Genomic DNA, 133,913 nt, shown 5'->3' with positions numbered 1-133,913 from the left:
TACGGGTGCTCAAAAGTCGCTCATCCCGATCTCGACTCTTCTCGTCCCTGGCACCCCAATTGTGGAACGAGCTGCCACCTTCGGTCAGGACTGCTGAATCACTGCCGATCTTTCGGAAAAGACTGAAGACTCACCTTTTCAGGCTCCATCTGGGCCCCTCTTGATCTAACTTCTTTCTCTCTCTTTAAAAAAATAAAAATAAAAATCCTAAACTAAACTCGTACCACTGTTCCTTCAGGATTCGTAGTTGTCATAGACTGTGCTCCATAGTTGATTGCTCTATTGCTGACAAAAAGTGTGTTATTGTAAGTCGCTTTGGATAAAAGCGTCTGCCAAATGACGAAATGAAATGTAATGTAATGTAATGCATCAAATTCAAGACACTGGTACTGGCCTACAGGGCAGTACACCAGACTCCTGGTGTACCTACAATCTATGGTCAGGTTCCAAACATCTCACCGCTCCCTCCGCTCCTCCACCAGTGCAGGACGCCTCGCCCCTCCTTTGCTACGGGGGCTCAAAAGTCGCTCATCCCGATCGCGACTCTTCTCGTCCCTGGCACCACAATGGTGGAATGAGCTCCCCCTCCTATGGTCAGGATGGCCGCTTCACTGCCAATATTTTGGCAAAAACTTAAAACACACCTTTTCAGGCTCCACCTGGCCCCTTCTTGAACTAACATCTTTCTCTCTCTCAAAAAACAAAAAACGGTAACACTTCATAATACTGTAACACAAAAAATGGGTAGTTACTGAGGAACGAGTAAGGAACGAACCATTAGTTCATGAATAGTTAATGATTAGTTAATGAGTAGTTGATAGGTAGTTCCTTAATGGTAGTTACTTAAGAACTGACCATTAGTTACCATGTTAACGAACCAGTAAGTAGGCTAATGATTACTTCCCTAATTTTTTTTTTTTTTATATGTTTTCATTCACTAGTTCATTAATAGTTAATGGGTAGTTCCTTAAAGATCCTTAATGGTAGTTACTTAAGAACTGACCATTAGTTCCCATGTTAACGAACCAGTAAGTAATGATTACTTCCCTAAAACATTTTTTTTTTAATATTTCACTAGTTCTTGGCTCAAACACTTAGTAAAAAAAACACTTTTTTTGGTAGGGTTTACATATCGCACTTCCGGTGGGCGTGGCCTAACCAAAGTAGGCTAGAACTGTAGCCACGCCCCCAAGGAGTTCGAATGTGAAAAAATAGGCTCCGCCCCCTTTCCCTGGCTTCCGGCGGGGGTGGGTGGAGCCAAAAAAGGTAACTCCGCCCCTGAAGGTCGTAGAGCCTCGGGGGCGTGGTTTTAGTGGGGTACCTCGATCTCCTAAGTGGGGTAGGGTACTTTACTAAAGTGGGAGGAGCTACACTTTTTTAATTTGCATACTTGAATAAATTCGTCTTCACTAGTAAAGTAAGCAGGAAGTAATGGTATATTCCTTAGGAACAACTCAGGAAGATGTACTGCTTCACTTGAGGGGGCACAAACATGGGAACTAATGGTAAAGTAAGCAGGAAGTAATGGTGTATTCCTTAGTAACTACTCAGTAAGATGTACTGCTTCACTTGAGGGGGCACAAACATGGGAACTAATGGTAAAGTAAGCAGGAAGTAATGATGCACTAACATGGTAAGTAATGGTAAGGTAATCATGAAGTAACGATGAGTACTCATGAACAACTGGTAAGTATTTGGTGGAGTCATGCTCACGAACATGGTAACTAATAGTCAGTTCTTAAGGAACTACCTGTTCATGAACTAGTGAAATATTAAAAAAAAATGTTTTAGGGAAGTAATCATTACTTACTGGTTCGTTAACATGGTAACTAATGGTCAGTTCTTTAGTAACTACCATGGGAACTAATGGTCAGTTCTTAAGTAACTACCATTAAGGATCTTTAAGGAACTACCCATTAACTATTAATGAACTAGTGAATGAAAACATATAAAAAAAAAAAAAAATTAGGGAAGTAATCATTACTTACTGGTTCGTTAACATGGTAACTAATGGTCAGTTCTTAAGTAACTACCATTAAGGAACTACCTATCAACTACTCATTAACTAATCATTAACTATTCATGAACTAATGGTTCGTTCCTTACTCGTTCCTCAGTAACTACCCATTTTTTGTGTTACAGTATTATGAAGTGTTACCCAAAAAACACTTTACCACTATTTCTTCTATTTCTTCAGAAGTTGTAGTTGTCATAAGCTGTGTTTCCATTACAGTTTTTCGCAAAAGAATTGCGATATTTCTACAACTTCGACAATGTACAATTGCGACTTGTAGGCGTTTCCATTGAAGTTGCGTTTGAGTGATTCCCCGTTGCAGCAGCTGCCACAGTGATTACGCACGGGGATCTGCCCCATATCCCGTCCCCTGCATGCTCAAATCCAACCAATGGTCAATGCAAATCCCAACATGAAGTTACAATGCATATAAACGAGCCTGATTATCAATTCAAAAGAAAATGAGTCGCAAAATGTTGCTGGCTGCGTGAATGCAGTCAGCGCGACAGGCAGAGGAAAAAAGGTAGCCTAATAGCCTACAACTGGTCCGATTTAGAGATGGAGGGGGGAAAAGGCTGATTTGGTTCTATAATTGCACCTGAAACGTGTGCAATGTATTAGCCTACTCACAGTCACTGTATTCACTTCAGACAGCACCACCGCACCAGTGTGTGCTTTTCATCCTCTCATCTCGCCGCTGTGCCAAATGCGCGCACACAGGCAGCCTGCTGTCACCATGGACCGATTTCTGCCATTAAACATTATCTAATTTGCCCGGCTACCTTTTGCATAACACTCGTCTTTCTGCTAGGTAGCGTTGCTTCAAAGTTTTCCACTTGCTGCGGAGGTTTTGACACGGCTATCGAACCTTACTTACCAAACTTATTTTCCGCTCCTTTTCCAAGGGATAATATGGGTCACATGACGTGCAAATGCGAAAAATGTGTTTCCATTACACTTTTGCGATAAACTTCTATATCGACATGTCTGAAAAACCACCTCATGAGAGCGAAAAAACTTTTTGCGATATTTGGGAGGTTTTTCGAAATTCACGTGTTTCCATTACCCAATTTCTATTGCGATATTTAGATTTTGCGCATTTCTGAGTGTAATGGAAACACAACTACTGACTGTGTTGCATAGTTGATTGCTCTATTGCTGACAAAAATGTGTTATTGTAAGTCACTTTGGATAAAAGCGTCTGCCAAATGACGTAATGTAATGTAATGTAATGTAATGTCACCACAGACACCAAGTTCATAAATGCTGCAATACTGAAAATGCAAAGGCTTCCATAAATGGGCCATAGGCTCAACCACCATTGTGTTAACTCACTGATCAGATAGTGACTTAACAGACATTTACAGATTATTTAGATGAAAATCTTTGAGATTATAACTTTAATGTCTCATATGAGCAGTTATCAGATAACCTGCTTTCGATGCTTCACAATGCTGTTACATCCCTTAAAAGGTGTCTAGGCTGAAAAGGTATAACATAAGATGAGTCCAGGAAGAAGGGGGTGAAACTGAATTAAAGTGAACAGAAACAATGATTTATTTGAACAAAGGTTGGTTTAAATAATAAGGAAGCACAATGACATCAGTTTACCTATAAATAAAATTAACTAAGAAAAAGACAAGTCTACCCTCCTTAACCTACAAAAAACAGGAGAAAATAGGGGGAATAACAAAAAAAGGCGACATCCTTATCCTTTAGATGGCCAGCAAGTTACAAATGCAGGAATCAAAATAATCAGGAACCTATGTGAGAATGCTGTTTATGGACTACAGCTCAGCATTCAACACCATAGTGCCCTCCAGGCTGGTCAGCAAGTTCAGGGATCTGGGGCCGGTTGCACAAAGCACCATAAGTTAATATTTTCCTTAGAGTCCGATCTAAGGTGTCCATGAAATAAAATCGGTTTCACAAAACACCTCCTTGAGGTTAAATATTTTAAGGAAAACCTAAGCACAAGATTTAAGGGTGTCTTGTGCAACCAATTTAATTTTATCTACACCTTAACTCGGACTCTAAGGAAAATCTTAACTTGAGGTGCTTTGCGCAACCGGCCCCTGGGGCTGAACACAGCACTGTGTGACTGGATCCTGGACTTTCTGACAGACCGCCGCCAGGTGGTGAGAGTGGACAACCACACCTCCTCCCCACTGACCATCCCAAAGGAGCGCCTCAGGGCTGTGTCTCCAGCCCCTTCTGGTACGACCTTTATACCCACGACTGCGTGGCGACCAGGCCCGGCTCCAGACCCAAGTTACAGAGGGGGCCTGCCACTAGCTTGGGGGGGCCAAGCTACCCAAGGGGGGTCCGGGGGGATTCTCCCCCGGAAGAAGATTTTGTACATTTTAAAGTAAAATTCGTCAACCTGGTGCATTTGAGAGCAAAATGAAGAGGCTAAATCTGTGAAGAACTACACACATCTCTAATGTGTTGTGACTTTACAAATAATTAGGCCTAAACAATTAATATTAAGTGTATTTACACATTGTGCACAAATTGCATTCATTGTGACAAATTTACAATAGTTAATATCCAGCCAGAATCATTGCAAATGGATGTTCAAAGTAACAGTTAGCAATAGCATTCAGTTAATCAATGCCTAATGACAGCCAGATTCCATGTTAAACTTTAAAACAGAAAAACGGAAAAACGTTTAGCAAAAAAAAAAAAAAAAAAAAAATTTTTTTTTTTGGAATGGGGGGGCCAGTTTGTTGAATGGGGGGGCCCGGCCCGGTCAGGCCCGCCCCTAGCGCCGGGCCTGGTGGCGACACAGACTTCAAACACCATTGTGAAGTTTGTGGATGACACAGCAGTTGTGGGGCTGATCTCCAATGACGATGAAATGGCCTACAGGAATGAGGTGGATGCCCTGGAACAGTGGTGCAGGACAACCACCTCTCCCTGAACGTCTCTAAGACCAAGGAGGTCATTGTGGATTACAGGAAGGGGAGGGAGACTCACCCCCCAGTCACCATCAACGGCACAGTGGTGGAAAGGGTGGACAGCTTCAAGTACCTGGGACTCAACATCCACCAGGACCGGACGTGGGCCAGCCACACCACCACTGTCGTCAAAAAGGCCCAACAGCGACTGCACGGACTCAGACGCCTAAAGACATTTGGCGTGAGACCCCAAATCCTCAGGGACTTCTACAGAGGCATCTTCAATCAAATAAACACGGGCAACAAAACGCAATGCGTTTCAACCTCGCTGGTCTTCGTCAGGCTGTGTTGCCCGTGTTTATTTGATTGAAGATGTACACTGTTGGTAAACTTTTTCAGTACACTTCTACATTACTTCTGCATTACATTGTGCTCCTAAATATCCAAGAAGCTCCCTTTTTTCTCTTGATTATTCTACTTTGCATGGCCTGAGCTTTCTTGTCCCACTTTTCTGTATTCTCCTACTTCTAAAGAGACACCATTGAGAGCCTGCTGGCCGGCTGTTTCACCACCTGGTACGCCGTACGGGAACTGTACCACTATGGACCACAAGGCACTGAGAAGGGTGAGGCGCACGGCCCAGCACGTGACAGGATGTGAGCTGCCAAAACTGCAGGAACTGTACAATCACCGGTGCCTCAGGAAGATCATCAAGGACACGAACCATGTACCGCCTGCGGGACAGTTTCTTTCCACAGGCTATGAGACTCCTCAATAAATAAACCCTCAATAAACCTGGATTATTGACATTTGCACACCTCTTTGCACATCTGGACACTTTTATATATATTCCATCTTATTCTATTGTAATACCTTATTATTCTATTTTAATACCTTATTTTAATACCTTATTATATTTACATACACTGTTTACATTGTTTACCGTATTGTTGTGATTGTGTTTGCTCTACTTGTAATGCATTACAATGCACTTCAAGAAATGTTACTGTTAATCCAACTGAATTCAATCCACTTATAGAAATGTACTATCCGCCAACCACAATGAAATCTAATTGAAATCCATACTGCCACATCTTAGAAGTGGCTCTGCCCGTGGACAAATTCTACAGTCTTTCTTATTAGTGCCACATCCATTGATTGGTGCGGTGGCTGCTGCCTGAGTATTGAACCACGGTAACTAATGAAAATGGTGTGTGTCCACTGTTAGTCCTCACATTGAACCCATCAGTGGAAAGTAGCTTGGCTCCAATTAAGCCCTAATAGGCTGAGGGAGAGAGGAGAGGAGAGAGAAGGAGAGGAGGAGAAGAGACACAGGGAGAGGAGAGGAGAGAGGACAGAAGACACAAGTCCTTACTGTTAACTGTTAAGCTAGAAGACAGGGGTTGTATTGGGCATGTACATAAGTAAGCCAGGAAGAAAAACCCCTTCAAAATGCTTCATGCTGGTGAGCAGCTTGAATGGACAGCCATTTTCAATACCGTATCTAGTGTTGCCAACCTGGTGACTTTGTCACTATATTTAGTTACTTTTCAGACCCCCCTGGTGACTTTATTTCTCAAAAGCGACTAGCGACAAATCTGGCGCCTTTTTCTGACCATAGGTGGTTTTTGCGTAACCTATGTGCGATTCGAAATCACGCTCCTGTCAGGGGAAGGAAATCTCCGAAACGAAAGCCGACACAAACTTTAACTTTATCACAGGAATGCGGGTGTTTTGCGTTCTACATTAGACGTTTTGTTTAAAATTTATGTTGATATTGTAGCCTAAATATCCCTGGTTTTCAGACATGTAAAATGCTAACATTTCTAGCAGTTCAGTTGTCTAGCTAGACATGTTCTCTGTAAAGTCCTCGGAGACATGTTTGTGAATTAGGGCTATATAAATAAACAAACTTGAACGTGTTCTCTCTGTCACTGATAAACAGCATACAGGCCTCCCCAGCATCTCCTGCCTGTTGAGGAGCTGACAACCAGGCGCTGACTCTCATCACAGCAATGCTAACGAGCTGAACCCAAGCTACCTTCCATGGACTAATTATATTACACCACAGTGTGGAGGGAGGAGAGGGGGGGACCTTCAGAATGATTTAGTTAATGCCAGTATTCAGGATAGAGGTTGGGTAGGGGGAGGAGGAGGAGATGCATGGTGGCCGGGGATTTCTCTCTCTTCCTCTCGCTCTGTCAGTGCTTCACACAGATACACACACAGCGCATAGGGTTTGCTTGTCATTTATGTTCATTTATTATTAACAGCGTATGTCCAGTGATTGTTTACGCCATCCAATCTGTTTCACAATCTAGTGTCGTCTTGTACCACTGAGCACGGTGGCTCAGTGGTAGAGCTGTCGCCTCGCAGTCAGAAGGTCCTGAGTTCGATTCTCGCCTGGGACACTGCGGGCACTGTGGTTGTGTTCCCCCCATATCTTCAGTGCCTACTGCCCAGGTGGGGTATCTCGTCGTAAGGGCCTTTCTGTCTGTGTGGAGTTTGCATGTTCTCCCCGTGCTCCCCCAGGGGGGTTCCTCCGTATATAACACCCCCCATTAAAAACATGCAGAAGATCAGATCGTCATCGTCATCCGACCAGTGACGACAACATCCGAAGTCGGTCCCCGGGCGCTGTACGAGAAAGCGACCACTGCTCCTGGCCTGCCCCCCGGAGGAAAGGACAAAGCCAGGATGGGTTAAATGCAGAGGACAAATTTCACCGGCCACCGTCAGCATGTGTGTGTTGTGGCCCTCCGTGCATGTGTTGATGTGTAACCATGTGACAATAAAGACGGGCTTGTCCGTCTGAAATCGTGTTTTTTTTTTTTTTTTTTTTAAAGGAGTAATGGAAAAATATTATATAATATCTTATATATATCTTATATATCCTTATATATATAAGGATATATAAGATCCTTTCTAAAATATTTGAATATCATGATACCATAATTCCTTTCAAAAAGTGAAACTTTCATAGATTAAAGATTCATTAGACACAAAGTGAAATATTTCTAGCCTTTGTTTCATTTTTCATAATTTTGGCCTACAGCTCCAGAAAACCCCCAAAACAGTATTTAAATAAATTAAAAGCGTGTGAAGAAAATCAGCAGTTACTTCTCAGTTATGATTGACTCCAGCCTCAGTCCACTCCCTTTGAATCTCCGCCAAATTTTTGAATCGTCTTTGCTTGACATTCCGCTGAAGCCCGCGGTCATCCATGATATTTCCATGTTATTACAATTTTTTGGAAAGGATCTGTGTATATGTACACACACACACACACACACACACACACACACACACACACACACACACACACACACGCAGAGTTATAAAGTACTATAAACAAGACAACTTAGGCCAATAATTAAGGTCAATGTTCAATGCCAATTACCACATGATGCATATACTGTAAATGAGCTGAGATGAATGAACAATTAGGGAAACTGCATGCTGGTGTACGTGCAGTTACAGTCGTTCTTTTAGTTAATCCTTATTAGGGATCTATCCTATCCACCTTATTTTTGAATGCCTCACTGTAAAAAATAATTGTGGGAACAAGGTCCGGTTTAACGTGACTCATTGTTGCAGTTTGCAACAATGAGTCATGCAGGCTTCTTCTGCAGCCTTTGTACTCGGCTGCAGACCCGCATTATAAACCGGAAGCTGGAGATCGTTATAAAAGTTATAAATATAGTCACGTTATAAACAACTAACCAACGCTGCTGGTCCGTATGGAAACAGTGTTACTCGAAATGGTTAAAAGTTAAATCAATTTGGTCATTCAGTGGCATTTTACTGCCATGTAGGGATGCAACGGTATGGGTCTTTGACGGTATGATAACCTTGGACAAAAATACCACGGTTTCACAGTATCGCGCTATTGCGGACCATTTGTGTTTTTACAATAGCTGAAATATTCCCATACAGCCGACGTCGTCGTTTTAGATGGGGGAAAGTTCAGGGGGGTCCTTGCGGCTCCTCTCTGCTGTGCTCTAGCCTAGGTACAGCCAGGGGGAGGGGCCGCGTAAGCTGCACTCTGGAAGCGACCTGGGCACTTTGTTTTGGGGAAACAGCTGATATCGTGGGAAAGGTATGACGGCAAATTTTTGTGGTTTTGATACCGTGACGTTTTCAAAGCGCGGTATACCTTCAAACGGTATACCGCTGCATCCCTAGTGCCATGTAAAGTCTATTACGCTAGCCGTTAGCATTAGCCACAGTAGCCGACTACCCACAATGCATTACGTTATCCCAGCACCCGAACGACACGGCTGAATGGCGCTGCTGTAAAATCCTCATAGAAGTTTTTTTTGTCAAGTTAAAACAGTGTAAAAATTACACCGGAAACAGTGGTTTAAAAGTCTTTCCAATGTTCTTGCCATGGAAAAATTGACTTATGCCGTCAAAGGGAAAATGCAAAACTTCCATAAAGTATGGGGACGATTTATAGAATACTTAGAAAGTCGCACACCAGGAATGTAAGTGCCTTGTAAGAAATGCTTGAATAATTTAATTTAATTGATTTTGGTTTTATTTTATAGTTGTTGGTTTGTTTTTTGTTTTGTTTTGTTTTTTGTATGTGTGGTTTGTTTTTGTTCCGTTTCTGTATTCGTGTATATGTACATGTACATGTTGTACTAGTGTCAATACATGTTGTGTAAAAAAAAAGGAAAACCCAATAAATATATTTACAAAAAAAAAAAAAAATTACACCGGAAGCGGAAGAAGCACCCATCAGGCATCATGGCAGCTAGAAATAAGGTGGATAAGCACCGTTTGATAAACTAGGCATCTCGCGCGCTACGTGCGCTCGATTGCTAGGCTCGCCCGCCCTGCAGCTCGCCCAGCTGGCCCTGCAGCTCGCATACGCAGCTCGGCGGCTGCGCGGCCTCACCCTGGCTGCTCCTTGATGGCATACTTCAGGGGTGCTGGATCATGTGTTCTAGAGCTGGAAACACAGCTGTCCATGGCTGAAGATGGGGGTCTAAAGGCAGACTCCCACTTCTTTTTTGTGACATCACTGATCACTGATGATGTCGCAGTGGGATTTATGACATCACTGATGATGTCACACATCACTGGGATTTATGACATCACAGTGGGATTGACATCACAGTGGGACATGGGACAGACAGACAGACAGACAGAGACACAGAGCCCCAGCCCTCATTTACATACTGACTGATGATGATGATGAGAGCCCAGGCGCACAGGCAACTGTGTCAGGTGGTACAGTAAGTGGGCAGCTGTGTCAGGTGGTACAGTAATTGGGCAGCTGTGTCAGGTGGTACAGTAAGTGGGCAGCTGTGTCAGGTGGTACAGTAAGTTGGCAGCTGTGTCAGGTGGTACAGGCATATGGGCAGCTGTGTCAGGTGGTACAGTAAGTTGGCAGCTGTGTCAGGTGGTACAGTAAGTGGGCAGCTGTGTCAGGTGGTACAGGCATATGGGCAGCTGTGTCAGGTGGTACAGTAAGTTGGCAGCTGTGTCAGGTGGTACAGGCGTGTGGGCAGCTCTGTCAGGTGGTACAGGCACGTGGGCAGCTGTGTCAGGTGGTACAGGCGTGCGGGCAGCTGTGTCAGGTGGTACAGTAAGTGGGCAGCTGTGTCAGGTGGTACAGGCATGTCGGCAGGTGTCAGCTGCTAGCTGCTCAGCTGCTAGCCTGGTCAGCTTGGTCAGCTAGCCCTCTAGCTAGCCAATGGACCTAAATATAGTCAGCACATTTATTTGTACTCTACAAAACAAACAATAGAATCAGGTGGTACAGGCGTGTGGGCAGCTCTGTCAGGTGGTACAGTAAGTTGACAGCTGTGTCAGGTGGTACAGGCATGTCGGCAGCTGTGTCAGGTCGTACACTAAGTTGGCAGCTGTGTCAGGTGGTACAGTAAGTTGGCAGCTGTGTCAGGTGGTACAGTAAGTTGGCAGCTCTGTCAGGTGGTACAGTAAGTTGGCAGCTGTGTCAGGTGGTACAGGCACATGGGCAGCTCTGTCAGGTGGTACACTAAGTTGGCAGCTGTGTCAGGTGGTACAGGCACATGGGCAGCTGTGTCAGGTGGTACAGGCACATGGGCAGCTCTGTCAGGTGGTACACTAAGTTGGCAGCTGTGTCAGGTGGTACAGGCACATGGGCAGCTGTGTCAGGTGGTACACTAAGTTGGCAGCTCTGTCAGGTGGTACACTAAGTTGGCAGCTGTGTCAGGTGGTACAGTAAGTTGGCAGCTCTGTCAGGTGGTACAGTAAGTTGGCAGCTGTGTCAGGTGGTACAGGCACATGGGCAGCTCTGTCAGGTGGTACACTAAGTTGGCAGCTGTGTCAGGTGGTACAGGCACATGGGCAGCTGTGTCAGGTGGTACACTAAGTTGGCAGCTGTGTCAGGTGGTACACTAAGTTGGCAGCTCTGTCAGGTGGTACACTAAGTTGGCAGCTGTGTCAGGTGGTACAGTAAGTTGGCAGCTGTGTCAGGTGGTACAGTAAGTGCGTGCTGGCTAACCGGCTAACAGGGGAGAGACATTTATCCGGCTAACAAAGCCCCAGCCGGCACAGCCTTCACTCCGCTCACCGCTAATGCTTTACGACACTGTCATTTAAACATGACATATGATAGGACCGGGACTTAGCCCGCCAATATCCCCCCGCGAGACACACACACACACACAGCTGGTGAGGAGGCAACCCAAGGCGGGAAGAGAGGCAGAGATGAATAAGCAGCTGCTTCCTTGTGTGTGTGTGTGTGTGTGTGTGTGTGTGTGTGTGTGTGTGTGTGTGTGTGTGTGTGTGTGTGTGTGTGTGTGTGTGTGTGCGCGCGCGTGCTGGCCAGTGTCAGTACTGGTTATTTATTTGATTATTTTTGCCAGCTTTACATCTCCCATGAATCAGGCGTGGTTGCGTGTGATATTGGCTGTCCTCTCTCTCTTGGTGTGTGTGTGTGTGTGTTTATGAGAATGGAAGAGAGAGACAAAACAAACAGAGATCCTGCATACAGTCATGTACATACAATTTAATGGAGTGGAGCAAATGGTGGCGAGGATCAACTGAGATAAAGAGAAAATGGTTAAGTCTAAAATGCCTGTTTGATGCTTTCATATCTCATTAATAACAACACTTTCACTCATTTGGAGACCTAATTTACCTGTTGGGCCACAGAGTAAAGAAAATGACAGCTTGAATTTACCCAAAACTAGCAGTTAGCTAGTCCGACCGGCGGTGAGATGTCTCTGTTTTGGTTTATCAGAGACACAGGCTACATAAAATAAGCACAGCAGAAATGTCAGATAGGTTTGATCACTGTGTTATATATCTTGAAACGTTACAGTTATGGCTGAAAATGAGAACTGAAATAAACAATACACAATTTGCTAATATTTCCACAATTCAAAAAATCAATCGGCAGCTGTCTACCCGGAAGTGACTGTTGCCGTTCGCCCAATGTCACGGTGATTGGGTCTATACTCCAGTCTAGGGGAACACACACTTCAACGCCACCACCACAATCCTATAAGAATGCATAGTGTGTGTGTGTGTGTGTGTGTGTGTGTGTGTGTGTGTGTGTGTGTGTGTGTGTGTGTGTGTGTGTGAGAGGGAGAGCAGAATTGTGTTCGGCCACAGCTATGCGTGTGATTACACTGAATCTTTCAGGATGTGTAAAGAGTACCCTGCGGGTGACCAAACGGTGCCCGGATTCTTTAATGAGGTACTTAGGGCTGACTAAATGGACAAAAATGGCTAATTAGTGGCCAAAATGACTCAAGACAGGTTCAGCACCATGGAGAGTGGAGGAGCCCACAGGTACTCCTGAGTGGAGGTGAGCGGCATTGTAATCAGCTACAGAAGTGGACTATGAAAACGGAAAAAAGGAGGAAAAAGGAGGGGGGGAGAGGACAGGATGCATGCCAACTCTGTGAGCGAGGCCTGACTAAATGGCCATTGTGACGTAACGTTCATTTTAGAGGCAAGAATAACATTTGGAGGTGAAACACTTATCACTTATAGGCTACTTTTTTTTTTACGGTGAGCCAGAAGGCTAGTGATGATGATGATGATGATGATGATACTACTAATAAACAAAGTATTTATGTGGAATGTGAAAATGTCTCAATCAGTTCAGGGCTTCCCATAGACTGCCAGTGTAGTATTGATTCATCCTATTTACTTATAGTAGAATTGATCAATGCTACTACACAGGTAACCAAATTCATTGACAAGAAGGTCACTCCCTATATCTATTACATTTAACATGGAAATAATGTTGATGATGACGCTAGGCACATTCACATGGAGCCTAGTAGTAATCAGATTATAATAGGTTTAAAAGCCCAAACAGATTAAAATGCTCCATTACATCTCAATCGGATTAAACAGGCAGAGTTTAAACCTTTTCAGGCTGCGTTCTTTCTGCGCATGCTCATGATGCCCTCCGTCTTGACGTAAAGGGGACTCCTGCCTGCTCCAGCAGGAGAGGAGAGAAGCTGCTGCCAGAAGAGTTATTTTCTAACTATGCACGTGGACAAAGTGGAGATTTTCAACACTCTTGCGAGGTGAAACCCACACAGAGTAGGCTATAAAAGCTCAAAATGTTTTCTCGTCAGGATACCGTGTCTCTCATTTCCGTGCGACAGTCCATATTGTCTGCATAATTCACGCTTTAGGCTACCGATATGATTACAGGATGAATTTATTTTTCACTGCAAGAGTTATTTCCCAGGAGATGGGGTGGGGCTTGTACCCCCAACAGTGTTCACAAATGTGTTCTGGATACTGCAATGAATGGGGTGGGGTTGATTGCCTTTTTCTCCTGCCCTGCCTGTTCATTGTTGTCATTTGTCATGTATGCTCTGGCGGTCTCATAGACCGAAAGCCCGCTTTGCGTGCCGGCAAATGTCTGTCTCCTACAGCAGTGGCCCCCCCAAAGCTAAAAGTCAAACTCCTATGTGCCAGACATGTCTTCTGCCATAGGTCCCTGGAGAGTTTATGACCTGGGTGGGTGGGGTTTGGCCTTGATTCTCCAAGGCCGTTTCACAGTCCTGGCGGTGTGCCGGTCCTGAAGGGATGGCATGTAGCACCAGACAACCTTTTCAACATGGGGGATGATGCACTGCAGTCTGGAGATGCCCTTGCGGGCAGCAGCACCATACCACACGATGATGGAGGAGGTGAGGATGGACAGGACGGTGGTGTAGGAGGGCACCAACGCTGCCTTTGGAAACTTGAACTGATGTCATCAGTGAGTAATGTCATCAGTGATGTTGTCACACACACACCGCTCAAGTTGCCATGCCATCAGAGTGTCACATCACAGTGATGTCACTCTTGGCATTGTGACATCATCGACACAGTTGCTCAACTGAGCATGCTCAGCCCGCGCATCAGTGAATGACAATTGCTTGTTGCGCACGTTGCTGACATCACTGATGATGTCACAGACAATTGATGATCTCAACTGGGCATGCTCGGCCCGATGACACACACACACACCGGACAAGTTGCTCGAGTGATGTAACTCAAAGTTAAAAGTTTACTGAGCACATAAAGCGTGCAAAATTTATCTATTTCTATTTAAAACATGACAGAAGAAGAAATCATTCAGTGATGACATCACTGATGACCTCACAATTGCTTGAGTAACATCACATGACATCTTCACTGATGTCATCACAGATGACTGAATGATATCATCAGTGATTTGTGACCTCATCACTGTCTGTGACATCTTCCGTCTAGAACTGTATGACATCTTGGTGATGTATGACCTCATCACTGTCTGTGACAGCATCATTGATTTATGACCATCAACGTATAATATCACTATTAGAAGTGTAGTGACGTGGCCACCAGGCTGAGTGGTCTAGAACTGTATGACATCATCAGTGATTTATGACCACCTGGCCACCAGGCCGAGGCGTCTAGAACTTATGACATCATCAGAGACCTGGCCACTTTCTTTCTTTCTTTTGTGGGGACAGACATATAGACATACACGCCATAAAAAAGTGAGCCCATATTGCTACAGCAATATTAGGTATTTTTACACATCATCACAATAAGACAGTCCTCCAAAAGTGACAAACACACTGTTCAGGCAGGGTCTGTTATGAGATTGGTCACACCAAATGTTTATGCATCAGTGACTAAACAGTGACATCATCAGTGATGTCATAAATCACTGATGAAGTCACCTCACAACCGCATAAGGACATCATCAGTGAGATTTATGACAGACACTGATGATGTCATATAGGAATTGTGAGATCATCAGTGATGTCATAAATCCTTCCCTGCAGAGGCTATAAGTAGGACCATTAGGGATTAAATACTTTACAATCTGTTGAAATGTTTAACAGGTTTTTTAGTGAATTTCATGAGGACCCCTTCTTCTCAGATCCATTCCAGGCTCACCATGAGCATGTGCGTGAGATGATGCGCAGTTTCTCTGGGCCTTTTGGTAACCACTTCCTGCCTGTGATTACGGATGGGAGGGAGCGTGTGCGCGGTGGACCAGGAGGCTCAACCCCAGCACTGAGGGGCATGCATAGGTACGTGAACGTGAGGAACCCCTTTAACATGGACAGCATGACTGACATGAGGACCAGTATGCATGACATGCACAGAAACTTGGAGAACCTGTCTACAGATTCAAACTGCCACTCATTCAGCTCCTCATCTTTCATGACTTATTCCAAGGTTGGAAATGAGGCTCCCAAGGTGTTCCAGTCGTCCTCACAGACACGTTGCGCGCCTGGAGGCATCAAAGAGACCCGGCGAGCGCTGAAGGACTCTGAGAGCGGACTGGAGAAGAGGTCCATCGGTCACCACATCCAGGATAGAGCTCATGTGATGAATAAGAAGCACAACACCAAGACGGGAGGGAGGGAATTCTACCAGGACTTCCACAATTTGGATGAATCTGAAGCACAGTCTTTCGATGAAGAGTGGAATCGCGAGGTGTTGAAATTTGATCCATCTGTCCCCATGTCTCGCGCCGGACACCACGCAACCCTCGCCAATAATGACATCACTGATGACATTACTCACTGATCACATCACTGAGGACAACACTGCTCAAGTCATCACTGAAGACATCACTGATCATATCACAATTGCTCGACTATAAGTTTATGACATAATCAGTGAATTATGACCTCATCACTGTCCGTGACATGACCACTATAGTGTAGTGATGCGTGGGCCGCAGTTATAACCACGGTGATCGCGGATATCTATCTGTCGGGCGGCAGTGGCGTGTCCAGACTTTTTTTTACCAGGGTGGCACAAGTGGGGCACAGACTAATGAAGGGGTGGCCAGGAAGGGACCCTCAACGACGCCCAAGGGTGGTGCCAAAGAAAATTTGACATTTTTTGGACTTTTAGCCAAAAAACGCACTCGCTCGCACTGTGCACGCACACGGCACACGTCAGAATAGTTAATTTAACATTTGTCCCAACTAGACTATCTATTAATTAGTAACATTACAGTGTCGTTCCTGTGTTTAAAGTTTAATTTAAGAGAAATAGAAATTCAAGCCATGAATACCGGTTGTACCACGACGCGTTGAACGACCTTCTCTTCGCACCTTGCATGGTCCTGGGAAAGATGTTTAGGCAAGGTTGAGTGGGAGCTGCTACTCTTGACTGAAATATCTGAAAGTGACAAAAGCATGGGAATCAGATCCTGCATTATGTTATGGAAGTCACATTGGGACAGAAGTGCTCATTGGGCATTAATGCAGATGTAAGAATTGTATGAAGTACAATATAAATTGGGCACAATATATTTCATATGAAAAGTTAAATGCAAAGGCATACCATGAGGTCCAGGTGGGGAAACGGGCTGCGACATCACTATGGCCTGCTGGATGCTGCTGGGATGGGACTGCACAGGTATGGCTGGATGGAGGGTTCTCAGATGGTGGCTGACTTGGCACACCTATACCAATACAGCCATTTTAACAGTTGTATCAATTTATTTGTATGTCAAATTAGTCATATTACCTTTTTCACACTTTTATTGATAGAAATAACTGTCCCCTGAATAAGCAAAGGATCCCCATCCCAAGTCAAATCAGACAAATAAGCTAAATGTTTACATACCCTGATGTGCAGGAGAAGCTGAAGGGCCTTCATTACCAATAGTATCTGTGTCTGAGTCTACAAAAACACAAGTTGCCATTAGAATGATAATAAAATCAAAAAAAATTAAGTAAGCTAAGGGGCATGTTACCCATGATTATTGTACTTCTACACCAGTGGTATGCAACCTTGCCCTACTCAGGAGCCACATTGACAAAAAAAATCTTTCCTTTCCTCCCTTTGTTTTTTTTAGATTATTTATTTATTTATAGTAGGACTTAAAAGAGCCACAACTACCCATAAAGGAGCTGCATGTGGCTCTAGAGCCTTGCGTTGAGTATCACTGTTCTACACACATAATTGACAAGTTTCAACCTTAGTGTCAATGTCTGGCAATTAACCACAATTCCATTGACATCAAGGCAATATCAAGATAAGTGCTTAGGTTACTAAAGAGAAATCTGGAACTATTAGGATTTTACAGTATATACATACCCACACATACAGCTGGGGGCTCCTGCTGTACGTCCCTGCTCTCAAGCTGCTGGCTTGATTCATTTGACTGTGACTGACAAGGAGGAGAGCTTGCTGCTCTCTCCTGCAGCTCTGACTGTGACTGACTGACTGGTAGCAGTGCTGCTGGCTGCTCTGTCCTGCTGTGCAGTTTTACATTTCTTTGTTTTGATGGAGAAGAAATCCTCAATGTTCTGATTTCATTTCATACTGTAATAGTCACACGACTGTCACTTTATATCTCTTGCACAATAGATTTCCTTGTGCATGCATGGATAAATTTGACATGCTCACATCAGGCCTACAAAGTTACACAAGACAGATTTACATAGCTAGCATTAGCATTGACAACCAAACGACAGGTTTGCTAATGTTAGCAACTAGCAAGCTGAGATGAAAACACACCTGCACCACATTACCACGTAGCCTAGCACACAGGTGTATTGTCAGTTTACCCTGTTAATAGCAGGCTTAATTTTAAAGATAGGGTGAAGTTTCAAGCCTACCGTAACATGTCATGGTATTTTCTTTTAGCCAGGGTGCAATTTGAAAGTGAAAATCTCTGTTTGTTGGCAGGTATGTTGTCTTTCTTTAAACCACTGGCACAGTAGCTATGTGTATCAAATAGTCTACTAAGGCATGCCACAATAAATAAATAGCATACAGTGGAGACACCATGTAGCCGCCAAGAATCAGAGGACGCTTCACTTCAATCTTCTTCACAAGACGATGTTAGCGTTAGTTGATTGTGCTGCTGCTGCTCAGCTGCTGCCAAATCTTCAAATCAAGATCTTCTTCTCTGGGGCTTTCGGCAGGCTAGACACTACTATGGCTCATTACTGCCTCTCAGGTTTAAGACTGGATTGTGCCTATACACGGAAACTTGGTTTACTGACTGGGCAGAGAGCCAATCATATGGGGTGGCACATGGGGTGGTTAATCAGATTCTAGGGGTGGCCCATGCCACCCCAGGCCACTCCCTATTTTTTTTGTTATGATCTGCCCCGGGGGGTGGATAATAGCGGATGGGTTACGGGCGGGTGAAATCATGTAACATTAATGAGGAAAATTACATTATGAATGTATTTTAAGCTTAATTTTTCATCAGGCACATTGTTAGCCGCCTATTGTGGGATAGCAAAAGACCCAAGGCAGTGGTAAACAACAGCCATGTGCTAAACGTCGATTTATTTTGCCTGCTTATGGTCAGGCGCGGACACGTCGGGCCGATGCCCGGTGGCCTGGCCTGGCCTGCATTTTTTTTTATATATATATACTGTATATATATTTCTTTGGCTCCGGTATGGCTCTGTTCTGGAGGCTCCCTGCCTTTCCATGCGCATAGATGGAAAGCCTAAGGCAGGGAGAGCGGCAGCAGCAGATTCTGGGAGCTCCTTGCCCCTCCATGAGCAACATGGAATAGCCTTAATGCAAGGAGAGAAACAAAAGACCCCCAGGTACAGAACAGAGCAAGCAACAATGGCAACAGAAATGACATTGTTTAAGTCAGACACAGCATGAAAGGAGGAGCTGGGGAGGAGGTGGGTTGCAAACAGCTTGCAGATGAAGCAGCCACCTTGGCAGACTGGAGCAGAATTAAAGAGGGTGCCCTGTTTGAGTTGATCCAATTGAATGCATCAGCTAAGCAGTCAGCTGATGTGGGCTGGGTTTGAGATCAGCTCCTAACCAGCTGTGGGCTGGGTTTAAGCTGGGCTTGACATCCGTATGGCCTGCCTGAACTACCGCTGTGCTCCATTTTTGCATCCGGGTTGGCTTTTTAGATTTCAAAATAAAACCCCAGACGTCACTGGTGTATAAGTATGGAAATCTAGGTTCTACACCACCACGCTGCGTTGTAGGTGCGTGGTCCATACAACACAATACATTCACTGGGCTATCTAACTTGCATGATGCTCTTTAAATGGAGGAGCGAGCCATCTATTTCAGCAGGACATTTTTCCATTAGGTATAGAAGGCCTATTGATTCAGTGTCATCTCATCCTGAGAAACACTTTGCAGCAGTATTTATATGTTCTTTAAGTCATGTCTCCCATAATGTGATTGCTGCAGTGCATATCTATTGGACTTCCTTTTTATGTGAGAGAAGAGGCACCATGCAATTTCAGCTGCACAATTTGTGGATTGTGGTCACACATTAAATGAAATTGGCAGCAGTAGACTTATTAAGCGAAGAATTATGGTGTGGAAAGTGAATCTAGCACAATTCATGTTTTGGAGTTAGTGTGTTAGTGCGATTCATTTTGTCGTGTTCTGCGGGTTCATGAATTGTGTTTTGTTCTGAAATGCGGCTTATACAGTACATTATAAGCCATTACATAGACTTTTGCATCTACATTAAACTAAGATATTGCCTTTTTTGCGTGGTTACTTGCAAAGATATAGTAACATTTATGGGATAACCATATACCGCCGGTAGCCATGTTGCAAAGCATTCAGACATATTTATTGACTTAATGGCGGGACTCTCAGGTGGCTCAAGCCTGTGCAGTTGGTACAAGACTGTGGAAAAGCAAACCGGCCCCAGCATCAGTATATGTTCCAGCTGGTGGAAAGGGGGTAAGAGAGACAGACAGACATAGAAGAAGAGAAGACAGACAACACAGCCCCCGCCCCCCCCCCCCCCCCACACACACACACAGACACATGTTTTGTATGCCCGCCCCCCGCTCCATATACCATACAGGAAGCAGCAGAGGATAATCACATCACTGTTCTGAATGGGGAAAGATAATTAAATCTAACATGAGCTAACCCACTTAGCCATTTATTTATTACTGGAACAGCCTTTCCAAATGCAGAGGAATGGCCCTTAATCAAAGAGCATGGTGCAGGTTTTTTTATTTTATTAATTTACATTTTGGGCTCAAGATTAGTATGAAAATACCCAGAGGAATATATATATATATATATATATTATATATATATATATATATATATATATATATATATATATATATATATATATAAAAATATATATATATATATATATATATATAATATATATATATATACAGTATATATATATATATATATTTTTTTTTTTTATTCGTGAAGGAATGTGCAATCAAGGGGCCCCAGGAAGCACTTCAAAAAGACCAGCTCAAGCAGCTGCTATCACTAGCTGGCATCATCACCACTAGTGGCACCAAGAAGCAAGCAGCAGAAAAAGAACCGGAGTCCTATTCCATTATTCCTAGCCGCAGTATTCAGGCGACCGGGCCTGCTTTGAACACTCTTTTTTCAAAGTAAACGCTTTGGACCCCGTGGGACACTCAGCGATGAGGCGGCGAGAGTCAGGGGCTGGGACCTGAGCTACATCTCTGCAATGCATCAACTTCTTGGAGGTTTACTTCTTTTTGGCCCCGGTGCTGGTAATGCACCAGGGGCCTTATGTTCCCGCATGTCGCCAATATTTAGCACGGCTTTTGGCGAGTAAATGGCGGCCGGCCACTAGAGGGCGCCGCGCCCCGTCTCGCGTTGAGCCTAGGATGGCCAGGGTTTAGATCTGCGTGAGCATGACCCGTCGTAATTTGTCAAATTCAAGGTACATTAAAACGTTGTCTTGCTTCAACATACATCGCATCGCATAAACCATTTCCACCCGCAGGTTTGAGGAGTAGCTAACATAAACGTCAGATAAATACTCTCTATAGGCTAACGTTACCTACTGAGGCAGCTAACATGGCTAATTAGCTAGCTAACAGCAGCTATCTTTCTCCTCTAACTAACGTTAACGACACGTTAGTTGACTGAGCGAACGTCGCTGTACAGCAGGTCGTTATCAAAACGTATTGCACTGAAGAGAAGTAACATTAGATAATGACGAAAGACTCCTCCAACCTGTCAGTGGAAATGTATGCACAAACTTTGTGTGTGTGTGTGTGTGTGTGTGTGTGTGTGTGTGTGTGTGTGTGTGTGTGAGAGAGAGAGAGACAGAAACAGGGACAGGGCTCTGTGTGTGTGTGTGTGTGTGTGTGTGTGTGTGTGTGTGTGTGTGTGTGTGTGCGTGCGTGTGTGTGTGTGTGTGTGAGAGAGAGAGAGAGAGAGACAGGGACAGGGCTGTGTGTGTATGTGTCCGACAGAGTGGGGGTGTATGTGTGAGGAAACAATAATTATTTGTGTCCAGTGTTCACCCATTACAAAAGAAGTGTGTATTTGATTGTTATGTTTTAGTTTTACATCAAATTAATTAGATGAACTAAATCGTTTACATTGTGGGAGTTAAGAAACAGTGAGACAGCAAGCGTAGGTTGGTCGAGGTAGTTTACTTCTCTCCACATAAAATGTTTTACATTCACCGCGGTTAGCAACCAGACATAACCACTTAACCCGGAACCGGAAGTACGGTAACATTAACCCCCCGCTCTTAAAGGCACAAGCCTCCTTTGGTGAATGTCTCTCATAGTGTCTCGATGTGGGTCACCACACAGGCCCCCCCAGAATTCACCAACACAAAAAGTGCAAAAAACAAAGATAGTCATCAACAGTCCAACAGAACAGGCAAAAGGGACAGTTAACGTGGCGGGGGGCGGATCACGCGGCCGCAACGGCTGCGCTTTGCAGGAGGGGGATTAAGGGCGAGAAACGGGACCGGAGCCCGGGCCATGGAAGGGGCCGGGGCAGGGACAGGGGTCGGGGCAGGGACAGGGGTCGGAGCAGGGACATGGACAGGGGTCGGGGCAGGGACATGGACAGGGGTCGGGGCAGGGGGCCGCCCCCGCCGCGGGGGTAGAGCCAACTGAACTGGCTCGTCGATGTCCAAGTGAGCAGGCTTGAGACGGTCTATAGCGACCCGCTCTGGCCTGCCCCCCATGTCCACAACAAAGTGCTTAGTGGCCACCTCCAGGACACGGAAAGGCCCGTCGTAGGGGGGCTGCAGCGGAGTCCGATGGCTGTCGTGCCGGATGAAAACGTACTTGGCCGATGGCAGGTCCCTGGGGACGTAGGACTGGGGGAGGCAGTGGCGGGACGTCGGAATGGGAACGAGGGCATCGGCGATGTCCCGGGACACAGCTCGATGAGAGGCGGCCGACCAGGGAGCTGCGGCATCTGGAAGAAACTCCCCAGGGACCCGCAGGGGCTGGCCATACACCAGCTCGGCGGACGAGGCCTGGAGGTCCTCTTTGGGGGCGGAACGAAGACCGAGCATGACCCATGGGAGGCGGTCAACCCAGTCACCGTCCGTAAGGCTGGCCCGATGTCCCGTTGGAACCGCTCACAAAGTCCGTTGCCCTGCGGGTGGTACGCCGTAGTGCGGTGGATCTTCACCCCCAGGTGCTCAGCAACTGCAGACCAGAGCTCTGAGGTGAACTGGGGGCCCCTGTCGCTCGTGATGTCACCCGGCGTGCCAAAGCGGGCCACCCAGCACCCGATGAACGCCCGGGCCACCTCCGCTGCCGTAGTGGAGGACAGGGGAACAGTTTCCGGCCACCTGGTGGTCCTGTCCACCATGGTGAGGAGGTAGGTACATCCGTGGGAAGGGGGCAGGGGGCCCACCAGGTCCACATGCACGTGGTCGAACCGCCTCTCTGGCACCACAAACGGTGCCAAAGGGGCTCTGGTGTGGCGGTGCACCTTAGCACGCTGGCACGCCACGCACGAGCCCGCCCAGGTCCTAACATCCTTCCGGAGGCCTGGCCAAACAAACTTCACCCCCACCAGCTTAGTCGAGGCTTTCACACCCGGGTGGGAAAGGCCGTGGATGGTGTCGAAAACCCGGCGCCGCCAGGCAGCAGGCACCATGGGGCGCGGTTGGCTGGTGGAGACGTCGCAGAGGAGAGTGGCGTCGGCCGCGTCGAACACCACGTCCTCCAGCCGCAGTGCAGTAGGAGCGGCCCGGTAGGCCTGAATGTCAGAGTCTGCGGCCTGGTCCGCCGCCATGGCGGCATAGTCGAGACCCAAGTGGACAGACCCGACGAACGGCCGCGACGAAGTTGTCCTTGCCCGCCACGTGCTGGATGTCCGTGGTGAACTCGGAGATCGCCGAGAGCTGACGCTGCTGACGCCCAGACCACGGCTCTGAGGTCTTGGCCATGGAGAACGTCAGTGGCTTGTGGTCCACGAAGGCAGTGAACTGGCGGCCCTCTAACAGGAATCTAAAGTGTCTGGTGGCGAGGAAAAGACCCAGTAGTTCCCTGTCAAAGGTGCTGTATTTGCGCTCGTTGTCGCGGAGCTGTTTGCTGAAAAAGACCAGCGGCTGCCAAGCACCGCCCACCCACTGCTCGCACACCGCCCCCACTGCATAGTCGGAGGCGTCTGTTGTGAGGGCGACCGGGGCCGTGGGAGATGGGTGCGCTAGCAGAGCAGCGTTGGCCAGCGCGGTCTTAGCCGCACCGAAGGCTTTGTCCATCCCCGGGGACCAGTCCAACACGTCCTTGGGCCCCTTGCCCCGCAGGGCCTCGTACAAGGGACGCATGAGGTGGGCGGCATGGGGAATAAAACGGTTGTAGAAATTCACCATGCCCAGGAACTCCTGTAGAGACTGTACAGTGCGGGGACGAGAGAACTTGGTGACGGCATCCACCTTGGCGGGAAGGGGGACGGCTCCCTGCGGAGCGACATGGTGTCCGAGGAAGGTGATGGACGACTGGCCGAACTGGCACTTGGCCGGGTTGACAATGAGGCCGTGTTCACCGAGTCGCTCAAACAACAGCCGGAGGTGTGTCATGTGCTCCTCTACAGACGCGCTGGCTACGAGAATGTCGTCCAAGTAGACAAACAAGAACGGCATGTCTCGGAGCACAGAGTCCATCAGGCGCTGAAACGTCTGCGCCGCCCCTTTGAGGCCAAACGGCATTCTCAGGAACTCGAAAAGTCCAAAGGGTGTGATGACAGCCGTCTTGGGCACATCCCGTGGATGGACCGGCACCTGGTGGTACCCGCGCACCAGGTCCACCTTGGAAAAGACGACGGCCCCCGCCAGGTGGGCAGAGAAATCCTGTATGTGTGGGACGGGGTACCGGTCGGGGGTTGTGGCGTTATTCAGGCGACGGAAATCGCCACAGGGGCGCCAACCACCGTCGGCCTTAGTGACCATGTGTAGGGGGGAAGCCCACGGGCTGTTTGAGCGGCGCACAATGCCGAGGCGCTCCATGGTCGAAAACTCCCCTCTGGCGATTGCAAGTTTGGCCGAGTCGAGGCGCCGGGCCCGGGCATAGACTGGGGGGCCCGCGGTGGTAATATAGTGTTCCACGCCGTGCTCAGCCACCGCAGCCGAGAACGTGGGTGTGGTGAGGTCAGGGAACCCGGCGAGCAGGCGTTGATACGGATCCCCGGTGGCAAGCGTGTTTGACAGGCAGAGCGCTCCAGCCCCCCCCAGCGTACAGGGGTACGAAGCGAAAGAGAGGGCATCGATCAGACGACAGTTCTTAACTCATTGAGTGCCAGCCACTTTTGGAGAACGGACGCTCCCAGTGCCAGAGTTTTCAGAGCGTTTTCAGTGATTTCTCGAGGCCCACAGAATATTGTGTGATATTACTATGTAAACACCGAACACGCAAAAAGAACAAGGAGACTCTATTGTATCATCAGCAAAAAAAAGTTTATTGATACCATTTTCCGTTCTTTAGTTATGAGCCGGAGAAGATAGGTTGTTTTCAGCGTTTTCAGGCATTTCAAATTATAAGCTGAGATATTCAGCCTTTTGTGAAATGCAGCATTTCAAGCACATTCACTGACTCTAGATACGGTAATATTTTCTGATGTAGTGATGTGGTGTAGTTGTGTCCTGCCCTGCGTGCCCCACCCCCCCTCCCCCCCCTCAGCTGAAAACTCCTCCCCACACTAGTAACACACAGCCTCGCACCAAGCGTCTAAGAAGCCTGGGAAGCGCCGTCTCCCAGGCAGCGCAACATGGAGAAGCCACACGCGGACTGCAGTGAAAGGTTTGGCTTTTCAGTGTCGCGCTGCTGCTTTTCTAGCGGCTAATCATGTGGAGAAACTATGCTGACAGACAGACAGAGGCAGAAGGACTCAGTTGTGTGCGCGGATTGACTGTGTTCGCACGCACCGTCAGTTGCAGCCAGAACAATCTACAGGCTCTGTACATGGCTCTGGACTGCAGCATGAGCGGGTTCTCTTTCATCAAGGCTATTTCAGGGTGTGTATTCCTGACATTTCTGTAATCTGGAGAGCACTGTCGCCACCTAAGGGTTCTGTAAAATAGGTTATAGACCTCCAATAGCTACTATAGTTGTACAGGAGCTGCGGAAGGCTTTGATCGACGTCCCACCGTCAAAAAACGCATTGGACGTCGAAGGACGTCCGTGGCACTCTACGTCACTATTTAATTGGACGTCGAAGGACGTCCATGGCATTCAATGAGTTAATGTCAACCAGCAGGCTGAAGGCACAGAGGAAGTCCACGCCCAGGAGCGGCGTGGACACCGCAGCCATGACGAAGTCCCAGCCGAAACGCCGCCCGCCTAAACGCACCTCCACATACCTGATGCCGAATGTCCGTATAGGCGTGCCGTTAGCGGCGTCCATCTGGGGGCCGTGTCCGCCGGCCATGGTGTCCACGGCCTGTGCTGGCAGGATGCTGCGTTGAGCGCCCGAGTCGACCAGCAGCCGCCGGCCCGATAAGGAGTCGGTGACGAACAACAGCTTGCAGTCACGGCCGGCGCCCATAGCCGCTAACGAGCGCCGGCCCTGGCGTTTCCCTGTACTCTGAAACTGCATGGCTTGCGACACTGCTTGGCCTTGGCCCCAAACCTTGCAAGGTAGTAACAGAGCCCGTCGTCGGGTTTGGCGGCGGGCCGTCACCGCAGCCGCGGTGTCTGTATAGTCCTCCAGGGGTGGGGGTGGGGTCGAGGCGCCCTGGTGGGGCAGCAGCGCATGGACAAACTGCTGCCGGTTAGCGAGGAACACCCTGTCGGCCTCCGCAGCCAGAGAACGATAGTCCTTGGAGGAGGAGAGGGGGGAACTGGCCAGCGCTGTGCGCACAGGCGCCGGGAGCTGCCGCAGAAAAACGTGCGTAAAAAGGAACGAGGGATCAGCTGATCCCAGCACAGCCAGCATTTTGTCCATCAACTCTGACGGCTTGCCGTCGCCGAGGCCGTTGAGTGACAGCAGGCGGTCTGCTTTCTCCAGCTCCGACAGTTCAAAAAGTCTCAGAAGGAATGTCTTTAGTGCATCGTACTTGCCGACAGCCGGTGGAGCCTCCAACAGCATCATCGCTCGTGCCGTCGTCGACGCATCCAACGCCGACACAACATGGAAGTATTTGGTCACATCCTGCGTTATTCCTCTCAGCTGGAATTGAGCTTCGATGTGTTGAAACCACGGCCGTGGGTTATGCTGCCAAAAGTCGGGCAGTTTGACGGTTGCCGCGTAGATGTTAGCCTGAACGTTAGCCGCGTCGTTAGCAACGTTCGGTGCGGGCGCTGCGACGTTGTTGTCCTCGTCAGACATTGTTCGGATTCACGGGGTCACCAATGTGGGAGTTAAGAAACAGTGAGACAGCAGACGTAGGTTGGTCGAGGTAGTTTACTTCTCTCCACATAAAATGTTTTACATTCACCGCGGTTAGCAACCAGACATAACCACTTAACCCGGAACCGGAAGTACGGTAACATTAACCCCCCGCTCTTAAAGGCACAAGCCTCCTTTGGTGAATGTCTCTCATAGTGTCTCGATGTGGGTCACCACAACATACTATATTACCAAAGCACACACATACTTGCCAGTTAGCCTAACTGTCATTACAGTTGGAGGTTACATTAACATGACTTTATTTTTTCTCAGTCCACAATTCAGCAAACTGTTAATAAAATACATTTTGTTCATTGGCATTTTTTATGCCACATAAAGGTCCGCAATACCGCGATACCGTGAAACCGTGGTATTTTTGTCCAAGGTTATCATACCGTCAAAAAATCATACCGTTGCATCCCTAGTCCCCGCCCCTCTGAACTTTCTTATGTAGAGCTGTTGTTTCTAGATTTGCGCACAGTGCGTTGTGTATTTATATACAGTCTAGCTCTGTAAATACCTATGGCATTTTAAGTTGTAATATTTTTTGTCTCGCCAAAAGTAACCATGTAGATTCCCACTTTGAGATTAGTTTATCAAAATGACGCCTGTACGGATATCTGAATTTGGTGCTCTCGGTAACAAACTTCAGTCCCCAACCAACTTTGCGCACCTTTCTCAAAACAATGTCCTTTTTATTGCGGGCCATCGATATACAGTCTGGTAGACAGATCGAGCAGTGTCTTCCTTTTGTTTTACCCATGGTTTTACCAAGCAGTGTCTTCTCTATGTAAAATAGATCTATAAGGTGACGAGCCTGTCCAGCCAATGACGGCTTGAGACTGGCTGCCACAGCTGTCAATCATCCCTTTTTATATGTCAAATAACTACTTAAAAACAAACTGATCAGAAGAATGACCACTTGCACAGGCATTAGCATGATAATAACTATCTAAAATGATACAACCCACCTTTGGAAAAAATGGGTGACGATACCATGCACTTATTGTTAAATAAATTTAATTCTGGGCGTGGGGTGCATTTGCCTCTTTTCACAGCCTAATCTTGGCAGGTTATATACACGTATATATATATTTATAAAACGGCTCCCTCAAATCAAGCAATCTGATTGGTTCACAGCCATTGTATAAATCCAATAACCCACTCCCATAGAGAGCCGCAGTAACGAGTCCGGAAATCATCGATGCTAACAGCCCTGGTTCTTCACAGTTTTCGCCTATGGGAGTTTTGAATGGGTTTTTGGCGCGATGCTTCTAATAATCTCTCTGAGCAACGCTGGCTTAATCAAACGCGAACCAGTGTTTAGTAACATCATCTTCACACATGAAGACTACTTTTATGAGTTTTGAAGCTTTTATGTGCCGTTAAAAGGGTGGCTAGCTAGCAAACGGCTAAATGAGACTACACTTTTGAGTCGATGGGGATATATACGTCAATAACGTCACCACTTCAAAGGGCGAACACGGAAATTCTCTTTCCCTCACCTGGTTCAGCCCGTTCAGCCCGGGGTAATCAGTGCACACATCAACAACAGTCCAGGTTGAGTGCTGACGTGACGTGGAAGCCTATGCGACAGTGTGTAGTTCTGGATTAGCTTAGCTCGAGCTTTTTACTTCTAGGGCTCGCATTTACGCTACAAAACTCATGAAAGTGGTCCTCATGTGTGAAGATTATCCGACGGAACTCTGGTTCGCGTTTGATTAATCTTGCGTTGCCCAGAGACCTTATTTGAAGCATCGCGGCAAAAACCCATTCAAAAACCCCATAGACAGAAACAGTGCAGGAAGTTCGGGACTTCCGCATTCTGCCTACAAAAATACGTCATCCCTGCGGCTCTCTATAACCCATGGCCATGGGTTATTGGTTGCCATGGCAACTCTCTTACTAAAAGCCTTTGGTTACCTCAAAAAAAACAAATGGCGGAGACAGCTGTCAGATCCTTGTGAATCGATCTTCGCTTATAACTTTACTAATACTTTGCAGAAAATTATGTTTTGTACAAGAATAGATGCGGGCTAATGTCTTCTTTGCAAAAAAAAGGCTGTTAACCCCGCATTTAACCCCGCATTTAACCCCGTAACGTTAGTTGGTGTCGGGCTTTGCAGAAAGCACTCAGCTTCTCAGCAAGCGCTGAGAATGCAGCGCTGCGCTCGAGCTGCCTGTCGGGCTTTCCAGAAAGCTCTCAGCTTCTCAGCAAGCGCCAGGATTGGCCAATGTCAACTTCAGTCTCCAGAACAATCCAATCAAATCACCCGCACGTATATCTTCTTGCTAGAGGTCCCGCCTTACAGTAGTGTTTCAACTGACTCTATCAGAATACCATGCCAGTCGGACTTATAGTATTATTATTATATTTATATTATCATACTTGGAAACCGTTTTATAAAAGCAATATAGCACTCGAGCAGCGTGTGTTGTGGCATATATCCCGGTGATCAGTTGTTATCCGCCTGCGGCCTCGTGGGATAACAACTGATCAGCGGGATATATTTGCCACAACACACTAGCTCTCATGCTATATTGCTTAAATATATATATATATATATATGGGAGCATGTGGGCAATGTTTCTGTTTGTTTCCATTTTTGTCCCACTGATGATGTCATCAGTGATGTCATAAAGTCCCGGCATTGTGACATCACTGATGATGTCAAGTGATTAATTCGGCAGGCGTAGCGGTTACTGTGGGCCTTATGGTTTCTGACGTATACACGGTTTTATGGAAGAAAAAGATGAAGAAAAAGAAGAAATCAGTGATGTGACATATTGATGACATCATCAGTAGTGTCACGATACTGACATCATTAGTGAGCAATGCCTTCCGAAGCAGGGACAAGAGCAGAGATGATGTCATAGGCACTGATGATGTCACAATGCCTATGAAATCAACACTCTATCACTGATGACATCACTCACTGATGACATCACAATACTGTCACAATGTCTATGATATCATCAGTGATGTCAAAATTGCCGCATTGTGACATCATCTCTGCTCTTGATGATGCAAAGTTGAGCAATTGTGCACAATCTGAGCTGCTATTGAAGTGGGTTTTGGTTGCCACAGAATGACCACAGCACACACAGCATCACAGATCTACTGTCTCATAGCTTGGAGGGGGAAAAGAAATGGGGCTCACCTCAAATGCATTGAAATGATACACAAATTGAACGTGTAATAAATGCTACAATTAGTATGCAACCTTGAGCGGTCGATGTTTGCAGGTTCTCCACCCTTTCAATCCATTAAAATGTTCCGCGGCCATTGATTCATTTGACAAAGAGAAACTATAAAAGACAACAAAAGAGAGGTGGAGGCAGAGAGAGAGAGAGAGAGAGAGAGAGAGAGAGAGAGAGAGAGAGAGAGAGAGAGAGAGAGAGAGAGAGAGAGAGAGAGAGAGAGAGAGAAAATGATGGCGGCTGGCTGGATATTTCCATAAAGGGTAGTGCTGGATGGATCTGGAGTCAGTAGTATTTCCCAAATTCCCATCAATCTGCATAATGGAAAACTGGACTCAAGGAAAGGTTGAGCAGAGGTTTGACTTGAAAGACCATACAGAAAACATTGAGCCTTGCTCAAGGGCACCTAAGTGGTGGTAACGAGGGAGGGGCAAGTGCTGCTTTTTCCCCACCCAGATTTATCCTGCTGATGCAGGGGATTGAACCGACAACCTTCCAGCCACAAGCTCACTTATCTAACCTTTAGGCCACCACAGCACACTTAGTTTTCCCCACACTTAACGTTAATCAATGAAACCTTATGAATTTGCTCCTATACAGTTGTTACTCAATTAGTTTGACCATGTTTACTGCTGGGTTTCCGAGGTACTGCTGCAGCACCTTGTGTGGGGTTTTTGTTATTGGAATGTTTTCCGTTTTCTTTCTTTGTTCTTTACAAACCCCCTCCCCTCACTGCTCCACAGCAAAGTGGACGAACGAAATGAGAAACAACTATAATATGCAGCCCTCCTGCTCCCAGTCTCCACTGATGTGACTTCAGCGCAGGCGGCTTGCGTTGCATCAGCAGCAGAGAGGCTGTAGCGGCTTGTGTTGCGTCAGCAGCAGAGAGGCTGTAGCGAGAGAGTGACTCTTTCTGTCAAATGAAATGGGTTCCTTGAGAGAGGTGGAGAGGCTATTTGTCTACCAGTCCAAACAAGCTGAGGCTAAACAGCAAATCAATACTGATATCTTTAGGCCACTAACCGCTCCGTTAATAGATTATTGATGTCTGGGGCCTGGCCGGAGTACATTTGGGCTGCAACAGCAGTTCCTCTTGACCAGCGCACACAGGGGAGATGCAGCGACGGAGGAATGCCAAAATTCCCCCAGAAATGTGTGTGCACATGCAGGCAGGTAGGTAGACAGGCACGCAGACAGGCATGCACGCAGGCAGCATGCAGACTGGCAGGCGACACGCATGCAGACAGGCACGCACGCAGGCAGGCAGGCAACATGCAGGCAGGCACGCACACAGGCAGGCAGAAGGCAGGCAGGCAACATGCAGGCAGGCACGCACACAGGCAGGCAGAACGCAGGCAGGCAACATGCAGGCAGGCACGCACACAGGCAGGCACGCACACAGGCAGGCAGAAGGCAGGCAGGCAACATGCAGGCAGGCACGCACACAGGCAGGCACGCACACAGGCAGGCAGAAGGCAGGCAGGCAACATGCAGGCAGGCACGCACACAGGCAGGCACGCACACAGGCAGGCAGAAGGCAGGCAGGCAACATGCAGGCAGGCACGCACACAGGCAGGCACGCACACAGGCAGGCAGAAGGCAGGCAGGCAACATGCAGGCAGGCACACACACAGGCAGGCACGCACACAGGCAGGCAGAAGGCAGGCAGGCAACATGCAGGCAGGCACGCACACAGGCAGGCACGCACACAGGCAGGCAGAAGGCAGGCAGGCAACATGCAGACAGGCACGCACACAGGCAGGCAGAACGCAGGCAGGCAACATGCAGGCAGGCACGCACACAGGCAGGCACGCACACAGGCAGGCAGAAGGCAGGCAGGCAACATGCAGGCAGGCACGCACACAGGCAGGCAGAACGCAGGCAGGCAACATGCAGGCAGGCACGCACACAGGCAGGCACGCACACAGGCAGGCAGAAGGCAGGCAGGCAACATGCAGGCAGGCACGCACACAGGCAGGCAGAACGCAGGCAGGCAACATGCAGGCAGGCACGCACACAGGCAGGCACGCACACAGGCAGGCAACATGCAGACAGGCACGCACACAGGCAGGCAGAACGCAGGCAGGCAACATGCAGGCAGGCACGCACACAGGCAGGCACGCACACAGGCAGGCAGAAGGCAGGCAGGCAACATGCAGGCAGGCACGCACACAGGCAGGCACGCACACAGGCAGGCAGAAGGCAGGCAGGCAACATGCAGGCAGGCACGCACACAGGCAGGCAGAACGCAGGCAGGCAACATGCAGGCAGGCAGGCATGCAACACGCAGGCATGCACAGAGGCAGGCAGCATGCAGGCAGCAGGCAGCAGGCAGGCAGACAGCAGGCAGGCTAGAGTTTGCATGTTCTCCCTGTGTTCGTGTGGGTTTTCTCTGGTGCTCCGGTTTCCTCCCACCACCAAAAGACATGTATAGCATTGCTGCTAAGGTGGCTAAGTGTATTGGGGCCCTTAATCAAAATGTGCGCTCCAACATGAGAAATCTTGGTGTTATCTGAACAGGCCATGCTCTTTGACAAGCATATCAAGTCCTTTTCCCGTACAGTACATGTTCTTTCCATCTTAGAAACATTGCAAAGCTCAGGCCTGTTGTATCCCACTCTGAGCTGGAAATGATTATTCATTCATTTGTTTCTTCGAGTGTGGATTATTGTAATTCTCTTTTTACAGGCCTCACCAAATCTTCCCTGGACCGCCTCCAACTGACCCAAAATGCCGCGGCCAGGTTATTGACCAGGTCGAGTAGGTACTGTCACATTACTCCAGTCTTGGCCTCCTTACACTGGCTTCCTGTTACTTTCAGGATCCAGTTCAAAGTTCTTGTGCTCACATATTATGTCAAGCACCCTGCATATCTGCGTGATCTGCTCCACTCTCATGTTCCCAGCAGGTCACTGAGGTCTGCTGACCAGGGCCCATTGTCCCCCGCACCAGGCTCAAAACCAAAGGTGACCTAGCCTTTGTCTGTAGCTCCTAGGTTGTGGAACGCTCTTCCTCACGACCTGAGAGTTGCACCCTCTGTGGACATTTTTAAACAGCAAATAAAATGTACTTACTTACTATGTTAGGGTTAATACTCCTGTCAGTGCCCCTGACCAAGGCAATGGCAAAATAACGAGTTGGTCCCTGGGCGCTGCACTGTGGCTGCCCACTGCTCCTAGTTCTAGGAAGGTTCCTAGTAGAGGATGGGTCAAATGCAGAGGATGCATTTCCCCATGGGGATAAAGGATAACTTAACTTTTGTGCTATACAGATGAATGGACTATTCCTATCTCTGCATGCACTGTGCAGCGCATGAAGCAGTGGCCATATCTTGGGTTGAATCTATGAAGCCAATGCAGAAATTGCATTCTGTCGAATGGCCAGGAGGGGGCGCACGTTACGGTCCAAAAGGAAATTGTTCAACATTGTTCTCTATGGGAAAATGACCCGACTTCTCTCTTGGTCTATGTCTTATAAACACTTTCTAAATGTGTTTATGGTCTGAAAAAACGATTTCAAGTCTTTTTCATGCTCTCGTGGTCTCAGTTTTCTAAATGATGGTCCCATTTCCGTGAAATAACGATAAATACATTGGATAAATGAGAACAGTAATACTTCCGACCGGTAGAGGCAGCAATGTGCCGCAAGGCATCTAGTCTGCCGGAAAGCTATTAGAAGAAGCAGAAGAAGAAGCTCACCAGATCGCTCGCTAACAGATTAGCATGTAGTAATTTAGCAAACTATCAGAAACAGGGTTATATTTATTATGTTTTAATAATGTTAGTAGACACTAACTGTATAGATCCCTGTTATGAGGTCAGTTTATCAAAATAACACATATTTCGAAATCGGATTTGTGGAGGCTTAGCAGCGGACAAAACAAAATTGCTGGAGTGAGGCTGAGACCCGACTCACGTGACACCACCCTGTGTGGGGATAGATGGCATTATCCTATCATCAGCAGCGCGCAATTACTTTGCACTAAGAGCTTTGAAAAGCACCTCTTATGCGCTAAATACCTTGTTGCGCTTGAGCGCACCATAATCTCCATGCTGCGCAGCGCAGAGTAAAATTCCTTTTGGATATGTCATTATGCACAGCCTTGCCACACCAGGACATCAAATTTTGCTGCTAAATTGGGTATTAGCAGATAATTCAGTGAGGCAATCAACTATAACTCACTGAGAAACTTTTATCACATCGCAGGGAAATTAATTGAGAAAAATGGTTGGACAAAGGACATAGGCTATTTACCTTCACCTATCCCATAACCCGGAGGGTCGTTGGCACCACAGACAATCTGTCAATAAGCTTTCTCCATCTCTCTCTATCCTCGGCACGAGTGAGTCTAATACACATGGAGAGAATTACAGCGTTGCATGCCTAGCGCAAACAGCGATTGCGAGACACGAATCTGATGCCTGGCCACACCTGTGAATAATTCTAGTGCCCAAATCCCGTTTGCGCTAGCATTTGGGGGGCGCAGATGATTTGGCACGGCCCTAATTTGCGCCTGCGGCAGGTGAAGTGATCGTTTCCGCATCCCCGCCGAGAATTGCATCCCCACCATATTTCGGGGCTGTTTTAACTTAGAAAACAGGGAAGTCACGTCTACCCAGGCATTTTTTTTTTTTTTTTTTAACCTTTATTTATACAGGGGGAGTCTCACTGAGAGCAATGCTCTCTTTTTCAGGAGTGCCCTGTTCACATTCACACACACATTCACACCTGGAAGCTGACCAGTACAACCACAGTGCAAACAGGTGCGCAAGCGCAAATAAGGGATATTGCCTGTACCAAGATTTTTTTATTTTTTTTTACCTTTATTTATACAGGGGGAGTCTCACTGAGAGCAATGCTCTCTTTTTCAGGAGTGCCCTGTTCACATTCACACACACATTCACACCTGGAAGCTGACCAGTACAACCACAGTCTGATCTGCTGGCCACTGATCAGCTCCGCTGGAGCAGTTGGGGTTAAGGGCCTTGCTCAAGGGCACCTCAGTGGTGGTAATGAGGGAGGGGCAAGCGCTGCCTTTTCACTTTCCCCACCCAGATTTATCCTGCCGGTCCCGGGGATTGAACCGACGACCTTCCGGTCACAAGCTCGCTTCTCTAACCATTGGGCCACCACTGCCCAAGATAGGGCCCTAACTCTCCCAGGTAACGTGTTGCATTTCAACTGGGGGGAATAGCATGATCCTCCCACAAGCTACGTCCTGCCGGTGAAACTCCTCACTGTCAGGTGAAAAGAAGTGGCTGGTGACTGCACATGTATCAGAGGGAGCATGTGCTAGTCTGCAACTCTCCCCAGATTGGCAGAGGGGGCGGAGCAACGGCCGGCACAGCAAGGGGAGAACAATGGGGTAACACTTTATAATAATGTTCAGTTGTAAGTCATTTATAAGCCTTTAGTTAATGATGAACTAATCACTTACAAAACATGAATATACATTTGTAGATGATTAATATATGCTATGTTAACATATCACAAAAAGCCATACACTTTTAGTAAATTAAGTGTTCTTCACCTGTTATAAATTATGTGTTAATAATTTACAATTCATTTACTGTACAAGGCTTTCTGCATGCCCTAATCTAAAGAGTAAACCATTCATCACACATAAATGTGTTACATACAAGGGGGTAGCTCTGTCAAAATTGAAGCCAATGCGGAAGTGCACTTAAACCTGCATTCTTTCGAATGGCCTGCAGGGGGGTGACCCATTGGTCTGTGGACTTCTGTTTTTTGATGCCTCACGTATGGCATTTTGGCCATTGCCATCTTGGATGTCGACACAAGTCCAGGGGTTTCCCACAGAGCACGGCCTGCTATTAGTCCGTGATCGGCGAGCTGTGTGATCAGTGGACAAGCGACCTGTCAATCACGCCCCAAAACATAGTCTGAATATAGCGATTGAGACCATAAACGCACTAGGAAAGTGTTTACTGAAGCCATACTTGAGGCTTCAAAACAGAAGTCCACAAACCAATGAGTCGCCCCCTGCAGGCAAAGAGGACACTTCCGCATTGGCTTCAATTTTGACAAACAGAGCTATACCCCCTTGTATGTAACACATTTATGTGTCATGAATGGTTTACACTTTAGATTAGGGGATGCAGAAAGCCTTGTAAATGAATTGTAAATTATTTACACATCATTTACAACAGGTGAGGAACACTTCATTTACTAAAGGTTTATAGATGACTTACAACACATTTGTATGTTAACATAACATTTATTAATCATCTACAAATAATTTACATAATTTATAACAGGTGAAGAACACTTCATTTACTAAAAGTTTATGGCTTTTTGTGATATATTAACATAGCATTTATGTATATTCATGTTTTGTAAGTGATTAGTTCATCATTAACTAAAGGCTTATAAATGACTTAGAAGTGAACGTTATTATAAAGTGTTACCAAAAATGGGAGGAAAAAATGTATAAAGAAAATCAGCCCTGCTCTCTAATCCACTGACAATCCGACACTGTCTTTAATTCAATCAGGCATCTCATAAACCTTCCACCCTCAATTAGTGCTTGGTGTGACATTCAGCCATGAAAAGCAATAGCGCTCCAGTCAGCCCATCTGGAGCTCCTGGATATGGCCTCAGACTAATTGCTGTTTCTGCCGTCACACACCCGAAGACAAACAATTCGTTATTCACACCTCATTGTAGACTAGACTTCAATGAGTGTTTGGGGGATGCCTTGCTTCAGCGTTAGGTCGCTTTCAGAATGGGCTCTAGTGCGCAGCCAGTGACTGTTTCCTGTGAGAGTCATATCATAAGTGAAGGATTACCTATTGGAATTCATTAAGTTCCCCCACTCCCCCGTGTCTCTCTCTCTCTCTCTCTCTCTCTGCAGCACTGAGGCTGCTGTAATTTCACTAATGGAGTGCTTAGCATTCAGAGCCAATTTCCAGACGAGTGACGGATGCTTAAAGCAAGGTAGAGGGTTTCCCTGCTTTATTGCTAAATACAGTAGATCAGTTACAGGGAGGAGCAGAAGCTCTCCATACACTGTAAAAAAAAAACATCGCTGTCGGGCAGAAACCTCGTATCTCCAAAAAAAAACATTCCCATTTAGTGTAATAGTAATTGACGGAGAAAAATTAAAGTTACATAGTTAGCTTTATTTACAGAATCAATAAGTTTAATTCAGTTACACATAGTTATTAGTTATTAATAATAAACACATACACACACATAAATCCAACACACAGACACACTCTGCTTCAGCCTTGCAATTCTCTATTTTGCTCTCCCTGCCTCTCTGCCCTCTGCTCTGCTGTCTACAGTCACATGCGCTATTGTTTTCTGTTACTATATCAAAACATACAGATTGTACCATGTCAGAGCTATACATTCTGTCTCTCCATAAAGCTGTACTGTAAACCTGTAAGCATTAATGATGGGTGCAGTCTCTTTGCAAATATGTGTAGGCTAAATAAATACATTTATGTAAGATGACTTCAAGACTCCTGGATCAAGTTATTTTGATCTCAAGTGGGTTTTTTTAAGATGGTACAGTATTCTTTTTGGCTCAGTAGAGAGGTGCTGGTTATATCGGGAGAAGAATGCATTGTTAAATTCAATTCAGCAATCAGTAACATCAGTAATAATAACATTAATAGCCAGTAATATAGTCTGACTCACTGGAAGCAGGCTGCGGGGATAAGCTCTGCTATTGGCTCCGACCATTTCAGTCATGGGAAATCCCCTTTGCGGCCTGCGTGTCGCTCTCAAATGCCTCCGCGGCTCCGCCGCTGTGAAACAGCAATGCTAGCTACAGTACCAAGCTAGCGTTGCTACACACTGAAAATGGCAAGTTTTGACAAAGATTTGGGTTGTGCAATAAAGCAGGCCTGCTTGGTACTTTCGGTGGATGGTTGTAAAGATAACAGAGCCTTTTTCCCCGCTAGACCAGAGTGAGAGTAAGAGGAGCCAGACTCTCTGGTACAGTGCGAAATTAAGTGTGGAGACCAGCGAGACTACCAGTAACATATTTTGCTGGTCCAAAGGGGGGGGGGGGGGGGGGGGGGGGGGACATAGATGGACATAGTGAGTGTGATGTCACCCATTGGTTTGTGGACTCCCATTTTGAAGCCTCAAGTTTCGCATTGTGACCGTCTACATCTTGATGATTTGGAGCCAGAAGTGACGTAAATTTAGATGAGAAGAGCCGCAGTGTGTGTGTGTGTGTGTGTGTGTGTGTGTACGTGTGTGTGTGTGTGTGTGTGTGTGTGTGTGTGTGTGTGTGTGTGTGTACGTGTGTGTGTGTGTGTGTGTGTGTGCGTGTGCGTGCATGTACTGTATGCTCAGGACCTGAACTGCACTTGCCAGCAGTTCCATTAGCTCTTATTAGAACAGTGTTTTCTTAGACACACGCACACGCACACACACACACACACACACACACACAAGCAAACGGTCACAGGCCAAAGCTCCACCAGATTCATGACAAATGAGAAGAAGCAGGAGACTGAAGGAAGGAGGGTGATAAAGCAAAAACAAGAGAAAAAATTGAGTGGGGGGAGTGAGGGAGGAGAGAGGGGGTGGGGCGAGAGAGAGGGAGGAGAGAGAGGGAGTGGGGAGAGAGAGAGGGAGGACAGAGGGAGTGGCGAGAGAGAGGTAGCGGGGAGAGAGAGAGGGAGCGGGGGAGAGAGAGGGAGTGGGGAGAGAGGGTGGAGGGAGAGAGAGAGGGAGCAGGGAGAGACAGAGGGAGTGGGGAGAGAGAAAGAGGGAGACAGAGGGAGCAGGGAGAGAGAGCGAGCGGGAGGGAGTGAAGCCTTTCTGTAAGAAAGCCATGATGCAGAACAGAGGAATCGCCATACAACTCTTCAAACATGTTTCATTGCATTTGTCTTTTTGTTTTAAGGATGTTGGTTTTAGGTTCAGAGCCGTATATAGAAGTCGCGACATCTCCATTCACTCCAATGGACCAGTTTTTTTTACTCTCAAGAGTTCCAGGAAGTAAAGGTTCTGGATTAAGCAGCACTGTCAAGTTGCAGCAAAATGGACAGTTTGTGATGTACTTTGAAAGTTGTTTTTTTTAGAATCAAATTGTACATTATCATTATTATCATCATTATTTTAGCATGCAAAAGTAGCACGAGCCTCCTTCCTGGCTGTTTATTGGCTAATGAGTCACGCATTTTGGACCTCCGCTGACGCCACTCTCGCACTAGATTGCTCTGGTATGGTTCGGGTTAGGCAAGTAAAAACAAGGGCAAATTTGACCCAGGACCACGTGCCCTGGGTTGTGGCTATATGGGGTACGGCTACAGATGGAGTGACGCAAAATCGTGGCAATTGTTATTATTCCATGTAATTTGTGTTACTTCTCGTATAGTGCCATGACAAAAGCAAAGATACAACAGGGTGAGATAAAGGAGACATCCCCCAATATTCAAGTAGCCTAATACAGTGTGTGTGTGTGTGTGTGTATGTGTGTGTGTGTGTGTGTGTGTGTGTGTGTGTGTCATGTATGGGATCAGCAAAAAAAAAAGGCAAATTAAAGGTCCAATCCATAAGTATTAAGTGAATGCTCCATTACGTAACTTAAAAAATGAGCCCAGCCCGTCTGTGTTCACCCATGCCAAAGCTATCATATCACTGGAGAATTCTGCTCCTCACAGGGAGAGATTTCCCGGAAGATTTGACGTTCTGTGCGTTCACGAGCCTGCCTCTTGTAGTGGCTCCGGCCGGAAATCCACCAACGAAACTCTAGAAAACCTTCAGGGGATAAGTGTTGAAGCGGTGAAATAGAATCTGAGGAAATTGATTATATTAGTTATTTGGTTCCGTATTATTTGTGATTATTTATGACTAACTGACTGACTGACCCCAAAAAGCCGTCCCCTGACCACACGTGGTAAAAATTGTTAAGGTTAGGGTTTTCTTATTTAACCATGACCAAACCCATACCCTAACCCTAACCAAATTGTTGTACTTGCCTAACCCTAATAAGCAATCTTTGGAACGTAATTTAACATTTTCAAATAAGAAAGTTTGTGTTAAAAATGTGTATGTTTGACCAGGAATCAAACCCCAGTTGTCAGATTGAAAGCCAAGCACTTTACCCATTACCCCAGAGAGAGAGAAGGGGAGAGAGGGATGGAGAGAGAGAGGGGTGAGAGGGAGAGAGAGGGAGGGGAGAGAGAGAAGGCTCTTTCACACACAGATCGCGCAAAAATTGCCGTTTAGGAGTCCCGTAAAGCCAGCCGCCTCGCCACAGAAATTGCTTTCACACGAGCCAAGCAGCATGGCCACATTACCGTGCTGCTGTGTACTTTCAGGTGAAATCCCCTGCTCCCGGATTGAAAGGCGAGCGGAGGGATTTCCTGCTCCTCCTAGCCCAAATGTATATTTTCATAGGTTAGTGTAGCCTAGGCTACTGTATGATGAATGAATTCATTCAACAAGACTTCCCTCCTAGTCCGCTGAGCAGGGAGGATAGGTGCACTCGCATGGTGGGCGGGCAGATCGATATGGTGTGCTACTAAAATTGGAACGATACACGACCGCCCGCATATCAAACAGCTGCAGTCTGCATAACGTTCGTCGGGGGAATAACCTCAGACCAACTCGCCACAGACAGCTATAGCCCTCTGAAGCTTATTATTATATCCGTTAATTGTAGCCTACCTACTAATGTCAACATCGTTTGAGCATAAAGCCTAACCGCACGGAGCATTCCTCCTGGCGTCCCTGCAGTCATGATTGTATAGGCTACTTTTTTTTACTTTCACTCCTGCATTTTCTTGATACATGAGGTGATTTCCCCTGTAATTTTTTTTTATGAATGAGCAGACCATTCGCACCTTTTCCGGCTCGCTGCGACGACCTTTCAAGTGGAGGCGGGTTGCCAGGTAACCCGGCGCTGTTACTACCTCCCGTCGCGGGACAAAAGGCGTAAAACAATTGTCCACCAAAGCGCGTTCACGACTTTCACATCGGAGGCGCTAATCCTATTTTCCGTGCATTTTTCGGCTTTCAAGGCCGGTGTGAAAGAGCTTAGAGACGGAGAGAGTGGGGAGGGAGAGAGGAGAGAGAAAAGGAGGGAGAGAGAGAGATGGCAAGAGTGGGGTGAGAGAGGGAGGGAGGGAGAGGGAGGGGAGAGACAGAGAGCAAATGTTGAGACAGAGGCAGTATTTCAGTAACAGCTGTCACTGTGTTGTCACTGTGTTGTATCTCCATCCCAGTTAATGAAATCAATGCTAGTCTGGTGCGTGCGTGTGTGTGTGCGTGCATGCATGTCTGTGTGCATGTGTGTGTGTGTAAGGACTATGCATCAGAGAGGGCTGTGTGTTGTCTCAGGGTCTGACGTGTATTAGCTTCATGGTGACTGCGCAGAAGAGTGATGTGAATAACACTGATACACTGAGGCTACATGGGCTAGCTGATATATCTGGCCGATATTGACTTTTATTAGAAGCAAATATTTATTCACATTTGCGTTAAGATCCGCCATATTGTTTTCTAATACGTTGCCAACTTGCCATGATGAAGTAGGGCAGTTTCTAAGTCTGAGACGCTGGTCAGACCGGCCGCATGGACAATGGCGTTCAATGCAGCCTGCCATCCCTTCACGACCTGCACACCGCCAGGACACTGAAGCGTCTGGTGAAATCATGGCTGATCCCTCCCACACTAGACACAAACTCTTTGAAATGCTCCCTCTCAGCAAGAGATGAGGTCAAAACCAAAAGCTTTCGCCACAAAAATAGCTTCTTCCGAACTGCCATCCGCCTCATCAACAAGGCTCAAAAGCCCCCACGAATAAGGACTCCACCAGAACAAATTATGAGATATAAACAAAGAAGCTATAAATAATATAAAGGGATTTGCAGATATTAACAGATATAAAAACAGTATTAACAGATATAAACAGATTTGACAGTCAGGCGAGGTAGCCTAAGTTTTGCTATGGTATTTACAAAATATGTACAAGGTGCATTAAAGCTAGCAACAATAGCCTAATGAATTTTGTGTTGCACATGGATTACAGATATTGACTAGCATAGTGGTGCACATTAAGGGGTTTTGAGGAACAATGCGGTGTCTGTGTGTGGGTGCACGCGCATGCGTTTGTGTTTACGTGTGTGAAAAGAGTGAGACTGTAGTCAGTTTGGGCTTGCCTCTCATGTTCTGTCTTTTCCTTTGTCTGACCTATTAAACTTATCTTTGTTCAGTTCCGTTAATGTGGAACTGTGCTCGAGTAAACCCTTTGCATAAAGGTGGTGATCCACTTGATATTAATAACTACAGACCTATTTCAATTATTAATAGTATAGTTAAAATATTTGAAAAATTCATCTTTAATCAATTATCTCAATATCTTAATGACCATCACATCCTGTCTCCATTCAAATCCAGCTTTAGATCCAACTTCTCCACAACCACTGCTCTGTTAAAATTTACCAATGACGTATCATCTTCGTTGGATAAAAACATGCTTACATGTGCAATATTCATAGATCTCACTAAAGCATTTGACATGGTTGATCACTACCTCCTCCTTGACAAACTTTCCTTACTTTGGTTTAACTCATATCTCCACCACAGACGTCAGTGTGTCTCTATTCATGGCAGTCAGTCAGAATCAGAATCAGAATCAGATATCATTTATTCACCATTTATGTTATGTAACATATGAACTTGCTTTGGCATTAAAGTGCATTAATCTTTTTCACATAAAAGGGACAAGTGCAAAACAAGACAGATACAGTGGAACAACAGGACAAAGAAAGTGCAATTTCTGGTGATCAGACAGGTATGGGCAGTGCAAGCTTGGATTAGAGTTCAGGCCCGAGGCAACTCCCCTTAGGGGGGGGGGGGGGGGGCAGGGGGATACCTGACTGATTTACAAGACGTGCTGCTGAGGGGAAAAAGCTGAGTCTGTGGCGGTTTTTCAGAGTCACTGGCAGGCGTAGCCACCTACCGTGGGGAAGCATGGTGAAGAGGTCGTGGCCCGGGTGGGATGGGTCGGCCATAATCTTTCTGGCCCTGGTGTCGTGTAGGGACTCGAGGGAGCAGCCGATCACCTTCTCCGCCGAGCGTATCACCCGCTGCAGCTTGGTCTTGTCCTTGACCGTAGCCGCAGGGAACCAGGTGATGATGGAGAAGGCGAGGATGGACTCAATGATGGAGGTGTAAAACTGAGTCAACATAGTCCTCGGCAGCCGGAACTTCCTCAGCTGCCGCAGGAAGAACATCCTCTTCTGGGCCTTCTTCATGAGAGCGTCAATGTTCAGCTCCCACTTCAGATCCCGGGAGATCGTCATGCCAAGGAAGCGGCATGACTCAACAGGGTAACTGTCTGCCTTTCCGAAACCCTGCCTCTCGGAACGTTAACTTCCATTAGTCGGACTGGCGGTCCTTCACCTTTTTTTCATAGGTCCCACCATTACGAAAATTCCTGCCTTCATTATTCGAAATGTTGGCCCTTCCTCTTTTTTCTAAAGGATCCGCCATTCCGAAGTTTGGATATTGTGGAATATGGCACAGCTGCAGTGCTGCATGTGCAGACATTTCAGTCGCACACTGCGCCAGGGATTCCGCTACGATTTTTTCTGGCCCAATGGAGCCGCCAACATTCCAGAATTCCGGCCTTAGAATAGGCTATTTAGTAGTAAGTAAGTAAGTAAGTAATTAAGTAAGTAATGGTTCCCTGAATAGAGGTTGAGGTGAGGTGAATAGAGGTTGTCAACCCCTTAAAAAGAGGTGGCGATAGGGACGGAGCCTTATTACAAAGAGAGGCGTTTTGGATCCACACACTCCAGTCAGAACACCCAAAAGGATTAAATGAAGAATTACTGTTGGGCTGCTTCCTGTAAAAGCATTTCTCATATTGTATTCTGGAATGTTGTATTTTTGTATATTTGTGTCACTTGTCACTATCTTAAATCTATAGCCTACATGGTCTCCTTCCTGTCTTGTCACTTTGAAGACAACAGGACTGTTTCCTTGACTGTTTTATTATTTTAAATTTATACAAAGTCCAGTCCTTTTTATTTTTTCTATCCTTGTACTCGTATTAATGCTTGTGTACTATGCTGGGTTATATTCTATTATATCTCATCGATGCATAACGCACTTTTTGAATATACATATATATTTTTTTCTATACTAATTGATTGTACTTCCTGTCTGGCTGTATTTATACGCCCTTTTCCGCCTGACACAGCACAACGCTGACGAAGGCTACGTGCTGAAACGCGTACGTTGTACTTTGAAACAGGAATAAAAAACCCTCAAAAGGACATCTTCGAGTGCTGCCTCCTTCTCTACTACTTCATTGAATCAGTATTAGCCTATGTATTATTACTTAAACTTTCTGGCACTCACTGACTGAGTCAAACCCGTCCATTCAGCAGCCAAAGTGGGCTCAAACAGACTTACTAAAGCAGTTCGGCCCTGGTCTGTTCACTGGGCGTCCGTAGTGGAAGCAGCTTTATAGGGGCAAAATGAGGGTCAGTTCCTCCCTGAGATAAAGGTCACGTATGCAGTTTAGATGCAGCAAATGAGATGCCCAGTCGAGGGGATGCGACTCACATCATCAATAATGGACGAGCATCAGGAGGGAGCTTCTACTGCCTTCTAACACACCAAAGAGTAGGCTATTATAGGCAAGAGACAGCTCTGGTGCTTTTTTGACAACAGCGCTGCTGCCATTTTGGCCTGGGGGAAAAATGCCTCCTTGTGCCAATTGGACAACAGCACAGAATCATGAGATGATGAGAGGTAGTCTTCTTCTTGCCAAAATAGCAGATTTTCTGTGAGCTGATGTTGCAATGGAACAACCTATTTTACACACACACACACACACACACACACACACACACACACACACACACACACACATCAACACTTCCCCCTCATAGGCTCTTTTTCCTCTCACTCCTGATGAATGGTATCCCTCCTCTGACAGATCACCTCTTCGGCTTATCAAACACAGACGCTATTAACTGTTAACCTATGAGGTAAACAAGCTAACATTGTAAATAGCACATAATGAAATATTATCTGTCATCTTTTGAGAGGGTATACTTTGGTCGTTCATTACCAGCGCATTCTCTCTGGGTCCACTGTGGGGGAAAAAAACAGTCTGAGAGGTTCAATTCCATAGAAATACATTAAAATGTCAAACCTATATTGGCTAATAATGTCACTGCCAGTCTGAGGAGGCAAAATGTCAGGGAGAAAATAAATGCAGGAGGATTGGTTACAGGTAGACATGCTGTGACTGCTGGGAAAAGGCCAACAATGTTACCTCAAAGGCTTACTCAGACAAATGCAAAGTGGATACCTGCTAAGGTGAAAGAGCCAACTGGCCCTCTCTCCTATAAGGGCGTAGACTCTACTGTATAGGAGATACTGTAGTTCGCGTTTTCTTTAGTCTAGCCCTGTCTGCTACTTACCAATGGTGATGTTGATTGCTAGTCGAGTCCTGACTGAAATTTACTTTGTGTGCACCGTGCATGACATTTCAGTGAGCCTCAGTCAGCTACAGGAGCGTGACCCCATTGACCTTGTATTACATCACTTATGATGTCACAATGTCTATGAGATCTTCAGGACTTTGAACGTTACCAATGACATCATGTCTGCTCTTTGGCATGCGCAGCGCACAATTGCTCACTGATGCCATCACTCTCTGATGACATCAGAATGATGTCATAGGCACTTATGATGTCACAATGCCATCAGTGATGGCAATTGACTCGAGCAATTGTGGTTTTTGCTTACACTTGGGCAATTGTGACATCACTGATGATATCATAGACATTGTGAAATCATTGTGATGTAATCATGATGTCATAGACACTGATGATGTCATAAGCTTTGTGACATCATCAATGATGACCACCCCAAATGACCAAATCAGCACATAAAGACAGCGGGTGAAAGAGGACAAGGGACAGAATGTAGGGAGACAGTTCATGCATAAATCCAGGAGTCGGTAATGCAACATAAGGGATGCCAACTGCCATAAAACCGCTGAAGCCCTGGCCAAAAAGCACTTTTTGGATGTGGAATGTATTATGTGTGACATCAGAGAGGCAGCATCCGAAATATGAATCATCACTGTTTACATCATCATAGTTATGACATCATCCTACAGTAACTCTCCCTTTACGGGCGTCACCTGGCGCCCGGCCGGACTCACGGAAATTCCGAATGACTGTAGCATCAAGGATGAACCGGCCAGGAACCCAACAGCGTTCCTGTTCCCTATTCTGTCCCTTGAACTCACCCTGTCTTTGTGTGCCGATTTGGTCAACAAATTAGATTATTGACCATCACTGATGATGTCATAGGTCACAAAGCCTATGACATCATCAGTTTCTATGACATCATGACCACATCACAATGATGTCATAGTCTATATCATCAGTGATGTCACAATTGCGCTAGTGTAACCAAAAACCACAATTGCTCCAGTGACATCACTGATGACATTGTGACATCATCTCTGCTTTTTATGCACGTGCACAATTGCACAACTTTGCAGCACTGATGACATCACTCACTGATCACATCACAATAGGGGTGTCACGATACACTCAGTTCACGATACGATACGTATCACGATACTGGGTTCACGATAACGATACGATACGATACGATTTTAACAATATTTTTTTAAACTTGAATAATGACAATATATGACTGGAAAAGTAGTATTTTATTTGAAATGCACAAATACAAAACATGCTGTTGTGGGAAATTGTTATTACAATAACAACTAGAAAAAACATGAGATTGGAGATAAGGCTTATCTTGAAATAGAATGAGTTACACCGTCACTTAGATTTACTTTGAACTAAAAGGTTTCTCAGCAGTATAAATTCTCATTATGCATCTTCAGTTTTTCTTCAAACTCAAACAAGACTTTTCTTAGTCTATTTTTTATGCATCTTCAGTTTTTCCTGTCAAGTAAACAGTTTTGCCAGAAACTCAATTGAATGGTTTCTCTCCTGTATAACTTCTCATGTGTCTCTTCAGAGACTTGTTCAACTGAACTACTTTCCACACATTGAACTTCAACAAACAAAGACGTTTCTTAGTCTATTTAAAAAAAAAAAAAAATTGCGATATGAGATTTCATCTCAACGATACATATTATACATACATATACATATTATTAATATATGGTGATGTTTTACTATCGCGAAATTTCGTGCGACAATATATTGTGACACCCCTACATCACAATGTCTATGACATCACTGATGTCACAATGCCGATGACATCATCAGTGATGGCATAATATAAGATGATTTTGGTCAATACTGATGTCACTTATGACATCACTGCTGATGTCACAATGTCTGTGACATCATCGGGACTTTGACGTCACCAAGAGCCCTCCACATTACACAATTGCTCGAGTGATGTCACAATGCCGATGACATCATCAGTGATGGCATAATATAAGATGATTTTGGTCAATACTGATGTCACTGATGACATCACTGCTGATGTCACATCATCAGGACTTTGACGTCACCAAGAGACCTCCACATTAACAACGCCGTGGCCTTCTACAACAACAGGCTCATGAACGCTTTATCGCAATGGCCATCAATATGATCTTATGACGTCACTGACTGCTTAGGAAGTATCAAAATGAGATATAATATTCTAGAGCATCTACTAACCACCAATATCTGTTATTGGGCCAGATTTCTGCGATGTACCAATTCATGCTGAAACGGTGGCCAAAAAGCACTTTTTGGATGTTCATTAAAATTGAACAATTGCAAATACATTCAACACACACACAAACACACACAACTGCCCAACTGACATTACATCCGTCACAAATTGACCTACAGGTAGAGAGCTGCGCGGGCCTGAAATTTCGGCCCGAGCCCTCCCCGGCCCGTGACATGCAGGCCCGTGCCCGACCCGGCCCGGATGAGTCATGAAATTAATTGGCCCGAGCCCGTTGCGAGGCCCGACATCAATATCACGATATGACGACACATCTCTCTCTCCCTCTCTGTGCATGCTGCCGCGCCGCTGAACTCGTTGCTAGACTGTGTTGCCTAAAGACAAACACTGCAGCTTTCTCTCTGTCTCTCTCTCCCCCTCTCACACATGCTACCGTGGCCTATCAAAATCCACACATATTGTCTCGAGAAAGAGAACGTTAGATCGTTTAATTGCCAACAGCAACAATGCCCACAAACTGAAACATTATGTCACTCAAGCATATCGAAATTAAAACAGCAGACTTACCGTTTATAGCTGCATTGAATAACGTCACATTAGTGTCCTCACAATGTATGGTAGATGAGTTCATTTTGAACAGGTTGAAATGAGCTTTCCCTACTGCAGTGGGGACTGTTTAACTCTCCCCTCGCAAACTTTGTTTTATGTCCATCGATCTTATTTCTCTCTCACGACACGGACACGGACACGCGGCTTGTTTTGTTGTTGTTTTTTACGCTGACGGAGTGGCAGACTAACGTCACGGTGAGGGTGTGTGTGTCTGTGTGTGTGTGGCTGTGGCTAGGCGAGTGTCTGTGCAGTGTGCGCTCCTCCTCTTTGTGTGACTGCTCTGCTGTGTAAAATCAAGCGAGTAATACAACGTTATTTTATTTAATTATTGAAAAACGGCCCGACCCCGGCCCGGCCCGGACCTATTAATAAAAATAAAATAAAAAACGAGCCCGGCCCGGGCCCGTTTAGGCAGGCCCGAGGGGCCCGCGAGGGTACCCTCGGGTTTGCAGCTCTCTACCTACAGGTGACACTTTTTGCGTGAGATGGATTCACCCACTCACCCCATTCAGTCACAACACCTATGACAGGACACACACATCACTTTACGCACTTTTTTTACACAAAAATAACAATAGATGGGTTACTAGATAACATCTGTTATTGGGCCAGATATTGGCCCAATGATATTGATGGTGATCATGTCACAATGGCCTAAAATGACCTGTAGAAGCCTAAAAACGTGAAATGGGCTGTTATATCGCCAAAGTTTGGTAGATTGGTGTAATTCTTTGTTTCTGAGTAGTGGGTAAGATTTCCAACGTATGTGCAAAGTTTGGTTACTATGGGCCTTATGGTTTCTGACGTGCATGCAGTTTTACGGAAGAAAAATAATAAACATAGCAAATACAATAACTATTTCCAGCCCCTTCTGGACTTGATCCCCTAATTATTGAAAAATTAAACATGACCAAATGGAGAGCGGTGTGTTTTCATGGCTCGTCCTGGTCCAACAAAATCTATTTCTGCCTTTCCCTCCTGATCACCCTCTTTAAACCAAAGTCAAGAGCACAGTGTCTGTTCACTCAGGCCCACAATCAGTGAGTTCCATCCACCGCAGCGCCCCCCCGCCCCCCCCTCCAGAGGCCCCACTGAGAGAGAGGCCCTACATGTACTTCAATCACTGGCCCCTCCTCCCACCAACAAGTCACCTTTGACTAATTGGGCAGGAGGTGGATTGGAGTGGAGGGAGAGATGGAGGAGTGGAGAGAAGGACCAGGAAGAGAAGCAAACAGTAAACATCTTGTCCCCTGCAGTGATGTCGTTGCACCCGTTGCGTGCAACAGGGTGCACTCAGCAATCACCAGTGAAGGCTGAGTGGACTTGAAATATGAGTAAAATTGTATTTTAAAAGGGGGCCTATTATGCATTTCTTAATTTTGTATCATATATATGCTGTTACAATCTCGGATGGTCATATTAAACGTGGACTAAGCTTCAAATAAATAGGTGAAAGTGTTTGAATGTTACCCCATATTCCTCTGCTCCTTCCATTGAAGCTGTGGTTACCAACCTTCAATGTGATTTTACGGCTCTGCAGCATGCTCACATTGATTCAAAGCTGCTTTTAAATGCAAGCAAAACTAAGGCAATGTTGTTTGCACATAGTAAATCTGTGCCCTCCTCGCATTTTATTAACACACTTGAAGGTATTTCTATCGAGTTTGTTGATATATATAAATACTTAGGCTTTTGGTTGGACAGAAATCTATATTTTAAACATATTGCAACTCTGTCTAAGAAGCTTAAGTTTACTCTGGGTTTCTTATATCATCATCATCAGTATACAGTAAATGGGAGCTATGGCTCTGTCTGTTTCTCTGTCCCACTGTGACATCATCAGTGATGTCATAAATCTGACATCATCAGTGATGCTGGTCTCATTGGCCACACAGCAGCCGAGCTGCGGGCGCCCGAGCTGCGAATGCGAGCTGCAGGACGGGTGAGGCCGCGCGCAGCGACCAAGCTAGCGAGCCCGCATAGCGGGCAAGCCTAGGAATCGAGCGTGTGTAGCGCGCAAGATCCCTAGTAGATTAAAACCATGCTTCTCGATGCCTTCACATAAACGTTTGGTAGCAGACTTATTCCTGTCTCAGCTAGACTATGATGGCGATACTATTTATAGATTTGCATGTCCCACCTCCTTAGATAAGCTAGACCCTCTCTATCATGCTGCTTTGAGATATATCTCCAACTCAGGCTTTAGGACCCATCATTGCACACTATAAAATCTGGTCGGATGGACCTCCCCTGCTACGAGCAGGATGCAGCATTGGTATATGGGAGTTAGCTTACCTGGGACAGGCCGTGGCGGTGACAGGCAGACGGCCTTGGCTTCATTGGATAGCCCAATCTGTGGTGTGGAGGCTACCTAAAACTAGCTTCCGGCTATAGCTTTGATGATGGACAAAAGAATATCTCAACACATTTACACCCCTACGTGAAAACAAATGAAAAGACTCTAGAGAATGGGAGTGACAGAAAATAGGCTACGTGGCTTCCTTCATCAAAGTCTGGCAGAGAGGGGGGAACGCACCTGAAATGCCACGTCATATAAACCATCACCAAGCCAACTCCCACTTCCTGTCTGATAATATTGTGCAATATTCACATGACAAATAAATCACCAGGGGCAACCACAGTAACGACCTGTGACACTTGTTTAAATGACATTAGTTTGACATTTTTACCTGGAAGTTTCCATTTTGGTTTGGGTGGCCTGACACAGCGACGTGAGAGAAGAAGGGAAAAGGGAGGGGGAAGAGACAGCCCGCAGCCATGGAGAAACGTGTGTTGAGAGTCTGATATAAAAGTTTAAAAGGCGATGCTGCTGCTGCTACTCCCTGCTGCTTTCCTGGGTAACAAAAACACATGTACTAGTGGGACTTTTGATGTAAAAAAGGTATAAGACGTTCTGACTGAATCAGACTCTTATTTTGGAGGGGTTATTGAGGAGGCGGGACATCCCATAGCAAGCAATCCCCTCTGATTGGCTGAGTACATTTGTGGATCGAATCTGTCTCGCCTGCGGTAAAGGAGTAGCAAAAAGATTTGTAGAAAAATGCAATGCATTCCACACACACGCTGATGTGCAAACACCAATTCAACACTTGAACACCTAGCATAGCGATCCACACACACAGATTAGACACTTGAAGACTGAGCATATTGCACATAATTTGTATGTGTGTCTGAAAACAGTGGTTTGAAAATACAAGTAGGCCTAGAGTGTGTTTGTTTGCAAATTGCGAAGAGTGCATTTGTAGAAAATGACAGCATAAAACAGCGGTACAATAGTGTCAAAATTCTGAAAATAAATGCCAAACAATCTACAAACAGAAATTCTGGTTTTGAAGACAAGTCACTGAATTCTATTTGTGGATCATGATGTGTTTGTTTGTAGATTTATAATCTATTGTGGACCATGTTTTACATTTGCGGATCATGATGTGTTTGTGGATATTAAATCTATTTGTGAGTTGTGTTTTATATTTGCGGATCACAAGTTGTTTATTTGTGGATTTTGGCTTCATTTGTGGATTGTGTTTACAGATTGTACTATTTGTGAATCATAATCTGTGCATTTACAGTCGTTCACATTATTTGATACGGGTATGTGAATGTGTTTTGCACCTACTTCACCGCAGCAGTACAGTAGGTGCAAAAATTTGAGTGTATGGGTTTCTTTTTGCGATTTCTATAATAGGTTTTGTGCACCTATAATGAAGAATTTGAGAAGGTGTAACTGTTGTGTTGTGTTTGTGGGAGAGAATTTTTTTTATAAGTCTGCAACTCCAAAAGCATATTTCTCTGTGACTACAAATTCACTGATACACATCTGTGACTATTTTATACAACTACATATTCACTGATACACATTTATGACTATGTACTACAACTACAAATTCACTGATACACATTTGGGACTATGTACAACTAAAGTGACTGTCACAGGCAGGACCGGCACGTGCCATTCTGCCGCTCTAGGCGAGAACAAATTATGCCGCCCCCAATTGGCAACACCATACCAGCATCGAAGTATACATGATGCAATATGCAGGCATTTTGCACATCCATATAGCCACATCCATATGCACAGGTCTGCATAATAACTCCAATAACCACAGCAGTCATGATACAGCACAGCTATTTTCCAAATAATTACATTTTTCAGATCCTCAAACTATGCAAATCTCTCTTATCTATGTGCGTAAAACACACACATGGAATGTGCGCACGGCGGAGCAAGCACATTAATGTGAGACTCACAATGTATTTAGCCTAGCATATATATCATCAGCAGATTCACAACTTAAACGATGAGTAGAGCGCAAATAAAGCTTGTTTACCTTTCAGAAGTGGACACCAGCGGGGGCCTGCGTCAGCAAAGGACTTTCAATAAATCCAATCATCCTCATATTAGGATTCTCTCTGTTGCCAGTACATTAAGTCTGTCTTGTTTCATTGTAGGCTACTACTGCAGAGGTAGTTTCAACTTTGAGATAACTTCAGATAGGCTATTGTATTGGAATGTTGGTCTCTCCAATGAATGGGCAGGCAAAGTGCGCACTGCACACTGCAGAGGGAAACACATTGTTTTGGAACCCAGAAACGTTAGAATATTGCGCTAATTTACTGATTACACTAATACTGGTACACACATATGAGCACATGGTCTAGGCTACCTTAACCGAAAGTTAATGATGTAGCCTAAATGAGTCTACTTGTATGTAATTTAATTTACTCCTTGTTCCTTTTCCTCTAGTCTCGGCTCCCAGACGTTTGGTGAGCTGCGCCACCAAACGTCTGGGAATTTCACTGTCAGAAACTGTGTCTCCGAGCCCGGCGAGAACAGCCGGCAGCAGACACGCTTACATTTATTATTAGAATTTTATTTGGTAGCGGCAATGCCATTTATCATAGTCCTAACACAGAGCATGAAGCTGATATGCTCCAAACAAAATTTATAGCTGTGGTTTATTTTACAATAATTTTCCCTACCCGGAAGTGGTCCGCTTGCTACTGTGAAGTCATCAGCAGGCTCTGTAACGTTAGCCTCGGGAGTCGGGTTTATCGCTGGGGGAAAGACCTCTAGCCGCCGGGGCCGGATGAAACACGTCCTATTAACAGGTTATGTTTGTTTCTAAGTGATTAATATGTTTCTCCGCAAATGCGACAATGTTTTGCGAGACACCGGTTCTGCATGAGAACTGCCCCCAGAAAGCAGGCCCGCCCACAACACTCATGATTGGTTCTCCGATGCAAGGCTTCCAACCTAACAACTAACAAGCTAACAACAACACCGCAGTCAGCGTTGATCTGCCCCGGATGGGGTTACAGTGCGTATCGTCCCCCTTCTGTGGTTTCTCTGAAGAAGTGGTTTCACAGAGGGGGGAGATGGGCACTGTAACCCCATCCGGGGCAGATCAACGCTGACTGCGGTGTTGTTGTTAGCCTAGCTTCTAGCTATTAGCTAAATAATTATATTTACAGCCATAATGAACCGTGATCTGACAGAAAAAGTGTCATTTAGAGAGCGCGTGCACTGCCGTGCAGAATGCCCCGTGGGCTCCCGTTCTAGCGGTTCTAGCCTGTTTGAAGAGTGTACTCGGAGCTCAAAATCTTCCCTGGGCATCTGAATGAAGCGAAACTATTTCGGTGAGTAAAACATCATATTCTAAACTGGAAATGAGGACCGTGGTGTAAAAAACCGAAATTCTCCTTTAATCTTCTTGGAAACAAATTTTATTTTGTCCATATTGGTCTTAGATTTGTGTCATAGTTCTGTGGAGCCCAACATGAGCCCGACCAAAAAAAGGGCCCCTTCACCCCGAGGGCCCCGGGGCACCTGCCCCGGTTGCCCTATGGTTAATCCGGCCTTGCATACAGGTGAGAACGGCCCTGTTGATAGCAGCCTAACCCCTCGACATGAGCCTTGGTAGTGTTGTTGATCAACCAGCTACACTGACCGTGACAGAAACAGCGATGGATCAAGAGAAAGAGAGATCTCCATCTCCATTTGAGGCTGAGATGTAGCTGCTGACTGTTGAGACAAAACTAGCAGGAGAGATTGCGAGGGAGATGAACAGAGAGGAGAGCCTCCCTCCTCCTGATAGACCCAGCCAGCCTATCCATTACTCCCTGAAAGCCTGCGAGTGTCAGTTATATTACTGCCAAGCCGCGCCTGACTGACGGCCACGAGTGGGGGGAGAAAAATGGCAGCAAAACACAGCAAGATGCCCCTGGAGAGGGCGAGGAAGGGGCTGTGATGGATGGGTGTGTTTGACCCAGGCGGGGCGGAAGGCACACACCCCCACCCCCTGCCCACAACGACCCAAGCCTTGTCAAGGAACCTATCAAGAAGGAAGAGACATCATCACTCACGTCACAGCGTTCAAATGCTGCATTGGGGCCAGTTTATTGAAGTGAATGGGGGTAATTCGCACTATAAACCTTCATCTGTGTTTTTTCACCTTTGATTAAAAAATACTTCCATAACACATTATGTGATGTTGATTGTTGTCTTTTCTATCTAAATGTGCATGTTTCTTTTCCTTATTATTGGTCTCCAAACCGATCATGGCTCCAGCAGCTGCATAGCTCAACTCAAGCCCCCGTTTGGTCCAAGATAGAGCTAGATTAGCTAATTACATCATAATACATGACCGAATCGGTCAAGATCACGTAATGTTTTCTTTAATCTGGTGGAAGCATTTTTTAATCCAAGGTGAAACAACACAGATAGGTGGTTTATATAGTGGGACTTACCCTGCCCGCCCCCTTCACTTCAAGAGAACTGGCCCCAAAGCAAAATTAGAACGCTGTGACATGAGTGATGTCTTTTCCTTCTTTATAGGCTCCTTGGGCCTTGTCAGGATGAGAGGTATCTCTTTGGGCTTGTGTCAAAACAGTCCCGCTCTCCATATTCAACAGATAAAGCTGCAGCCTGTGAGGGGAATACAGAAGCACAGCCAGCCCGTCAACAACAGCCCCTCCCAAAAATAACATGCTGACACCGTTGGAGTTGTTCCTAGCCGCTCTACACAGTAAAATAGCAGTCAGACCAGTTAGTATGCCCGATACCAAAGGCATGCCAATATGATCCTGCATCCCTACTTTACACCCTAAGAGGGAAAAATTATATGAATTTGTATTGGACAATTCTAATATCTTCCTGTAACCCCTGACTTCATGCATGTACGAACTTGTGTTTGTACATGTTCTATCCATTTGTATTGATATATAAAAATCTAATAAAAAATGGGTCGCCCCAAAAAATCTCATTGATATCCCAAGTGGTTTGGTTGTTGTCATGCCGATAAAAACATTCTTGCTGCTCCTTATATGAACTGTGGATGTGCGACAAGTCAAAATTGGATATCAATATCACATTATAATGGTCATACAAGGTTCAGTACAAAGAATCCCAGTCTGAAATGGTCTCATCCATGTTTATTGTATTAGCTATATTTGTTCACAGTGGGGGAAACAATATAAATAAAAATGTCTGTGCCTCAAACCAAGAAGAGCCGTCTCTAAAACAAGGTGCTGTCAGATTTTCTCGAGCTGAGTGCCACTGTATAGCAGCCTAGCATGGCAGAGACCGCAATCCAAATCAGTGAACACAAATCCTCAGTAATTGTTTTATAGGTAATAGATCCGTGGTTCCCAAACTTGGGGTCGCGACCCTAAGTGGGGTTGCCTGGAATTAAAATGGGGTCACCTGAAAAAAAGGAAAAGAAAAATGACACCACACACTTTAAAACTACCAAAGACGATTAGGGCCACTTTTTTTCCTTTTCTTTTTTTGTAAAGTCGGGATTCTGAGAATAAAGTCAGAATTCTGAGTTTAAAGCCCCATTCAGCAACTTTTCCAAGTTTTGCTATTGGGGAAACTGTGCCCTCTGGGTGCAATAGCATCGGTATCAATATCGCCGTTCAAAGTCAAGAAAACACAGCGCGAGAAAGCTCTATGTACATGTTGTGACATCGGGTACTCACCACGTGATGAAATAATAATCCATACTTCCTTCGGCTGTACAGCGCATGCGCAGTATGTGCCTCCAGGCTGCCACCGGGACACAGGCATGAAATTGCTGAGTCCCAGGAGAGGCCTTTGGAGGGCGGTGTGTGACCAATAGAGGCGACATTCTCTCTGTTATAAGTCACTGTACCATCTCCAATGACTAAAAAGCTGTTATATTAAGGTGAAAAAATGCTTATTGGGGCTTTAATGTCAGAATTCTGAAAAAAAGAAGTGAGAATTCTGATGGGGAAAAAGTGAGAATTCTGAGATTAAAGTCAGAATTCTCTAGCCTGGTAAACCAGCCCGTCACGTGAACTCACATTTCATTTGGTTCTGCGTGACGGTCTGGCCCCAACTCTTCACCCAGTCCTTAGCCGCATCGGCGGGCATAGTTGCCTTGACGGACAACTCCTTCAGCCAATCAGTGTCGGATCCAGTCAAACCCAAATCCACTCGGGAGAATGGCAAAAACATGTTTTCCACCGAGAAACTCTGCGGTTGCGGCAATACTCCTGTACTTGTTTAATTGTTGTTATTGAGTCTATTTCTGCAATAACTGCACTTTATGGCTGTTTAAACTAGACAAACGCTGACATTACTCATCGAGACGATCCGGCAAGGAGGCGGCCATTATTGTTTTGTTAGTGCAGTGCTAGTAGCGTTCCTGATTGGCCAACTTGCGCTGTCAATCACAGCGCAGTCACTGATTGGCTCTTCCGCTCTGCAGCTTCTGCTAACACCCTCCCAGGCTTAAGGGCCAGACCGTCATGCAGAACCAAATGAAATGTGAGTTCATGTGACGGGCTGGTTTACCAGGCTAAGAATTCTCAGATTAAAGTCAGAATTCTGAATAAAAAGTCAGCATAGTGTTACATGTGACATCACTGATGTTGGAATTAGAATGTCTAGGATCCCTAGATTTTTGTGATGTCAAAGTGGGGTCACAAGCCAAAAAAGGTTGGGAACCCCGGTAACAGATAATCTCTCTCTCCTTTTTTTTTTTAGCTTCCTCTGATCTGATGACCAAACCACCATACAATATAAAAGCCATAAAAACACATTCAGTTATATGAGAGCATCACAAAAAGCTGCCGTTTGGAATGAGAAAAATTAATGTGCAGATTATTTCCAAAATCAAAGGGTGCTCCTAATCCCAAAAGGTAGCTCTATACCTCTGTAATAACACTGGTGCCTCAGAGCGCCATCTAGTGACCTCTCATATCAAGATATCAGAATGACAGCCTCTTATTTATTTGGGAAGGTGTTTTAACAATCAGAAGTGGGCCTTGAATTACAAAAGGTTGAGCTCCCTTGGGATAGACGACAGCAACCGAAAGTAACAGAACAAATTACATGAAAAAGAAGCCAACAACTCACTATTAACCCTGTAGTGACGAATGGTTTCATTATGTCTGTTACTTTTGTATGTTGATGCATACCGAACACAACAACTGAAAGTAACAGACATAATGACGTAAAAAAAACACATGTGACTATAATAACTATCATGCACTCACAATGTGCTTCTGATTAGAATTCCTTATGAGCGGCACTTCAAGTAAAGTGTTACTTTGAACACCAGAAAGACAGAAGATGGAGACGCATCACAATTCACATTCATTGGTGAGATACTGCTGTAGCTATTGCTCTGGGAGACACCAACCATCTCCACCCCACATTTCCCCATTCCTTCATGAGAGATTCCTTGGTCCCTAGTAATTATCCCCCCCAACACAAATGCCCCAGTATAATGTCCATAGTTCCACCAATAGAGTCTGATTGTTCAGTCTAGGTTCCTTGTGATTGCCCAACAGTGTGTGTGTGTGCTGTCTCTATCTGATCCCAGACCAGCTATGGAGGTAGGAGGTCCAGCCTGAGCCCCGAGAGCCTGCCACCTCCTGCTCACCTGCAACAAGCACAAAAAGTAGGAGTAAATGTCTCTATTTGCAACGAGACATTTTCTGCAGCAAAGGAAATTAATGGCTAGATTAGGGAGTGTACCAAGAGGAGGGGTGTAGCTAGTCTCACATGGTCAGACCCAACGTTTTACGTCAGCACATAGGAACTCCTACGGTAAAATCTGATTGGCCACACGCCCCACAAGTTGCATCATGCAAATAAGGAGGTGTGTGGTTGGTCAATTCATATGTCTGTCACGCATTTTGTTTTGGTCTCTAACCACTTCTCCAACATGGTTGGTACAAATCGATTCCTTAAGTCTTCTAGTTTCATATGATACCAGAGACTTCACTCTGGCTTTAAAACTGAGCCTGTCACACCCCCACAACCCCTAAAGCTTCTGGCATACTCTTTGTGCCCAGCCAAGCGCATAGAGCGCGCGGCGATTATGACGTCATCGCACGGGGCGTGTCGGGGGGCGAGGCCTGAGCGCAGCGCGGCGCGTCCATGGAGATTTTTCTATCAGCGCGTCGGGTTTTGCTGCCTGTGCCTGTGAGCTCTCCGTGGTAGGCTATCAGCGGATATCTGCTGTGATTGAGTCCTCACCGTCGTACAGTCGCCTTCAAAAGCATAAGATTAACGAACTAGTTGTGTGGCTTAGCCTTCCCAAATGTTGAGGGTCGTTTTTTAGAATTTAATATATAGAATTGGGAACGTTACATTCAATTTCATTCAGACTGCCTGGCACTGATCGCCGCCATTTCTGGAGCACTCACTATGTTCTGTTTTGGCCCGCGCAGAGTGCGCGCGCCCTCCGTGGAGCCCCGCCTCCAGCGCGTGCGCGAAGAGTATGCCAGAAGCTTAAGGCCTAGGGGGTGTGACCCCGGTGCCCTGGCTAAATTCCCAGACAGGCCTCCCTTCAATCATGGCCACCTAATCATACCTCATTACTTAAAGCCCCATTCAGCAAGTTTTCCAAGTTTTGCTATTGGGGAAACTGCGCCCTCTGCGTGCAATAGTATCGATAACGATATCGCCGTTCAAAGTCAACAAAACACAGCGCCAGAAAGCTCTATGTACATGTTGTGACATCGGGTACTCACCACGTGATGAAATAATAATCCATAGTTCCATGAAACATCATTTTCGTAGCAAATCTGAATCGAGTTACTTCCTGAAACAACGCTGCCGCTGTAGAGTAGTTTTTTTTTTTATTGCCACGGGACGTGGCAGACAAATTGCTTAGTCCCAGGGCTGGCCAATGGAGGGCGGTGTGGGATAAATAAAGGCGAGAGTCTCCCTATTACAAGTCAATCTACCATGTCCTATGACTAAAAAGCTCTTATATTACAGTAAAAAATGTCAAAAATCTTACTGATTGGGGCTTTAATTGGCTAATTCAGTCCTCTACTCCCACCGTGATAGCTGATGTGCAGTGAGCGTTTTGGCGATCAAGAGAGACGACAGAACATTTCACTCAACCAAAACATTTATTTTTTATTTTTGGTCCGAGTGAAATGTTAGACGGCCTCTCCTGATTCTGAATATAGCTGAATTTTTGGTTTGACCAAGCAAAACTCTTTTTCTAAGGATTTTATGAAACGTCTATGGGAAAATTAATGGGGAATGAAATGCCTTAGGTTCCATGCCGAACCTGGAAGAGTTTTCACGGAATTGTGTTGGTAGGGAACCATTTGGAACCTAGCTTATGTCCTGTCAGTTATTGTACTAGCAAACACTGCAACAGTTACTTCCAGCTGGGCGACATTTAGAATGTTTATGTTGTCAAGTTATAATATAATGAATATAGATAAAATCTATAGATAATGAAAATGTGGCAGGAAATGTGCAGCAGCTGTGTACCCTGTGCGATGGCTTGCAGCTTGCTCTTCTCGTCGGGGCTGAGCTGCAGCATGGTGTGGATGACGGGCAGCAACGCCTGCCTCTCGCTGCCTGCTGGCAGGACGATGAACTGCAGCAGCACGTTCTTCAGGTACTCCAGGTTGGCCACGCTCTTTTCCCTCTCCTGGTTACGCTCCAGGCGACGCACTTCGCTCTTCAACAGCTAGGGGGGGAGAGATACATGTAGGTCAAGTAATTACTTCATGTGCCAGGCCTTAGAGGGAACACCGTGGTGTAGGTACTGGCCAGATCTGTTCGGGGTTGTGCGTGTTCAGATGACGTCACACATTATGATTGGCTGTACATCTGAGAACCGCCGTCAGCGTGAGCGAGCAAAGGCAAAACAGTGATGTTAGCTACATAGCAATTGACCACCAATTGATAGCAGCATTGACCTCACGCAGTCGGAGCAAGTCGGACAACTTTTCTAACCAAGCAAGGGGCGCTGGTCGAATGTGCGCAAAACATGCTCATTACAAATGAGCCTATTAAAAATATGAATCAGGGTTAGGGTTAGGGGTTAGGTTAGACAGGTTATTATAAAAACCCACCGTGGCTCTGGGAAAACCACGCCCTGTGCCTGCCTACGCAGCAGTCAAGCGCCGGGATTGGCCAGGAACGAGCCTTTTGTTCTCTTTTGACAGCTCTTGCCTCTTGACAGCTCAAATCTCCCACACCACAAACACTGCGCCCAGCCCAGTGATTTCATTAACCAACTGAATTGCTCTTGATAGCGGACATTGAAATAAATTATGGTCACATAGGCTACGTTCCTTAGTGTAATAATTAACGCTAATGAAAACGTAACACACGCTTTTAACACACAATAGCTTTTTAAACACATCTTTCTTTTAAAACATGATTGTAAAATTCAGGGGCTTTAGCCAAAGCTTCAACAATAGAGCAGACATATTTTAACTTGCTCTAAAATGAAAAAATAGTAAAAAAAAAAAAAAAAAAAAAATGCAATCTACAAAAACATGCAATAATAGGAAAATCATAGATAAAAAGTTGAATCACACATCACAACCAATTAAACCAAAAGTAAAATATATAATTATAAATAGTAATACTCGTAAAAAAAAACCCACAAGAAGAAAGTAAAACACCAATCTACAAAAACATGCAATATTAAACATAAAACCATAGATAAAAAGCTTCGTTATATAGGCTAGGTAAAGATAATTGTGCATCGTGGAGAGCTTTATTCTGGCATCAGTCAACAGTCTTCAGCTCGTACAAAAATCACACACAATCACACACAATAAACCAAAAGTAAAATATATAATTATAAATACCGTACTCATAAAACCCAAATGGAATAGTAAATACAAACATGCAACTGTTGGGATCAGCTGAATATAAACTGTCTGGTACTGCAGGCTGTATGAACTTGAAAGCTGCATAAAATATTTTTAAATAATCTAAAAGAAAATAGCTAAAAGTAAACCATGCATGTTGGTTGGCATTCAACAGTCACTTGCTTCTCAAAGTTGGCTTCACCTCTGAAGCAAAATAACCTCGCGTCACCAGATTAGTCAGAGAAATCATCGTCCCATTGGCTCAAGTGAGCAGCATGGGTGCCTGCCTGGCCAATCCCTGCACTTGGCTGCTGCGTAGGGGGGCGTGGTTTTGCCGGAACCGCGGTGGGACAGCGCGAGTGACGTCACAACAGCATGGCGGCGCTCTCTGTTCTGTAGTGCTTTGGGAAAGAAGCAGCGAGCGAGTTGTTTTCTGGTTCTCTGACAGACAGCAGGCTAATAACAGTAAGGTGCTGTAACGGTAGCTCATCATCATCATCATGGGCTTCCAGTGGCTGCTGTGCGGGTCCCCCGGACACGTCAGGGTCACATTACGGCTCGGGCTGAGTGTGTGGAGAGCTAACGTGACAATAACAGAGTCTGCACGGTGCAGAGGAAGCCTGCCAAACGCCTCTATGTTGTCGACACGTAGCGTTACTTCACCGAGCTGTAAAGTTAGCATGTCCAGCAGGATGACAGTGCCTGACGTTACTGGTCTGGGCAGCAGGAAACTCCTCCACACGGGACTGTTCCGGAAAGTAACTACGGTAAGACACTAGGGTGATCAGATCCCAGCAAACCTACCAAATGTGGGACAAAGTTTGTCTGGGACACGTTACCAATTCCTTGTTAAAGGCTGCAGCTAACAATTATTTTCATTATCGATTACTGTCGATTATTTTAGAATAGACTAATAGTGGTAATGGTGAATTTTCACCCCCCAAAGCCCAATATGACACCCTCAAATGTGTTATTTTTTCTGACCAACAGTCCACATCCAAAAGACAGACCAAAGACATCAGAAAACCGGAACAAGAGAAAACATTTTCTTTTCGTCTCTCTCTCTGTGGTTGGCTCAGAGGTTTGGCCTTGGAAAATTAGAGCCAATCAAAATGGGACATGCTGCATGTCCCATTTTGATTGGCTCTAGTTTTGTATGTCCACCATGTTAGCGCCATGCATGGTGCTACCGCACTCGTCTCCATGGAGACAACACGTGACATAAGGCTCGTTTGAGATGAGCAAGTTCTGCGCAGATTCGACCAGCGCCTTGCTTGGTCCGTTGCATGATGGTTAGAAAAGTTGTCCGACTTGCTCCGACTGCATGAGCCAAGGGTACGGCAACCATTTAGGGCATCCTCCTACCTCAGAGTATTGGCTCTCATTCCTCAGACTAAGCATTGTCAGCTCTTGTGTATCACAGATACACTGCATTGCGTGTGCTCTGAAACGCCTTCAGTCCTCACACGAAAACGCCATCATTCCTCCTGCAACATGCCTCACTTATCACTCAAACTAGCTGTCAGTCATCACTCCTCACGTCTCACATGAAAACGCTGTCATTCCTCCTGCAACGTGCCTCACTTATCACTCAAACTAGCTGTCAGTCATCACTCCTCACGTCTCACACAAAAACGCCGTCATTCCTCCTGCAACGTGCCTCACTTATCACTCAAACTAGCTGTCAGTCATCACTCCATTGTTTTTGGTTGTTCTTCTGTGTGTGATGGGGAAACCACAAGAACGCCTCCATGAATTGAACATGGAGGCGTGAGGAGTGATGACTGACAGCTAGTTTGAGTGATAAGTGAGGCATGTTGCAGGAGGAATGACAACGTTTTTGTGTGAGACGTGAGGAGTGATGACTGACCGCTAGTTTGAGTGATAAGTGAGGCAGGAGGAATGACAACGTTTTTGTGTGAGACATGAGGAGTGATGACTGACTGACAGCTAGTTTGAGTGATAAGTGAGGCATGTTGCAGGAGGAATGACAGCGTTTTCGTGTGAGGACTGAAGGCGTTTCAGATCACATGCGATGCAGTGTAACTGTGATACACAAGAGCTGACAACGCTTAGTCTGAGGAATGATAGCCAACACTCTGAGGTAGGAGGATGCCCCTAAAATGGTTGCCGTACAAGGGACTCTCGTGAGAGCGAGGCGGGCGCAGAGTTGGAGCGAGGCGCCGCAGTTGCTCCCCACCAACTGCGCCCGACTGCGGATGACGAGAAACGCATCAAGCTGAGCGCCCATTGGTTCAACACAGTTGCATCACAAACCCACAGTGAAGTGTAGAAACTTCAATTTTATATCTATTCCAAGCTGTCACTCCATATTTTACATAATATACCACCTGTAATGCCTACATTAAAATAAATTAATTGTAAGTAAGTAAATAAGTAATCTGAAGGGCTGGGTCATTCGAGCAGTGAGTGTGGGAATGCATGTTTTAATTTGTTTACAAACCACTGTTAAACAAAACTGTAGAAGAAGAAAAGCAGCAGATGCCTCACCTGACTGCGCCCGGCAGTCAACTCAAGTCACAACGTAGTAGATACATGTTTATATAATTATATAGCTCACATGTTTATATAATTATATAGCTCTGCAACCCCACAAATTGATAATGCAATTCGTTGCCAACTAATTTAATAATCGATCTTTATCTATTTTATTGATTCGTTGTTGCAGCCCTAGTTGTAAGTGTGATTTATGTGGACTGTGTGACACAGATATTTAAATGAGTTAACAACAGATTATGCATAAGTAAAGGATGTATAAAGAAAGGACGTTAATACTTCTTTCACCACTGGACTGTTGTGTTCCACCTCACACAGAGACAGCTGCTTCCCCCTGGTCGTGGCTTCTGCACCTGGACCCAGCCTGTGACAGACGTGACTCTGTTCCAGCATGACCGGACACGCTTCTTCCGGCTCTTGGCGCTTTTCTGTGGTGGACAGTTTATCTTCTGGACCTACCTGGCTTATTTCGCCTACACTGGCCTACGAAACACCGGCGGCGCTACGGAGCGAGCCAAAGCACAAGTGTCCGCTACCACCGGTGTGCTGGCCGGGCCGTGGAGCTTCCAGATGAACCTGGGCTCCCACGCCTGGAGGTATGGCTTCACGCTGGCCTGCCTGGCTCTGGGAGGCGGGGTATTGGGGCTGGGGCTTCTGTTCTGTCAGCGCTCAGTCAGCCGGGTGCTCTTACATCAAGGCGGGAGGATGGTGACAGTCTGCACACAGTCGCCCTTGGGACCCGACAGAGGCCGGAGAATCACCCTGCCGCTGTCCCAGGTGGCCTGCCATGCCCACAGGCACGAGTCCCCCTCCTTCATACCCCTCCGCCTCAAAGGACACAAGTTCTACTTTCTCTTGGACAAAGAGGGGACACTGAACAACGCTAAGCTGTTTGACGTCACTGTTGGAGCTTATCGGCCACTTTGAGGTGTTTCAATTATTACAACATGGTCTCACGGCAGTTCATGTTGGCAGTCACGAAAATCTAATCTATGTGTACAAGGACAGGGCGATAATTCAATATTATCGTTTACCATCTTTCAGTGGAATCATATGGTGACAATATGAATATATTTTAATATTGTGACATTTCTACTCTTGATGACAAGCACATTTTAAAAACTCATTAAATGAAATGAGGTATTGTGGGAATATTACTTGAACATTTCTATTTTGTTTGACATCACACCTAACATTGCCATTTGGTTCAATGAGATGAACATTAATGTGATTATTTAATGTGATTTTACATACACTAGAATAGTCACTAGCTTGGCTGCTGCGCAGCCTCGCCTGCCCTGCAGCTCGCCTGCTGCGGAGGCTGGCCTCGCCTGCCCTATTGGCATGCGCAGCGCACATTTGCAACTTCGCATCACTGATGACATCACAATTGCTAGAGTGACCATCACTGATCACATGGAGTGCTCGAGTGATGTCACTCAGTGCACAATTGCTGAACTTGGCCTCGACGGCTGCGTGGCCTTGCCTGCTGTATTGGCATGCACAGCGCACAATTACCGTAAATTCCGGACTATAAGGCGCACCGGTGTATAAGCCGCACCTGCAGAGTTGACTGTTTTTTACATATATAAGCCGCACCGGTCTATAAGCCGCGGGTGTTTTGATGTTTAATTACCATATGTAAGGCTTCGTGCACAGAGGGGATTGTCGGGAAAGAGATGGCTGTTTGGGGAAGCTCCCATTTATTAACATTTCAACAAAACAAAAGTCAGGTCACTAATCCCCAGACAAAATCACACATTGTGAGATGCTTAAAAATCACCATCGGCGGGAGCTTTACTCCAGATGCTGTGCAGCCAAGAACACAAGTGAAATTCGTTCTCTCGTGACCTGTGGTTCTCAACGTGATGGACGATTCACCTTTCTTGTTAACAGTCCTAGTGAGAGGCAGGTCGAACGTCAAAGGCACTTCATCCATATTTATGATCTGCTCCGGTCCGATGGAATATTCCTTGATCTTTCTTTGTGTGAATTCGCCGAAGTTTGTAATTTTCTCCTGGTAGTCGGGAGGGAGTTGCTGACACAGTCGTCCGCGCCCTGACGGACAGTCCCTTTCGTCTCGGGTTTGTGCATGATCCTTTGCTGCTGCTGCTGTTGTTGTTCCTGTCTCGCTACTGTCTCAGACATGGCTTTCAGGCTCAATCGCCGCCATCGTCGTAACACAGCCAGTTCTCCATCTTTTGAAGCATGATGTTAGATTACAACGAGCTAGTTGTGTGGCTTAGCCTTCCAAAATGTTGCTGTTAGTTTTTTAGAATGTAATACATAGAATTGGGAATGTTACATTCAATTTCATTCAGACTGTCTTTCAGGCTCAATCGCTGCCTTTTTCCCCCCGGAGCGAGGGAGGAGGGAGGGTGTTTTACCGTAGTGGCTGAGAGAGAGTAGTGGCACAGTGCTCCAATCAGGTCGCGAGGCACATTTTTTGCAACATCATCCAATCAGGGTCTCGCTCTCATAATGTCTGTCTTGCTCTCGTTCTGCCTCATACCAACATCCATAGATTTTGGAGGTTCCCGAGTGGCCGTTTGCTGGAAAAATCCATAGATAAGCCGCACCGTTATATAAGCCGCAGGGGGCAAAAAAGCCCAAAAAACGGGAAAAAAGCCGCGGCTTATAGTCCGGAATTTACGGTACTCAACTTCGCATCACTGATGACATCACTCACCGATGACAGCACAATTGCTCGAGTGACCATCACTGATCACATGGAGTGCTCGAGTGACGTCACTCAGTGCACAATTGCCCAATTCCTCAACTTCGCATGTCATAGACATTGTGACACTATCAGTGACATCACATCACTTCCGGGACAAAAATAGCAGAGACCGACAGAACCCACTTACTCCCTTCTTGCATCATCAGCGACATCACACTTCCACTTCCGGTACAAAAATTGAAACAGAGCCCACTTACTCCCTTTGATGATGATGATGATGAACCATATTGTGATATATTGATAGAGAAAAATCCTTATTATCATGATATTTATTTCAACCATATCGCCCAGCCCTGATTTGATTTTCAGAAAATCTCATAAAAAAATAAAAGTGGTCCTCTCTTTTTCCAAAGATATGGCTTCCAAATGATTTTCTGTTAATTTTATTTGCTTGGTCTTTTCCCATGCATCATAATAATAATAAAAATTACAAGATGAAAATTGGACTCACTATGGAGTGCCACACCTTGGCGTACCCATTCGACACCCCATGCTATTATCATCAGTGACATCGTCAATGATGTTACATGTAACAGTATGCTTCTTTTCCCCCTCAGAATTCTGACTTTAATCTAAAAATGCTGACTTTTTTTCTGGCCTCTGGCCTGTGCCCTGGGGTGGGCGCTTTCAGATTTTACAAAGTGCACTAACCAATCAGGAACCTGCCTCGTAGTTGACATTGTAACCGGCCAATCAGGAACTCATTGACAAAACAGTAATGGATGCCTCCATGGAGTATGCAACAGTGGAGTTTCTCAGCTGAAAATACTTTTTCGCTGTTCTTCTGACTGGATTTGGATTTGACTGGATCCGACGCTGAAGGGCTGGCTACTTGGTATATAATTTTTTTGTTTCGTTTTCAGACATCAGTTTAACAATACAACTGCAGACAGGACAGAACCCAAAACAAATAATCTTCAAATAAGTTGCATACAATGTGACAGTGTCCGAGTGTGAGTGCTTAATCTGAAAAGAAACATTTTCTCCCACACCGTAAACTTAGTCCCATATCCAAGGGCTGGCTACTTCACCCACAGAAATGACTGGTTGGATGGATGGGAAAAGGATGGTTTTACCCAGGCTAGGTCATCAGAGCATCCCACTATCTGAACATTATTCTGATCATCAACACAAGCTGTGGACTCAAAGTGGCTCAAAACAACATCAAAGCTAGAAGTATGTGTGTATCGGACCTGAATCACAACACTTTTTTCAAATTCCTAAACTATAGAGGGAATGCACCGACGCCACGCCCCCTCCCGAACACGCCCCCTCAGCCGGACTGAGCAGCACTGAGTGTCAAATTTCCAAAACAAACGTGGCTTCTGCCAGGGGTAGTAGCGAAACCACGGCTAATATAAACGATTATCTGCTTAAAATAAAGGCAGTTGGACTCGAATGTGACCCTTACAGCTTGCCAAAGAACCAGTGGTCCATGGACGTAGACATGTGGCCAGGAATAGGGTTTCCTGACATTTATATGTACTTAATATCGACGCCGGGGAAATACACAAACCAAAGCATGAAAGCATACAAGAGCCTGGACGTAGCGTGGTCGTACTTCAAGGCTGGATTTGTTGGCGACATTAAAGTAACGAGGACAGCAATGGATATTCTGGTTGTATGTGGAGAGGTACATATTTATTTTATTACAACTTTTATTAAGAAAAATATAGCATACGCTGTCCCTAGCTTTGTTCAGAGTGAACACTATCACTCATGTTATATCTGTGCAGGTAGAACACAGCCACAGAATGAATGAGCCCTCATTGAAACCCTGGATAGCTGCAGAGAAGACCGGGACCGTTTCATTAGCTTTCGGCAGCCTGTAAAAAGATACCTCCGACGCCTTGTTGAATCTATTTTTACAGTCAATGGCACAACAGCACTTTACCATTTTCGTTGTTTTCTCGCGGAAGCTGAACGCTAAACACCGTGACCCGGCGGCGCCACCTGGCTTGTTTTAGACGTTTTGACACTCACTGCAGCTGAGTGGGCGTACCCGCACTGACTGTCGCGTCCGTGACGTCACGTGCATTCCCTCTATTCAAGAACTGGAAATGATCAAATTAATTTTTAATATCCAGACATGCATAGGAACCCTGTACTGTATGACAGTTTTAGTTGACCTTTTGAATAAACTGGAGTGAAAGTAAATGATCAAAGTCTTGGTTGTGTATGTGTGTCTGTGTGTGTGTGTGTGTGTGTGTGTGTGTGTGTGTGTGTACGTACAGAGATCTGCTCCATGAGCACAGCGTTGGTGGCCTCTGTTTCGTGCAGCAGGCTGTTCATGTGTTCCATGCTGCGCGTGGCTGTGCTCAGCTTCTGGCTCAGCTCTTCTTTGGTCGGCTCCACCGCCCACACAAACGGCTCTGGGGACAAAACCAAACGCAAAGTCAAAAGTCGGAGTTGCTAGATTTGGTTATCTAAAATCTCTGAGGCTAGTTACCGTATTCATTTTTGTGGGCTTATTTACATGCTTATTTTGAGTATTAGAAAAAAAATTAAGAAGAAAAAAGTAAGTACCCTGGATGGTTCTGTTTTAGGTAATCAACAAACCATTGGAGGATTATTATTATTATTTATTATTATCATCACCCAGAATTAGCAAATGAAGCTGGAGTGGAAATGCACCCAGTATACTTACTTTTTCTTCTTCATTTTTTCTAATACTCAAAATAATTCTTCCCAACTGCCATCGGCCTCATCAACAAGGCCTGCGCCTCATGGCAAACGAGGAAGTAACTTCATTTATACTCGTTAGTTCGGTTACTCTTTGTTTAGTTCTCGGTGTGTGGATTTACTACAAAAATGAAGTTTTTGTGAGAATAAACGGAGCAAAGATGACCTTGTGGTGGTGTTGAATGTGCTACTTCTGGGTTAAATCATGTAATGTTACATCTGCATCATGTATCGCAGACGATCGCTCATTTTCCGTCGTCTATTCAGAGGCACGGTTGGATAAAACAAATTATAAGATGTGTTGATATAAATTCATATAAAGATGTTGTCGGATGAACGCGAAAGGGAGCCGACCAAACCTGGAGCCCAGAGGAGGTCGAGGTAGGCACAGAAGAGAAAAAACACCCTGCTAGCAGCCTTCAAATCTGAAAGCTTTAGGGTTACCGTATATTTATTGAAATGTGGTGATATCTGTAACAATTCAGCACATACTGCAGCATGTATTTCGATATCATTTAAAACTTTAAGAACGGTCCATTCCTTGTTTATTTATTCATAGTCTTGGCTCCCAGACATTTGTTTACCCACTATCAAAAGTATCAAGAGGTGGCTTGGCATGCTAGCCCCAGTCCCGGCTGGTCCTCTAAAATTGAAAATCCAAATTAGCGTTATTTAGATAAACTGCCCTCTTAACAGGAATCTACATTGTTATTTGCCTACTACACATTTTAAAAGTTCATAAAGTGCCATACTAACATTTGTAGAGCTAAAATTGTCAGCATTAGCTACCATCAGCTAATGCTAACTTAGCATTAGCTGAATGGAATAAACAGGCAGGCGCTTGTTGATGGTGTCACACACCAGCCCAAAGCCCGCCCGTAGCTGCCGCTGATTGGTTCGTCCCAGGGCGTGGACGGCTTCTGTCCAATCCTGTGCATGTCTTGTGAACACAATACCACCCCCGTCAGGTTAAGACAAAATGACAAATGGCTGCAGTCAAACAGTCACTATCTCCGACTCAGACAAGTTGCTGGGGTGACCGCCTCATTTGTAAACAGCCTCTCAGAGCCAATCAGGATTCTGCTATTTCACATAGCCCCAGGTTGGTCCCGCATACATTAGGTAACCCTTCAAATGCTGTTTTTGAGACCTTTTTCACAATAATTGCTCAATTTTAATGGGTGAAGAAAAAAGATATACAGTATCTCCAGTGACTTGTCGACTACCTTTTGGGAGTAGTCGACTACCAAGATGTAGTAGTCGTGAATGGCCTACTAATAAGGAATAAACACTTGCATTCACAGAGACATCTGATTCAGAGCATCAATCCAGGTAGTGAGGGGACAAACCTTTCCGACAGGTGAATAGGCTGAAATGCTGCTATTTGTTAAGTTCGCTGCCTTCGCTACAAATTGTTTTTCTTGTGCCTCGACATTCAAACACATGCGACCGCTGCACCTTGTTTGGGGTCCGGAGAGATGAGCAGCTGCTCCAGAGAAGGCAGGGGTGTGTGGGGAGGCGAGGGGCTCTCAGTCTCGGTGGTCTCCATGCCCTCGCCCTCCTCCCTGGCCATGGACTGCAGGTCGCTGAGGGCCACGAAGCCCAACCCCCCCTGGCCGTGCTCTGGGTTTCTGCGCTGGGCGTCTGACACCTGGGGCTTCCGGCTGGATGGCACTGCCACTGGACCTGCATGGGAAACAAGCGCAAATACCAGTGGAAGCCGAGGATACACTAGACAATTTTCAAAATCTTTAACAGATTACGAAAAGACTGGGAGTATACACAAACCATTCCTGCAGATTATTTTATGACGACTGAAAAACAAGGGGTCACACACTGAACGACTGCCCCAGAGGAGGGGCCGCACACACTAGGCGACTTAAGCAACTGAACCAAACTGAAACACAGCAAACTTACATGAAAACAAGAGCTCTCGCAGCTACTAACCATACTGAAAGCTAGGCGACTTTACCTTCATCAAAATAAAAGTGCCAATGTATTACTACATGAGTCACTGCAGGTTCAAATTGGCTTTTCGTAGGCACAACATAAACTTATGCATATTTATTGTGTTATTATTGTATTTTTGTCATAGAGCAGGCAAGGCCATGCAGCAGCCGAGCAGCGGGTGCGGCCGCATAGCTGCCGAGCGGCAAGCCCCGGCCCCGAAACCCTAGTTTTGAATAAAGGCCAATATTGTCTGCATTTCAGTCTAACCCTGTTAGCATGTTAGCCGCTAATGATGAGCCTCTCCAGATTAGTGCTGCACGATTTGGGGAAAAGGTGCGATTAGCGATTAGGGTGGACAATATTGCGATTGCGATTGTGATTGCGATATAATAAACAAGAGGTATCTAGGGATGTGCCGGCATGAGTTTTTGACGGTATGATAACCTTGGACAAAAATACCACGGTTTCACATATCACAGACTAAAATACATGAAATATGTTACAATTTAAAATATATTCAAACTAAAAAAATAAAACAATTTGAAATTAAATTATCTTTACAAAAAAATAAAACATTTTGAGACATTTGCCTGTCCCAAACATGTAAAAAAGAAACACCAGTCAAATAGAAACTGCACTGTGTTACAGCACATAGAAGATGGCTCAGCAAAGTTGCAAAGTTAGTTACATGTCTGTCCAGCAATACTAATGAATGATACACCCCGTTTATTTATTTTGTAGCGACAGATGGCCTTAAACGCCACACTCACGTTACGCTTCTTGAGAGAGGTGAGAACGTGCATCTGCAGACTTTTAACGAGGGACCATGAAGGCGTCATGTGACAGGCTAGCTAACCTGGAGGTGATGCAGTGCTGGCAGCTGCGACAGTGTTTTGCTATCAATCTTGTTAATCTCGTTATATTCTTCATCACAGTGGGTCATCCCCACTGTGTACTTAATCGCGCACTAGTTCTGCATAAGCACCTGCAGCTCTCTCCTTATTTTACTGACGTTCTCACTGATCACACGGCTGTTTACATGCGTTTCTGAACGAACGGCTAGCTAGTTATTAGCATAGCTTGCTGTTAGCGATCATGGATGTTCTCTCTCGCCCTCTCGGTAGATAATATGTAACCTTGCTGCACATAACATTACTTATTTGCGGGAGTGCATGGGAGAAGTCTCCCGCTAGTATTGATGCCCAGTGTGATGGCAGAGAAACGTGTGTTTGCTGCGTCGCGTGTAACGTTAGTTTAGAGGAGGCTCTCACACACACACACACTCAAAAAGACGTGAAAAAAATAAAATAATCGCACACTTTTGCGGTTATGTAATCGCACGTGCTGACATCGCGATTGCGATTCGATTAATCGTGCAGCACTACTCCAGATGCTGCCATACAGAGACTCATCCACACCTGGCCATGCCCAAATGAGAGGAACGCGCGCACGCGCGCCCACACACACACGCACGCGCACACGCACGCGCACGCGCACGCCCACACACACACTTGCCTTTTCTAGTCATTACTGTGTGTGTGTGTGTGTCCAGAGGCCAGCTGTGTGGGAGGTGATGAATGAGTTTCCAGTGCTGCTCTCCTGATAAACTCACCAATAACTTTGATTTCACTTTCAACACTTGATACATTGTGTGTGTGTGTGTCTACTTATATTATATTATTATATTGTTAATTTTAAACTAAATTCGAAATTATTGGGGGGGAAAAACTCACCATCCTGTGACCCGTGCTGCCTAATTACACACACAGCAAAAGCCTGTCCATGCAGTTACAATAATTGACTGTTTCCTGCAGAGAGAATCCTTGGATTAATACCCTTTTTCTTCTTCAAGTTTGCGTTCATGATACCATGTACCGGTACTGTAAGTCCTTTTACATGTTGTTTTTATGCTTGTAACGAGCCTGCATTTGAGGAGATGACTACCTAGATGTCTAGATTTCAACATTTTAACGAGGCTTCTGTTGCAGCAATGCTGTGTCTGCTTAATTGATTTGGTTAATTGGCAGTTGATTGTCTATGGAAATCAATTCAGTTCGATTGAGTTTATCCTTGTGTAGACATAATTATCTTTCACCTGCAATGCATTTATATTTTGGCTGATTAATCTTGTAATATGCCTATGTCATATTCAGTGTTGGGGATTGTTACTCAAAAAAGTAATTTAATGCCTTACTTTACTTAATTACTCCTTGGAGCAAGTAATTCATTACACTACTCGTTACACTACTAGTTACATTCATTTTGTGTTACTCCCCCTACACATCGCGTGAGATGCATTGTCAGTTAACATTAAACCTTACACTACATAATGCCCACATATACTTTTTGGCTCACCTGCCAAGCAAGGGCTGGCAAACTACAAACTAAACTGGCAAGTAGGGTTGGGCGGTATCCAATTTTTGATACATTTAAAACTTTTCCGCAGTATACGGTATTACCGTCTGATTAAAAATCACATTGTTGGGCTTGGGGAGGGAGCCGCCAATTCCAAACGATGAATTTGTGTTGTCGCTGCTATACTGTTAGTGTTTCCCACCACAAGGTGGCTGCAGCATTCTCAGATTTCTTGGGGCATAGTTGCCCTTGCTCCTGGCTAATTTCCTACACTGATTGTCAAGCCGTGCTTACTGCTGTGGGTGTGCAGGGTGAAGAGCTGCTCCTCCAGGCGGGCGAGCTGGGTGTGCAAGGTCTGCACGGTGGCCCGGTGCTCGTCCTGGAGCCTCCTCAGCGTCTCTCTGAAGCCCAGCCGCTGAGCCTCGGCCTGGGCCAGCAGGCCTGCCTGGGCCTGGCTTTGCTCCGACCGCAGGGCCACGTTCTCCCCCTGCACCGACAGCAACCTGCCAGGAGAGGCACTCACATTACATGTACGGCAAGTCAGAAGGGACAGAATAGATAAGGACAGGCAGAGAAGGTGAGGAGGAAAGTGAAAAAATGTGGCTGGTCCAATCAGATACCAGTTAAGTGTATGTGCCTTGGCATTTTCGGACCGGAGGAACTTTTTCATAGTTCTAAGGGCCTGGGTGATACTGGATTTTGGGGGCTGATGCCAATATTAGGGAGTAAAACATTTCTGATATTGATATATCGGATGATATTCTTTATACTTTATACTCTATATACAGTATAAACACAATTTTTGCAATGATGCCTCAAATATCAAACACTAGTGACAAAGATATCTGTAGCTACAGAATGGAATGAATGCAGCTACAGAATGGAATCTGTTGTCACCCCGTTTTAAATAAATGGTCACTGCTAACCATTTCAAAAGAGCAGTGAAGGGCTGGAGAGGTGCTGACAGACAAGCATTGTGTTATGTCTTCATTGTTTGTTAGTTACTTTACATGGTGTGTTGTTTTCTATGTCTTGAATGGCTCGTGCTGTGCCGACCATTGATTGTTTTTACAAACAAGTGCCACAATGGAAATGTCTCATGGACTTTATTGTGTGTGAAAATTCCTCGACAATTTTATAAATTTTTCGTGTGATCGATCGTGTTTGGTCGATCATATATCTCTGTTGTTCCTGTATCCTCAGCATTGCATCAAGTGAAATGTGGCAAATTTCGCTGCCAATGTCAGTCTATTCTCCCTAGGATCACCTCTCTCAGAGCTCTGCCTCCTTGCGGATTGTTTCCTACCTCTCTCGGAGCTCCGCCTCCTTGCTGATGGTTTCCTACCTCTCTCGGAACTCCGCCTCCTTGCTGATGGTTTCCTGAAGCATCTTGTTGTGTCTCTCCAGCAGCGTGTCGTGTTCGCTCTGCAGCTGCTGCAGCTCTGCCTGGCTGCTCTGCTGGCTCTCCACCAGCCTGGACCTCAGCTGATGCACCTGAGAGCACAGCTGCTCCCTGCCACACACACACACACACACACACACACACACACACACACACACACACACACACAACACGCTCGTTACATTCATATCACACATACATACAGGTTTTGTTCAGACTGTCAGAGGTGTTAGGGATGCCACGGTGTGGACATTTTCCCACCGGGTAATAGACACGTGACAACAACACCGGTTTTACCAGTGAGCCCGTATAAAGGTAAAAAAAGAAAAGCTCCAGAGCTCCTTAGCAAAAAAAAATCAGTCCAACACAGCCGTCGAGGTAGTCACCAATACAAGCGCGGTAGGGATGTCAGCTTAACCACCGAGAATAGTTTTGAGTGGTTGCGCTTGTCGATCTATAAATTACTCTGCATACAGCCCTTCTCCTCCAGTCAGTCCGCCCATCCCCTCCCTGCTGCTGCTCACTCAATCAGTGCACTCACAACAACACTGCACTCACTGGCTCTGTCTGGCTCGGCCTCACGTAACATTATGCCCTCCTGACACCTTTTTCTTTCAGACCCGCCTGGAGAAAAGAGACCAACGTTGTTAGTAACGAATCTGGGGATTTTTCTGGCCATGGGATTAACAATACCAGCAATCAGCAGTGAGCAAGGCAATGTTGATAGCTGAATAGTATGTGCTTTTACCACAGCCAAGTCTGTAGCATCAACGCTAACCATAGTTACCATCAATGTTAGCGGAGTTTTAGCTTTGGTATTAGCATCAATGCTAGTGGACATTTAGCTGTGGTAAAATCACATTTCCAGAGATGGTAGTTGCAACAGAATACACACAGGCTTAGATAAGGGCCTTACCTACATGTGTATGAGGGAGGGGGCATTGTTGTTGTTGTTTTTCAATATTTTATTTTTACATTTTTCTTGGAACAAAACAAGAACAAGACAAACGAACAGACGTCTGTGTCTCGATGGAGACAGACGTATAAAGGAGTGGGAGCTTGTGTACAGCCGCATCTTAAAAGGATGGGAGACCGATCAACATATTGATTGGCCACACAGGCTGGTAAAAAAAAAGGTAACGCTTAAAATTTATTTTGTGGGCGGCAAAAGGTGCGGTGTAAAATTACACCTAATTTATGTGCTGGTGTACCTAAATTAAAAAGTAAGGTGCACCAGTGCACCCAAGGTAAAAAGTTAGCTTGGAGCCCTGCCTAGCCTGGTAAACCAGCCAGTCACGTGAACTCACATTTCATTTCGTTCTTCGTCCCGTCTGGCCTGAAGCCTTCACAACAGTCTTTGCAGTGGGCGGAAGTTGGGCGGGTGTACTTGCCTCGACAGCCAACTTCTTCAGCCAATCAGTGTTGGATCCAGTCAAACCCAAATCCACTCGGGAGAACGGCAAAAACATATTTTCTGTCCAGAAACTCTTAAACTAGACGAACATTGACATTACTCCTCGAGGTGGACAGGCAAGGAGGCGGCCATTACTGTTTTGCTAGCGACGTTCTGATTGGCCAGTTACGATGTCAACTACGAGGCGGGTCGCTGATTGGCTCGTCTGCTTTGCAGTTTCTGCAGACAGCCCTCCCAGAGTTGAGGTCAGACGGTCCCACAGAACCAAATGTGAGTTCACATGACCGGCTGGTTTACCAGGCTAAGTTCCCCCTGCCATGCCTCTCTAATGCTCTCAGTAGAGGCCATGGTGCAGTCATCAAACAGATATACAAATCTAGAAATGAGATGGTTGGAGTGAGGAGGGCTCAGCAAAACATTGAAGAAGGCATGTTCATTTAGGAGCGCTTCAAAGGTATGACTCTTGGATCGAACATAGTTTCTGATTCATTGAAGCAGGATGACCCTCGTGTCCAAAAATGCTTGAGTATATTTTGAAGGTGGTGTGCTGCGCGAAGCTTTGCAGAAATAGAGCAACGCCAGCGTTTCAATCCAGAAAAACATCGCCTGTTGGCTGACACATGGAGCAGGTTCGAGCTTCATTTGGAAAAACTTAAACTGCATGATGTTTGCTCACTCGCTCATTCACATCAACTATTCATATAATAATAATCTGTTACGCTGCCTATCTCTCCCTGGCTCTGCGGCCTCCTCCCACTCCTTTAGCTCTGCGTTCATACATACACCGCCACCCGGGTCCCCTCTAGATCAGAGGTTCTCAAATGTTTTTCAGATACCTTACAAGATATAAAATATACCGGGGACCCCCTCATTCTGATTTGTGATTTTGGGCTAAGCTTAATTGTTTCCACGGTAACGTGCTTGACTTTTAAATTGATAGCTTTATTAGATTAGAATGTAATCCATGAACCATTTTAGATTTAAAGCATAAAATATTTTCGTTGAACTATGAAGCTCTTGCAACAACAACAAAAGTTTTTATTTTTATTTTCCTGAAAACTTTTCGCGGACCTCTGGGGGTCCCCGGACCCACATTTGAGAACCACTGCTCTAGATAACTCCAGAGTTCCAGGGCATGTCTGATAGGGGCTATACATGTCTTTGACATGAGTATTAAACCTAACATACATGTCTTTGATGGTGGGAGGATACCCACATGAACACGGGGAGAACATGCAAACTCCACACACAGAAAGGACCTGGGACAAACCCAGGACATTGTTGCTGTGAGTCAACAGTGCTAACCACTGAGCCACCGTGCAGTTTTGGAGACTGCACACGCGCACACACGCACGCACGCGCACGCGCACGCACGCAGACACACACACACACACACACACAAAGTCAGCGTTGTCCTTACCTCTCCAGTTTGCCTGGGTCTCCTTCACTCTGAGCCGTGCTTTTGTTCTTCTGCTGCTTGAGCACATTGTGGACTCGTACCTTGTAGCTCTCAAACTCGCCTGCTGTCGCCACCAGCTCAGCCTGGAAAACAGCACACAGGCTTAGCACAGCTGGAAAACAGCACACAGGCTTAGCACAGCTGGAAAACAGCACACAGGCTTAGCACAGCTGGAAAACAGCACACAGGCTTAGCACAGCTGGAAAACAGCACACAGGCTTAGCACAGCTGGAACACAGTGGAATTCTCTAAACCAGCAGTTCCCAACCTTTTCAGACTCATGGCCCACTTGAAAATCTCAAAAATGTTTGTGGCTCACATCCGACCATAAACGGTACAGAGGCCAAATAATGTGTTCTCAGAGCACTTTTTACTTTAACGATAAAAGGAGCTGTCCATCAGCACCACACAGAAACCAGAAACTAAAAGTGAGGGGCTGTCTGCAATATTTGATTACAATGGTCTCATTCAACAATGGAGAAATGGCTTCTCATCTATACTATAATTGGAGGACCGTCTGTCTCTCTGTCTGTGTCTCTGTCCGTCTCTCTGTCCTTCGCGTATCTCGAGAAGCATTGGTCGGTCGGATCGACTTGCCTGGAGTGAGAAGGGGCTGGTTTCCATCAGAGACCTGTACATTGATGGCCAATTTGCTTCCTTTGATCTTCTGAAGAGGAAATTTTAGTTGCCCCAAACACATTTTTACAGATACCTACAAATCAGAGAGTATGTACGATCCAAGATCCACAACTTTGAAGCTCTCCCAGATGAACATGTTTTTCTTAATGTTTTGTTAGGCCCCCCTCACTCCAGGCATCTTATATCTAGATTTGTGTGTCTGTTTCACAGCCGCATCAGGGCCCCAAATGAGAGGATTAGAGAAGCGTGGTAGGAGGAACTTGGTGTTGATTTATCTGAAATTATGAGGGACATGAGTCTGTCTGTGATCCAACTCTGCTCAGTTAAAGGAGAATTCCAGTTTTTTACAACCTGGACATTATTTCCAGCTTTAAATATGATTTTTAAGTCACCCTGATAAGTTCGGATTGATTCCCATGCACTGAAACGGTAATGTTTTCAACTGCGACATGAAAACAGGGCATGTGAAATCCTTGTATTTACATCCTGTAAACAGCTTATCTTCTGACACGCAGTGGCATATCCTTATTAGATCATAGACACAATGAGAAAATTGAAAGGACAGAAAACTGCAGCGTGTGTGTACCTTGGCGGTATCACACTCCTGCTGTAGGCTGCTGATGCGTAGCTGCAGGGAGCTGCTGGTTCTCTGCTGCTGGTCACATAGACACCTCAGCTGCTCCGCAAGACGGTGCCGCTCTGCTGTCAGCTCACACACTGAGATCTGAACACGCACACATGCACATACAAAAGTTAAGATGTGACTTCTATAGGAGGAATTACTTTTTTTATTGGCAGGAGAGATAAATATAGAAATATTTTTTCCTTCATTTTCAAACATTATAACAATACAAACAAGACATAACCACACTACCACCACTTCCCACACCCCCAACATACCATAAACACCACCATAGGGGAAGGAAAACAAACGAACGAACAGTTAAACAAGGACACTATTAAAAACAACAGATGGGGGAGTCACATATACATAAAAGATAAGCAGGAGGAAAAAATAACTAAATAATGATCATCATTAGCATCATTCTGTTAAACCTGGGCTTATTTGCAATAATTCCTTCTAACATGAAGTAAAGAAAACTAGGCCATAGAGACACTGCATGAAATAGGCCACGCCCATCACGGGGGAAAGCTCTCCATTCACTTCCACACACCAGCGTCATTTTCCTTGAATTAAACATAGCTAAAAGCTGTTGTGTGGTGGGCTGCGCAGACACCAAATGTAAAAAATCGCCAATTAAAGTTTTTTTGTACTCCCGAACCGAAAACAAGAAAGCCATTGAGAATTGGTGAGAAGAAAAATGTGGATCTAGCTGTCAGTGAAGTAAGTTGGAGTGTTCATGTTCCGTATATATGATCTTTGTGTGCAACACGCGACCATGCATGTGACATAGGAGAACGCCAGGATTGGGGGGGAGTTTTTGTTATCCCCCGTTTTGGGCGTGGTTTCTGAATGACGACGCGCTCTGCAGTGTCTCTATGTCAATCATTCTTTTCCCTTCAATAGAGAGCTAAAGTCACGCCCCTTCCTATATGAACCAGCGTGTGAAAAAATATGAATGGTAAAAATATGAATGGTGGTGAATGGAAAGAGACAAAGATTTGTTTCATCCCGTTTGACCTGTGCCATGAAGTACACATATGATGTGTGTCAATTTAAAAGATAACTTCAATAAAGATAAAGTCAAGAAAGTCAGTTTGTCATAAAACTATGGCACTATAAGTTATACATCAGAAAGACGACACACAACCCGTGGCATAAGTCTACGTCTCTCCCATCAGGCCATGTTGGTGTTGGTGTGACGTATACTGTGCGAGACGGGAGATGTAGTTGATTGAGCGGTTTCATATAAAACTAAACATTACATTTCAGCTTTACGACAAACTGTGACTTTCTTGACTTGTAAAGTTATCTTAAATCGAGGGAAAATCCCACACGAATAAGGACTCTACCACCCACCCCCCAATACCCCCCTAGCACAGCCAGCTCAAACAACAGGCAAGAAGCACCAAACCCCCCCCCCCCCCCCCGAACATGAACCTACCCACCCGCAATCATACATCCCTTTTTCTGATTGGTGTGTGTGTTGTAAATATTGGACTGCACTTTGGATTTTTTTGTGTGATCGTCTTCGTGTATCTCATCTGATTACCTACTGTGGCAAGTGAATCTGATTCGTTTAACAATCATCCAAAGTCACCACATGAGGGCAAAACCAAAATAGATGCAATATGTCGAAGCAATTACTTAACACTTTGAGTGCCACGGCCCTTGGGCAAAAGGTTGCTTGCTGTGCCACATAGGCCGCAATGCATTTTAAAACAGTCATATAATTTTTTTAATAATTACTATGTAAACACTGAACACGCACAAATAACGATGAGACTCTCTTCTATCACCTGCAAAAAAAAGTTTATTGATCCCATTTTCCGTTCTTTAGTTATGAGCCGGAGAAGATAGCTTGATTGAAGCAAAAACATCCCTTTTTTTCTACGAGCTGAGATAATGAGCCTTTTGTGAAATTAAACATTTCAAGCACATCACTGACTCTGAAGCTAATTTTCTGATGTCTGGGTCTGTCTGGGTGAAGTGTATGCTGCTCTGCTGCTCTGCGTGCTCCCCCCCCCCCCCCCCTCAACTGCACACGCCTCCTGGGTGTGTCTTATGTGTCTGGTGGCTCTCAGTCTCTGCTGAGTTTGCTGCGCACACACAGTGAATGGTGCGCGACATTCAGCTTTTTGGTTCCGCGTGTGTTTGTCACGGGCTGGCATGCTTCCAGTTCGGAATAATAAGGCTGATTATGTGAATGTGCTGTTGCAGCGTACATGGAGGTGCTCAGTTGTGACAGCGGATGCTGCTGCTGGGGGCACAGCTGGCGTTGTGCTCGTTTATGGAGGCACGTCGATGCATACGGACGGATGCGATGCGATTTCCTCATTTTCCCCAGTGACTATTTCTGTGTGTTTGGCTCCTTTTTCTCTGATCAGGAGAGTGCTGTCGCCACCTAATGGGTTTGTAAAATAGGTTATCGACCTCCAATAGCTACAATATTGTTAGAGGCGACGTAAGAAGCTTAGATCGACACCCCCCCGTCAAAAAAACAATTTGGAGTTATGACGCCATTTGGCGTCGCTGGCACTGTACGGTAAATTTCTAATGACGCCATATGGCGTCGCTGGCACTGAACGTGTTAATGAAATACTGAAATAAGAATATATTTTTTTGTAAAAGCAACAGCAGAGCAGAGTTTCAATATGAAACTGGTGAAGTGTTTTGAGATTTTCTTGTGCTACAAAATTTGTTCACTGCAGAGTTTATATTTTTGGTCTAAAATCTATGAAGCACTGTTCTATCAATGTGGAGTGGAAATTCAAGAAATGGGTGCAAGTGAAAAATTCAATAAATGAAAATATTTATTTTTGTATAATTTACTAGGGTTAAAGTGTGTCACTGGCAAAATCATTCAACATATAATATTTTTTCATCTTTAGGTTGTAGTGAGACATTTTGAATGTAGATTGTTTTACAACTTTATATTTCCTGCTAGAAATCTTTCTACCACATCGCATTAATTAATACATTGTAATGATGAGTGTTTTTGAGTTTACTAGTTACTTATGAATGATAACCCTAATTGTGTGTCAGAGTCCTGCACCAGATCGAGTACCCACAAAAAGCTTGAGTAACGGATACAAAAATATATGTAGTGAACGGGTCGGGGCGCGGGTAAACTAAACTACGGTACTAAACTAAATGCGGGCGGGTAATGGATAAAACAACGCAGGAGCCATGTATGTGTTGTGTTGCACTCAGAATGAATTCTTAGTATTTTACGGTAATCTGGAGCATGAGGCAGGGGTGTGTGTCTGTCAGCTGGTCTGAGGTCTGAGGCAGGCAGAGTAGGGAAGAGAGGAAAAGTTTCTGACGCACGTTTTACACTTTGATTACATCACCGCATCGTTTCAAGTATGCATACCGTGTGCATTGTGTGATGCTACAGACACCACAAAACAAACATTCAAAACGATGATTGGAGACAATACGAGTCGGACAGATAGGCTAATGTTAGCCTCCACTATGGCCATAGACTGCCAACGGCCTTAATGTGATTTCACCCCGGGTGTGAACATAAAGTTACACTAACCTGACTGGACAATAGCCCGCGTTTAATAAAAGGACTATGGACACATAACGGGTCTAAATGGAGTGAAGTGGCTGTTACCTTTGAGCTTTCTAGCTGCTGCTGCTTCGCCTCCAGCTCTCCTTTCAGAGAGGCCTGCAGCACCATGTGGGAGGCCTCCTGCACGCACACGCACGCACACGCACGCACGCACAGGTACACACAGGCACAGAAAATGTAAACACACGCACGCACAGGTACACACAGGCACAGAAAATTTAAACACACGCACGCACAGGTACACACAGGCACAGAAAATTTAAACACACGCACGGTCGCACGCACAGGTACACACAGGCACAGAACATTTAAACACACGCACCAACATACACAAACAAGCGCTCTCACACTCACAAATAATGAAGTAGTCCCAGCATCACCAAGGCCTCCAGCACTATCATACCCACACATCCACACGTTATAACACTATTCAATAGGCTGTGATGTTACACACAATGACAGGAAATCCTGTGGGACACATGCCCGCCCATACGCACACACACACCTGTTTCTTGGTGTCGGCCAAGTCCTTCTTGGTCTTCACCAGCAGCTGTTTCATCTTGGAGGTCTTCTCCTCCCCCTGGACCAGCTGGGACTTCAGAGAGTCTGGAGGCGCGCGCGCGCACGCACACACACACACACACACACACACACACACACACACACACACACACACACACACACACACACACACACACACACACACACACACACACACACACACACACACACACACACACTTTACAGAAATGCATACTGTAGGCTTTTGATCTTGAGACTAACCTGGTTCAACAGTAACATGAATTATATTACAAAAAAGTAACAGTAACAAAGTATACTACAAAAAAGTACACTTTATTAGATGAATAATAATAATAACAACTCTGTTTGTTTTTGTTTTGTTGCTGCTGATGGAAGATAACTGGAATATAATAGGGAATATAACTGATTTAGTGTACCAATGTCCTGGTTGAGTGTGTCCTCCTTCTGTGTGTGTGTGTGTGTCTGGGCTTTCAGCTCTTCCACGCACACGTCTCTCTCTGCAAGTTTAGCGTTGAGCTCTTTCACCAGACGTTCGTAATCGGCCATCTCCATGTCCATCAGGGAGCTCTGCTGCGCCTCCTACAGGCAGAGCCAACATATTGCATCATGGCAGGAAACAGCTGGAACATCATCATCATCAGTCATGAGAATATAAATGGGAGCTAGGGCTCTGTCTGTCTGTCTGTCTGTTTCTCTGTCCCACTGATGACATCATCAGTGATGTCATAAATTCCAGTGATGTCGTCAGTAATGCGATAAATCCACTGATGACATCATCATTGATGACATCATCATTGATGTCATAAATCCCAGTGATGTCTGTCCCACTGATGTCATCAGTGATGTCATAAATCCCAATGATGTGGTCATCAGTGATGTCATAAATCCACTGATGACATCATCAGTGATGTCATAAATCCCAGTGATGTCATCAGTGATGTCATAAATCCAGTCATCTGTCGAGGAGAGGGGGAGAGAGACTGAGGGAGAGAGAGGAGAGGCAGAGAGACTGAGGGAGAGGGAGGAAAGGGAGAGAGAGGGGGGAGGGACTGAGGCAGAGAGAAAGTGGGGGAGAGATACTGAGAGAGAGAGAGAGAGGGAGGCATTGTGCGTGTGCCAATAAGGCAGGCAAGGCCACACAGTAGCCGAGCTGCGGGCAAAGCCGCAGGGCCTGCTTGGCGAGCTGCAGGGCCAGCTCGGCGAGCTGCAGGACGGCCAAGCCTAGGAATCGAGCGCTCGTAGTGCGCGAGATCCCTATCTCAAATCGCTAGTGATATTTTATGTAGACTAATCACAGCTCACACTGCTACAGTATGACATCATCATACATAGACCAATCACAGCTCATGCTGCTGTGACATCACTTGATGACTGATTCAGTCTGTCATTGGTGACAACTGTGATGTCATCAGTGATTTATGACAGACACTGATGTCATTGACATTGTGATATCATCAGTGATGTGATAGACGGGGGAAACACTGGCAGAGAAAAAATTGACTCACAAATTCTTAAACAAATTATTTAACTAAATGCAAGCACACCACAACTCCAGCAAAACTCTCATGATTTCATCCCGACAGGATTCCAGCGATATGTCTTGCAGGGAGAATGAGTGTGCAAGATAATTTAACGGCTGCACAAACAAGGCAGCCAAAATTTGCAGTTTTAGTTGGCGTGGTGGCGTTTGAGCCATTTCAATGAATAAAGTTGATGTTTTCACCCGGGGTCTATTTAGCTGTTGCACCCTGCACGCACCCTTTTTTTTGTCTTGGGGGGTGGGCGTTAACCACTTTTGAAAGTTGTGTTCCAGACGTAGATATCATCTACGGCTGGCACTGCGAGACTAGTGATGCGAAGTTGAGCAATTGTGCGCTGAGTGATGTCGCTCGAGCAGTCCACGATGTGATCAGTGAATGTCACTCGATCAATTGTGATGTCCGTGAGTGACATCATCAGTGATGCGAAGTTGAGCAATTGTCTGCTGTGCATATTGGCATGCGAGCCCGCGCCCCGCGCGAGCTGCAGGGTAGGCAAGCCCGCACAGTGGGCGAGCCAAGGGATCAAGATTTCTTGCGATAAAAATTTGCAAATGGCACTGACATTGTCAGCCCTTGTCTGGTCTCCGTTTACACAGACATGAAACGAGCCTGCTCCCCAGAGGTTAGAGAAATCTTTTGTTGTTGTTTTTTTGTTTAACTGATGGATTCCCAGATTGGGTCTTGACAGACCTCAGTCTCTTTGCTGACCCTCAGCACGCCGGTGCCCGCGACCCTCAGCTCGCCCGCGCAGTGGGCGAGCTGAGGGGTCGAGATTTCTTGTGATAAAAATTTGCAAATGGCACTGACATTGTCAGCCCTTGTCTGGTCTTTTGCTTGTGGAAGAAGAAAGGGTGAGGCGGCGGTGAAATATAAGGAGAAACCGCACTAAATGGGTGCTATCATACAGCAACAGGCTCAAGGGGCTTTCCTGAAGGTACGTCATTGTGAAAATATTCCTGTTTTGGCATGATCAGATGAGATGAAGTTGAAAAATGAGAATGTTTTGTGCGTGCACGCTCTTCTCCTGCACTGCTTAGCTTAACCAGCCAATCAGAGTGATTTCTCCCACCAGCGGCCTGACGCTGATTCAACATGGAGGATCCGCCGGAAAAGCTGTCGACTAGACCGATTAGAGCCAACGGTGCGAGACACACTGCAAAGACTAGAGCCACACAGACACTCACTGATGGCTCAATCATCGACTATGTTTGACGTATGACGTGTGCGTCTGAGTGGCCAGTGTGTGTGTGTGTGTGTACTTTGCGTAGCTGTTCCAGCTCCTGGGCAGTGTGCTGAGACTGCTGCTGCTGCTTGCGGAGCTGGGCTGTCAACTCCTCTACCTCCCTCATGGCAGACGACAGCTCCTGGGGAGAGAGAGAGAGACACACACACACACACACACACACACACACACACACACACACACACACACACACACACACACACACACACACACACACACACACACACACACAGGGTGATAAGACCATATATATATCTGGCTTATTGTCCTTTTATTGAAAATCAGATATGGTCAGTATTTAAAAAAGCATTTAAAAAAAGTATAAATAAAATAAAGCATCCCACCCCCCCACTTTTTTGTCCAAGTGAAATGTTCTAGGGTCTCTCCTGATTTTGAATATAGCTGAATTGCTTGGTTTAACCAGGTAAAACTCTTTCCATAAGCACTTTAATAAACATCTATGGGAAAATGAATGAGAAATTAAATCCCTTGGGTCCCATGCCGGTGTGTATGTTCAAGATTCATTTTTTGGATATTTCATGTCTTGCTGGCTTTTGCCCTGGTCTACTAATTAGCCAGTGTTTGCTAGTGTACATGTATTTTGTTGACAAATAACCTTATTTTGGGATCAAAGTCCCAAAAATAAGCTGTTGGTAAAAACGGGTGATGACGTCAGCTGCTACGTTTGCTAACTAAGTGTTCACCAGGCTCAAAACGCCTCGTTTGTAACTTTTAACCAGTTCGAGTGACACTCTTTCCATGAAGTCCATCAGGTTTGATATCTGTTGGTATATACCTTCTAAAATAATGTTTTTCATGGAGATATGACCGGAAACAGTATGGCCGCTAATTCCGTTTTATCGCAGACAAAGAGTATACCGAAGACAAGAGGAGATGCTCTTCTGCTTCTCTTAGAACAGCGTCTGCAGTCTTATGTTGCAGTGGAATGTAAGTGGAACAAACTATTAGGGTGTCATTATAGTCGAGCGAGGCTCCGCAAGGCAGATGGCACGCGCACTCCGCGCTGGCACCGATGCTTTCATAGTCAGAGCAGCAGCCAAGTGATCATCATGTTACATTGTACAGTGATAATAGTGAGAACGGCCCATGAAAAGTCACAATGAAACGCCATTATGTGCAGTACTGAGTGTGGTTTCACTCTCAAACAACCATATATCAGCACATGAATAGAATCACCAAACTTGTTTTTCTGAATAGTTCAGTTCTCAGCAGGGGCGGTTCTAGGCCTTTTTTGGGTGGGCTTTACCCCACCCAAAAATAGTCTCAGCCCACCCAAAAAAAAAAAAAAAAAAAAATCCCTCTCCAAATCCATGGTGGTCATTAGTAGCAGTTTCTGTTAAAATTATCTTCATTTATTATTTATTTTTGCTTTAAAACTATTTTTTAATTTTCTGCTTAAAGTTCATGAAAAAAAGTGGCATTCTTGTTTTTCCCCACAATAATTTCATAATACCATTTGTAATGCCACCGTTGTAGTGCTGTTGTTGAAAATTAAAGTACATTTTCTCAGATTTATTGGTGTCTTTCTAGTCACACAATTTAATATCAGTGTTTCCCATACACTGATCTATTTGTGGTGGTACACCCGACATAGATTTTGACCCCCACAAATACTGCCACATATTAATTTCAACTAGTTGACTGCAAACTCCTGCTTTATTGCTTACAGTATATTATTATCTTGTCGGAATATTATTCCAGCCAATAAGTTAGGAAGTTCCCTTTTGATTTAATTTTACTTTTGTTTTGCCTACAAAGCAAAATGTTACTTTACTTGAAACTCCCCTGAAGTGATTTTGGTATTATTTATGCAAGCATAATTCTACCATATAGTAACCTGTATGCAGAATATATATAGTATAGGGAAACAATTATTTTTTCATCACTGTAAAACCACAGAACGGTAAAGAAGATATTGATGTGTGTAGTTCTTCATAGATCTAGTCTCTTCATTTTGATCTCAAAGTGCGCCAGTTTGATCCATTTTTACTTGAAACTGTACAAAATTTTCTTCAGGGGGGGCATGCCCCCGGACCCCCCTAGGGGTTCAGTGGTCCATGACCTTTGGGTGGGCTGAGCCCACCAAAAGCTCTGATGCTAAAACCACCCCTGGTTCTCAGTCCTGATAGCCTACTCTGTGCTGCTTAATCTCTCTCAACACAACACATTTACTTGTTGAAATGACTAAAAACAAACAGTTACAAATTAAAGTTGTACCACATGGAAATGTGGTCAAAATACGGATCAGTGTATCCTCAGCGCAAAATATGACGTCATTGCGCTGGGCGCGCTGTCCGCAACCGCACAGCGCGGCCAGCACAATGATGTCATATTTTGCACGTGATCCCTCGCTCCTCCCCCGGCTTGCCAGAGTGACCATAAATAGGCCTTTAGGCTTTGGTTTAGGGCTGTCCCAACGTGTTGACGCCATCAACTACGTAAATGCGTCCACTTGCATAAGGTGCGTCAATGCGACAAAATTAAGTGAAGTAAAGATACCGTAAATTTCGGACTATATAAGCCGCGGCTTTTTCCCCGTTTTTTGGCCCTGCGGCTTATATAACGATGCGGCTTATCTATGGATTTTATCAGCTAACGGCCGCTCGGGGACCTCCAAAATCTATGGATGTTGGTATGAGGCAGAACGAGAGCAAGACAGACATTACGAGAGCGAGACCCTGATTGGATGATGTTGCAAAAAATGTGCCTCGCGACCTGATTGGAGCACTGTGCCACTACGCTCTCTCAGCCACTACGGTAAAACACCCTCCCTCCTCCCTCGCTCCGGGGGGAAAATGGCAGCGATTGAGCCTGAAAGACAGTCTGAATGAAATTGAATGTAACATTCCCAATTCTATGTATTACATTCTAAAAAACTAACGGCAACATTTTGGAAGGCTAAGCCACACAACTAGCTCGTTGTAATCTAACATCATGCTTCAAAAGATGGAGAACTGGCTGTGTTACGACGATGGCGGCGATTGAGCCTGAAAGCCATGTCTGAGACAGTAGCGAGACAGGAACAACAACAACAGCAGCAGCAGCAAAGGATCATGCACAAACCCGAGACGAAAGGGACTGTCCGTCAGGGCGCGGACGACTGTGTCAGCAACTCCCTCCCGACTACCAGGAGAAAATTACAAACTTCGGCGAATTCACACAAAGAAAGATCAAGGAATATTCCATCGGACCGGAGCAGATCATAAATATGGATGAAGTGCCTTTGACGTTCGACCTGCCTCTCACTAGGACTGTTAACAAGAAAGGTGAATCGTCCATCACGTTGAGAACCACAGGTCACGAGAGAACGAATTTCACTTGTGTTCTTGGCTGCACAGCATCTGGAGTAAAGCTCCCGCCGATGGTGATTTTTAAGCATCTCACAATGTGTGATTTTGTCTGGGGATTAGTGACCTGACTTTTGTTTTGTTTTGTTGAAATGTTAATAAATGGGAGCTTCCCCAAACAGCCATCTCTTTCCCGACAATCCCCTCTGTGCACGAACCCTTACATATGGTAATTAAACATCAAAACACCCGCGGCTTATAGTCCGGTGCGGCTTATATATGTAACAAACAGGCAATTTTGCTGCTGCGGCTTATACTCAGGTGCGCCTTATAGTGCGGAAATTACGGTAATTAAAACACTAAATAGTTCATTTCCAATATCAGATTTCGAAATAAACGTTTTTAATGGCTTCTGTGTAGAATGGCTTTTATTTTGGAAGAAATTTGACCGGAAGTCTCACTCTCTACCTTGCTCTTCTGTTACTTCAGAGCTCTCTCGCCCAGCCTAGGCCTGACCTCAGATCTGTGCACCTGGCCTTGCTCTACCTTGCTCTTCTGTTCCTTCAGAGCTGTCTCGCACAGCAGCTCTCTCTCCAGGCCGGAGGAGTGTCTGTGGAGCTCTTGGCTCTGTGTCTCCAGCTGCCTCACGGTGCTCCTCAGAGTTTCAATGCCCGCCTGCAGGTCCTCCTTCTCACTGCTCACAGTCTCCTTCTACAAGAGACAGGGACGGACGGACACACACACACACACACACACACACACACACACACACACACACACACACACACACACACACACACACACACACACACACACACACACACACACACACAGCAGGTTACTGTCACTTAGGGCTGGGTGATATGCTTGAAATCAATATCACGACAATTAAAAAAATCTGTATCAATATAAATTATATCAAAAACACTGCTCACATAGGTGAAATCTCATTAATTAAGTTCAGTTAAACTGAATGGTAAGGTTAGATGTGATGTTAAACAAAATATTCAAATATTCCTTAAAAATAGCCTCATAGTTAATTTTAATTTATTTTAGAGTAAACTGCCTGTTATCATCAATTTAGACAACAGGATTGTGCGTCCGAATATCCCCAAATCACCATATCATCAGAATATGATTCCACTGAAAGATGATAAACAAAAATATTGAATTATCACCCAGCCCTACTATCGCTGTCACGCCAAAACCTCCTATTCACCATGACATTTCTGAGAAACGTGGTTTCCAGCCGACAGCATCATTCAATATGCTTGCAAATGCACCCGGGCCCGGGTGAACATGACGCACTCCAAGCTCCTTCATGCAAATCTGACAGCAGCGGAGCTCTGAGGGCTTTCTCTGCTAGGAACAACGTCCGCCCGCTTCCCCTGAGGCCTCTTAACACGCACAAGAGTAAACCTCTGTCTGGGAAAACGGCGGCGCACCGGCAACCCGGCAGATGGAAGCTATACTCCGCTTCATTTAGCGCGCCTGTTGTTCTCTCACTGGGAAAGAGAGCGTTATGAGGAACGGGAGAAGAGTGTATATACAGTTTAACAGTTTGATGGGCTATTTGTGGGCGGCGGCCTGTCAGGTGGAGCAGCGCGGACTCGGGGGTTAAATTACTTGTAACAGAAAGAAAAAGCCAGCACTCAAAATGTCCTTTTTGTCATTCAATTTAACCACTGGCTCAATACATCAACATCAACAGACGCTTTTCAGCACAAGGCCTTCATCTGCGTTGAGTTGCATATGGCGGGAATAATGTTTAAAGGTCCCATTCCGTGCAAAAGCTGTTTTTACTTGTAAATGCATATATACTGCTGTCATCCCTCCCTGTAATGAGTGGTCACAACCTCAGAACTGCCAGAGTTGGATTTGTCCCTATCCAGCTTCCCCCTGCAGTCTCCTTCAAGCCACGCCCCTTACACTCTGTTCCCCCAGACGGGTTAATGTTACGCGGGTCCTTAAGCATACAGCGCGCGGCCTCTCTCACACAAGCTACATGCACCATTTTTTCTATAGCCACAAAATTAACACTTCTAGCTGGAGCGACGCCAACTGTACGTGATCCAGCAACTGCGGAGGTGCATTCGGTAAGTCTAGGCATTTTGAGATGTCCTCTTTAGCGTAGCAACCGTTAAGTTAGCGATAGCTCATTGCTAACGTTAGTTGTGGACACAACCTAGCGTGCTGGTCCACGGACGCTAATCTGATTGGCCGCTGGGAGCCTGGGGCGGGCTCTCCCTCAGCGGCCAATGGGAACTGTTAGTTCTGAATATATTATAGAAACAGACCATTCTTGGGAAGCGACGAGATGAGGAAGTGACAACTCCGTCAGAACGAACGGGGTTGCTATATTTTCGACAAATTAATCCAGAATCATGTTTTATGGACCAGAGACACACGTTTTTAAGAGGTTACAGCTGCACGAATTGGGACCTTTAAAGGAAGGCGTTGCCGATTTTCAACCCGCTTTATATCATTATAATCCGGTAGTATATGCAGATGGACAGTGTTTACCTTGTGTATATGTTTTCTCCATCGAGAAATCCACGTTAGCCTGCAGAAACTCTGCCCCCGCCAGCTGGTATGGCTCAGTAACGCTCGTTAAGGGTCCCCCCCCCCCCCCACACACACACACAAAACAACAAAACAACAACAAACTCTGATCCACTCTGACTGACATGCACTTAAATCAAGGTCATGAACTCTGAACAATGCTCATCTGGAACATATACCTCACATGTACTACTGAACAGTTACTGATACCGATGCCTGTGTAGAATGATGCTGTGTATGATGACGTTTTCCTAACTCATTATTTATTTCCTTATTGGGCTTGATGCACTTTGCCACGGTGCTTGCACTGTATGTTTCAGAGAGATGCTTTTTCGCTGTCTCGTTGCTGGAGAAATTTAACAATGACAATAAATATACTTGAACTTGAACTTGATTCTGACACGGAAGTGCCTGGAATAAACTGCAGAGCTCTCAGCGCAGGAAAACATGAAGACGACCAGGTAAAGGCTGCCAATCTGCATAATTTACTGACATTATAACAAGGTTCCCTTCCCACACATTCCTCAACATCAAAATCAAGGAACTTTCAAGGACCTTTCCCCCAAATTCAAGGGCCCAATACGGCATAGTTTGAGACATGGATGAAGGTTAATAATTACTGTTACAACAATAAGAAATAAAGAAATAAACTATTTGTATAGCACCTTTCTTAACAAGGTTACAAAGTGCTTGTACACCAGAATAAGCACACCAAAGACCAAAGGTATAATAAGGAAAAAACAATATATACAGAAGAATTAAAAAGGAAATGTAGCACACAGCGAACTGGAGTAGATCCTGAAATCCCTCTTTGTAGAGAATCAATTCTAGATTCTTGAATCGAGAATCGTTTGAATTGAGAATCAATTCTAGATTCTGGAATCAAGAATCGTTGGAATCGAGAATCGATTCTGGAATCGGATCATGACCCCAGGAATCGGAATCGGATCGTGGCTTAGCCGGATCAGAGCACCCGTACTCCATAGCATCTGGAAGTCCAACACCTACACAAGACTCGATAACATCTGGAAGTCCAACACCTACACAAGACTGAAGACTCCATAACATCTGGAAGTCCAACACCTACACAAGACTGAAGACTCCATAACATCTGGAAGTCCAACACCTACACAAGACTCCATAACATCTGGAAGTCCAACACCTACACAAGACTCAATAAGATAAGAGGTGAATAAGGCCCTCTCAGCAGACACAAGCACATAAGCAAAAATACAGCAAATCAGGGGTTAAATGAGCAACTGTAAATCAGCTGCAAACTGAGTTATGTGAAAAGTCTTAGGAAGATGTACTGCTGCATAAAGTGCCACTGCTTATATTTACTGTAGCAAGGAAAGCATTTGTTAGTGCTGTGCGTGCGGTGTGTGTGCGTGCAGTGTGTGTGTGCGGTATGTGGTGTATGTGTGCGTGCGTGCGTGGGGTGTATGGTGTGGTGGTGTGTGTGTGCGTGCGGTCTGTGTTTGTGCGTGCGTGTGTGTGTGTGTGCATGTGTGTGCGTGCGTACGTGTGTGTGTGTGCGTGCGGTGTATGTGCATGTGTGTGTGTGTGTGTGAGTGAGTGAGTGTTACCTGTGTGACGGCAGTGCTGAGTCGTTTGGTCAGCTCAGCGATCTGTCTCTCGGCTGCCTCCACCTTGGCGCTCTCCTTGTCCAGTTGTTCTGTCTGCCTGTCGTAATCCATCTGCAGGTTCTAGACAAGGCATGTTTATTTGTAGAGCCCATTTCATACACAGAGGCTATTTAAAGTGCTTTACATGAAATATGGTAGATTACAAAAGATTATAGAAAAACTGAGTGGAGGGGGCCTTGAAGCATTTTTTCCATTGTTCTCAACTTTATTGTCGAAAATTACACCAGTGCACTGAAAGAGTACAGTGAATTTAAATATTATAAATAACTATAAATAAATAAAAACACAAACTAGAACATATATATTAATTAATGTATCAGCAACCGAAACTCTAGTTAAAGGACGGCTTTACCGTGGGGAATATGAATATATATTAAATCTCACGCCCCTAAGGTTTTAGAATCCGTTGAAATTTTTGAAATTGGAGCCTCACTGCCTGACCTATCAGGCATCTCTCACATATTTTAGGGAAGCCGGATGACGCGTTACGCGTCACCCGGCTTCCCTCCCCGCTTGCGGAACTTGAGCGCCTATGAACTACAAGTATTGTGAGCCATGGTACCGCCTCTAGAGGTCCTCCACGCCCCTTCAGAGCTCTCGACGAAAAGCAAAAGGCAGCCATCTTGTTCAACCGCATAGCATACTGTAGCTAGGTTAGCTTTCCATAGCTCCTTGCCAAGAGACCATATCTCTGGAACGGAAGCACCAAAAGACACGGGACTGGCGGCATTGGAAAGCTCGTAAAATTTTACATCTAGTAGTAGGTGAGTTGAAGTAAGGAAATCAACGCTGAGCAATGTACCCATTTTTACACATTTTTACAGAAAATAGTTACAACATCAGATGCGCGTAACTCCTACGAAAATGCCTTAAAATGCATGAAATTTTTTTTATGAAGACATCTCCCGACATATATACATCGGTTTAAATTTGGTGCAATTTGGTGCAATTTTATTTTCAATTTATTTTCGATTTTTTCTTCTTGTCTTGTTTTATTGTCGAAGCCTTCTTCTTCTTCTTTGAGTTTTATGGCGGTTGGCAAACATATATGTGCATTACCGCCACCTACTGGAGTTTGATATCAGCCAAATGCCTGAGGGGTGGGCATGTAAACGAAGGCCACGCGAGCCCAGTGCATTGTGGGAAATGTAGTATTTCGGGTCCCCGCACCCGCCCCTCCCCTCCACCACCCCCCCCCCCCCCCCCCCCTCCACACAGAGTGGATTTCTGGTGATATCTCTGGCGGGAAACAACCAATTTCAAAAATTTCAACGGATTCGAAAACCTTAGGGGCGTGAGATTTAATATATATTCATATTCCCCACGGTAAAGCCGGCCTTTAATTCTGGCAAATCATTTGAAGCACCCCAGCCTTATGACAAACATTTGTCGGCTGTTTTCATAAATTGTTGATACTCAGACTTGTAAACTAAGTAAGCTCTCACCCAATTGATTATACACTGTATTCGTTAACTTCAACATGATTATACATTCTTTACAGTGTAATTTACATTTTTAAACTCAACATTTCTTCAAAGTGACAGAGAAAGCCTACAATCCATTAGTCTTTTTTTTTTTTTTGCTTTGGAGAACGGCAGGTTGATTGTACATGACTCGTACAACAGGTCTCGACCATTCCTACATTTTGCAGAAGAAAATTAAAAATATATATATGAGGAAAGCCCCCCCCCCCCCCCCCCCCCTCCAGAGCATTTTGTCATTTTTAAGATACTAGGAATTCCTAGGGTGGAGACTGCAGGGTGCGTTAGTTGAACTTGCAATTGCAAACCGTATAACTGTGTGGTCTAAATTGTGTCAGTTTAGGGGTTATTGATGAAAGAAGGTAGAGCCTGCACACTTACTCACAATGCCAAAAAAGTTTAATTAAAAAAACAAACGTTTTCGATCCACACTGGATCTTCGGCAGGTCAGCAATGATTGGTGGATGAAGAATGCCCATATATATAGTACACCACAGTAGAGGTCGACCGATATTGCTTTTTCAATGGCCGATGCCGATGCCGATCTTTAGACAGCAGGGCGGCCGATGGCCGATATATAATGCCGATTATTATTATTTTTTTCATTCGATAAAATACGATTAAAATAAACTCCTCAAAAAAAGTTTGGAAACGTTATTTTGCTCGATTATTTCTCCCCTTTAATAATACCAATTGGTATTGTATTTTATATAGTTGGAAAGCCTGATTAGTCACCTTTACAACGGGGTACAACTTGTAAGGATTGTGCATTCGTGGAATGAGAAACACACAGCTAAACGTGTGGGTAGCGCCCCCAAAAAATGTGCAATATTCTTCTGTTGGTATTTTTTTTTTTAAAGAAATCTAGTAGCCTAGATTTCCATTATCCATTCATGCACATTGAAAATCGAATATAACATTATACTGTAGGCCTACATCTAATATAAGATGTTATCTTAGCCAGTACAGTAACATGTTTTTGATTATTCTTTTTATTAAATAGAAAAATACATTGGGTTATGCGGTATAGATTTCAGTAGTGACTGGTAGGCTATAGCGAGAGAGCAGTATGTCAGAGAACTCATTCATGCACTGTTCTATACATTAACAATAATAATAATAATGTAACTGTTTAGATTTGCTGTCATTTGATGGGAGAAGTGTGTTTGCAGAAGATGGTGGTGACTGAGGAAACGTAACGTTACAGTAGGCTCATGGGTGCATGAGAAGACTCACATTCAGTGGCGGACTGCATAATCGGGCACGTCGGGCAAATGCCCGGTGGCCTGGCCTGGCCTGGCCTGCCAATTTTTTTTTATTTTTTTTTGCAGGCCGATGCCGATTAATTACAAATGCCAATAATCGGCCCCAATTAATCGGCCGGCCGATTAATCGGTCGACCTCTACACCACAGGCGCAGTCATAGGCTGATGGGCCCTATGCTGATAGGTGGGGGTGACACAATCACCACCTCACAGGGTGGAGCACATCCACACATAATTGATGCAATTATCCATGTAAAAAAAATTGCACCTTCCCGTGATGTGCGTATAAATCTCTCTTTTTACCAGTTTAGGGGTCATTGACATGAAAAACTGAGAACCACTGATCTAGGCTATCTCAAAACTGGGTCTGGGTAATGCCCTAAATTGAAAGAAAGTAATGATTGAAATTAATGAGTGATAACTGATTTGAGAACTTTATTGGTCAGTCAGTGAGTCAAGTATAAAACATATTGGCTATAATGTATGGTGTGTATAAGAGTAAAATTCAAGCACTTTCAGAGCACAGAGCAGATCGTCACCCTCATGACCATCTGCAGCAGAGACAACCCGAATCCATAATGCCTCCGGCCTGGCTATCGCCGGCGGAGGCATAAAGATCTTGTTATATTAACATTTTATACTAGGATGGACAGCACACATTCCTGTCCTTTTACATCTTTATTTGTATTAAAATAATGAAAATAATTTATATTTATTGCTTGTTCCAGGAGAGCTAGCATGAGAAGTTGGGCTGAATTCTTTATTGCAGTTGGACACATTAGTGTTTGCTAGTTGCTACGTTATGGAATAAGGATCAGCACCGCAATGATACAGCGGCTCTTCTGTCATGATCTTCTAGGTGACTCGTAATGATCATCATGAGTCACCTAGAATCAGACCCTCGCTACAGCTGCTGAAGTGGATGTAGGAAACTAGACGATAGTGGGCGTGCTCTGTAGGGAGGACGAGGTAATGTACTTTAAGTTTTTTTTTAAATAACGTTCCGATTAAGTTTTTAAAATTTTAACGTTACAACTGAGACATTTCAATTGAAACGGTTGATTTTTAGGACGTAAATGCAGGGGTTTGTTTACGCAATTTTTAGAAACCGTTTCAAAAAGCTTAAAAGTTATTCACGTTTGTGAAGAGTATCATGCTGAACCAAAATTCGCGTTCCCATAAACTTTTGTTAACCACAGACCTTGTTTGTGCATTTAAGTGAAATCCTCATTCTAAAACCCCATATACTTTTCCACTGAAGAACCAAAATTTGGCGGTGATTTCTGGATAAAGCCTACAAAAATACGTCATCCCTGCGGTACTCTATACATTACATACATTTACATTACTGTAAATAGCTAGCGTTAGCCTCTGGCATTAGCTATAGCGGTTAGCTGTGAGCTACGTTTGCCAAGTGTTCGCCAGGCTCAAAACGCTGCGATAATAACTTTTACCTGGTTCGAGTCACAGTCTTTCCATAATGCCCACCAGCTTTGATATTTTGGCTAATTGTTGATATTAGAACAATACTGCGGCTCTAAAATAACGTTTTTACGGAGATGCGGGCAACTGCGGGCAACTGCAACTGTTTCCGGTATTTCCGCAGTGGACCAGACAAAGAGTTGAACAAAGAGAGAACAGACAAACGGAGAACAGCGCTGCAGTCACATTGTGCTGCAGTGGAAAAATGGGTGGAACAAACCATTAACTTCGGTTCTTAACCTTTTCAGTTCTTTGGCGCGCAAATTATGATGTACGTGTACGTTTTCATAGAACCTCAATGATTATACTTGTATGAAAAACTGACTAGGAGGGCTTTAAATGGCTGGTAGGAGTGATTTAAGAATGCATCTGTGCAAATGCTTCTTGCATGAGGCCAAATCGTGTTGTTTTTTAAGTACTTGAGCTACTTGAGTATTTCAGTCTCCTACCTTGTAGCCCTCGGCACCGTGGATGATATCCTTCATAGAGCTGCTCACCCTCTCCCTCTCCACCTTGAGTGATTCCACCTCCTCCTTCAGTGACTCCACCTCCTCCTTTAGGGCTGCAACCTAAAACAAATAACCAATTAATTATGGATTCACCAACATCCCATCACTAATGAGAGACCCGAGGAGAAAAGAGAACTCTGAGCCACAATATTGAGTCACTTTCAGAGTCTCTTTTATCATGACCAGACACAAAGCTGATTCTAAATTTAAACCCTATGTGGAACCCAGGGTACATGCAGGAATCCTGAAGTTAAATTCTATACGTTTTAAAGAGCGTGGTGCGGGTTAAAAAAATATCTGAATTTACATTTTGGCCTCATGATTGGTATGAAAAATAGCCAATTAAAAAATTCACAGGCCTCCAGGATAGAAAAATGCAGGAAACGGTGGCATTCTAAATGGGTGGGTGACATCACAACAGGAGAACATTCTGCTGTGGCTGACATCACAAGAGGGAGTTTCATGAAATGGAACAGTGTCCCCTGCAGGTTACAAAAACGAATCTAAATGCAGCTATGTGTGACACAAAAAAAATCCCACATATTAATGCAGTGTTTCTCAAACTGTAAACGCACATCTGAACAGACGTCTATGTACCTGGTTTTGAATCCCCAATCCTGTAGTGTAAAGCCGGAGCACCGTCCTTTGATATCTTTAGTATTTTCTGCCATAGGCATTTTGTAAAAAAAATATATATATATATATGTATATACTGTATATATATGTGTGTGTGTATATATATATATATATATATACAGTATACATACATACATACATATATATAGACTGAATATATATATATTATCGATTAGAGTAGTCGATCCAGATCTGCTGCTCTGAGCTCGAACTCTGCCCTGCAAGGGAGATTTCAGAGCGCAGAGCAGTAGATCAGTAGCATGCTCGACACCGCTGGCTGTTTTGATCTCGAGATTATGGACGATGAACTCAATGGCCGCGTGTATTTATTTGAGCCGGTTTGGAATAACGTACTGTATGGATTACACAAGGAGTGGGACTGGAGGCTGAGGAGCTGTTATAATGTGACTGACAGCAGAGCCAGGGGTGAGCCAAGGTAAATAACGCGAGATCCTTCATTTATCTACTATAAAATAACGATATGTGCCCGCTGCGTATCAGAAAAAAATTAATTTACAAGATGTAAATAGAAGCATTACGTATGCCCTGTTTTCACCCGTTATGGTTCAATATCTTCCCCGGCGATCCGAATGTAACCAAAGTTATTTGGGTGAGTTTAACATCATATTTTAAGCTGGAAATAAGGTCCAGGGGCCAGTTGCACCAAGTGGTCTTAACTATGCCTGGTCGTAACTCCTACGTTGGTCTTAGTTAAGACCAGTCTTTAGAGTGGACTTACGCCTGTTGCATCAACAGGGTTTACGTCTGGTCTTAACTACGCTGGTTGTAGCAATGTGCGTCCATGTGAATTGCTGGGGAATAGGGCTGGGTCGGTTTGAAAATTTTAAAACCGGTTCGATATTGCCGTCTAAACCGGATCGAACCGGTATACCGATTTTTTTTGTAATTAAAAAAAAAAAAAAAAAAAAAAATTGTAATTAATTTTTTCTTTTTCTTTTTCTTTAAGCAGGGCTCCCGAGTGTGGCCCATAACTGTCTGTAGTGCAACTTCAGTCCACCTGATAGCGATAATACACCTCTAAGCTGGTATTGTCAACCAGCAATGATACTGAATAAAAAGAAGCAGGACACCTGTGTAACAAACACACCCTGTATTTCTTTCTCATAACTATTCAGCTCAACTTTTCTTCTAAACAACAAAATAATAAATGAAATAAGACTTCTGCCTATAGTGCAACTTGAGAAAAGGCTAATAAAAACACAAGCAGTGCAATCAGAATGGATTGGCTTACAGCTGAGCTGCCTTATAAACTTCAAAACTCACAAATTCACACAATATAGGGCCTAGGCATGGGTCGGTTTGAACATTTTGAAACCGGTTCGATATTCCCCAAAAAAACGTATCAAAGCGGCTGCAGTTGGTGGCGATAATGCACCTCTAAGCTGGTATGCTGCCAACCAGCACGAACACTGAATACAAATAAGCAGAACCTTTTAACTGTAACAACACACTGTTTTTATTTCTCATAACTATTCAGCTTAACTTTTCTTCAAACATCAACATAATAAACAAAATAAGACTTTTGCCTACTAGTGCAACTTGAGAAGAGGCTAATACGAACAATAGTGCAATCAGAATGGACTGGCAAAAAAAAAAAAAAAAAACTAAAAAAATTTTTTTTATTTTTTTTATTTTTTTAGGTTTTTTCGGTTCGCACGTGATCAAACCGGTTTGGGCTCGTATACCGAACCGAACCAGTAAAACCGGAAATCGACCCATGCCTACTGGGGAATGCCCCCTGATTGGGCCAAAAATGTGCCTCGCGCCGTCACCCACTACTGTATGTGCGTCACTACACCCTCCCTCCTCCCACCCCCCTCCTCCTGTGGAAGCTCCGGGGGGAAAATGGCGGCGGCGATTAGTGCCAGGCAGTCTGAATGAAATTGAATGTAACGTTCCTAATTCTATGTATTAAATTCTAAAAAACGACCCTCAACATTTGGGAAGGCTAAGCCACACAACTAGTTCATTATAATCGAACGTCATGCTTCGAAGGCGACTTTACGACGATGAGGACGGTAAGGACTCAATTACAGCAGGTCTCCACTGAAGCTACCACGGAGATCTCGGTACAGGCAGGCACTTCATTATGCCTCCTCCTGACCAGGCGTAAGAGTTACGCCAGGGCGTAGTGAAAAGAAGGCTTAAGCCCTCTTGGTGCAACCGGCGTAGCTGTTAGGTCGTAAAGTTACGACCGACTTAGCTTAAGACCAGTCATAAGACCACTTGGTGCAACTGGCCCCAGGTGTCTAAAAAAACTGAATTCTCCTTTAACACATTCACTGCCAGCCTTTTTTTTTTTTACTGTAGGTAGGTTCTGCCAGAGGTTTTTTTTGAGGATTCTGGCTCATTTTACAAGAGCCGAGGATTATTTTCTGCTTGGACTTTGTGAACACAAACTTCACAAAAGTACTAATAGAATGTGTGCTTTCTCTGTCTAAAAGAGTTAGTTTGTAGAGTTAGTAGTTATGTAGATATTAGCCGTTGAGTACAGCATGGTTTCAGCATCTGAGAGTGAAAGCTGAGATAATCGCAGTTTTGTGAAATTCAATCAAACAGGCAGAACAGTCACTTTAACCATTTATTTTTGGCATCAGTGAGAGATCAGACATCTAAACAATATAGTTCTGAACGCCCTCTCCTTCAAACTCCTCCCTCCGTGGGCGTGTCTGGTGGCTTTCAGCAGCTTTTGTCACAAGCGAGTGTTCTGCTGCTGCGAGTTTGAGCAGCCTCCCTCCCTGGCAGCGAGTGTGGATAGGGCTCACTTGTTTCTTGGGTTTGAGAGCTTTGATGAAGCTTTGTGCGATTCTAGGCTTTATGCTGCGTGTTTCAAAGTGTGTTTTCCACCCAGTCTATTTTTGGAATCCCCCACCGCCAGCTCCCAGCGCGATAATGCGCGAAAGTGAAAGCGTTTTCGCCAATCCATTTTACAGTAGAGAATGGTTTCCTCGCGCGTTACCCTACAGTTTTGGCTCTGCTTTTCCTAGTGTGGAGAGCACTGTCGCCACTTAGTGGGTCCGTGGAATGGGTTGTACACGTTCGCTGACTCCAATATTTTTATAGGAGACGTGGGGAGCGTTGATCCACGTCCCACCGTCAAATTTTTTTTTTTTTTTTTTAACACATTGAGTGCCAGCCGTTTTTTCAATCCTGTAGGTAAGTTGTGCCAGGGTTTTTTTTGAGGATTCTGGCTCATTTTACAAGAGCCGAGGATTATTTTCTGTTAAGACTTCGTGAACACCAATCATCTAAAAAGAACTAATAGAATGTGTGCTTTCTCTGTCTAAAAGAGTTAGTTTGCAGAGTTAGTAGTTATGTAGATATTAGCCGTTGAGTACAGCATGGTTTCAGAGATTTTCAGAGAGTTTGGAGATAAATGGATTTTTAGAACCACCTCACGTGCCTGTGATTATGGGTGCCCTTGGGCAAGTCTGTATACTGTATTGTGTGTGTGTGTGTGTGTGTGTGTGTGTGTGTGTGCGCGCGTTGCTCCGCGGCTCTGAGAGGAAGAGATCTCTGTCCGTTCTTTGCCCCCACAGCGTGTCTGTCTCCCACTCTGTGCTCTCTCTCTCTCTCTCTCTCTCTCTCTCTCTCTCTCTCTCTCTCTCTCTCTCTCTCTCTCTCTCTCTCTCTCTCTCTCTCTCTCTCTCTCTCTCTCTCTCTCTCTCTCTCTCTCTCTCTCTCTCAGAGAGTGTGTGTGTGTCTCCAAACTCCTCCCTCCGTCTGTGCTGCGGAGGGAGGAGGCTCCGCGGCCGCTCTCGGCAGTCTGGACTGTAAAAACTGGCTCGTTCGTTTCTTGAGGTGTGGCTGAGAGCTTTGAAGAAGCTTTTGCGATTCTGGTCTTATTTATGCGCAAAGGTACTCGAGTGTGTGTGTGCGCGCGTGCGTGTGTGTGTGTGTGTGTGTGTGTGTGTGTGTGTGTGTGTGTGTGTGTGTGTGTGTGTGAAATCGAAAGAGTTTTCGCCCAGCTATTTCCTTAAAAATTAGACTGGCTTTCCAGCGGACCCGTGGCTGTGGCTTTCTCTGTCTGGAGAGAACTGTCGCCACTTAGTGGTCGGTAAAATAGATTATACACATTCTCTTCCTCCAATATTGATATAGAAGACGTAAAAGGGGTTGATTGATGTCCCACCGTCAAAAAAAAAAAATGTTTATGTAAGACGAGATATCTCGTCTTTGGCACTCAACGGGTGGATTATGTAAGACGAGATATCTCGTCCATGGCACTCAAGGTGTTAAGCCGAGATAACTCGTCATTGGCAGTGAACCGTTGGATTCTGTAAGCCGAGATAACTCGTCAATGGCAGTGAACGTGTTAATATGTTTCAAAACTGACCCCTGTGACTATTCGTGACCGTATCGCCCAGCCCCAGTATACCCTGTCTGTTCTGCTCTCTCTCCTCTTCGCCCCCTCCACCTCCCTTGAATCCCTGCTCTCTCCTCCCCCACTTTCTCCCCGTCCCTCTGTCTCTCTCTAACATCAGATTGTTCAACCATCTTATTTGCTAATTGCTAATTAGTTATCAGCTAAATTTAGCTAGACATATCCTCTGTGAAGCCCTCTAAGACATGCTTGTGAATTCTAACATTGTATTGTAACATTGATCCAGACCCAAGACCTGGGCCATAACATTAAGTATTGGATTATAACTAAGCGAAGTCCCCGTGTTCTTCTGTACCTCTTTCTTACTGGCGGCCAACTCCTTTTTGGCTTTCACAGCGACTGCCTTGATCTTGTTCATCCTCTCGTCCTTCTCTCTGCTTTCTTTCTGCAGGAGAGCTGCAGGGAACACAAGTTACATATGACATCATCCAGCATTTATAATCTAGTCTCAATTAACAGGTGAACCAAATTGTCTGGACAAAAGGACACACCTGTTTATATTGGATTTGAGTGCTTTCACTGCATCACATTAAATCATGCCCAAAGTCCGGCCCGGGGGCCAATTGCGGCCCACGGAGCTATTGAAATAAAACATTAATTTTCCATATTAATATAAAATCCTGGCCTGGAAAAAGATATTTTGAAATTCCATGACTTTTCCATGTTTTCCATGACTGTGGGAACCCTGTTTGGATAAGTTCACTCAAAGGTTTTCCAGGGAAATACAGTTACAGCATTCTCCTAAACCAGTGATTCCCAAAGTGTGGGCCGTGGAGGTACTGCAGGTTGTGTGACGTTTTTTTGTTTTTGTTTATTTATTTTTGTTGTTGTTTTATATTACATCACCCCGGTCTCCTGCCTCTCATTCATTCACCATATTTTCCTCCTTGCATAGAGTGTAAAGGAGCCAGGGCAGCCAATAGAATGCATTTGTTTGGCTATGGATCTTGTGGTTTTGGACAACCAATAGAAAGACAGTATCGACAGATGGAAGAAATCTGACTCTGCTCTCGGCTGCTTTTCCAGTTAGTTTTGATTTCAACATAGTGATTCGAGCCACAGTCAAACATGACAAATTCATTTTTACAGCTTCAAAATTAGTTGTTCTGCATTAAAAACACTTGATTCAGGATTTTTAGGGTCCTCAAGAAAACATTTTCTAAAAATCGATTTTCTATTGCTTGTGTCTATTTGCGGTTCTGTGGGTTCATAGCGATCTCCATGTGACCTAAACGGGCTGGCCTTATATAATACGGTAGCACAGGGATGACATATTTTTGTAGGCTTACCCAGAAGTCCCTGCGCTGCTGGTTCATAGCGGGAAAAAGCAATGGAATTTTTTAGGGATGCACGATATTTATCGGACCGATAAATTATCGGCCGATATTGCCATTTTGCTTTGTTATTTATTATTCCAATAATGGCATTTTAGCCGATAAAATAGCCCCCGATAATACGGCGCCAACTTGGCTTTGTTTTTCATTCAAAGTGGAGTATTGTTGTCGTGTGCTCATGACGTCACAAGCAGCTGGCGAAACATGGCCGCCTCCAGCGTGGCTGTTGACAGTTTCAAATGATAACAAAACAACCACTATTGCAATTTGCAATACATGTCCCGCAAGGTTTCTGAGATTAGGGGAAAGTCTGAGCTGGCGTTACGCTAAACCAAACGTGGGGAGGAGGCAGCATATATATACAGTGGTGTAGTCAGCTGAGCAGATTTGTTTGGCGTTAACGTTAGCTGTTGTGGTGGCTAACGTTAGCTATCTGGTTGTGGCTACCTAGTAGTTCAGCAGGCAGTGGTCCACAAGCTTGTTGTGACAAAAATCCCCGCATTTAAAGCACTTCCACTTTACTCCCAGAGCTGGCGTAAACCATAGAGAACCTCATGCATTACTCAAAATGAAACGTCCAGGGTTTGTGTCGCCAAAAGCAACGACTATAAGCCGCACCGGTGTATAAGCCGCACCTGCAAAGTTGACTATTTTTTTCTTATATAAGCCGCACCGGACTATAAGCCGCGGGTGTTTTAATGGTATTTTTTTTTTATGTTTAATTACCATATGTAAGGGTTCATGCACAGAGGGGATTGTCGGGAAAGAGATGGCTGTTTGAGGAAGCTCCCATTTATTAACATTTCAACAAAACAACATAACACAACACCACCTGTGTTGTTTTTTACAGTGCACACAGTGTCATACAGTGTCATACAGTGTGGTGAAAAGAGGGCAAGAGAGGAAATTAAAACTTATTATAGTTATATAGGATTTATAGTTAGAAAGAGTGCTAAAAAGAGAGATTTTTTTTTTTTTTTTTTGAAAAAATCCATAGATAAGCCGCACCGTTATATAAGCCGCAGGGGCCAAAAAAGCCCAAAAAACGGGAAAAAACGTGCGGCTTATAGTCCGGAATTTACGGTAACGCTAACGTTACATGCAAGGTAACGTGAAGCTAACGTAGCTAGCTGCAGGGCAGTCATGATCTACCAGTACCAATAATACGGAAAACGAATGCTTACATTTACATAAAAGTCAACATCACATAGTGTCTTTTCTTTAATCTAGAGGCATCATTTTTCAGTCAAAAGTGAAACGACACAGATATGATGGCTTATAGTGAGGCTTTCCATGCCTCACTATAGAACTGGCCGCAATGCAAAATTCAGACAGCTCATATGTTGCCAGTAACGTCATGCCATGTCTAAATTACTATGCCTTTTGTGTTTTATCTGCAGACTAAGCAGCTATAGGCTTTCGGTTCTATAAAAGGCATTATTTTTTGTATTGACTATTGAGTGATACACTTTACTAAAACAATCATATTATATCAGAAGTGTTGTTGTGTTCACAATAGTGATGTCAGATTTGCTTAGGTCAGAGCTATGGAATATTAAATCATCCATCTTTGCTCACTACATCTGCCCTTTCTTTCTACATTTTTTTACCCCAGGTGTGCATAAAATACAGGTTAAGAACTTGTTTTTTTAATACAAAAATGTGAAAATAATTATCGGTTTATCGTATCGGTTATCGGCCAGGAGAAGCATATATTTATCGGTTATTGTATGGGCTCTAAAAATCCATATCGTGCATCCCTTTTTTGTACGTGAATTTCAGTTAAATGCATGAAATAAGGTCTGTGGTTAACCAAAGTTTATGAAACAGTGAAGTTTGTGTTCAGCAAGAAAATCTTCAAAACATTTCTGAAAATGCTTCAAAAGTCATAAAAGTGGAAATCGATCCCCCCTCGCCTAGAATTAATCACCTCCTTCGGTAAGCTGTCTGGATACACAATTAACTGGACAAAGAGTAACTTTATGCGCTATGCACGGTCGATTCCTAGGCTGCGCGTATCTCGAGAACCGTTTGTTGGATCGACTTCAAACTTGGGGAGTGTGCTTAGGGGGACCTGACGGAGTGCAGTGTGCACGCGCGCGCGTGTGTGTGTGTGTGTGTGTGTGTGTGTGTGTGTGTGCGTGCGGGCGGGCGGGGGTTGGACTGTCCATGGGGTGGATGTGCACTAATAAGATAAATAGCAACAACATGCTCTAAATCTGGCTCATCTTTAAATTAGGTCAATACATTTAGTAAAAATGACTTGCTGTTCAAGTGTTCAATTTGTTTCTCCCACTGGGCTTCCTCATTAACAGAGACAAGTGATTAAGCAAAGTCCATACCGATTTTCTCTGTGAACTGACTGCCGACATTTTCCTCAGAGGGAGCAGATTCCTAGGAGAAACAGAGAAAGAGCAGAAAATGAGAGAGAAGGCAGTTAGCAGACAGAAAATGAGACAGCGAAGGCAGTCAGCAGAACTCATTGGGTACACAAATTACCGGTCAACTGTTACAGGTTCTTGAAGGCAAACAACACTACCTTTACATTTAGTAAAAGGAAGCTGCCAACAGCCAGTGTGTGTGCCTATAATCATCTATAAATGTAACCATTTGTCAAATAATTCCTCCCCAAAGACTATAAGCAGTCAGTGATTCCCTAATTATTATTATTATTATTTTATTCCTGGCAGAGTGGGAATTGGCATTTCAAGACTTGCGTAGGGATGCACCTATCAGGTTTTCTGGGGCCAATTTCGATTGATGATGATGATTTTTTAAATAGTGTGATGATCATGTGACTGATCACCTATCCGAGCTCTGATTAAAATTATATGCAGTTTAACCAGACTTTCTCCTCATGTAAAAGTGCACAATGAGCGTGAATGGCATACTTCCAGTTCCAATCTAGCATTGTGTATAATAGATTGCTCTTATTGCTGCATGACATAGCTGTCTCAGTCATTATATATATTAGTGTGTGTTTGATGACTGAGGTGCTTCCTCACCCACTGCCACTGGTAGCGCATGAAAGTAGGGCTGCACGATAGTGGATTTTTCCCCAATATGCCGATATTTTCCAACTCTGTTGGCCGATAATTGATATGTGCACGCATTTTTTCCTATAGTGGAATTAAAGGATGGCTTTACCTTGGTGAATATGAAGATTTATTAAATGTAACGCACCTATGGAGTTGGAATCCGTTTAAATTTTTCGAATCGGTTGTTCATAGCCTGATAAATCAAAGAAAATACACTCTGTGGGGTGGGGTGGGGTGGGGGGGGAGGGGCGGGTGCAAGGTGCAGAAATCCTCCACTTCGCACAATGCACTGGGCTCGTGGTTTTCTAAGTCCACGCCCACCCCTCAGGCATTTGGCTGATATCAATCTCCAGTAGGTGGCGGTAATGCACATATATATGTTTGTCAACCGCCATAAAACTCAAAGAAGAAGAAGAAGAAGGCATCGCCATAAAACAATAGTAGAAGAAGAAGAAGAAGGCATTTTTCTTGGATAGCTAACAATAGCATAGCTACTTTTTTTTTTTGCCTCTAAATTGCACCAATTTTAAACCGAAGTATATATGTCGGGAGATGTCTTCACGCACAAAGTTTCATGCAGTTTAAGCCATTTTCCTAGGAGTTATAAGCATCTGATGTTGTAACTATTTCATGTAAAAAAGGGTACATTGCTCAGCGCCCCCATCGTTGATTTCGTAACTTCAACGCACCTTCTACTAGATGTAAAATTTGACGAGCTTTCCAATGCCTGCTTCCGTTCCCGAGATATGGCCATGGTTCTTTGCAAGGAGCTAGGGGAGCTAACGTTAGCTAGCCTAGACTATGCGGTGAAAAAAGATGGCTGCCAATTGTTTTGGTTCAGGAGCTGTGAAGGGGCGTGGAGGACCTCTAGAGGCGGAACCATGGCGGCACACCCACACAACAGTTGTAGTTTAAAGCTGCTCATCTTCCGCAAGTGTGGTACACCGCTCTGACGCGGTCGTGACGTAAAACGCGTCAGAGCGGTGTACTAAATATGTGAGAGATAAGGGAGATCAGCCAGGAGGGTTGAGTGAGGGGAGGTAAAGGCTGCTTATCTAATCCAACTACTGACATTGTAATGACACAAATATGGTTGAAAATCAGGAAAGCCGGCCTTTAAGAGTAAGACATTATTATGCCTACTCTTATCATGATGGCCTACTGGCAAGAGTGGGACCGCAATTCATGACATTCATTGCTGTGGTTATAAGATGTGCTGCTGGTTTGAGTGGGAAGACAAAGAGGAATGGCATCGGGCTGAAGAGATGATGGCTTCTGCCCCTGGGCTGTGTGGGTGATCTGATGGAGCCGGATTTTTTAAATAGGTGATTGCCCTAATTAAGATGTCATAGAGCAGGCGAGGCCGCGACGCGCAGTGGTCATCGGTGATGTCATAAGAGCAAGTGAGCCCGCACAGCGGTCGAGCTGCAGGGCGGACGAGGCCGTGCAGTGGCCGAGCTGCGTATGCAAGCTGCAGGGCCAGCTCAGCGAGCTGCAGGGCGGGCGAGGCTGCGCAGCGGGCGAGCCCAGGAATCGAGCACACGTATCGCGAGAGATGCTTAGTGCTGCAAATTGCCTCATACTTTTCAAGGAATACATTTGACTGTTATCCTTTTCCAACTAAAACAGTGATTGGCCGATCACTGATGACCTATTTAGAACATTTATTGGCCAGTTATGACCCGTGCACCCCTACCTGTCAAATTAACTTTTCTTGTGAATTAGCATTTCTCTCACAACAACCGAAAACATCACATCACATGAGCTCAACTCACCTGGAGGTCAGCCATCTCGCTCCTCAACTGAGCTATGAGTGAGTCCTTCTCTGTCAGCTGTTCTCCAAGCTCTCTTCTCTCTATTTCCATATTCTCCGTTTCTCTCTCCATCTCCCCTTTCTCCCTCTCTTCCTTCTCAAGAGCTGCCACAGAAATCTTGGCCTGTAATTTCTGGTTTTCACCGCTAACCTTTTCATTGACTGACTTCATATCCTCCAGATCTTTCTGCAGCCCTTCGGTATCCCTCAGCACCTCCTCCAGGTTGTCCCTCAACATGTTCCTCTCCTTCTCCAGATCCTCAATACGAGCCTGGAGCTCCTCTCCCACATCCTCCAATTTTTTTGCCCCCTGTGCCTCTTCAAGACTACTCCTCAATATGGTCCTCTCCTTTTCCAGCTCTCCTACACGAGCTTGGAGCTCCTGCGTGTCTTCAATTGAGCTCCTAAGGGCCTCAGCTTGGTTTTGCTCAAGAACTCGGATGGTGGCTTGGGCCTGCTTTGCCTCCTCTGTTAGTGAATTCAATCTGGCTTCTAAGTGATGCTTTCCAGAGGTCTCTTGCTCCAGCTGAACCCCAAGAGCAGCCAGCTTGGATTCCAAAAGGTCCCCGTTTTCCTGGGCCTGGGAAAGCGCGATGGCTGCATCCTCCAGTTTGTGCTGGAGGTGGGCCTTGTCCATGGAGAGGTCTTTGACAGTCTGCTCTAAAGAGGAAACTCTCTGCTGCCATCCCCGCACCTCCTCTTTCAGGCAATTCTCTATCTTTTCATGCTCCTCTTGCAGATGTTCTACAGTGGCCTCCTTTCTCAAGCTCTCCAGCTCCCTCTCTTTCTCCTCTCTCAGCCTCTCTACCTCAGTCTCTCTTTCCGCCTGCAGTCTCTGGATTTCCGTTACTCTCTCATTATTCAGCTTCTCCACTTCCTCTTCTCGGAGATGCAGCAGGGATTGCTTTTGGTCTCGATCTGTGGTCAGGGTGTCCACTATCTCCTTGAGCTCTTGAGCCATGTTCTCCTTCATTTGGAGCTGGGAAAGGATCTCCTCATTCTGCCTGGTTAGCTCATCTACTGACTCCTTTAGTTCACAAGCAAAAGTTGTTTGTTCCGCTACAGAGGCTTGGAGTTTCACTTTCAGATCCTCCGCAGCCTGGATCTCACCCAAGGAGCCTTCAAGTTTCAGCTTCAAGTCTTGTAAATTAACAATCAGCCCATTTTTCTCCTCTGAATCCTCCCTGATCATCTCCACTACTCTATCCCTCTCCTGGCTGAGTTCTTGGATCTTGTCTTGGAGGTCTTGTAGAGCGCTGGCTCCTTGCTCCTTCATAGCCTGGTACTGAAGGACAAAGTCCCTGGTCTTCTGGCCCAGCTCTGTCTCCAGACCTTGCAGTATGTCCCTCGTGTGGTGGTACTCAGCCAGGGCTGAGTCTCTCTCCCTGATCAGGGCCTCACACTGTGCCCTCAGCTCCTGGGAGTCCTGGTTTATCTTCTGCTTCTCCTCTGTATTCAAGAGCTGCTGGTCTTGGACAGGTCTGGTTCCTGACTGCATCTCTTTAGATCTAGATGGGAGAGCCTCCTGTCCATCTTTATGTGCTTCTCTTTGGTGGTGGAGGTCTCCTGGAACTTCTTGCCTGTCAGGGTCAGAGTTCATGTGGCTCGGGGTTGTGGTAGAGTCAGTGGTGGTGCTTTCCCGGGTCATCTGCAGCTCATCGATTTTGAACTCCAGCTCCTCCCTCTCCACCTGGAACTCCTCCCTGGCCCTCTCAAGCTCTGCCTCCAGCTCACCCTTCACATTTCTCAGCAGGGTGAGCTCATCCTGTAACATGGTGTTATGGGCCTGGAGATCGTCCAGGGCACCTCTCATTTTGCTGCTCTCCATCTCTTCCCCCTCACCATGGCTGGAGTTCCCCTGGCTGCAGCTGGACAGCTCCAGCATCCTGGCAATCCCTGAACCTCGGACAGGCTCCTCATCCTCCTCTTGCACATCCTGCAGGTAGCTCTCTGGAAAAATAAAAATAAAGATTAGGTAAAAAAAATAAGGTAACACTTTATTTAGCTAGTCTGCCTACAGAGAGTCTTGTAACATTTCAACAGTTCATTAGTAATATGTAGGTACACAGCGCATGTGCTGTACACAGGCGCATGGCCTCATGGCAAACAAGGAGGTAACTTCAGTTTCTCTTGGTTAATTTGGTTAATCTTTGTTAGATTAGCGTGTCCATTAGTGTGTGGATTTACTTAAAACCGGTAAAATTCCAACCGGTTCCAGTAACTTTGGATTATTATTTCATCGTGTGGTGAGTACACGAGTCACAACATGTACATGTGAGTGTTCCTGGTGCTGTTGCAATGTGTATTTTGGGCGACTGAACGGGAGTAGGCAGTTGTACCATTCATTGTAGCGCTAGCTAAGTAGCAGTGAGGGCTGTACCAGTCTTTATCGCACAGTGACGATAAAATAGGCAAATAGGCGAATCTCCCAAAATGTTGGCATATCCCTTTAACACATTGACTGCCAGCCGTTTTTTTTTTGCTGTAGGTAGCTTTTGCCAAGCCGTTTTTTTGAGGATTCTGGCTCATTTTACAAGAGCCGAGGATTCTTTTCTGCTTGGAGTTTGTCAACACAAAGTTCACAAAAGTACTAATAGAATGTGTGCTTTCTCTGTCTAAAAGAGTTAGTTTGTAGAGTTAGTAGTTATGTAGATATTAGCCGTTGAGTACAGCATGGTTTTAGCGTCTGAGACAGCAAGCTGAGATAATCGCAGTTTTGTGAAATTCAATCAAACAGCCAGAACAGTCACTTTAACCATTTATTTTTGGCATCAGTGAGAGATCAGACATCCAAACAATATAGTTCCGAACGCCCTCTCCTTCAACTCCTCCCTCCGTGGGCGTGTCTAGTGGCTTTCAGCCTGCGTTTGTCACAAGTGAGTGCTCTGCTGCTGGGAGTTTGAGCAGCGTCCCTCCCTGGAAGCGAGTTTGAGCAGCCTGCCTCCCTGGCAGCGAGTGTGGATAGGTCTCACTCGTCTCTTGGGTTTGAGAGCCCCGATGAAGCCCCGTGCGACTCTAGGCTTTATGCTGCGCACCCAGTCCATTTCTGGAACCCCCCACCGCAGCAGCGCGAAAGCGTCCCCGCCTACAGTATGAGAATGAGGCTCGTTCGTTTCTGACTGTAAAATCGCCAAGCCATTTCCTTGATTTCCTTCCTTGGAGGAAGCAGCCGCGGGAGGCGGCTGCTTTTGGTTGACTTTATCTCTGTCGGGAGAGGACCGTCGCCACCTAGCTGGTCGGTAAAATAGATTATACACATTCAATACTTCCAATATCTCCATAGGAGACGCGGGGGGCATTGATCCACGTAGCACCGTCAAAAAAAATATATATATTTTTTTTGACGACTCAACTCGTCGTTGGCAGTGAACAGCTGGATTGTGTTTGACGACTCAACTCGTTGTTGGCAATTAACGTGTTAAGTGTGCTGGCTAGACATTTGGCTTGCTATGCTAGTTATTGGTGCGCCATGAAAGTATTGCAAGTGGGCCACCAAATAATTTGCAAAGCATCACGATTTTCGTGATTATTATTATTATAATTGTGTATAATTGTGTATGGGAATGCATTTTCCATAGTTGAATAATACCGTTATTTAATTTGTAATAAATTATTTGTTAATTAGCCTATTGCAGACAGCCGCTCACTTTTAGTTTCTTTGTGGTGCTGATCGTGAACGGATTATTTGGCCTCCATACTGTTTTTACGGTCAGATGTGGGCTGCAAACATTTTTGAGATTTTCAAGTGGGCCATGAGTTGGAAGAGGTTGGCAACCGCTGCCACAGTAACACAGTGACACAGTAACTGGCTTTCACTGTAGCAGATATGGCTCATGTTCTGAACCCTTGTACCGTCAACTCGGATCCATAATGCCTCCGGCCTGGCTATCGCCGGCGGAGGCATAAAAAGCAGAATTCTCCTTTAACAGACATGGTGACACACTAGCTGGGAGTGCACTGATCAATTCTGACCAGGCTGCACAGTTTGCATTAGTGGTTATTGGTTCCATGTTAGTTTTATTTTGTAGTTTTGTTAGAGCATGATCAATACACATTTTCCCTCAAAGCACATTTAAAATCGAGACTGAAGTTAAACGCAACTTTATACTAGAAGGACCGCACCGCGGATTTATGCCTCGGCTATTAGTTCATTCTTGAGTCCAAATCGCCATTTGAGGCAAATTGGAAAAAATATCGCATTAACAAGCTTAAAAATGGCGTTTGAGAGGTCACAGTGACCTTGGCCTTTGACCTTTGACCACCAAAATCTAATCAGTTCATGCTTGAGTCCAAGGCGATGTTTGAGGCAAATTTGATGAAATTCTGTAAAGGCATTCCTGAGATATCGCGTTGACAAGCTTGAAAATGGCATTCAAGAGGTCACAGTGACCTTGACCTTTGACCACCAAAATCTAATCAGATCCTCCTTGAGTCTAAAGGCGCTGACAGGGTTCTGTCAGTGGAGCCTTGTCGCCGACTAGCGGCGACAGCAAGACTGTGCATACTCGAACGTAACTCGGCGCGTTGGCTGCGGTACACCTCCAAAACTCTAGGTGGTTTGTGGTACACTCGTGTCCATTACATATGACGTTATCGTGTTGTTTACCAAGAACTTGCAATCATGTCGGTGGGGAGACATTTTATTGTCCCTCCATTTCAAAACTCATTTCGGTGAGCCTGCAGAAGGCTTTGCTAGATGAGGGACAAGCACTGTTAAATGAGGAAATTGCATTTCCTCATTCCTCACAACAAGTACGTCAGCGGATATGTGCGCGGTCCAAGGCAACGGCCAAATCACAGGTGCTGGTCACGTCACATCCACGTTGCCGCTGCAGAGTCACATTTTCGAGGAGCTGCACGCCCCCCTTCGCCTGAGATGCGCCGATAGGACGGCCAGCTGCGGCAACCCTCGGCGCTGGCGATTTCGCGTAAGCATAAAACCAGTTTAAGTCCATGTTTGAGGCAAATCTGATGAAATTCCATCGAGGCGTTCCTCAGATATCGCGTTAACGAACATCGGACGGACGTACGGACAACGCGGATCCATAATGCCTCCGGCCTGGCTATCGCCGGCGGAGGCATAAAAAGTAATGTCAACTTCATAATCCAAACAATTTTTAAGACCTGTCAAAATCACATTTAAGAAGTTTAAAGTGGAGGCCTGTACCTTTGAGAGCCAGCTGCTCACTCAGCTCATCATGGAGCAGGAGGAGACGTTCCCTCTCCATCTCAGAGTCCTCCTCCAGAGCTCTCATCTCCTCCTCGTGCTGCAGGCTCCTCTGAGCCAGCTCCTCCCTCAAGTTCTCCACCTCCTGCTGGGCCTGAGTCAGCACCCTCTGGTGGCTCTCCTGCAGCTCGCCCACCACCTGAGATTAGGGGAGTGCCATATTGTATCGTTATCTATATATCAGGGCATTATCATATTGTCAAAACTTCATATTGTGATATTATGATAATGGCAATATTCTGATTTGTTGATGTAATGATGTCACACACTGCGTAACAGTGTGACGTGCGCACAGCAACAACAAGCATGGTTGAAAGGTGCTAACACTTGGAATTGTATGTTCTTGAAATTAATAATAAAATATTTTTCAGCATTTTGTCATATCGTTAAGAATATTGTTATCGCAGAAATACCCTGAAATATTGTGATATTATTTTAGGGCCATACCTAGGGCCCACCCCTACCTGGGATTGTTGTTTCTGGATCCCTTCCAGCTCGGCTCGAAGGCTCTCCAGCTGAGCTTCCAAGCAACATCGCACTTCCTCCAAACTGTCTTTTGCGGCAGTATGTTCAGCTTGGCGCACCCTCTCGCTCTCCCTGTCCCTCTGTTCTTGGTCTTTCAGTCGTTTCTGGAAGTGAGCCATCTCCTCCTGGTGTTTGCTGTTGGAATCCTCAATGCTGCTCTCTAGGTTCTTGATCTTCCTTTGCTGGTCTTCTATCACACACTCCAACTCTCCTTGCAGCATAGCCAGGTCATCCTGCTCATAATCAGAGTGAAATAGATGTTGTGAGAACTTGGTGCAATTTAAAGACTTTGTATTAGAGTTCTCAACGGGGCCGAAATTTCAAACCCGACCCGACCCTAGTAAGTTGAAGCCCGAGCCTGACCCAAGTCGACTAATTAGCAGAAATTGTTAGCTCGAACCCGTCAGGCTGGGCCGGGTCTCGTCGGGCTGAGGCTGAAACTGAGAACTGTAGGCTCCATGTATGCATACATGTGTGCATGAGAGTCAGAGAGAATAAAGAAGGGTATCAACCTAACCCTACTGTAAATACTTGTTTCCCCCTTTTCTTTTTTGCACAGCCCAACCCGACAAATTAGCATAAATTGTCAGCCTGAGCCCTGAAACTGAGAACTCTATTTTGTATTGTAGTGAAATTAAGGGTAATCTTGTATAATAATAGATTATCTTCTGAGATCAGAATCACTTTTATTGCCACAATATGTAAAGATTACATACAAGGAATTTGTCTATTTGTAACTATGCAGCGTAGCGGTCATATCAATCTTCAGAAGATAAAAAGAAGATATCTAAAAGACAAAATCATGAAAATGGAAGTGCAGTCCAATATATACTATATGTCTGTGAAGCTGGCACTTTAAGCAGTTTTACACAAATAAATACAATGTGTGGTATTTGCATTCTCACCTTGGCCTGCTGCTTTGTCCTCTCCAGATCTTTACGAGACAAAACAAGCCTCTGCTGAGTCTCTGCCTTCTCCAGTAGCAAAGCATCCATCCTCTCACTCAGCTCCTGACACACACACACACACACACACACACACACACACACACACACACACACACACACACACACACACACACACACACAATTACAGAATTAAACTGTAGGTTTAGAATTATATTGTAGGCTAAAAATCTAACAATGGGAACTATTAGGCTACTATAACCTGAACATGACTAAAGTAGTTAATTGACACAAATTTCAAACATACTAAGTTCATTGGAACCTAAGTAGCTGCCAAAATAATGGAAGCATTCAAGTAATTCAGAGATGCATAATATTATATTGAAAGCAGGCTCTTGTGGTGCCCTGCTGATAAATTGGTCCCCCCTCAATGTGTGACAGTTGGTCCCATGACATACAGTAACAGGTTTTATTTAGAAAATTGACAGGATTATTTTATTCCCCGGGCGTGAATTCCTGCCTAGCTCGAGCTGCTCTGTGCTGTAGCCTGCTTGACACAACTCGAAGAGGGAAGTGTCAAAAATAGAGAGCCAAAGTGAACGTCACTTCCTGCTTCAGCACTGTACCAGAGATTTTCATCCGCCATTTATTTTCCCATAGACAGTTCGTAAAATGCTTAGAAAAATAGTTTTACTTGGTCAAACCAAATGGTTCAGCTATATTTAGAATTGGGAGAGACCATAGAACATTTCACTCAGACCAAAACTTAAATAAAAATAAACAGAAAAAATATTTTCTTTAAATCCGCAATTCTTTTATGTTTTGGTCAGATTGAAATGTTATGCGGTCTCTCCTGTTTCTAAATATATCTGAACCGTTTGGTTTGAACAAGTAAAACTATTTTTATAAGCATTTTATGAAATGTCTGTGGGGAAAAAAATGGCGGATGAAAATCTCTGGTACAGTGCTGAAACAGGAAGTGACGTTCACTTTGGCTCTCTATAGACTGTCAGCACGTATTATTAGCGGAGCAGAGGGGAGGGCCACTTGCGGCTAGCCCTTTTCACGACTGTGCAGTCACTCTGTGGTGAAAGGGGCTAGACGGTTTTGTCACTCTGTGGTGAAAGGGGCTAGAGACTGTGTTGTCACTCTGTGGTGAAAGGGGCACGACTGTGTTGGCACTCTGTGGTGAAAGGGGCTAGACTGTGGTGAGTCCGGCGGACACAGGCGTTCACTAGACAGGCTACGACATGCTCCGCGAGCTGCCTCGTGGTCGTAACGCGACGCTTCCTGGTGGTATACGCAAAGCAGTCTTAACTAGAACGACCGCACCGCGGATTTATGCCTCCGCCATTAGTTAATTCTTGAGTCCAAATCGCCATTTGAGGCAAATTGGAAGAAATTTCGTCAAGGCATTCCTGAGATATGGCGTTAACAAGCTTGAAAATGGCGTTGGAGAGGTCACAGCGACCTTGACCTTTGACCACCAAAATGTAATCCATTCATCCTTGCGACAAAGTCGACGTTTGAGCCAAATTGGAAGAAATTCCATCAAGCCGTTCTTGAGATATCGCTTTAACGAACTTGGGAATGGCATTCGTGAGGTCACAGTGACCTTGACCTTTGACCATGAAAATCTAATCAGTTCATCCTTGAGTCCAAGTCGATGTTTGAGGCAAATTTGATGAAACTCCGTCAAGGCATTCCTGAGATATCACGTTAACAAGCTTGAAAATGGCATTTGAGAGGTCACAGTGACCTTGACCTTCGACCACCAAAATCGAATCAGTTCATCCTTGAGTCCAAGTCGATGTTTGAGGCAAATTTGATGAAATTCCGTCAAGGCATTCCTGAGATTTCGCGCTAACAAGCTTGAAAATGGCGTTCGAGAGGTCACAGTGACCTTGACCTTTGACCACCAAAATCTAATCAGATCATCCTTGAGTCTAAGGCCTTGGCCACACTGATCCATCAGAAAATGGACAGAATTATCGAACGGACAGATGTCTGTCCGATGAGAACTGAGTCTACGTCAAACCCCTCGCCGAAAGCGCCGGGGCTGCTCCGCGGCCGGCGAGCCTGCCTGCGCAGCCTGCGTGCAGCTCCTTGGAAATGTGACTCGATGCAAATGACATGAACAGCGCGAGTATAATATAATGTAGATCATGTGCAGATAACTGGAGAGAAGTATATGCACTACATTCTCCCCTTGGACTAACTTCTAGTCACTGAAATCCTAGTGAAATCACACAATTTTACTCATTTTGCTGGGGAATCCCTTATAGCCTTGTTCATCGCCTCGGCCATCTTCTTTGAAAAGTTGAAACAAATCTCGGAACGCCTCCTCTCGAGACCTCGACTCTGATTGGCTAAACGGACAGTGACTATCCGACCATCCGACCATCCGATACGTCCGTCCAGAAAAAGATCATCCCTCTTCAACTTTCTGTCCATCAAAACGTATGCAAATTTTCTGGATACGTACGCTTCTGAGTGCTCCACGGACAGTCGGACAGTTGTCATTGAAAATGAATGGAAGTGAACAGAGAAATGAACGCACACGGACAGACACCACGGATCAGTGTGGCCAAGGCCTAAGTCGATGTTTGAGGCAAATTTGATTAAATTCCGTCAAGGCGTTCCTCAGATATCACCTTAACAAACATCGGACGGACGTACGTACGGACAACCCGGATCCATAATGCCTCCGGCCTGGCTATTGCCGGCAGAGGCATAAAAATATGTCGGTATATACACCGTACAGGCATACACCCATGTATCCCCTGCACTACACCACTGCATACACACACTTTGTTCACCATCTATACTGTATGACAAGGATGTTGACTGAGGAATACAGTACAGTACACTTAAGAGGCGTTGCCCTCGATCATACAGACCTGGATCAATATAGCGTCATCTGAATTGCTGTTACAGTTTTTTGATTGCTGTTTGAAGGATTCAACTTCCTTCTCCAGACCTAACAAAAAAGAGAATGTCATACAGTATATACAAACATAATGACGCACACACACACACACACACACACACACACACACACACACACACACACACACACAGGGATAGTTTCTACCTACCTGTACACTTCCCTTTCATTTTCTGCATGGCAGCTATCTGTTTCTTGGCAAACTTGATGAGGTCCTCTTTGGACAGTGTGTCCAGCTGGGAGTTTCATGTAGGAGAAATAGGAACATGCATGTTAATAGCAATACATGGTATTCTGTTACATCACCGCACGGCCAACTTGGAAGGAAAATAACAGGTTTTGTAATGTTGGCCACGGGCCACCTATCATATCGGTCGGGCTCTAGCACCATCTAGTACCACATCTGCCTCATTTTGAGCCAGGAAAAACCCTGGCATGGGACATCATTGGGGATACTATGAATATACATCTATCCATATGATCATCTCTAAGGAAAATGAGACACAGCACAGAAAATTCCAGATTCAAGATATTTTAATAGCTACAGTAAAGTAATTAGATTACAAATATACTTTAATAGCCACAGTAAGTAATCAGATTACAAACGAGGAATTTGACTTAGTGCAAGTATGCAGCGCAGCGGTCACATCAATCGTAGAAGATGGAGCAATACAGAAAACAATCTCAAATTATAAAGTGCAAAGTAAAAAATTGTCCTTTAAAATTACCTATACGGGGAGACCCCAGCCTGTTGCAGAGCCGGTTGTGCTCTGGGGGAAGGGGGTGGATGGGTCTTTCAGGTCTCATTTAAAGCCCCAATCAGTAACTTTTTCACCTTAATATAACAGCTTTTTAGTCATTGAAGATGGTACATTGAAACATTCAGTGCACGCGTATGCCGTGCGTGGGTGTGCATGATGAAGACTGGGAGGGAGAGAGAGTGAGACCCATCCGGAGGTAAACAACAACAAGATTATCAGGCACTCCCCCACAATTTTACTTGCATTTGCACCGCCCACCCACGTGTTAAAGGGCACATGCAACACTTTTCAACCATTTAACTGATAGTATTATCGGTTAATGTTGAAACAGTTGATTATCAGTTAAACGGTTATCGGTCGACATCCCTATGTGCAGTACCTTTGACTTTGGTGCACCTGCTGGGGGTGTAGCCACAGACTCTGCTCCACTGCCACCAGGGTCCTGTGGCAGGAAAGGAAATGCCATGAAATCATATGGCTTATCATTAGGCCACATGTCAACAAACATGTCAAAAAACACACAAAGTAAATGATATGGCTCATCATTAGGCCACATGTTGTCAACAATTAAAACACAAAGTAAACAATTGAAAACTAGAGGAGCTGGCGTGCTCTGTCGTATGTGTGTCTGTTCGTCTGTCTGTTTGTTTGTTTGTATCCGAGGTGTCTTGGTCTTGTGAGTGAGTCTGATCTACTAGACTTCCACAAATACATGAACTCCATCAACAACAACATCAGACTGTCCCTCGAATACTCAAAAGAATAGATTAACTTCCTGGACCTTACTATTTTCAGGGGAGAAGACCAACAGCTGCACACCACCATCTACAAAAAAACCTACAGACCGTAACACCATTCTACATGCAGACAGCTTCCACCCTCCCCATCTCAAGAAAAACATCCCACAGGGCCAGTTCTTAAGACTTAGGAGGATATGTGATCAAGATCAAGATTTTACTATACAGTCTCACAACATGGCAGAGCGTTTTATTGAACGCAACTACAAACCCCACCATGTTTCAAAAGCATGTGTCAGCTACCACCTTAAACAGAGACACATTACTACATGGCACCAGAACAACCAAGGAGAATGTGAACCAGACTTTCTTCACCACAACATACAGCACCCAGGCCCCTCACATCAACCAAATAATAAGATCCAATTGGAACATCATCACCTGTGACAGCACACTCAGACAGCTGTTTCCCACCCCTCCCATCATTTCCTACAGAAGAGCTCCCTCCCTCAGAGACAAACTTGTCCACAGCTACCTGCCGGGTGAACAAAAACAGTCATGGCTCAGAAGACTGATGGGCAACTACAGATGTGGCCATTGCAACCACTGTGACAACATCATATGTACCCAAACATTTACAGACTTGAAAACCAACCACACCTACCAACATAGACATTTATTTAACTGCAACACCACTCATGTTGTATACCGTCTTACCTGCCCTTGTGTTTTTTTTTATATTGGTCGAACAAAACGTAGATTCAAAGACCGCATCAGCGAGCATAAATATGCCATCAGATCCAAGAACACAGACTACCCTATGGCCAGGCACTTTACTCAGAGCAGAGGGAATTGAACACATACAGCAGACCACAAGAGGGCAGGATCGCCTCAAGAAACTTCTTCAGAGAGAAACTTTTTGGATCTTCAAATTTGATGCTATGGCTCTCCCTGGCTTAAATGAAGAGATCGATTATAGACCATTTTTATAAACACTGTTCCATTACCAAAAATATATATATTTTTTTTTTTTTCACGCAATCTTTTCCATACCTTTATTTTGGAATTGGATATTTTTTTACTTATTCCGGAAACACTTCCCAACCGGAAGTATCCACTACTACAAGTTCCGTGCACACCTGAGCACACAACTTTTGCCCTGACGAAGGCCATTGCGCCGAAACGCGTAGGCAATTACTTCTTTCCTACTTTTCCATTTCCCTTCCTTTTATCTCCCTCAACGAGTGTCGCCTTGGACGCGCTTGAGACCACCACCTCTACAAGTAAGTGGTCTCTGGCACTATTTTGGACAAAATAAACAATATTGCTTATCATTAGGCCACAGTAAAGTAAACGATATGGCTTATCAATTAGGGCACAGGTTGTCAACAAATAACACAAAGTAGCTTCTTCGATCATGGTGTTGACAAGGCAGAATCCATTATTTGTTTTAGCCAATTGCTTTATTTTCAGATTTTTTTTTAACAATACACAAACAAAACAAGCTCAGTCACAGGAAAAAATGAATAAATAATATATACACACATACTGTACATATTATCGATGCTCAATATTGCAACATGGTGCCACCAGCTCCACAAGGTGCGTATGTGCTTGTAAAGGACACTGTGCGTGGGAACACATGCAAGGGGTCCATGAAAAACCAGCCACGCAAGTCACCCGTCGCCCCTAACCTCATCAAGGTACCTTAAAAACGGGTCCCAAATAGTTGAGAATTTTTTAAGTGAGTTGGTACTCAGGAACCTAAGTTTCTCCATCCGTATGACAGAGGTCATGTCCGTCAACCAAAATTCTAAAGAAGGTGAAGAGGGGGATTTCAATTCCTGCAGAATTAGTTTTTTGGCAAAAGTTGTCCCCTGCGTCAGACTGTTGCACAGCTGTAGGGAAGTTCAGAGAGGACTCGGAGCAACCGAAGATGGCGAGTTCTGCCTCCGGCTGAAGGATTCTTTTGTACACCTTAAAGCAAATTTATACTGACTGCGGAGTGTCCGGTGTCCGCAGTGTTCACGGCAAGACCGTTCTCTCCGCAGAGGCACATCCTTTTATGGTAAATACGGTAGGAGTGCAGTGTCTGCAGAGAGCGGAGAATCCCCCTCCAGGCTCCCGTTGTGTTTTTAGCGAGAATGTTCTTCCGTGTGTGATCCTGATTTATATCGGCGAATAATCAATCCTAGTGCAATTGTAGGCTATTTTCAGTTTGTTTTTATTGACGTAGTAAATTGTAGGCTATTCACTCTAAAATGGGCTCCTTCATGACTGAGAAAAGGATCATGTTGCTCCCTCATGTGGCGATGCTCAAACCCGTTCATTTTGCACTGATTTCGCCGGTCACTTGGTCAGTTTGTGGAGGCTTCTTCCCTATACAAACCATAGCCAACATTAGCCAATCATAGCCTCGGAATTGACTGCACGAGCTTGCGGTGTGCTCTGCGGAGTTACATTTTTTGAGAGGAGCGCGGAGCTCCGTGCAGTCCCTCCGCAGAGCCTGTGCGGAGTGCCGCGCTCGCCGCACAGAGCCTCCGCTCCGCGAAAACCGGACACTCCGCAGTTAGTATAAATTAGACTTTAGAGTACCAATCAAATATTTTGGCCCAGAATGCCGTTAGTAAGGGGCAGAACCAAAAGGCATGAGATAGTGTGCCCTCCGAAACCTGACACCTGTCACACAGTGGCGAGACAGAAGGGAAGATCTTGTTTAATTTATGCTTGGAGTAGTGAAGACGGTGAGCGACTTTAAATTGGATCAGGTGGTGTCTGCTATTAACTAAGCAGAGTTGAATCACAGACAAACTCCTTTCCCATATAATGTCAGATAAATCAATACCAAGTTCCCCCTGCCACTCCTCTCTGGTCCTCTCAGTAGAGGCCATGATGCAATTATCAAACAGACATACAAACCTAGAGATGAGATGCTTGGAGTGAGGAGGGCTCAGCAAAACATAAAAAAAGCATGTTCATTTGGGAGCGCTTCAAAGTTGCGAATCTTGGATCAAACATAATTTCTGATCGGCAGGAATCTGAGCAAGTTTGTGCCAGGCAGCTTAAACTTCCTCTTCAGTAGTTCAAAGGGTGCAAAATGACCATCTATGTATAGGTCTTTGATGGAAGCCAGACCCTTCTCACTCCAGGCATGGTAGCTTCTCTTAGCTAATTGCTATTGACTGTTGTATGGATGGAGACAATGTTATGGCTAAACAACTAGGCTATGCTCCCCATGATCCTTCCTTCAACCAATTCTAAAAGGTGAGATTTGATTGAAAGTGTTGTTTTGTGGTTTAACTGTATGCCGAATTTACTAGAAGACCCTCGTCATTTACAAAAAGTCTTAAATCATGTTATATAAGGTATGTACCGCTGTCCATAAACATGGCAACATTAAACTACAATGTTTGTGAATGACGTTTGGCCTGACGCTCTCTCCCCATGCAAACTAAACAGCACAGGGCAGCATACTGTATTCACCGTCCCATCCCAATACAAGCTAAATACGAGTACAACTACTGTAACTAGGTTAGCAGCTAGCAGTTCAAGCCAAGGAGCACCACTAACACCAAAGACGATTGGATTTCAAGCAAGACGACCCAACTTCAACTCATTTTGCAAATGGTTTTCCACGGCCACTTAGTCTATTGAAGTCATGTGACAATTTAGGAGACTTGCTGCTACCATTTGTTAGAAATTGGCGGAGTCTGCGGCGACCCATCTATTATATCTATGCTAACACTAATGCATTTAACAGCTAACTAGCTAACAACTTGCTTAACAAGTTCTGGCAGCTTAGCTAAAGCTAATTCCTCGGTGTTGACATTTACCTCCATTATGATCGATCAACAGTTTGGTTCCAAGTCGCCCGACAGGCCCAGAGGGAGAGCAGGTAAGAGGAGCAGCTCGATAGCTTAGGAAGTGTGTCGCTCGTTAGGCATTTAAAACTGAAACATCTCCACTGTTTTGGTTTAAAACAAGCTAGCGAGTCGCTTCCGCAATCATCATCTTCTTCTTCTTCTTCTTCTTCTTCTTCTTCTTCTTCTTCTTCTTCTTCTTCTTCTTCTTCTTCTTCTTCTTCTTCTTCTTCTGATTCTTCTGATTCTTCTTCTTCTTCTACTGGTGTTTTATGGCGGTTGGCAAACAACTTATGGTGCATTACCGCCACCTTCTGAAATGGAATGTGGATCAGAATGGTCTTCTAAAACTACACTATCCTGACTATATTCTTCTACTTAGTCCAGTTTCCTCTAAAAATGAAAATATATCCCTCTATACCCCACATTGCCCGAATTCAACTGCAATATTTATTTTAACTCCAGCTTGATACGATTGCTCTCCAATCTGTTGTTGAGGATCTGTCTTTCCTGTTGGTAGTATGGACAATCAATCATTACATGTTCTACTGTTTCCTGCCTATTGCAATATTCACACATACCAGTCTCATGCTTTCCCATGATCTTAAGTGTACTGTTAAGCCCAGTGTGCCCAAATCTCATCCTTGATATGATATCTTCATCTTTTTTTAGTTCTGCTCATGTCTCTAATTTTTCCTACTGTCTTTTGGATATTGTAATAATGCCTACCTTTAGTTTCTTTATTCCACTCCTCCTGCCATTTCTTTTTCATTTCTCCTTTGACTATACTTTTAACTTCTGCCTTACTATAACTTACTACCATATTTACTTCTGTCTTATTAGTTGCATCTTTTGCATACGTATCTGCCAGTTCATTACCCTCCACTCCTTATGTGCTGGGATCCAAATAAATTTCAGTTGTTCCTGCTTTACTGCAAATTGCCTGAGATATTTCCAGTAGGCCTACAATATCCAATCTTCCCCCCGACTGTACATTCTTGACACTTACTTTGTCCCACATCTGGTTAGTTGGGATTTGGTCACCCCACCTTCAGCTCATATCTGACCGCTCATACACTCCACCACCACCTTCTGGGCAGATTCCAGATTACTACAGTAACAGCACAGCTGCCAGTTGGGTGTTTTCCTATTTTGATGGAGTGTTATTCAGTCCAGTGTAATCTATCTGAGATGGGTAATGACTCCCTCTTCTTTGCGGTTCCTGCCCAGCCCACTTCACTTCCTACCCCCCCCCCCCCCCCTTTCCCCAATGTACAAAACAAAGCAATTACAGAGATTGCCAAGGAAACAGCAGCTTGGAATTCAGTTACAAAGTTACAGTGTCAGTAGACATCTCAAAGTGCAAGATACAAAGAGTATAAAAATACAAAAACTTAAATGATAACGATAGACAATAAAAATAAATAAATGACAAGACATAAAATGAGAAGAAAATTAAATAATCTACATCAGGTGGATTTTGGTTTCATCTGTTATCTAATTCTGTGGGGAAATCTTTTAAAATTACAGATAACTTATGTGCTTTCATTCCTTTTATTAGCTCTAGGGATTTTAATTTTAATTCATTCAGGAAAACAACAAATTTGGGGGGTGATTTCAGGATTCTGTTCTTATGGATAAAGTAGCTAGACAAAAGTACATTACAACAGAGTTCATCATATTTGTTTTGCAAGGTCATACCCAATGTTATATCGTCTCTAGAAATAGAGTGTGGAAATGTCGGCGATTTTTGGTTTTATCCATTTGTGCATCTCGAGCCAGAATGTGGTTTCAATATCAATCTCACAGAGTGAGCATATTTGTCATCAATATTGAAACATAGCCTGATGTGGAGACATTTGAGGATGTACAGTGTGTTTGAGGCCAGAAGGATGACAAGATTTTGAGAAGGTAAGGAGGAGAATAGTATGTCTGTGTTTGACCTTTACAGCAGAGCTATAGATTGTGTGAGCTACAGGGTGAGGCCGTTTGAGAGGGCACCTCTCAGGTGCTTTAGCTGTCAACAGTATGGTCATTAGCTGTGGTGTGCAGAGGATATAAAAGATAGAGATAGAGAGAGTCTGGACCACATTGACAAGAACACCTGTGGGGGTCTCTCTAATGTAATTATTTTCCCTAAATAATGCATTTTTCAATGCAAGAATTAGTATTATTTCTGTTAAATAGGCTAAATTAGAAACATGTTTTCAGTTTTCCAAAAGAACAAACCACCTTATCTTGTTGCAAATTAGGCTACATGGCTGCATTTCACCACCAAGCCACCACATACCTGACTCCGCCAGATGGGGGTATTGTTCACAAATTCACAATCCAAATGTGAACCAACCGACATCCATCTGGCAGCGTCAGGTTAACCACATGTAGCAATAACTAGGCTTCTATCTGCTGATAAATGCTGCTGTTAAGTGCACTAAAACTATTTATTTTTCATATGCTTTTTTAGGTTAGTTTTTGATTTATAAGTACATTGCAGATAGAGTAAGTCTCTTTTGTGTCTCATTTGTAAAAATGTAATTGTTGTATTTTATCAGATCCAAATAAGTAAATGATATCATGGCGTTATATATCGGCAGGTGGTGACATGGAGGTGAGTGAAAAAAGTAACAAATATTGATGGTTAAGAGTAAGACTGAATGATGACATCACAACAGTCTAATCCCAAAAAGTTGGCATATCCCTTTAAACCACACGTGGTCAAAATACGGCCCAATGCGCGGCCCCCTTTGGGGCCCGCGATGGAATTGCGTGCGCTTACTGTAATTAGTCATTTCGTTCATATAGGCTATAACATACACATTTAAAAATATTTGTTTCTTTAATAGGTTAGGGATGTGTGAGATTTTAATTTTAGACTATTTCAATAGCCTATATCAGAATTGTCCACTCAAGCTTGTTGCATGGTGCAATTGCAGGGAAAGAGGTTACTGTATAGCCTACTGTCCGGCACAACTTTCTCAAAAGCAATCTACTGTTACCTCACACCACATAGGCCTACCTGTATGGTTGGGAATTATGTAGCCTAATAAAACCATGACAAACAAATTCTCATTTTTAAATCAAGGTCTGTGTTTTCTGCAATGTAGGTAGGCTATAGTTGAAAATCAACATGGCATTCTGAGGAGGGAAGAGTGTGTGCGCCGCGCGTGCGAGGTGTTGGAGAGAGAGTGACATCCATGCCATGCGTAATGTATCCAAGCGAGGATTTCCGCGGAGAATACTGTGTGCGCTCAGGCGTACGCCTGGCATAGTGGGTGTTTTTTGCGCTAAGACCTGCTATTAGGTGGCGTTAAAATTGAGAACACCCAAGGCCCTTTTTTCTAACACATTGCGTCTATTTTGGCACGCGCAATGCCCAAACCTGTGTTTATGCTCGGAACATGGCGATGGTATCTTCGCCAGAGCGCAAAATGACACTTGCGGGAGGCGCAAGGACACGCCTGGGCTGGGCCACACCTGCACCTGTGTCTGCGCTTAGATTCCAGCGCAAAAACTGGATGGTGGAGGCATACGATAGCTTAAGACGCAGGGAGGATAGCATAAGAGGTGCTGCAAACTTACATTTTGGAAAGTCCCAGCCCCAGTCTCTAGCTTAGAAAATAATAAGGCTGGCAGAGAGGAGTTTGCAATAGAGGTGGCCTCCATTTTCAGCCACAGAGGGGCCCCGAGAGTTAAATTGCCAGGAGTTGTTAGTTGTTAGTTAGAGATGTTAGTCGCCATAGTCGCCATTTAATTGTAGTGAGACTATTTTTCGAAATTTGACCTCACTGTATAAAATTAGCTATTGTGACCTCTAGGCATTCAGGGGATGTATGGCTTTCCTAGGTATATTGACAGTAAGGGGGTTTCTGAGCAATTTCCAGAGCAGAATTGCTCACCAATTTCAGAGAAATACAATTCAATAATGAGAGACTAGAAGGAAGGTACAATACACTTTAATGATGTGACAAAGAACACTTAGATTTGGCATATGACTTTATGCTATGATGACGTCATGACGCTTCTCCTGAGCGAGAGGAGGATGTCAGTGATAGGATAGAGAACCCCCCATAGGTAGTTCTACAGAAGTCATGACATTGGTGGTGTTCAGGGGAGGAGGTGGGGCGAAACAACTGCAACCGCGTTGAATCAGCGACTGCGGGTGACACACAAGGTGAGTTACACACACAGACAAATACCAGGGATCTGATATAAGCTACTACTCCATTCAAGTGATACTCCATTCAAGTAGCCAGCAGGCCAGAGAGAGGGAAAGCATGGGAGACAGTGATTGGACAGGATTGATGGGGGCGTGTCTATTTATGAATGAGTGATATAACCTGAACTGGCTGCAGGGGAGATAAAGATGAACGGAAGGAATCAATGAATTAATGAATGAGATAGTTTAATCAGGCATTGACTAGGGAAAGTAGTCTTCATTATTGAAAATTGTCTGAGACATTATTTCTTTGATACCAAATCACATCATGAATTTTTCTGTTGTATTGTATTTTGGAGGGTCCCCCCCCCCAATTCCCGAATGGTCAAAAATGATTAAGTCCCCCCACATTTTTTCTTGGGGGGTGGGCAGGGCGGGCTTATTGTGTCCCCACACCCACACCCCCACTTCTCAAACCAAAGTTTATTCTGCCACCTGAGGTCCTGGGAGATTGTTGTTCCCAAGAATTTGAATGAGTCCACATTGTTGTCCCCCCCCCCCATTTTCTCCCTAATTGTACTTGGCCAATTTCCCCCTGCTGCCCCAGTCGCTGCTCCACCCTCTGCCGTTTTGAGGAGAGCCGTAGACTAGCACCATGCTTCCTCCGACACATCACATGCACAGTTGCCTGCCGCTTCTTTTCACCTGACAGCGGGGAGCTTTACCGGCAGGACGTAGCACGTTGGAGGATCACGCTATTTCCACCAATTCCCTTCCGTCCCGACCAGAGGAGGCCAGGACACATACCCCCAATACAGATTCCCACCCGCAGGCACAGCCAATCGTGCCTGTATGGACACCCGACCAAGCCAGAGGTAACACGGGGGCGCAAACCTGCAACCCTTGTATCGCGCGGCAGTCTACTATGGGAACAGTCAATATGCACCAGATGCGTTACGGCTGCGTTGGGTCTCTTATCAATCATCTTATGACATCACTGATGATGTCATAGACATTGTGACATCATTGAGATGTCATCAGTGAGTGATGTCATCGCAGCGCAGCGCATGCCAATACCCTATTGGCAATAGGGCAGGCGAGGCCACGCAGCAGCCGAGCTGCGGGCGAGCCCACGCAGCGGCTGAGTAAGTCTCTGAGCAAGTATGCGAGTTGCAGGTCGGGCAAGCCCGCGCAGCGGGTGAGCCTAGGAATCGAATGTGCGTGAGATGCAAAATGTTTCCCACTTTACACAAACCCATTCTATGAGTTTTATTTTGAAGATCTGTACCGGAAGTGGCGTGTGTCATTAAACGTTACATGACTCGACAAAAGCATCAGCGTCAAAATTGTCCCACTTTACACAAACCCACACTAACATGAGCTTTATTTTGAAGATCTGTACCGGAAGTGGCTTCTGTCATTAAACGTGACTTGACAGCAGCATCACCGTCGCTGCAGAAAAGCGACAGCCAGCTTCAAACCTGCAGCAGAAGAGCAGAAATAAATACAGACAGACAGACAGACGGACGGACAGACAGACAGACAGACAGACAGACAGACAGGCAGGCAGGCAGGCAGGCAGGCAGGCAGGCAGGCAGGCAGGCAGTTAGGCAGGCAGTTAGGCAGACAGACAGACAGACAGACAGTCCTGGATTCACCCAGACGATTCATTTTGTCCGGTATGGAATATTCTATTTATTTTCTATTTATATATTGTATTTATATAGGCTATAGAATGGAAAGGCTGGTGATGTCATGCATGTCTCTCGGTGCTTAGAATAGATTCCAGGTTGACTGATATTCAGTCCGCCACTCCCTACAGCAGCTCCCACACAGACAAACATGCTCTGTAATGTGTTATAATAATATAACGTGTTATAATCAAAGTAGGCATATGTGTTATTATAATGATAAAATATATGTTGATATATGTTATATAATAATAAAATAACCTGGTGTAGCCTACTGTGGGACTGTTAGTGACACTGACAGCATAATAATATAATTTATATAGCCTAAATGTTATTCTTTTCCTTTGTTATTGTCATCTATAGTGGTTATTTGCATAAAAACACACAGTTTGATTAGGAAATGATTGTATCTTTTTTATTATGTGCTTTGATAAATAAATAAAAAAGTAGCTCAATTTGTAACTTGAGTTACTTGACAAAGTAACTGGTATAATATTACTGAAATCCTATAAGTAATAAGTTATATTACTGAGTTACTGCTAAAAGTAATATATTACATGTAATATATTACTTTTGTAATGAGTTACCCCCAACACTGACTAACGGTTCCCTTGTTTCAAAGTCAGTGCCGCCGCTTTCGGACCTGTCACTGCTTGGTTAGTCTCTCCCCAGACTCAAATATTACGTTGAATTGCTGCGCAATGCATACTACATAATGAAAATCGCGTAAAAAAAAAAGTTACGCTTCAAAAGTAATAAAAGTGGTCCTCGTTTGTGAAGATTATCTTGCTGAACAGAGACTTCACTTTTTCATAAACTTTTGTTAACCACAGACCTTATTTCAGGCATTTAACCCAAATCCCCATACAAAAATCCCATTGACTGAGACAAGGGAACTCGTCGAACTTCTGCGTTGGCCTACAAAAATATGTCATCCCTGTGCTCAGGGCCCGAAATTAACACCCGCCAAGCGCCATTGGCGACCAGATGTTAGGGGTCTACCCGCCACGTGGCGGGTCCCAAAATAGTCATCATGTAAAATTAAAACTGTGTGTTTTGGTGTGCAGCCGGCTAACATGAGTGATTCTTATGGCTGTTTCATTCTGGCTCTCCTGTATAGGCTACCAAACGTGACTCTGGAATGAAATGCAGTTGTCAATTTAGCGGAGGTAAATTGACAGCCTACATTGGGCGAATCAATCAGTGAATCAATTGCTCGCGCTTGTTGCCAATGCTCGAATGATGAGGAGATTGATCAAAATGCTTACCAGAGAGCGAGTGCAGGAGAGCTGACGCAGGTGTGGAGTCGGAGAGAAAGGTGCATAGCCCAAGTTGTGCGCTGTCTGCACTGACACTGTCGCAGTTATTACTTTTAGCTGCCTTGTTTTTTCATCAAGGCAATGTCCAGAAGATATGGGTAAATGGTAAATGGCCTGCATTTATATAGCGCCTTTATCCAAAGCGTTTTACAATCAGTAGGTTCATTCACCCATTCATACACCGATGGCGGCAGGCTACCATGCAGGGTGCTGGCACACCATCAGGAGCAATTTGGGGTTCAGTATCTTGCCCAAGGACACTTCGACATGCAGACTGGAGGAGGCGAGAATCAAACCACCAACCTCTTTTATCCAAAGCGATTAGTGGACAACCCGCTCTACCTCCTGAGCTACAGCCGCCCCATTGGGTTCATGAGTTCATGAGTGTCTGCAAATGCAGAGAGATAGGCTACAGTAGGAGCATGCATGTTGACTGTTTCAATAACGAAAGCGTCCTTACTGAGAATGACGTGCCTGTTGAATGCCGACCATTTAAATATTGTTGCTGCAAAATCTGCCTCTTAACAACACTGGAATAAAGATCGACTATAGAGGCTATAAAGAATAGACTATAGAGAAATAAATTGATTCTTTAAACAATTATTTTATGAAGTCCTTTGTTTAATAGTGGCCAGTAAATATTCGGGAACGTTACCGGCTACATTGACCATCTGAAAAAAATACCTAGCGGAATCCCTGACATATATGTGACGAAAATGCGATATATTATTTTGGCCGGTAAAAAATATGCCTGGCGGTGGATTTTTTGCCATCTACCCGTCACCTGGCCGGTGAGTCAAAAAGTTAATTTCTGTGCTACTCTATGTGAAAAGGCCCTGAAGCTTCTGTCAGTGAAAGTTTTTTATTTTATTTATTTAACCTTTATTTAACCAGATAAGACATTTGAGATACAAGATCTCTTTTGCGAATGTGATCTGGCCAAGAAGGCAGCAATTACAAGCCAGGTTACAATCAACATAAATTACAGTAAATAAAAGGAAACATAAAAACAGGGCTATAAAGCTGAAACATTTCAAAAAGCAGGGACAACCAAATACATCATAAAATACCACATCCAAGGGTAATAAATAACAAGATCAAGAACGTAAAAACATATGGCCTAAAAACAAGAATAACAGGTCAAAAAGGGCAAAGTAAACTAGACATTACTGCAGGAGCAGCTTGCAGTAAGAACTTCAGATAAAGCATGTTTAAAACTGGACAGAGGAATGGAAGAGACCAGTTTTAAACGGGACTGCAGGTCGTTCCACGACCAGGGACCAAAGTAAGAGAGACTCTTTTTTCCAGATTCTGTTCGCATAATCGGCACTTTGAATTTCAACCAGCTATTTGATCTTAAATTATGGGAGTTGTTTATCGCTACAAACGTAGAGCAGATATATGAGGGTAGTTTGCCCAGGATGGCCTTGTATATGAACATGTACCAATGTCGCATTCTGCGCAGGGCAAGGGAGGACCATCCAACCAGATCGTACAAGGTGCAATGATGTGTCCTGTAACCTGAGTTTGTAATATATCTCAGAGCGGCATGGTAAAGGGGGTCCAGTTTAGACAAGGAAATAGGGCTAGAAAGACTGTAAACAACATCGCCATAGTCTAGCTGAGACATAAAAAGGCTTTCCACCAGGCGTTTACGGGCAGACAAGGAGAAACAGGCTTTAAGCCTGTACAAGAAACTGAGAGTAAATTTAAGCTTCTTAGACAAAGTGGAAATATGCAATTTAAAGTTAAGGTGATTATCAAACCAGAAGCCCAAGTATTTATAAGACTCAATGAACTCAATGGGTGCACCATCAAGTGTACATAGAGGAGGCGAGGAGGGCACAGTGTTACCATGTGCGAACAGCATGGCTTTGGTTTTGCTCGCATTTAGGAGAAGTTTAGAGTCAATTAAGGCATGCTGGAGGATGGAGAAATCGGCTTGGAGGTAATTAACTGCAATCTCTAGAGAAGGAGCGGAGGCATATAAAACCGTATCGTC

At 44.8% G+C, this 133,913-nt stretch overlaps 2 protein-coding genes and 1 pseudogene across 4 annotated transcripts; 2 read left to right on the top strand and 1 right to left on the bottom strand.

Annotated features, from left to right (window-relative positions):
• The first annotated feature begins 15,246 nt into the window (after nucleotides 1-15,246).
• Nucleotides 15,247-15,951, top strand: LOC310777841 (myeloid leukemia factor 1 pseudogene; annotated as a pseudogene). The gene has a single exon. The product of its transcript is annotated as a myeloid leukemia factor 1 pseudogene (transcript).
• Nucleotides 15,952-55,963: 40,012 nt separating this feature from the next.
• gcc2 (GRIP and coiled-coil domain containing 2) lies at nucleotides 55,964-124,886 on the bottom strand. 2 transcript variants are annotated; one of them, XM_083638432.1, is made up of 25 exons: nucleotides 124,719-124,886; nucleotides 120,528-120,590; nucleotides 119,539-119,623; nucleotides 119,341-119,420; nucleotides 116,441-116,545; nucleotides 115,475-115,768; nucleotides 114,951-115,149; nucleotides 109,746-111,733; nucleotides 107,275-107,326; nucleotides 103,894-103,994; nucleotides 98,498-98,617; nucleotides 93,761-93,880; nucleotides 90,159-90,323; nucleotides 86,321-86,425; nucleotides 83,937-84,099; nucleotides 83,483-83,583; nucleotides 83,020-83,097; nucleotides 79,362-79,499; nucleotides 78,098-78,219; nucleotides 75,207-75,374; nucleotides 74,156-74,364; nucleotides 71,015-71,242; nucleotides 69,107-69,246; nucleotides 60,278-60,479; nucleotides 55,964-58,421 (listed from the first exon to the last, which is right to left on the bottom strand). In XM_083638432.1, the coding sequence occupies exons 1-25, from the start codon at nucleotides 124,722-124,724 to the stop codon at nucleotides 58,348-58,350; spliced, it is 5,106 nt and encodes a 1,701-aa protein (XP_083494558.1). In that variant the 5' UTR covers nucleotides 124,725-124,886; the 3' UTR covers nucleotides 55,964-58,347. The 2 variants fall into 2 exon arrangements, with proteins under 2 accessions (XP_083494558.1, XP_083494559.1); XM_083638433.1 differs by lacking the exons at nucleotides 120,528-120,590; nucleotides 124,719-124,886 and adding an exon at nucleotides 120,116-120,225.
• tmem223 (transmembrane protein 223) lies at nucleotides 62,014-65,240 on the top strand. Its single transcript, XM_083638535.1, has 2 exons — nucleotides 62,014-62,384; nucleotides 64,453-65,240. Exons 1-2 carry the CDS (start codon nucleotides 62,118-62,120, stop codon nucleotides 65,059-65,061), a joined length of 876 nt encoding a protein of 291 aa, XP_083494661.1. The 5' UTR covers nucleotides 62,014-62,117; the 3' UTR covers nucleotides 65,062-65,240.
• Nucleotides 124,887-133,913: the final 9,027 nt, after the last annotated feature.

The sequence above is a fragment of the Poromitra crassiceps genome (genome assembly GCF_964638095.1).
Source record: "Poromitra crassiceps genome assembly, chromosome: 6".
Classification (NCBI taxonomy): domain Eukaryota; kingdom Metazoa; phylum Chordata; class Actinopteri; order Beryciformes; family Melamphaidae; genus Poromitra; species Poromitra crassiceps.
This window is presented reverse-complemented; position numbering and strand designations above follow the sequence as displayed.

Coding starts and splice junctions, on each gene's coding strand:
- tmem223 (XM_083638535.1), top strand. CDS start 62,118: ATGGGCTTCCAGTGGCTGCTGTGCGGGTCCCCCGGACACGTCAGGGTC. Junction 62,385..64,452: donor TGTTCCGGAAAGTAACTACG/GTAAGACACTAG, acceptor CACCTCACACAG/AGACAGCTGCTTCCCCCTGG.
- gcc2 (XM_083638432.1), bottom strand. Junction 119,624..120,527: donor CAGGTGCACCAAAGTCAAAG/GTACTGCACATA, acceptor TGAAACTCCCAG/CTGGACACACTGTCCAAAGA. Junction 60,480..69,106: donor TGCTCATGGAGCAGATCTCT/GTACGTACACAC, acceptor CTCCCCCCCTAG/CTGTTGAAGAGCGAAGTGCG.